A 110,518-nucleotide genomic window follows, 5' to 3' on the forward strand; every position below is an offset into this window, starting at 1 on the left:
TAGGAGTTCCCGTCATGGCTCAGTGGTAAAATGAGCCTGACTAGTATCCATGAGGACATGGGTCCCTGGCCTTGCTCAGTGAATTGAGGATCCACCACTGCTATGGCTATGGCTATGGCTATGTTATAGGTCAGTAGCTGCATATGGAAGTTCTCAGGCTAGGGGTCGAATTAGAGCTGTAGCTGCTGGCCCACACCACGGCCACAGCAATGCAGGATCTGAGCCACGTTTCAACCTACGCCACAGGTCACTGCGACGCCACTGGATCCTTAACCCACTGAGCGAGGCCAGGGATTGACCCTCATCCTCATGGATCCTAGTTGGATTTTTTTTTTTTTTTTGTCTTTTTGTCTTTTTGCTATTTCTTGGGTCGCTCCTGCGGCATATGGAGGTTCCCAGGCTAGGGGTCCAATCGGAGCTGTAGCCACCGGCCTACGCCAGAGCCACAGCAACGCAGGATCCAAGCCGCGTCTGCAACCTACACCACAGCTCACGGCAACGCCGGATCGTTAACCCACTGAGCAAGGGCAGGGATCGAACCCGCAACCTCATGGTTCCTAGTCGGATTCGTTAACCACTGCGCCACGATGGGAACTCCCCTAGTTGGATTTGTTACTGCTGAGCCATGACGAGAACTCCTGCAGGGCATTCTTGGTTACAATTTGTGTGGCAATGTCTCTTACTTATGTATTACCTTTTAGTTATTTAATTATTGGAACTCACTCTTTCATAAATCTGTGCCATTTACCTTTTATCTTACTCCCTGATTCCTGACTTGTACGTTCCTTTGACGTCAACTCTCAGGTGAAATGGGTAAACTCAGACCTGAGGATGTATTTTAATATCTTAGATTGCTTTCATTATGGTCTTTAATGATACATAGAAAAAAGTCATCCTGTCTTTCACATCAGGAACTTTTAAGTCAATCCCATTTAGTCGTATGTGTCTCTCTGGGCTCACTAATCAACTCAGAGCAGCTGATGTTTGGTATTACTCTCTTTCTCCTTAGAGAAGCACATACCACAGATTCATCATTCTGAAGGAAAGCAATGGTATTTACTTTGTTTCTTCAATCCTTCTCACTTTATTGTCCACTAAGCAATGCATGATGATGCATTGCTTGGTGATTGATGTCTGTACAGCTCATCATAGAGAGTGTGGTGTGGAGAAAACATGGGATTTAGAGTATATTGCATGGATTTGAGTGCCGGCCTCTAACTTATAGGTGTCACTCAAGCATATTATCTAACCTTTCTGAGCCTCAGATTCTTCATCCATAAAACAAATTTGTCAGTTATTTTATAAGATAGTTATGATGATTAAATGAGATAATTGAGATAATACATAGGAATAGCACAAATACCTCTTAAAAACCTTTTTTTGGGTTGGAGTGCCCATGGTGTGCAGAAGTTCCTGGGCCAGGGAACCCAGGCCACAGCTGCAATCTGAGCCACAGCTGTGACAACACTGGATCCTTAACCCAATGAACCACCAGGGAACTCCTAAAAATCTTTTTTTTTTTTCTTTTTAGGGCCACACACACAGCATATGGAAGTTCCAAGGCTAGGGGTTGAATCAGAGCTACAGCTGCTGGCCCAAACCACAGCCACAGCAAAGCAGGATCTGAGCCGCATCTGTGACCTACATGACAGCTCATGGCAATGCCGGATCTTTAACACACTGAAAGAGGCCAGGGATCAAACCTGCATCCTAATGGACACTAGTCAGATTCATTTCCACTGACCCACAATGGGAACTCCCTAAAAATCTTTGATTAGTGAAAATTTAAAACACATCATAAGGCTGAAAGAAGAGGGGTCTACCCTCATGCACCCAACACCCAGTTGCAACAAAACATTTATGGTCAATGATGTTCATTTATACTTCATTCAATGGCCCCCTCTTTTCCCAAAAGGAATATTGTGAAACAAATTCTAGGTATCATGTCATTTCCATCCTTAGGTATTTTAGTATGTATTTTGAAAAGGTAAAGTCTTTTTTTAAAGCATAATTATAAAAACTTTATCATATTTTAAAAATTTATCAAATATCCAGTCAGTGTCCATTTCCCAAATTATCTCATAAAAATTTCCTGCAATTATTTTGTTGACTCAGGATCTAAATAAGGTTTAGGATTTCCCATTGTGGCTCAGCGGTAACAAACCCAACTAGTATCCATGAGGATGAGGGTTAGATTCCTGGCCTCACTCAGTGGCTTAAGGATCCAGTGTTGCCTGAGCTGTGGTGTAGGTGACAGATGAGACTTGGATCCTGAGTTGCTGTGGCTGTGGCGTAGGCTGGCATGGGCAGCTCCAATTTGACCCCTAGCCTGGGAACTTCCATACGCTTCAGGTGCAGCTGGAAAGAAAGGAAGAAAGAAAGAAAGAAAGAAAGAAAGAAAGAAAGAAAGAAAGAAAGAACGAACGGAAGGAAGGAAGGAAGGAAGGAAGGAAGGAAGAAAGGAAGGAAGGAAGGAAGGAAGAAAAAGAAAGAAAGAAAGAAAGAAAGAAAGAAAGAAAGAAAGAAAGAAAGGAAGGAAGGAAGGAAGGAAGGAAGGAAGGAAGGAAGGAAGGAAGGAAGGAAGGGGGAAACAAAAATGAAAAATTTCCCTGGGAGCCCACATCTTCCTTTTTCTTCTATTCCAAAAACTTTGCTTATACCTGATTTTATGTAAGGAGATGTGGGACAGTTCAACATCTGGGCCTGAGTGAAACTGTCTTCTAAGTGTGGAGTTCAGAAGTTCTCCTGTGGCACAGTGGGTTAAGGATCCAGTGTTGTCACTGCAGCAGCTCATGTCACTTCTATGGCGTAGATTCAGTTCCTGGCCTAAGAACTTCCACATGCTGCAAACACAACCAAAACAAAACAAAACAAAACAAAAAGAAAAAGAAAAGAAAAAAAACTATGGGCTTCAGTTTTAAGACATCCAATTCTCCACAGGTATATGCCATATTATCCACTCTGGTCTTTATTAATAATAAAGGTGATATTTTGGCTCATCCAGCCCCTCATTGGGGCTGGATTATTCCTCAATTGGCTTGGAATTAGGGCAGGGAAGAGTGGTGGAAGTTTTTGGTCCCCTCAAACACCCCAGCATGAGTCAACAGAAGGAAGAATTTACAGACACATTTTAGACACGCACAATAGTAATCCCCAGAGTAATGACTAGACTCTTAGGCTGTTTTTTTTTAAAGTTGGAAAGGATCCCAGAGATCATCTAGCAGCTAGAGTCTAACCCACAGAGGTTAAGTAATGTGTACAAGACTCCCCAGCCATCTAGTGACATATCACAACTAGAATCCAAGTTTTCTTTCAGCCCACTGCACTTTCCACCACACCCTGCTTCTTCCTTAATATGCTGAGATAAGAAATAGCACATTACGTTATTTGTTATCATCTTATCTGCTTCCCTGAAGATCAGAATTTTGTCATTGCTTTAGATGAAGGAATAAATGCACTTAAGGTAAATAATTTTCCTATTACAGGGCTTATCAGAGGTAGCACTGGAAATGAAAAATAGTACTCTAATTTTAGTTCCAGGCTGTACTCATGAGATCATTTTTTTCTCTCAAAATGCCAGACTGAAATAAATAGTAGAGTTGGACAACATGGAAATACGGTCTCTGGTTGATACGTTAATTTGACTGACGGTCTTTGGTTCCTTTTTTAGCATGACATCAGAATATGTTGTGGTATTAAAATTTCCTCCTATAAGAATAGAAGGAAATAAGAAGAATGGAGTATCACTACCTAATCCAAAGCCTGCAATCTTAATTAACTATGATGTTTACTGCCTCCCTGGAAGTGTAAAAGGTGCAAAAGAAAATGTTTAGACAATAAAATGAAAGTCTAGGTAAATTTCTAGAAATGGTAAATTTATATGTTATTCATAAAAGGAATAGAACTTAGCACTTGGCTATTACAGCTTCCTTTAAATAATCATCCTTGTAAATTTATTGGTGGAGAGGAGTTTCCTGGTGGCCTAATGGTTAAGGATTTGGTGTTGTTATGGCTGTGGCTCAGGTTCAATACCTGGCCTGAAGTTCTTTCTGTTGTTTTTTGTTTTGTTTGTTTTTGTTTTTTTTGTTTTGCTATTTCTTGGGCCGCTCTCACGGCATATGGAGGTTTCCATGCTAGGGATCGAATCGGAGCCGTAGCCACCAGCCTACACCAGCCACAGCAACGCGGGATCCGAGCTGCGTCTGTGACCTACACCACAGCTCATGGCAACGCTGGATCCGTAACCCACTGAGCAAGGCCAAGGATCAAACCCGCAACCTCATGGTTCCTAGTTGGATTTGTTAACCACTGTGCCACGACGGGAACTCCCTGAAGTTCTTTCTGAATGCCACGGGTGCAGCCAAAATAATTTTTTTACTTGTGAAAACACAGTAATGTGAAAGAAACACATTAGGCCACTGAAATAACAGCAGATTTGTTAATTAAGCCATTACTCTTTGAGTTTCTACAAAATCGATAAAAGAATTTGATTTTCATTTTCTTTCAAAACAGGTTTTTAGTCCCATCTGCTTGCCATATTGAGAAATCATTCTTTGATTCACACATAGTTTGTTTGTTTTTGTTTTGTTTTTTGCTTTTCAGGGCCACACTTGCAGCATATGGAGGTTCCCAGGCTAGGGGTCTAATCAGAGCTACAACTACTGGCCTACACCACAGCCACAGCAACGCAGGACCCAGGCCGCATCTGGGACCTACACTACAGCTCACGGCAACGCCGGATTCTTAATCTACTGATTGAGGCCAGGGATTGAACCCAAATTATCATGGTTACTAGTTGGATTCATTTCCACTGCACCACAACGGAAACTCCAGATTCATACATTGTTTTGAGCATCTACTATATATAAGCCTCTGATTTAGGCATTGGGTATAAAGTTATAAATAGAACTAAGTCCCTGTTCTCATTGAGAAGATTGTATTATAAAATGATAAACATAATAGAATCCCTTTTTTGCTTCTATTAGAGACAGGCATTACTGTATTTAATAAACTTGCAATATTTATAACTTTTGAGAAGAAAAGAAAATAAACCATGATCAAATAAGTTTGGGAAGTAATATAACTATAATCTGCTTTGTTTGTTTGTTTGTTTTTTACCTTTCAGGGCTGCACTTGCAGCATATGGAAGTTCCCATGCTAGGGGTCAAATCAGAACTGTAGCTGTCGGCCTACACCACAGCCACAGCAGTGCAGGATCTGAGCCACGTCTGTGAGCTTACACTGCAGCTCAAGGCATCATCAAATCCTTAACTCACTGAGTGAGGCCAGGGATCCAACTTGCCTCCTCCTGGTTACTAGCTGGGTTTTTAACCCATTGAGCCACAATGGGAACTCCTATAGTCTCTTCTTAATGCATCAAATTGCACACTCATTTTTTAAAGCCCTAAGATATTGGACAATAAAAATATCGCTTTATCTCCATTTCCTTGGAGTTATGTATTTGACCATTTAAGTTTTTTTTTTTTTTTTTAATTTTGAGGTAGTATATAGTAACCTCCTGTGGAATGAATGTTTCAAATAAGCTAGTTTTAGTAGTTCCCTGGTGGCCTACTGCTTAAGGATCTGGTCTTGTCACTGCTGTGGCATGGGTTTGATTGCTGGCCCTGGAACTTCCACATAATGCAGTCATGGCCAAAACAAAACAAATAAAAAAGCTAGTTTTAGAAATACTGACTGTAAGAGCTCTTTTATTGTTGTTTTTGATTTTATGTGTTCTATAATATATATATATGTATACATATATACATATATATATATTTTTTTTTTTTTGGCTGGACTGGCAGCTTGCAGAAGTTTCCAGGCCAGGGATTGAACCTGAGCCACAGATGTAAGCAGAGCCATAGCAGTGAAAATGCTGGATCCTTAACCCACTGAGCCACCAGGGAACTTAGTACAATTTTGTTTTCATAAATAAAGTATAGTTGATTTACAATATGTGTTTGTTTCAGAGGCATTGCAAAGAGATTTAGTTCTATGTATTTCCAAATTATTTTACATTATAGGTTATTGCAAGGTGTTAAATACAGTTACCTGTGCTATATAGTAAATCCTTGTTGCTTATCTACCTTATGTATAGTAGTTTATATGTTCTATGATTCTTTTTTTTTTCCTTTTTAAGGCCAAACCTGAGGCATATGGAAGTTCTCAGGCTAGGGGTTGAAAAGAGCTACAGTCGCTGGCCTAGCCATAGTCACAGCAACACCAGATCTGAGCTGCATCTGCGACCTACACCACAGCTCACAGTAATGCGGGACCCTTAACCCACTGAGTGAGGGCAGGGATCAAACCTGCATCCTCATGGATACCAATCAGGCTCATTACCACTGAATGAGCCACAACAGGAACTCCTAAAAAATTTTTTTTTTGAGTTTTAAAATGTCCTTCTTTTCACATTCTATTTCTCATAAGTCACTATTCATCCATGTGTGTTATGTATGTGTGTGTTTTGCTCTTGTTTCCAGTGTTTAGTGTTAATTTCTAAAACAAGTTTTTCTTTTCAAATTCTCTTTCGAGTATTATTACCTAATTTAGGTTACTTAATTTATAACTTTCTCTAATTCTGATTTATGCCTTTTTCTCACATTTTAAAATGTTTTCTTCATATAGTAAAGTCCATTTTGAAATAGTATATCACAGGTTTCATCTGTCTCTTGAATATGTTTTTCCGGTGTGCTTTAATTTTTTTGTAAAGCTGTTATTCTGCCCTTTTTTTCGTCTTGTAGTAATCTCAAGGATTTGACTTTGATGTTTTTCTGTTGCTTATTCTTAAGTAAAATTAGTTTCTCTAAACTTTCAGGGAGTTCCCACTGTGGCTCAGTGGTAACGAACGCAACTAGTATCCTGGCAGATGTGGGTTTGATCTCTGGCCTCACTCAGTGGGTTAAGGATCCAGCATTGCTATGAGCTGCAGTGTAGGTCGCAGACACATCTTGGACCCCATGTTGCTGTGGTAGTGGCGTAGACCAGTGGCTGCAGCTCCAATTCGACCCCTAGCCTGGGAACCTACATGTACTACAGGTGCAGCCCTAAAAAAGCACAACATAAATAAAATAAATTTTTAGGAGGCTTGGTTCAGATAGCTTTCCTAAATTGACAGTGGTGCTTCCTGTTCTTATGTAATGCTTAAACCTATGACTGCTTTCTGAGATTTCCTGACCCTGTTCCCCTCAAGCACTTTTTACCTGGATCTCTTCCTTATTTCGTTTTCTCTATCCTGAGCAATTTTTTATTCTAAGGCCAGTAGTTTCTCTTCAGAGCTGTGTCCTAGCAGGGGGGTTTCAATGGTCAGTACTGAGAACTCATGGTTGAAACTGTTCCAATCCTTTCAGGTTTATGAGGACTCCCTTGCATTCATCTGATACTGGAATGGCTAAACCCCTCCCAGTTCCAGCTGCTATCCTCAGATTAGCTCACTGAGTTTTCAGGCAATTATTTGTGTCCCTTGGGGATTCTCCAGTTCTCTGGTCCATCAGATATCTGATTCATGTCTCTTTCCTCTCTCTTGCATCAACTCTAATATCATGGTTTGTGGTTGCTGGTGATTCGTCCCCACTTGCTTATATTTTGTGGTTTGCGGGGACAACTTATCCTCCTGTTTTGTTGTAAATATTGTCTCTGTTTTTTTTTTTTTTCTTCTTTTTTCTTTTTTTGGCCACTGTGCACATAGCATGTGCCGGGTCAGGGATGGAACTGGCACCACAGCTGTGACTTGAGCCGCAGAAGTGACAACACAGGTCCTTAACCACAAGGCCACCAGGGAACTCTCTACCCCTTTTAATTTTGCTTTCCTATTTCTCTGTTTATATGTAGGGATCTGAGAAGATCCAAAAACTATGCTGAGAGTTCCTGTTGTGGCTCAGTGGTAACAAACCCAACTAGTATCCGTGAGGACCTGGGTTCAATCCCTGGCCTCACTCAGTGGGTTAAGGATCCACTGCCATGAGCTGCGGTGTAGGTCAGAGACTCAGCTCGGATTCTGTGTTGCTGTGGCTGTGGTGTAGGCCAGCAGCTGCAGCTCCAATTTTACCCCTGGACTGGAAACTTCCATATGCTGCAGGTGCGGCCCCTCAGTCTCTCAATTCCAAAACTTATCCTCATCTTCTACGTTCCCTTTTCTGCCACATGTACCCTGTAATCAAAGCGTAGTATCTTCCTTTGTAATGTTTTCAAGGACAGTTACCCTGGCACAGAACTTCACAGCCTCACATCTAGATAACTTCATATATTTTCTAACTTACCATCCTGCCTCTACCTCTCCAATTGATTTTATACGTGAATTCTGAAATACTGCCTTGCTAAGTACCTTTTAGACTCCTTAAACCTTTATTCTGGGAGTTTCCGTTATGGCGCAGCAGAAACCCCGAGGTTTCGGGTTCAATCCCTGGCCTCGATCAGTGGGTTAAGGATCTGGTGTTGCCATGAGCTGTGGTGTAGGTCACAAATGCGGCTTGGATCCCACGTTGCTGTGACTGTAGTGTAGACTGGCAGCTGTAGCTCTGATTAAACCCCCAGCCTGGGAACCTCCATATGCCTCAGGTTCGGCCCTAAAAAGCAAACAACAACAACAACAAAACCTTTATTCTGGGAGTTCCCGTCGTGGCGCAGTGGTTAACAAATCCGACTAGGAACCCTGAGGTTGCGGGTTCGGTCCCTGCCCTTGCTCTGTGGGTTAACGATCCGGCGTTGCTGTGAGCTCTGGTGTAGGTTGCAGATGCGGCTCGGATCCTGCGTTGCTGTGGCTCTGGCGTAGGTCGGTGGCTGCAGCTCCGATTGGACCCCTAGCCTGGGAACCTCCATATGCCGAGGGAGCGGCCCAAAGAAAATAGCAAAAAGACAAAATAAATAAATAAAATAAAAACCTTTATTCTGGCATTTACAGCCTCCCAAATTGGTCTTTTGCTCAGTTCTCCAAACCCATCTCCCTCTTCTTCGCTTACATCAACCAGCACAGTGGTATACTCATTTCTTCCTGACTGCCACCTTCCCATCTTTTCTGCTCACATTCTTCTCTACTTTCCAAAATGCCCTCTTCCTTATCCCTCATTTAGTCTTGTTTTTATTGAAAGCTAAGCTTGAGTTCTTCTTCCCCAAAGAAGAAGCTTCTAGGGTGGTAGGATGGAGGCCCCCTCTTCAACTCCTCCCTTTCTCTTCCAGAGTTAGATCTGTGTCAGGCCAGGCTCATAGCAGACATCCAGCCATTTAGGAAAACTTCCAGCAGGTTCAGGAAACACCTACAGGATGTTTAACTTTATCCATGGATGATCTGACTATTTTATAGATACCACAACCTGAGGGCAGACCACTGAATTCTCTTTTTCCTCTTACTATCTGGGGTGTCCAGCGTTGGAAACCCCAACCCCATCTGGCAAGGAACCTGATTAGGTCAAAAGACGCACAATTGGTACAGGAAGCAATGGGTCTCTGAAACCAGGGAAAGGGAGATTAAACAACAACAACAAAACCCCTCTGTAGCTGAAGGGGAGGAGATTTCTCTGATAAAGTCGGGGAGAAAGAGGTCGAGGTCTGGCTCTGGTGAAAGAATTTGGGGAGTCAAAACTGATATAAGAAAAGAGAGGAGTCAGTCCATTATCTCCAGTGCTAAAAGTTAAAGGCTGTTTTGCACATTCTTTCAGACTGTGTGTACTTGGCCTGTTTCCAAGGGGTAAGACTACATGTGGACAAGTACAGTACTATCTCCTTCTTTCTATAATATGACTGTAAAGTATCGGGTAGTGTGCTGACTCGAAATAAATGGTACACTAAATGGGTACACTGAAGAGTTTAAACAAGGACTGTTTACAGGGCAGAGCAGGGTTAAGGCACCCAACAAAGGCTGGTGAAGTACCCAGGGATTAGCAACACTTTAGAGCTCTTACCATCATAACACCTGAAAAAGCAAGACAAGTGAGCAGTGTCACTAGAGACCCAGAGAGCTAGAACCATGAAAGAGAGATTGCCTGGCAGTAGGTGTGGCCATAGAGTGACACAGCTGCTGCCAGAACCTTGCAGGCTGTAGGCAATGAGTTCCCAGGTCTCTCCCTCCTGCCTGTTATCAGAAGCAGTGCTTCTCCTCAGCCATTCCCAAGGGAAAGCCACAAGTAAGGGGGTGCAGGGCATGCTGTCCTTGGAGGTCATCTTTCTAAGGCCCAGAAAGCAGAGCAGAGGATTGCAGATCATGAATCTGTGCTGAGAGGACCAACCCAGAATACTGAGCACATTGGGGTTAGAACAGCAATTGTTCTCCATCTGAATCCCACAGCACTGATCACTTGCACACTCGTTTCAATTTTCAACAAACATCTCCTGAGCATTTTCCATAAACATGAGATTATTTGGGATGATGTACAAGTTAATCAGATGTGGGTCCCTTAGGAGCTCAAATCTAATGGGCTGGACACTTGGAATATGCTCTACTTCAGGGGAGGCAGAGCATTGCAGGTATCAGATTGCGGGAGCAGAGATGGGTTCCGAGATGGCCTCTTTTGGGATGTGAATGTTATTTCAGGCTCCACATAAAACTAGAATATTCATCCAGATATTGTGGCAGATCTGGTGATAGCACAACAGCTTTTGCTAGAATCACTTCTGAGTCATGTGATGTGCCCTGCTCTTGTTTCCCTCCATTCTTTTGTTTTCGTTTGTTTTGCTTTCTTTTCTTTTTTGGCCACCCTGCGGCATATGGAGTTTCTGGTCCTGGGATCAGCCCCACGCTCTAGCTGCGAACCTTGCCAGATCCCCAATCCATTGGGCTGGCCAGGGATCAAATGCCCCAGCTCTGATCTGTTGTGTTCTGTTGTGCCAGTGATCTGTTGTGATCTGTTGTGCCACAGCAGGAAATCCTCTCTCCAGTCTCATAACCTCACTTTTCTCTGTCTGCTAAGTGCTTACCTCTTTGTATGTCTCATTCAGATGCCCTGACAGAGGATAACATTGTGTCACTTTGTTCCTCTCTGTCACTATTAGAGTTCTATAAGCCACTTCATAAGGGTAAATATTTTCCTTATTTTTAGTCTATAGATAAAGTGTTAAACCCAGAGTAGCGGGTCACATGAAACCCAGTGTAGCAACAGTAATGAGCATCTGTCATTCATGGCTGCCCCAAATCTTCTGACCACTCTTTCTCCACCATCAAATTTCCTCACATTAGAAATCCTGCCTTCTCAGCATGGAACCATTTACCTTTCCCAGCTTTCCTTCCCATTAGGATGCAGACATGTGATTCTGATTCTGCTAACCAAATTCAAGACTTTGTTTCAGAGTGGAGTTCCATGTGGAAAGAAGGAACATGCTGGGTCCTTTGCAGGTGCAGATCCTGACAAAGATGGTGTGGTTCTGGAGCTGGTGATGTGAACCTCAGAAACAAAAGAAGATATGGGCATCCACAGCTGCTCTTACTTTATATGCCAGTTCCAAATAGCTGTTAGTCTCCCTAAAAGTAAGGTCTTAATGGAAAGAAAAGAAAAGACCATCCAAATAGTTGTTGTCTCATAGTCAGAGGAAACTTCCTGACATGCAAAGACTCTCTTCTGCCTTTCCCATTGCCAAGTGAAAGTGTGACTGGGCGTTTCCACTCCTCTAGTGGGAAGATGAGAGACAGGGTAGAGTCTTGGGCACAGCTCAGTCCAAACTACATCAGCTGATTTCCAGCTGACCCGGAGACACATTGAGCTAGTCTACCCAGCCGATCCTACATCCAATGACCCTAAGGCACAAATCTAGCCAAGATCACCAGCACTGCCCACATCAACCCAGATCAGCTCACCCACAGCTAACTTTGAGATGTGTAGGTAAATTTAACTGGGGTCGTCAGACCTACTCATTCCTGGTGCCAATTAAAACCATCCAATTCCCAGCTGTCCCACATTTCATTGTCAATACTCACTGAGTTGCACAAGGCCTGGGTATAGAAATAGTTTGACAATCATGCTTTCTTTGATCCTAGCTGAACTACACATTCTTGAAATGTGAAGACATTAAAAATGTCACTTGCATCTCCCTTAGGTTTCCTCCCCACCTCCCCCCCCACCCATGGCATATGGAAGTTCCTGGGCCAGAGATTGAATGTGAGCCACAGCACATTCACTGAGCCACTGCAGAGATGCTGCAGAGACAATCCTAGATCCTTAATCCAATGTGCCACAGTGGGAACTGCCTCTTCTCACTTAGGGTTTTTTTTTTTTTTTTTTTTTTTTGATTTACAATTAAAATTTTTTTGATATAGTTGTTTTACAAGGCTCTGTTAATTTCTGCTGTATAGCAAAGTGACTCATTATACATACACATATATGTGTACATATATTCTTTTTTTCACATTGTTCTCCAACGCGTTCCATTGCAAGTGATCAGATATAGTTCCCTGTGCTATACAGCAGGATCTCATTGCTTATCCACTCCAAATGGGATAGTATACATCTACTAACCCCAAATTCCCAGTCCATCCCACTCGCTCCCACTCCTTCTTGGCAACCACAAGTCTGTTCTCCATATCTATGAGTTTATTTCTTTTCTGTAGATAGGTTCATTTGTGCTGTATATTAGATTCCAGATATAAGTGATATCATATGGTATTTGTCTTTCTGACTTACTTCACTTAGTAAGAGAGTCTCTAGGTCCATCCATGTTGCTGCAAATGGCATTATTTTGTTCTTTTTTATGGCTGAGTAGTACCCCTTAGTTTTTAAAGGTAAAATTAGCAAAATAAGTTAAACTCTTTGTGAGGTCCTCTGTAACTCCTACAGCCTTCTCCCTAACACATTCAAAGGCCAGCCAGATGCAAACAAAGGAGGGGAGCTGAGAATAGGGAGTTTTTCTCTGAGCTTTGTGGGCAGGACAAGACCTGCAGAGCCTTGGAATAAAACATTTACTCAAAAAAGGGAGAGCCATTGGCCACTGGCTTTTCTTCCCCACTTCTAATGAGGTCTGCACCTGTTGTCAGGCACTGGTTTGGCTCTGGGCCAAATGTTCTAGCATGTTCTCTGTAGTCTGAGGTAGCTGGCAGGGGGGTCCTGGGAACATGAAAGGTTCAAAGTGATGCTCTCTGTTATACTGGTCCTGGAGATAGTCTGCCAGGTGATGGCAGCACAGACAGAGGAATGCAGACCTGACCCAGATCCTCATGAATTCCTTCGGGAAAATGTGTACCCTGGATCCTTAACCTACTGAGTTGGGCCAGGCTTTGAACCCCCATCCTCATGGTTGCTAGTCAGATTCTTAACCCACTGAGCCACAATGGGAACTCCAAAACAGGTTTTGAAGAAATATATTGACTTGGGTGAATGAAGTAGTTATTTAAAATGTTTTGAAGAAGAAAGAAACGAAATGTACTCTAACAGAAGAAGGTGAGTTAACTGATGCACTTAAAGATCACATTAAAAGTCTGTAAATGTGTCCTTGCAGTTACAAAAGAATAGGGAGAGGTGGCGGCCAAGAGTCTGGCTGAAACTTTTTCTGCAATGTATCTAGAAAAAGAAACAGGGAGTTCCCATCATGGCTCAGTGGTTAGCGAGCCCGACTAGCATCCATGAGGACATGGATTTGATCCCTGGCCTTGCTCAGTGAGTTAAGGATCTGGCGTTGCTGTGAGCTGTGAGCTGGTGTAGGTCGAAGACGTGGCTCAGATCCTGCGTTGCTGTGGCTGAGGTATAGGCCGGCAGGTACAGCTGAGATTTGACCCTGAGCCTGGGAACCTCTATATGCTGCAGGCACTGCCCTAAAAAGACAAAAAGACACCCCCCCCAAAAAAAAAGGAAAGGAAGGAAAAGAAATTTACACCAAAAACCAATTTAGAGAGAATTTATCCTGCAAAGATAAAGGAGAACCTTTCCAAAGCAGATGTGAAGATCAGCTATGTACGTGAAGAGCTGAACACCTGTGAAATAGAAACCAAAGTTCTGGGAGTTCCCGTCGTGGCACAGTGGTTAACGAATCTGACTAGGAACCATGAGGTTGCAGGTTCAGTCCCTGGCCTTGCTCAGTGGGTTAAGGATCTGGCGTTGCTGTGAGCTGTGGTATAGGTTGCAGATGGGGGGCTTGGATCCTGTGTTGCTGTGGCTCTGGCGTAAGACGGCGGCTACAGCTGTGATTAGACCCCTAGCCTGGGAACCTCCACTAGAAGAGACAAAAAAAAAAAAAAAAAAAAAAAAAAGGAAAGAAAGAAAGAAAGAAACCAAAGTTCTTTCAGAAAAATTCAAAAGAACTGCTGGCTATTATCAATGCCAGTTTATTTCCCATGAAAGATGGGCTTGTGTAATGGGTTAAGACCTCTGTTAGCTGAGAGAAACTTTGATAATTTGAGAAAGTGCATATTCTTTTAAGACATTTGGAGGAGTTTCCATTGTGGTCAGGGGATTATGAACCCAACTAGTATCCATGAGGATGCAGGTTTGATCCCTGGCGTTGCCGCAAGATATAATGTAGGTCACAGATGAAACTTGGATCTGGTGTTGCTGTGGCTATGGTGTAGGCTGGCAGCTGCAATTCAGATTTGACCCCTAGCCTGGGAACTTCCATATGCCATGGGTGAGGCCCTAAAAAAAAAAAAAAAGAAAAAGGAAAAAGACATTTAGAAAAAGATCATTATGTTCCTGATATTTCAAGTAGGATATTGAGCACAGGTCCTATATCATCCAGGTTCCTACCTGAACCAAATGCCACCTCCATGGGGTTGTTATCTAACAGAAGTTTGTGTGCCCAATGCACAGTGAGGCCAAACAAACGCTGGAGTTTGGAGCAGAAAAAAGTTTATTGTAGGTTCATGCAAGGAGGCACTCATGTTCAAAACCCCCAAACCTTGTGATGGTTTGGGGGGAGAATTTTATAGGCAAAATCTGGGGAGGTCCGCAGGGCTCGTGACTTTTTTCTTTTTGGCCGCAGCCGGGGCATAAGGAAGTTCCTGGGCCAGAGACTGAATCCAACCCACAGCTATGACTTATGCTGAAGCTATAATGAACTGAGCAAGGCCAGGGATCAAACCTGAATCCTCAAGAATACTAGTTGGGTTCTTAACCTGCTGAGCCAAAAGGAACTCCTAGAGGTGTTTTTGTTTTTTTTTTTTTTTTTTTTTTTCTCTTTTTTTTTTGCTTTTTAGGGCCGTACCTGCAGCATATGGAAGTTCCCAGGCTAGAAGTCGAATCGGAGTGACAGCACTGGCTTATGCCACAACCTCAACAACATGGGATCTGAGCCTTGTCTGCAGTCTACACCACAGCTCATGGCAAACACCGGATCACTGACCCACTGAGCGAAGCCAAGGATCAAACTGGCATCCTCATGGATACTAGTCGTTTCTGCTTCACCAGGATGGGAACTCCCCCAGAGGTGTTTTTCTGATCAAATGAAACAAGGTATACAAAACAGCAGAGTCCAGATCATACACTGTAAATGCAGTAAATATTGGATACTAACCAACTGCAGAAAACATTATTAAATAAGAGATCATATCATCTACAGTTGTGAGTGTATATTATTAACATGATTATAATTATTCATTAAACATTCAACAATATTAAGTGCAAGATCCTTTGGTGGATGCTAGGGTATAATCCTTGTCCTCTGGCAGTTTGAATCTAGCAGGGGGTATTAAATACACATACAGAAGATATGTATGAAGTAAAATAAAGGCCATAAAAGAATTGGAATCAACTTTTATTTAAATAATCAAGATGTTTTGAGGACAGTGTTTGGGATAAGCCTGAAAGGATAAACTTTGAGTTAAATATGACAAAGAAGATTCAAATGATTTTACATACCAAATAAGACATGCAGTTCGATTCCAATATGTAAAGTATGACCCCCTCTCTCCTTTTATTAAAAACATCTACATAGATAATGGGGGTGTTAAGTGCTTATTTCTTGATGGTAAGATCATAGGAAATATATTTTTTTCTAAATATTTTCATATTTAAGATTTTATAATATACATTTACAAGAATAGTTTTATAATTGGACAAAACTACTCTTTATCTTTACTTTTTCTTTTTTGGCAGCACCTGAGACATCTGGAAGTTCCATAGCCAGGGACTGAATCAGAACCAGAGCTTCGATCTGTGCCACAGTTGCAGCAGCGCTGGATTCTTAACCCACTGCGCCAGGCAGGGGATCCAGGGAATGGAACATTTGCCTCCACAGAGACAAACTGGATCATTAACCCACTACACCATAGCAGGAATTCCCCCAAAACTGTTTTTTTTTTTTTAAGGGCTGGCTAAAATCAAAGCTGTGGATTTAAATGAAACTTGGTACAACTTTTTTATAAAAGCATTTTGGCGGTTTGTATGAGTAGATATACAACTGCTATACCCTTTCATCTAGAAATTCCATTTCTGGGTATTTATCTATTTAAAATTTTTTTTTGGTTCTTCTTAGTATTCTTTTACTTCTGGGTATCTTTAAAAAATCTACTTTCATGAAAATGTTTTATGGTTTCTTTAAAATGGCATAAAGAGAAGGAAATAAGTTATGTCCAAGGATAAAGAATTCAGGGAGTCCCTACTGTGGTGCAGTGGGTTAAGAATCCAACTGCAGTAGCTTGGGTCGCTGAGGAGGTGCAGGTTCCATCTCAGCTTGGGTTAAAGTATTTGCCTTGTTGCATCTGTGGCAGAGGTCAGCAGCTGTGGCTCAGATTCAATCCCTGGCCCAGGAACTTACATATGCTAGCAGTGGAGCCATTAAAAAAAAGAAGGAGTTCCCGTTGTGGCGCAGTGGTTAATGAGTCCAACTAGGAACCATGAGGTTGCCGGTTCAGTCCCTGCCCTTGCTTAGTGGGTTAAGGATCTGGCGTTGCCGTGAGCTGTGGTGTAGGTCTCAGACTCGGCTCGGATCCAGTTGCTGTGGCTCTGGCACAGGCTGGTGACTACAGCTCTGATTCGACCTCTAGCCTGGGAGCCTCCATATACCGCCAGGAGCAGCCCAAGAAATGGCAAAAAGACAAAAAGACAAAAAAAAAAAAAAAAAAAAAGAAGAAAAAGATTTCACTAAATTTTGTATGTCTACTTAATTTTATGCAGCTGTTAAAGTGTTTATGAAGTTTATGTAGAAATATGGAAATAGTTATTTTTTGTTTTTGTTTTAGGGCCACACCTATAGCACATGGAAGTTCCCAAGCTAGGGGTCAAATTGGAGCTGCAGCTGTGGGCCTACACCACAGCTCACAGCAAGGACAGATCCTTAACCCATTGAGCAAGGCCAGGGATCCAACCTGAATCCTCATGGATATTAGTCGGGCTTGCTATTGCTGAGCCACAACAGGAGCTCCGAAAAATAGTTATAAAAGCAACCCCCCCTCCCAAAACCCACCTTTTCCAGGGCCTCAAATTGTGTGTATGTTATGATTGCGACATTGTAAAATAAATATGCCTGAGACAGCGGCTTGAAAAGAAAATATGCTGAATGCTGAGTGGCTGTATTAGGGTGAAGGATTTTTCTTTTTCATTGTCCTCTTGTTTCATGACATGGTTAACATTATTTGTACAATGAAAACAATTATCGTTTTAAAGGTTGAATATAAAGGGTTTTCACTGGCACTCTGATTTCAAAGTATTAAATAAATTAATCAAGTATTAAAAACCTCTTTTATGTTCACCATTTACAATCCCTTAAGCTTCTAAAGATCATATTTTCAGACTGTCAACCTCAAAGTTTGTCAGCTTGCTGGTATTCCTGCCATGATTTGCAATAGAAAAAAATGAAGGGACTCACGCAACCCTGATATTTTACAAATGAGAACTCTGAAGCCCAGCCTCCCAAGTAGCAGACCCAAAATTTGAACCCAAGTCTAGCAGGTTATCTAACAGTAATCCAATACCATTTATAGCTCCACATCCCCTCGTGAATGAATATTAATAGACTCATTCTGTGTATTGATTGTTGAACCCTGGCATTACTACCATTCTGGCTAGCCTGAAAGGTTGATCCTTTCTCTACAGGTCGTGCTCCAGCTTTCACTCTTCACCACTTGGGGGCCGGAGGATGCCTCTCCCAGTTCTCCTTTTTTAAGTCCCCAATTCTTCCCGTCCCCAGCCTCCGAAGTGCCACCGCATCCCGGCAGGGGGCGCTGCGAGCCCCCGGCTCCGCAGCCCCTCCCCTGGCCAACCGTCGATTGGGCCGGCGCGTGACGTCACGCCGTTTTAGCCAAACAAATGGGTTTCGGGGCGAGCGTTGGGCTCCGCCGCTCAGCGCTGGGAGCTCGGTCCGACTCAGAGGTGGGGAGCGAGCCAGGCCTCCAGCCGCTGCTGCCGTATCGGGGTGTGCAGCCTCGGGGCAGGCTCCGGCTGGGGCAGGAGCGCAGGTGGGTCCGGGCCCGGGTGGGGCTTGGCGCGAGAGCAGCGCGGTCAGGGTCCGGTGGCGGCCACCGTGGCCGCTCCCCGCCCCCTCCCGCCGCCCGCCTGCGCTCTCGGGTCGCGGGGCGGGTGGGGGCGGGGGCGCCGCCCGCTGGTCCCGGGCTCGGACTGGGGTAGGGACCCAGCGGCCCGCACCTTCTCCGGGGGCGGCCTCCGCCTGCACGGTGGCCGGACGCTGAGCGCCCCCGCGGGGGCAAGGAGGGTCGGGCGGCCCGGGGGGCTGGAGCAGGGTCCTGGGTCAGGGCTGAAGCCGAGGAGATTCGGGATAGGCCGTGAGGAGGCTCGGGACCGGCTCTCCCATCCCCGAGACCGGCGGCTGGTGAGGAAGTCGGGCTCTGGGTGGGTGAGAGTCGCCTCGCGGAGTCGCGCCCTCCCGGGCTCGGCCACCTTCTCCTTCCCTGTCCCAGCGCAGGTGAGCTGGCGCCTGTCCTTAACCTTCCTTGGGGACCTGCAGGATGGAGGCTGGGAAGCTTCTCTAGCCTCTGGGCTGGCGCAAGTCGACTGCGGTACCACCCCCCCCCCCCCAGTCCATGATGAGGTCATAGTGCTGTGGGTCTCTGACGTCAGCGGTTTCCAAGAGCTGGGCTGTGATGTCACTGAGGCCCAGCGGGGACCTTGGCGCGCGGAAGGGCCGGGAGGACCTGAGGGGAGAGAAAGGAAGTTGAAGCTTCTATCAACTCCTGGAATCGCAGAGTATTTAATTCGGAAGTTGTTTGATATCTGCCTTTTACAATTTTAAGGTAATAGTTGTGAAGTTATTTAACTTCATTTCAAACAAGCATTGTTAGTACAGTGCAACATAAGACTCATTTGATTTAGGAAAATATTATCAGGAGGGTTTTAGGGGGAGGTGGATGGGTGAGTGGGTGTTTAAATGCTTTTCAGGAAGATAAACCCATGATGGTTTGTGATCAGAATTGCTGGAAAAATAGAGCCAATTTGAATGTTAATAACTGGCTGCTGTTTTTTTTGCCAGTTTGGGATCATTTATCTGCCTGTTTGCATTTTTGTTAAGAGAGTGACCTGGAAGGGGGAGAGGGGATCTTAAGTCAGCTTTTTCTGTTGTCAAGGCGTGTGGGGGAGTCTGAATTAATCCAATATTCTTCTTAGATAATTACCTGAGGATTTGATTTATCCAGGATGTCCCTGTCTTTGGAAAATTAAGGGTTTCCTACAGGTTATAGCTCAACAGCAAGCCTTTTTCTTGCTTTTTTGCTAGGACTGGATTATAACAGTGTAATAACATATCCCAGGACTGCTTGCCTGAACAAGTAACTAAAATTTTGTCTGTAGTACTTTCAAATATGAAACTACAGAGTTTTAAAAAAATGCCTTGTCTGTGAATATTGGTTTTCTTCCAGAACTTTCAAAAGAGATCAGGCCAGAAGAGAAGCTAGTCACTTGCCATTATTGACTCTCTTCAGGTATTACTGCATGCCAATACTTTCACTCATCATTTCTTCCTCTCTATGATATCATTTAAATAGAATCTAGTTTGAAAGTAGATGGCTTCAAATTGAAGCATAATTACAATGTAGTGTCTTCACATCAGGAAGCTTGGATAGGAGTCCTCAGTTGTCCCCACTGACCTTGACTTGTAATGTTGTAATGTTAGGGTTTCTTTTTTGTTTTGTTTTTTAGGGCCGCACGTTCGGCATATGGAAGTTCCTAGGCTAGGGGTCAATTTGGAGCTACAGCTGCCGGCCTACACCAAAGCCACAGCAATGCCAGATTCTAGCTGCATATATGACCTGCACCACAGCTTGTGGCAGTGCCGGATCCTTAACCCACTGATTGGGGCCAGGGATTGGACCCGAATCCTCATGGATACTAGTTGGGTTTGTTTCTACTGAGCCACAGTGGGAATCCCCCAACCCCCACCCCCCGCGCCTTTTAAGGGTTTTTTGTTAATACTTTCTTCTCCCATTTGCTCTTGAAAGCTGATTGATAAGGTATTGTCTCTCTAGATTTTGCATCAACATGCTGGTAGTTATGCTATGCCCATTAACATAGGAAATGAAAGCAAAAATTATTCTTCTTAATTACTATTAGATCTGATGGGACATTCGCAAAACAAGGCATTCTTGTAAATCTCATTTTGATCCTCACCATACTTTGGAAATTCTACAGCATTGTGTGTACTGCTTGAAAGTTATTGTGTGTGTGTGTGTTTATTTTAAGAAATTGGGAATTGTATGGTTCACAATATTGAGTTTAAGGCTTTAAGGACAAAATCTGGGTTTTTAGATCCTCTTAAGTGTCAAATACCAAGTTAACATGAAATTGCTGATTTTGGGGGTGTTAACCTTACTCTTTAAAATGAAAGAATCATGACAAGATTATGTAACGGAATTGAAGGAGGTATGGAAAAGACACTTGCATGTGTCTTTTCCAAGGAGCCTTTCCTGGGTAGGCTACATGGATTTGTATAAATTAAATGTACTAGTGTACATGGGAAGGGGTGAAAGTCAGATTACGTGTGAATTGAAAAACATGTAAATAGTGATAATAAAATAGCTCCTTTGCTCCTCTTTGGCAGTGCTCCCCCCCCCCATTGTGTTTAGCAGTTATGACTTTTTTTTTATGGAAAATAAGTTACTAGGTAGAGAATAAATGTCCTCATGTATTCTGATATGACTGAGGAACATTGTTAGGTATAAAAAAGCCAGCTTCTGTGTGTAGTTGTGTAACTATTTAACAACATTTTTACAGTTTGTTTCTACTTTTGGCAGGATTTATTTTATTTTTTTGCCCAGGCCTTGCAGTTTTGGACCTCTGAAGCAGCTTTTACTTCTTATAAATGGAAATTTACTTGACATCAGGTTTTTTTGTGTGTGTGTTTCTTCCCTCACTTCCTTTCGACATCAGTATTAGTTTGAAATATTTTTTCGTCTTACCCAGTTACAGCATTTGAAGGAACAAATCAGCCAGTCATTAGTGATGTAGAATCTTTCTGACAGATAAAAGCAAATATGAACAAAGTGCAGCATTTTAGAAATTCTTTATAATATTTTTATTGGATCAATTCTATTAAGGTAACATGTAGAATATAAATTCTCATACACATTCTATTTTCTAATAAATTTATGCTCAGCTAGTTTAATTTGCATAGTTTTGATAAACGTTAATCTTGTTTTCATGTTTATTGTGTAGAGAACTTACTAATGGTTAGAGGCATCATTCAGTGTTATCTTCCAAAATTTGCAGCTGTTTAGAACCAGATACTTGAGAGAAGCTACTATGGTACAATGAATGCCTTCCTTGTTAGGTCATGTGTGACAAAGGCAAAATTCAGCAAATGCATAATCTGTAGTCCTTTGGACACAACAATAACAAAAAAGTAGATTAACACTAAATGCATCTAGGTCTTTGAAAGTTGAATTCTGTCCGATGTTTTTATTTTTATTTTTTTAGGGCCGCACCTGTGGCATATGGAAGTTCCAAGGCTAGGTAGGGGTCGAATCAGAGCTTCAAGTGCCAGCCACAGCCACAGAAATGTGGGATCGCAGCCGCCTCCTGCAACCTACACCACAGCTCTTGCTGGATCCTTAACCCACTGAGCCAGGCTAGGGATCGAACCCACATCCTCATGGATACTAGTCAGATCTGTTACCACTGAGTCACAATGGGAACTCCCCTTGTAGCTTATTTTATACCTAATGGTTTTTACCTCTTACTTACCTACCCCCATATTCCTCTTCTGTTGCCTTCCTGTTAGTAGCCACTAATTTGTTTTCTCTATCTGTGAGTCTGCATAAAGCTCCTTTTTTTTTTTTTTTTTTTTTTTTTTTTTGTGGGCTGCCACATACAGTGGCTTGATGTGGGATCTCAGTTCTCAGACCAGAGATCAAACCTGGGCCACAGTGGTGAAAGTACTGAGTCCTAACGATTGGACACCAGGGAACTCTGTAAAGTTCTGTTCTTGACTCTCTATTGTGCTCCTTATAACCTGGCCCTTAGCTCTTAGGGCTTCTCAATTATAGTGCATTCCAGGTCAAGCCTACATCTGAATTCATAAGCTCCTTAACTCGTGTTAGGTATTTATTTATTTTTGTCTTTTTAGGGCTACACCTGTGGCATATAGATATTCCCAGGCTAGGGGTCTGATTGGAGCTGTAGTAGCTGGCCTATGCCACAGCCACAGCAACGCCAGATCCTAGCTGTGTCTGCGACCTACACCACAGCTCACGGCAACGCCAGATCCTTAACCTGCTGAGCGAGGCCAGGGATTGAACCTTTGTCCTTATGGATACTATTCAGGTTCATTAACCGCTGAGCCATGACAGGAACTCTTTGTTAGGTTTCTTAACTGCTAATAGGATGCTCTTTTTGTGTATCTATATTTTCTTTGCACTTAATTATTCAAGATTCTGTAGCAAGAGCATTTGCTTTAAATAGTTGCAGCAACTGGGATTTATTAAGAAAGAGAGGAAGTTCCTGTCTTGGCTTAACATGTTAAGAATCTGACAGTGTCTGAGAGGATGTGGGTTCGATCCCTGGCCTCACTTAGTGTGTTAAGAATCCAGTATTGCCATGAGCTGTGGTGTAGGTTGGAGACATGGCTTGGATCCTGCGTGGCTGTGGCATAGGCTGGCAGCTGTAACTCTGATTTAAATCCTAGCCTGGGAACTACCATATGCTATGGGTGAGGCCCTAAAAAGCAAAAAAAAAAAAAAAAACATAAATATTGAATAGCTGAATGAATAGATAAGACTGAGCTTCTGGGAACAAGCCTGTGGGCAAGGACACTGGAAAGTACCTGCTAAAGGAGCTACTGCCATTATGGGCCATGTTGTTGAATCAGAAAACTGCTGCCACCAGATGTGGCAGAATTTTTAACTTCTTGTGCAGAAACATCATTATATGATAAACATGGATACTGCCCTCCATATCTTCTGCTTGGCCACACTTAGGTCTTAGGTGAAACCTTATCTTCAACGGCATCTGGAAAATGTAATTTTTATTTATTTATTTATTTATTTGTCTTTTTGCTATTTCTTGGGCCGCTCCCACGGCATATGTAAGTTCCCAGGCTAGGGGTCGAATCGGAGCTGTAGCTGCCGGCCTATGCCAGAGCCACAGCAACGCGGGATCCGAGCCGCGTCTGCAACCTACACCACAGCTCATGGCAACGCCGGATCGTTAACCCACTGAGCAAGGGCAGGGACCGAACCTGTAACCTCATGGTTCCTAGTCGGATTTGTTAACCACTGTGCCACCACGGGAACTCCTAGAAAATGTAATTTTTAGTTGTCCAGCATCTGTAAAACAGGAAGTCCCTGTGAGAATAGGTTCGAGTGAGTCTTTGGCACACTTGGTGAAAAACTAAACTCATTTTCCCCAGGGTTCTCTCTTGGTGGCAAAATTAAGCCTTTTGTAAATGTACTGTTGCTATGCAAATAGGGGTATTGTTCTGGTTTCCTGATAGAAACTGTTGAAATCAACTGTACTATTTAGATATTTAATGTTGTGAGTTTAATGGAAAACTGACTCTAATTTACTGGCTCATAATACTGTAAAGACCAAAGATGAAGCTTGATTCACTTGTATTTAGGTGATCAGAATCTTGTCTTTTTATAATTTCCTTTAGTTAATGAGCTCCACTTCCATGGTGTTGGTTCATTTGTGGTTACAGTGTTATTTGTCAGCACCTCCAGTGCTATATCCTCATGCCCTGGGGTCCAGAGTTGGGGAGGAGAGTGCTTCTGTAGAAGCTGTAGGGCGGGCTCTGACCATTTTTTGCTCCATAGACCCCTTCAGCAGTCTGAAGCCTGTACAACCCCTCTTCTGAGTCATATTTAAAAATTACATAGGACTACAGAGCAAACCAATTATATTAAAATATAGTTAACAAAATGTATTTTTCAATTGTGAGGCAGTAATGTGTGCTTTTGTATTAAATAATAAGATTTAGTATGGGTCTAATAATTTGCAAGTAGTGATGAACGTTCTGTTTGGAGGTGTCTGCAACCTATGACTGCGTGATGGGAAAATATCTATGATTTCTACTACTGACAGTGACAGATACTGTTAATATTATTGTGGCCTGTTGACTGAATCACAATAGAAGGGAATGCTAAATTTCAGTTGGAGATTAGTGAAAATGTAATTTTCCCCCTCATCTGAGTTTATAGACATCCCAGCCTCTATTCTTAAACCCCTTGCAGGGAGGGTCTATGAGCCTTAGCTTAAGAACCATTGCTAGAAGAGTTTTCTTTTCCCTGAAGCCCCAGCAAATGTCTTTTATTTCATTGACTTTGGGTTGTATTGAGATTTCTGAACTAACTGCTAAGGTCAGATAAGGATATGCGAATTGGTTTAGCCAGCCCAGGTCTACCTCTGTAGCTGGCAGTGAGGTAATTGACACCTAAACAGTATGATGGGAGAGGAGTAGATTTCCAAGGGAGAATGCAGGGCCTACTGGATGCTGAGTAGCAAATAGATCTTCATTATGTATCCTTAGTGTATCCCCTCTCCTTTGCTCCTATAGTCAACCAGTCATCAAATTTTAGTGAATTTTTCACTTGGACATCTTTTCCTGATCTGTCTTTCTGCTAATTTCCATGGCACGTGAAATTCCCAGGGCCTGGGATTGAACTCGAGCCACAGCAGTGACAAAGCTGGATTCTTACCCCAGCACACCACCAGGGAACTCCGGAAATCAATAAGTTGTCTAACACAGTATATCCCAAACATCATAATTTCAGCATGTAGTCAATATAAAGAATTGTTGAGAAAGCTTACGTTCGTTTTTGATATAAAGTCTTTGAATTTTTTTTTGGTCTTTCTGCCTTTTCTAGGGCTGCTCCTGAAGCATATGGAGGTTTCCAGGCTAGGAGTTTAATCAGAGCTGCAGCTGCCAGTCTATGCCACAGCCACAGCAGTGCAGGATCTGAGCTGGATCTGTGGCCTACACCACAACTCAGGGCAAAGCCAGGTCGGAGAAGGAACCCACATCCTCATGGATACTAGTCAGGTTGGTTTCCACTGAGCCACGACAGGAACTCACAGGCTAATGACATTTCAAGTGCTCAAAAGCCACATGTGGCTGGTGGCTTCTGTACTGGATAGCACAGAGCTAGACCAGTGATCATTCTGAATTTAGATTTCTATAATTGTCTTTGTAGTAGGTTTCATAAACCCATTATTTGCTCTCTTCAGTCTTTTTGTACAGTTGCCAGGTTAATTGGATAAAAATTCTACTTGGATGTTACTCTCCAGCACTAGGTTTCTGTGACTTCATGTTTAAAAGTAGCTTTTAAGACTTTCCATAAGATGGTCCCATCCTTCCTCATCTGTCTTTGGGTCTGCCTGCAACAAACCTGGTGCTTTGCCTTAGCCTTTCCATTTCTCCAAGTATAATCATCCATTATAAGAAGCCTATTCCCATAAAACTTCTGTGGGCTCTCCATTCTCTTTGCAGTCTTTCCATTTCCCAAACTTCTGTGGTGTGTATTGAGTATTTATTTAGTCACTTAACACTTTAAAAGTCATTGTATGTGGTTGTTTATATCTTCGCTTCATGTGTATTAGTCTTATCTCCCCAACTAAATTCTAGGCTTTGTATCTTATATCCCCAAATTGTAGACACAAAGTTGAAGTCTCAGTTTTTTTCCCCTTATCTTTAAGAACATCCCTGGGCTATTTAAATTTGTACCTTTAAATTAAAAAAAAAATCTGTTTATTCTGCTGGTTAACTTAGATACCTTCTGGCAGATTCAGTTGTAGGAGTTTCTGTATTGAAGTGTTCATTTGGTTCTTGAAAATTAAAGAAATTTTAAAATAATGTGTTTTATTTATTTATAAATAACATATTTAAAAATAATGATATAAAAATAATCCATCTGACGCTTTAAAATCACTCTTGGAACTTTTGTAGGGAATTATTGATTAGCTGGAGTTTCTGAAGGTGAGAAATGAGTTTGATAAGGAAGTCTTAAAAGACGCATTTACTCTATTGTCAAGGAACCAGGAGAGGCAAACTTGTTTCCAAAGTAGGGCAAGAGATTTTATTTCAAGTTCAGTCATCAGGATTATTCTCTGGAGGTTCTCACTACTTTCTACACATCTCTTAAATCCTTGGGGATGGGTTTCCCTGGTTCAGGCTGTCTTCTAGATGGAGAGCTGTGCTGTCATTGCAATAGTCTAGCTTATTTGAGATACTGCAAGGAAGACTATGACAATGGATCCTGAAAATAATAAGTTCATAGGAGGTCATATAGCTTTATGCTTTAGGAATCCTGTTTTTCATTTAACATTTTCTTTGCTTATGTTTTATTTAACATATTATTGGTGGTTAGCTTGGTAAAATAGTTGTATACCACCATTTTTAACTTGTTGAATTTCAAGGCTGTGTATTTATTCATTTATTTAAAAAAGTATAGTATGTTTTATATGCCAGGCATTAGGCTCAATGCATTACTTCTATCACTTTTTCTCTTAGCACTGTTTACAGATCTAGGTATTCTTTGGCAAGTAGCAGTCTTCATTTAAGAATTTTTTCTTTTATCTTTTTATTATTTATCTTAACATCTTGTGGTTTAACCCTCATCCCTCCCCCACCCTGTATGGCAAATATCATTAATAAAATTGATTATTAAAGTCCAAATACTAACTTTTTTTGAAAATTTACATTTTTGTTTGTATTAGGAGGCAGTTGTATATTAGAACATGATTTTACATTCTAGTTGCATATATTTTAAGACTAATAGTATAACATAGTTTTGCACTTAAAAATTACAGTGTAACACATTTTAGAACTACTTATTTTAAAAATTTCCTGGTCTTGAAATTTAAATCAAAACTTGGCCATGTTGTTGATTTGTTTCTGAATCTAACAAATGAATTTATTTCCTCTCTTCTTTATTTGATCAAGGGACTTAGCCTCTGTATTACAGAAGTTCTTAGTCACCTAAATTATTTTTGTGTATATTACCAAAAAGTGACTTGATTTTTATTGTAGTTATTACCTTGTTTTATTTTGTGAATCAATCTTGTCTATCCCACTTGAATTTTAATTGTTCTGTTTTAGTAGAGAGGGATTGTAAAGCTTTTAAGAATATTCCATTTTAAAAATGTCATAGATTTTCCTTCCCTTTTTTTTTTTTTTTTTTTTTGGTATTTTTAGGACTGCACCCATGGCATATGGAAGTTCCCAGGCTAGGGGTTGAATCTGAGCTATAGCTGCCGACCTACACCACAGCCACAGCAATGTGGGATCTGAGCTGTGTCTGCAACCTACACCACAGCTCATAGCAACGTCAGATCCTTAACACACAGAGGAAGGCCAGGGATCGAACCCACGTCCTCATGGATACTAGTTGGGTTTGTTACTGCTGAGCCACTATGGGAACTCCTTCCTTCTTTTTAAGGGACATGAAAAGATGGGGAATATGCCTTTGTAAAGATAATAATTAATTTTGGAGATTAAAATTTGCTTGCTGTCTTGTTTGTTGGACTACTTAAATATTATAGATTCATTTTATTAAAGGTCTTTTTGTGTGTTCCCAAGTGTTTCCAAGCATTTCTTTTACCAGACACTTGTTGAAGCTTTCTTATTTAATGGCTCTGATTTAAATACATGTTTCTTCTTGACCACAGTTTTATAATCCAATGGAATTCCTGGTAAAAGTCTTAAGATTTTGACTTTTTGAGTAAGTACCTTAAGGACTGGTCTGACAGTTACTAATTTTTGTTTTCTGTAGAATCAAGGAAAACTTTGTTGGGATTGAATTTGAGTAACCCCTGTTCTTGTGTTTATGCTGTTTGTTTAGAACTCTTTTGTTGAGAATACTATATGAAATTATTTTGATCGGCCCATTTTTCTCCCCTCCAAATTGATAATTTAGGAAAAGTTAGGAGGAAGTTAAGCCTTTTCTGTGTGCATTGTCTTTGTTTCTAAACTGTTAATATTCAGTTATTTCACCAAAAGTTAATTCTGTGCCTACTTTGAGCCTTCTACATTCAAAAGTTCATTTAGTCTATGTTGCTGAAATCTTTATAGGATAACACAAAGTATTGTATTGGAAAATGTAGTTTTTGCCTTCAGAAGTATTTACTTTGAAGGACTTAATGATTATTGTCTATTCTTAACTGTGTTCCAGAGGCCCAATGAAATATCCACGGTAGTTACTAGGAATTTCTAAAGGGTTCGTGATTTAATGTTGTGACCCTTCTGCAACCCTGTTAGAAACAATTTGATGTTTGTACTGTTATCACCAAGAGGATGTAAATGAAGTTTCCTTTCTGGGTTTATTTGTAAGTATTTGTCACTTTAGAGTTTGTTGGTAACTGGGATCATCAGTAAATGGTTGGTGACCTCTACCCTAGGATTGGGATAGTCATCTTCTGTTATTGTGGTGAGAAATAGGGCTTTCTTACTAAGTTATTTTTAAAAATAAAAATAAAAATTTTATGAATATTTATAAAGTGAACTTTTTTTATTTTGTGCAATTTAATTATCATTACATAGAAACAAGTATGTGAAAATGGTATATAAAATATATACACTAATCATACACCAATGTATGTGAATATATAGGCCCAGACTTAGGCAACTGACAAAATTAAATGGTCTATTTAAGAGTAGTAGGTTTTTGGAGTTCCCTTCTTGCACAGTAGGTTAAGGATCTGGGTCATTTTTGTATCTAGTAGTCTTGGTAATTAGGTTCAGTGTGGGATCATCTTGAAACTAAAGAGTCTGTATAAGTCTTCATATCATTAAAATCTGCTTATACCAAAATTTCAAAAAAAATTAGATATTTAATGGGATGAAAGAACGCTTATTTTTAAAATAGGTAATGTGTTTGCATGGTTGAAAATGTGAAAGCTACAAAAGGTGAGTTCTTTTCTCTTTTGGGTGTTGGGCATACTTTTCCCTCACTAGGACAACCATTGTTACTAGTTTCTTATATATTCTTCTGCTGTATATTCTGTTTTTTCCTGCCTTTAAAAACAGAAATGGTAGCATATTCTACTTACTACTGTCTTTCCTTTTTCACTTGATTTTTGTCATTCTTTACATACAGGCATAGAAAACATAGACAAACAGTAAGTTAAACAGTGAATTTTTTTTTTTTTTTTAATAACAGCTCAAATAGGTGGTTTGAGCTGGCATAGAACTCATGGCCTTGCTCTTTTTCTTTTTGAGGCATAATAAATAGAGTAAAATGCACTAACGTGGATAGTTTGGTAAGTTTTGACAGTTGGACATACCAATGTAGCAAATATTATAGTCAAGATAGAGAGCTGTTTAGTCTATCCTCATTCCCTTTGCAGGCCACCCCCACTGCCCCGCCCCCTTTATGATTGTCTGGGTTCTTCCTATACTCTTCCAGCTTTGCTGTGTGTAACCCTTGTCCTCACTGACCTAGCTGGCTCTCCAGCTGTTGCACCCCATTCCAAGTAGCAGGCTGTAATAAGGGACAAAGGTTTATGTGCCAGTCTTTTTACAGGAAGGTTTCTGGAAGCTGTCACTTTAGGACACTTGCAGTAATGTTTTGTTAGTCAGATCTTAGTTCATGGCCACTTCTGAATGCAAGGGAGGTTGAGAAATGGAGTCTTTACTATCTTTTCTTGTTAGAAACAGTGTTGCAGCAAATAACTTTCTTCATATCATAGGTCATCATCTTTTGGGGTAAATTTCCAGAGGTGGAACTGCTGGGTCAAAGAGTATTTGGAATTGGAGAGTACACCTGTTTTTTTTCTTTCACATTCTTGCTGTCAGTTTTTGTTTGCTAATCTCATTGGTAAAACTTGATGACAGAGCATAGCTCTGATATGCCTGATAGGACATTTAAGTAGAGAGACAAAATACTAATACTCTAGTGTATGATGCCTTGAAAACCTGGACTATACAGCCAGCTAGTGTAATGCTAAGTTGTGTGAAACATGTAACAGCTTGTTACCATTTTATTTATGCCAGTCCTAAGAGGAGACTGATAGTTAAGTTTAGAAGAGAGACTCTTCTACCCACAAATACTTCAGGATTTGTTTTCTTAATTAAAAGGTAAGCTAGGGGAGTTCCCTTGTGGTCCAGTGGGTTAAGGACCTGACATTGTCACTACAGCACCTTGGACTGCTGCTGTGGCGAGGGTTTAATCCCTGGCCCAGGAACTTCCACATGCCATGAGAGAGGCCAAGGGAAAAAAAAAAAAAAAGTAAATTAGGGCATATGGTCAAAGTGTGTTACATTTTTTGGAGAAGAGGGGTCCTCTCTTTTCCTTCACGTACATGCCTTAATATGTAGAAATGTGTTTTCAACTAATCTTAAGGTACCCTTTAATGTAATTGGGGAAAATGAAAGTAATTAATAAATATATTGCATTTGGTTCCTTCTATATGATATTTCTTCTGTGGCTCTGTTATCTTTCTAGCCTTTTACACTCCAGTTGCTAAATGGGCTCTGATAAATCATATTAACTATATCCTGCTAAAACTGTAATTTTTTATAGAATAAGTGTAAAATATGTTTTCAACTCTTTATATAACTTTTTGGTTGGGACTTGAAAAAAATTCATAGTATCTTTCTTTGCAACTAAGTGGTATTATGTAAGAGCTGTAGTTACTTTTGAAGTAGGAGATAGCATAAAAAGGATGTATAATGCCTATGTTTTTCCGTACCACATGAGGTCTTGGAGAGCAGAGATCTCTTACTTAGTTACCACACTGCATGGCATAGCACCTTGTATTATACTTGGTAGGTCACATTTTTTCTCTAATTGCAGTGGATCTTGGGAAAGTGCTAGGAAAATTATTAGACTTCCAATAACAATGCTTCGGCCTGTTATGGGCAGGCAGAGAAGATGTTAATATAATGTCATTGTTAGTACTTTTGAAATTATCAATTCTTTAGATGAAGAAACTTGAGGGGCCAACATCCATGCTTTAAGGAAAGAGACTTTTTGAGATACTTTCAGTGTCTCACTTTATCTGGAGGACAGGTTTCTGTAAATCTCTATTATTTTTTTAAAGCAATGAAGCCCCAATAAGCCAAATTACAGGAGGAAAAAAATATTTCTTACTCTTAAGAAATGAACTTTGTAGTCAGCCTTCCTGAGGTCTTCATAGTTTAGAATAGTAAGTTATGTCTGTCATGTTCATTTCTCTGTCCTTAGCTTGAAAAGTGGTGCCTAGTACATGGTTGGTATTCAGTAAACATTTGTTGAATGAATATACTTTTTTTTTTTCCTTTCTAGCACAGTTTTTTTTTTTTTTTTCCTCAAGAAGGTGATATTAAGAGACATTTTTGCTTATGTGTTTGGTGGTGGTGGAGGCAAGTGCTTACTAGGCTGGTCCCTGTGCCTAGATAATTCTTCACGTCTAAACTTCCTTACCTCTTCTGAATCTGTTAAATTGCACCTTCTCCAGGAAGCCTATGCTAACTACCTTGTTTAAAATGGCAGCTGCCACTCTCCTTCTTCACTTCCAAGTTCTCGTACCCTAGTCTGTTTTTCCCACATAGTAGTTACCCCTTTGAAACATGTACTGTATAATTTACTTACTGTGATTATTTATTATTTTTCTCGCCACCAGAATGTTAGTTCCTTGAGGGCTTTGACTGTTACTGTATTCCATGAGCATCATAGATGTTCAACAAACATTTTTTAAATGAATGGAGGTCAGAAAGAATGTAATGTGAAAAAGTTAGCTATAAAATAATTTACATTAAAAATTTTTATTTTGGGAGTTCCTGTTGTGGTGCAGTGGAAACAAATCTGACTAGTATCCATGAGGATGCAGGTTTGATCCCTGGCCTTGCTCAGTGGGTTAAGGATCTGGCATTGCCTTGAGCTACGGCGTAGGTTGCAGACAGGGCTTGGATCCAGTGTGGCTGTGCCTGTGGTGGTGGCTGGCAGCTATAGCTCTGATTTGACCCCTCGCCTGGGAACTTCCATATGCCAGATGTGGCCCTAAAAAAGAAAAGGAAAAAAATTATATTTAAATCACTTCTGTTATTCTTAAAGTTTTGCTTTTGATGACCACTGTGTTCCATAATGATACCAAGGCAAAGAAACGTGTGCAGAGTTTAAGGACTCTGTTTTCTTGGTGGAAAAGAGACTGAGTTTGGCTTGTTGAAATGAATCATCTGCTTTAGGAGTCTAGCAGCGTCTTTTTGATGAAGTAGCTTTTTATAGCCCTCAGTGGTTGGTTTAGTTAATAAGAAAGAGTCTTTGAGTATGTTCCACTGTGCACGGATGGAACACACCCCTTCCTATGGAGGTGGCTTTCCATGAAATAAGGCATGGCGATATTAATAAGCTGTCTTCTTTTCTTCTTTTCTTTTGACTAGGACTTATGGTAAACGTTTTATATGTGTTTTAAAAAAACTACAACAACTCTATGAGGAAAGTATTCTTGTCCCTGTTTTCTTGCAGAAAACTGCGTCTTAGGGGTTAATCCAGCTTGCTTGGAGCTGGATTTCATACCAAAGCTGCACAAAAACCTTCACTACACAAAAAACCTTTCTCATGAGAAGCACCTAGAAGTGAAAAAGAAATTAACAGCAACCTAGTGAAACTCTAACTTCACAGAGACCTTTATCTTTTATTTGTTCCAGTTTATCAAGAGTTAAGTAGATCGAACAAGACTACTTTGATTAAAGCGGTAATGTTAGGTTAAAGTTAACCAATGCTAATTTAAATAAAGTGTATTTTAGTTATTTTATTTTATTTGCTGCATCTGTGGGATGTGGAAGTTCCCAGGCCAGGGATCAAACCTGTGCCATAGCAGTGACCCTAGCTGCTGCAGTGGCAACGTTGGATCCTTAATTTGTTGCAGCACAGGGAACCTCCAATAAAGTGTATTTTAAGTAACCAGATCCTCTGTTACTTAGACTTATAGTTTAGCTCAGGAACAATTTAGCCTGTCTTTGGGGCAGAATTTGTATGCTCTTTCTTCATCTTCCTTAAAGATTAGATTTAGCAGAAGGGCAAAAGTTATGATTTGACTGTATAGGAAGTATAATTTAGTTGAGTAGAGGAGTAGACAGTGGGCACATTCTGCTATTCTGAATTTTTAAGAAAAAAAGTCCTTTTAATTTGTGTAAAATTATGCTAAATGGAAATAGTCATCCCCTGCTTACCATTCAAAATAATTTTTATTTTCAAATTTTGATTAGGAAATTCTGATTCTTAATGTGAATTACTTTTTGAACTTTAATTAGCTCTTTGTCTAAGATGGCATATTTTATTCCCAGTCATAAAAATATTTCTTCTTTGGGATTTCCCATCATGGCTCAGTGTTAATGAACCTGACTAGTATCCCTGCCGCTTCCATCCCTGGCCTTGCTCAGTGGGCAAGAAGCCTTAACTTGCAGCAAATAAGGTATGGTATGGGGCTTGGATCCCATGTGGCTGTGGCTGTGGCTGTGACTGTGGCGTAGGCTGGCAGCTGTAGCTCTGATTTGACTCCTAGCCTGGGAACTTCACATGTGCTGTGGGTGTGGCCCTAAAAAAAAAAAAAAAATTTCTTCATTGTCCTAAGACTCAGACTATACCTGGTTGTCTCTAGTATCATAAATTAATTTTATTTGTTTATTTTTTGGCCATACCTGCAACATGTGGAAGTTCCTGAGCCAGGGATTGAAGAACCTGTGCCACAGCAGCGACCTGAGCCACTGTTAGTGACAGTGCTGGATCCTTAACCCACTGAACCATATGGGAACTGCTCATAAATTAATTTTAATTTCTTTTAGAACAGTGGTGATTTAGGGAGTAACTGGGTAACCTAGAATCTATAATTATAAGAAATTATGCTTAAGGGTACGTATTTATATGCTGAAGCCAATAACGTGCTTTTCATAGAAGTTGTGGACACTGTTGTGTACATAGCTAGTAGAATCTTTTCATTGAAAGAAATTTTTCAAAGCAAGAAGTGACATATTTGTTTTGGAGATAGATTGGACTGTTTATTTGCTTGAAATGATCATTGGTAAGAGAGTTTCCTTTTTGGGTTTCTAGAATTGTGATGAGAACATGATACTTAATTAGGTATTTGTCTTGATTCTTCCATCCAATTTCAGTGGAACGAAAATAGTGAAAAAAGGTTTTTTTTGTATATTTCTTTCCCCTTTAAAGGAGCCACCTGGAGTTCCCGTTGTGGCTCAGCGATTAACAAATCCGACTAGGAACTATGAGGTTATGGGTTCGATCCCTAGCCTCGCTCAGTGGGTTAACAATCTGGCGTTGCTGTGAGCTGTGGTGTAGGTCGCAGATTCAGCTCAGATCCATAGTTGCTGTGGCTCTGGCATAGGCTGGAGGCTGCAGCTCCGATTAGATCCCTATCCTGGGAACCTCCATATGCTGTGGGAGTGGCCTTAGAAAAGATGAAAAGCCAAAAAAATAAAAGGGAGCCAACAAAGGCTTCTTTCTCAAATACGTGTTTGTGGTGAGGGGGAAAATGTAATGATTCAGCAGTGTTTTTGGTGAAAGAAGTAATCCCCTTGTCCTAGGTCTCCCCATCCGGTTCTCTCCCCGAGGGAACCACTTCAGTTTCTCTGTTTGATTCTTCTAGTGACAATCTCTCTTATTAATGTGCTTATATTTTTATTTCTTGATTTGTCAAATTTAAGCATTATCTGTTGAATTTCTGGAAGGATAGTCAAGATTTAGTTCTCATTTACCACCTGTCAGGAATTACAAAGAATGTGAGTTTATTCTACCTGAAACTAACAAATTCGCTTGCCACAGTGTCATGAGTTGCGGCGGAAGATACAGACTCCAATTCTGGTAGAAAGCAGAGTCAAGAGATGAAGTACAGTTTATACTCATAGCAGTAGCAGTAGCCAGGGTATCAGCATTCATTTCTGCCAGTGTGCTGAGCCTCAGTTCCCAAGAGCACTGAGAGGGCCAGGTAATACCTGTTCACGTAATGGTTTTGTTCCTGGATAAAACTCTGAGTTTAGGGATTCCAGATATTTATTTATTTAGCCTGTTTTTTTGGAGCCGTACCTGCAACATGTGGAAGTTCACAGGCTAGGGGTCAAATCAAAGTTACAGCTGCCAGCCACAGCCACAGCCACAGCAACTCGGGATCCAAGCCGCATCTGCGACTTACACCACAGCTCATGGCAACGCCAGATACTTAACCCACTGAAGAGGCCAAGGATTGAACCCACATCCTCATGGATCCTAGTCAGGTTCTTTAACCGTTGAGCCATGAGGGAACTGCAATTCCAAATATTTTATAATGGTTAGTAAGCACGCCTGCTCCTTGCTCCAGAGGTAGATAGTAGTAGTAGTATGCCTATGAACATCCTTAAAAATGTAGGCCAGAACAAAGAATAGACAGTGCCTTGCTTGCAAGACATAGAGACCCATGAGTTATTTCCCAACACTAATACCTCATCCTCCACCTTCTTAAATATAATCATTTAGTCATATAAATGATACATATTATTTTTAGCTCTCTGGTCACCTTAGTAAATACTATATTTTTATGTTTATTTCACTAACAATAGGTGGTGTCTTTTGACTTCTTTCTTCGAAGGGAGTATTTTAGTTAGGAATCCTTATAAGTGTTAGAAAACCAGTTTATTCAGAACTTTAAGTGAGAAAGGAAATAGGGTTTCAGAACTGAAAGTCCAGGAAGACAGAGTAGAATTGGATCCAGGTGCTCAAATGTTGCTTTGAAAAACTGGTTTCTGACTGTATCCGTCTGCTTTCTTCCTCCTTTGGCTTTATTTTCAGTATCTTCCTCCTTCACCCCTTTCCTCCACCAGTACTGATTTTCGACTGTGTGTTTATTTCTGATCCAGTTGCTATGGCAAGGTGGAGAGAATAGATTAGTTAGAGCCTGGTCGTATGCCCAGATGGAGATGGGTGTGGGATCAGCCCCTTTTGAAGCACATGTGTTAGGCTGGGGAGTTCTACAAAGATATTAATAAACAGGGTGCCATAACCTCTCCATAGCAGTTATTGGGTGTAATTTTTTGGAGGTGTATTGTTAGTTTTTATAACTGACCTTAATTTTTTTCAATTTATTAAATAAAATAGTGTAAAATTTCCAGAATTTCTCTTTTTCATAGTTTCCTCTCTCCTTTATGGCCTGTATCCTTCTGTTCCAGTCTGCGCTTGATTTAATGTTTGCTCAGCAAACATCCTGTAACTTTCCTTCATTATTCTTGTTTCCCACATGTTCCTCCTTCTTGAGTCATTGCCTTGTTTTGCTTGGGTACATACTAAGGTAAGATGTGATGGGGGGGTAAATTTGGAGTAATTCCGTGTCACATTTTTTTTCTTTGGTCCTTCTGTGTTTTTCGGGCTGCACCCCCGGCATATGGAGGTTCCCAGGCCAGGGGTCCAGTCAGAGCTACAGCTCTGCTGGCCTACGCCACAGCCACAGCAATGCCAGATCCGAGCAGTGTCTGCAGCCTACACCACAGCTCACAGCAACGCTGGATCCTTAACCCACTGAGCAAGGCCAGGGATTGAGCCCGAAACCTCATGGTTCCTAGTTGGATTCGTTTCTGCTGAGCCACGACAGGAACTCCCAATTGGAAGACTTTTTAAATCTCCTAGTTTATTAAATCTTTTAGTTGTGGAAGCTTCATATTTCTCTGAGAACTTCCTCACTTTTTTTTTTTCCTTTTCATTCTAGAATTTTTGTTAGTTAAATGCTCACCTATACTAATGCTCTGTGTCTGGTGTTAATTTCTTGTCTCTGTTTTCTGTTTTTGTCTACTTTCTAGGTTTTGTCTCTGCAATATGAAACCTTATACTGCTCTCTTTTTAAAATTTATTTTATTTTATTTATTTATTTATTATCAAGAATCTTTTCTCAGGGAGTTCCTATTGTGGCTCAGCAGTAACCCAACTAGTATCCATGAGGGATATGGATTCCATCCTTGGCCTCCCTCAGTGGGTTAAGGATCTGGCATTGCTGTGGCTGTGGCATAGGCTGGCAGCTGTAGCTCCGATTCAACCCCTAGCATGGGAGCTTCCATATGCTATGGGTGCGGTCCTAAAAAAAAAAGAAAAAGAAAGAAAGAAAAAAATAATCTTTTCTCATACTTTTTTGCTTTTTCACAGCTTCCTGTCTTGCTTTATGGATGCCACGTCTTGACTTTCTAAGCATTTCAGAGAGCTTTTAACAGGTCGTATTCTATTTTATGAATTATTTCTTCCTTTTCACATTTTTTATAGTTTATTAATTTAGCTAAATGTTTTATCATTTCTAAAAGTTTTATTGAGGTGTAGTTGATTTACAAGGTTGTGATAATTGTCACATTTCTTTAACTTTTTGTTTCCTCTTCTCTTAAATGTTACAGATGTTTGATTCTTATTTAACCAGTCATAATGAAACAGTGTAAAACTGTTTGGGATCTTTCTACCTAGACAGAGTCTGTTGGCTGGTGAGCTTTGCATTAGGATGAGCAGTTAGGGGGCCCTGTAAGCCTCGGTCTGTGGTGCTAATGCCTGTAATGGGTGTTGTTAATTGTCTCTAGACCATTTGATTTGTTCAAGAAGGACCTGTTAAGTTTTTTGGTTTTGTTATTTTCCTTTGTCTATTTTTTTTTTTTTTTAAATAATGTAAAATCTCAATGGTAGCCAATAATGTGAAGAAGGAGTTCCTACTGTGGCACAGTGGATTTCGTGTTGTCTTGAATGCTGGGACTCCTGGATTTGATTCCTGGCCCAGCACAGTGTGTTAAGGATCTGGCTTTGCTGCAGCTGCAGCTTAGGTCGAGACTGCAGCTGGGATCTGATCCCTGGCCCGGGAACTCCATGTGCTGCAGGGCAGCCAAAAAAGAAAAAAATAATAATAAAATTTAAAAAGAATGTGGAAAGGGTCAATGATCTAGGGTCTAGAAATGTTCAAGTAATCATCTTTCCTGTGTTTCAGAGTGAAAAGTTTTAGGGCACAGATTAATATATAATATAGCAGAGAGTAGGCCAATATTGGAGCTGGATGGTTGGGTTCAAGTCTGGTTCTGCTTAAGTTGCTTAAAAAGTTAACTTTTCACTGCCCCATCTTTCTTATCTGCAATTTTTGGACAATAATAGTACCTACCCATTAGGATTGTTAAGATTTAGTTAAAAATGCATATTAAATAGTTGGCATTTAGTAAAATCTTAGAAAGTATTAATTTTCCTTTTCTCCCTACCAGTAGTAACAATTAAGTGATTTAGGTGTGGTGGTGATTGCCCACAGCGGAAATTATGGCAGGATTCAGTAATTTTATTTATTTCTTTATTTTTGGCTGCTCCTCAGCACATGGAGTTCCTGGGCCAGGGATCAGATTTGAGCTGCAGTTGTGATCTATGCTGCAGCTGCAGCAATGCTGGATATCCTTTAACGCCCTGTGCTAGGCTGGGGATCAAACCCAGTTGCCCTAGACATGCTGCTGATCTGGTTGCACCACAGTGGGAACTCCAAGATTTGGTAATTTTAGTTTGAGATTTTCTCTTTAGAACGTCAAAGAATACCTGGTATTGAAGTGCTAAAATGTGTATGTGCAAATGTTTTCATAGAAGTCTTTCAAAGGTCCCCCACCCCCAAGGATCTCACTAAAGATAACTTGATAAAAGTAGTTTTGGAGCACAGCCAGTAAACTAGGAATGAAGAAATAATATTTTCACACCGAGGAACTCTTATGTACAATGAGAATCATAGGTGCTGGGGAAGCTTTGTTCCTATACAAAACACTCACTGACAATTCTACTTCTTGAACTTGAGAAATGGTGAAAGTTTCTTTATAAATGGATATCTAGGCCAGGCCTGGCAGGACAAAATAATTCTTTTTTTTCTTTTTAGGGCTGCACCCACAGCATATGGATATTCCCAGGCTAGGGGCCGAATTGGAACTGTAGATGCCGGCCTACACCACAGCTCACAGCAACGCTGGATCCTTAACCCGCTGAGAAAGGCCAGTGATTGAACCCGTGTCTTCATGGATCCTAGTCTGGTTCATTACCGCTGAGCCACAGTGGGAACTCTCAGGAGAAAATAATTCTTGAAATTTTCTTTTTGCTTTGAGTGTTGCCATTGTGGTGGAATACTGAGACTTTCCTTACCGTACTCTGTTGTTTGTAAAAAATCAAGCGAGTTAAATGAGTAAAACTCCTGTGTAGTGGTTGCCCTCCTGCCTCCAGACTTGACCCTTATCTGAACTAAGGGCTTTTAGTTTGGATTATTTATCTTGTTTTTTTTCCTTCTCTCACATCATAGAGGAAGTTCCTTGATGGCAACTCCTTAAATTCCTTAAGACCATCAAATATCCAGTGTTCAAATTTCCAGTGGTCTTAAATGTCATAGTGTGAATCAGTATACATATAAAATCTCTGATTTGCAGTTGGTTGGTAGTGACCCTTAAGTTCCTTTTAATCTAGAGGTTCCTTTCACTACCTCTCTTTTTCTCTCTCTCTTGCAATCTGTTTATTAAAGGAATCGGGTTTTATGTCCTTTAGAGTTTTCTAAGAGTCTAGATTTTAATGAATATATCCCTGTGGCTTAGTTGAACATATTCTTATGTCCTGTATATCTCCTATAAATTGGTGAGGCATACTTTTAGAATATATAATACATGCATGTGGTGAAGGTTTAAATGGTACAAAAAGATGTATATTGAAAATTCAGTCATTTTCTCCCACTGTACCTTAGCCGTCTTTCCCAGAGGCAATGACTGTGTCTAGAGTGCATGATCTGTTTTTATTAACCTGTTATATCACCATTAAGCATACTAAATATTTTAGTAATTCCAGAAGAATCCAGGATTCTTAATTTGTACATTTTAGTATTTAAAATTTTTTTTTATTGAAATATAGTTGATTTAAGTGTTGTGTTAGTTTCTGGTGTACAGCAAAATGGTTCGGTTATGCATGTATATATGTCTTTTTTCATATTCTTTTCAATTATAGGTTATTACGAGGTATTGACTATAGTTCCCTGTGCTCTACAGTAGGACCTTGTTTATTTGTTTTATATATAGTAGTTTGTATTTGCTAATCCCAAACTCCTAACTTTTCCCTCTTCACCTCTTCCCCCTTTGGTAACCATACTGTTTGTTTTCTATGTTTGTGAGTCTGTTTCTATTTTGTAATAAATAAATTCACTTGTACTGTATTTTAGATTAAACATAAGTGATATATGGTATTTGTCTTTGACTTACTTCACTTAGTATAATGTCTAGGTCCATATGTTGGTACAGATGACATTATTATTTCATTCTTTTTTATGGCTGAGTAGTATTTCATTATATATATATGTAAAATATATAATTTATAATATAAAACATAAAATATACATAATGTATATTATATAATAATATGTATATAATATGGAAGTTCCTTTTGTGGTTCAGTGGTTAATGAACCCGGCTAGGATCCATGAGGATGTGGATTTGATCCTTGGCCTTGCTCAGTGGGTTAAGGATCCCACATTGCTGTGGCTATGGTGTAGGCTGGCAGCTGTAGCTCTGACTCCACCCCTAGCCTGGGAATTTCCATATGCCATGGGTGTGGCCCTAAAAAGCAAAAAAAAATATATATATATATATATAAATATAAAATATATACAACCCCCCCCTTCTTTATCCATTCATCTGTCGATGGACACTTAGTTTGCTTTCATGTCTTGGCTGTTGTAAATAGTGCCTCTGTGAACACTGGGGTGCATTCATCTTTTTGAAGTAGAATTTTCTCTGGATATATGCCCAGGAGTGGGATGTTGGATCATTTAGTAATTCTTTTCTTAGTTTTTTAAGGAACCAGCATACTGTTCTCCATAGTGGTTGTACCAATTTATGTGCACACCAAGGAGGGTTCCCTTTTCTCTATACTTCCTTCAGCATTTATTTTTTGTGGACTTATTTAAATGATATTCTAACTGGTGTGAGGTGGTTATCTCATCATAGTTTTGATTTGCATTTCTCTGATAATTAGTGATGTTGAGCATTTGTTTATGTGCCTGTTGGACATCTGTATGTCTTCTTTGGAGAAATATCTATTTAGGTCTTCTGGGCATTTGTTTTATGGGGTTGTTTGGTTTTTTGATATTGAGTTGTATGGGCTATTTGTATATTTTGGAAATTAAGCCCTTGTAGGTCACATTGTTTGCAAATATTCTCTTCCAGTCCATAGGTTGACTTTCCTTTTCTTTTTTTTTCTTTTCTTTTCTTTTGTGTGTGTGTGTGTGTGTGTGTGTGTGTGTGTGTGTGTATGTATGTCTTTTCTAGGGCTGCACCTGTGGCATATGGAGGTTCCCAGGCTAGAGGTCTAATCAGAGCTGTGGCCACCGGCCTATGCCAGAGTCACAGCAAAGCTGGATCCAAGCCTCGTCTGCAACCTACACCACAGCTCACGGCAACACTGGATCCTTAACCCACTGATGGAGGCCAGGGATTGAACCCGCAACCTCATGGTTCTTAGTCGGATTCGTTAACTACTGAGCCACGATGGAAACTATGAGCCACGATGGGAAAGCATGACTTTTCATTTTTATTTATGGTTTCCTTTTTTTGTGTTAATGGTCATTTAGCACTTTGGTGTTTTCATGAAAGAAGTTGAGCCTGAGTCCTTCCTTGCCATCTTGTCTCTGAATCTGTTTATGGTTTCCTTTGATGTGTAAAAACTTGTAAGTTTATTAGGTCCTATTTGTTTATTTTTGCTTTTTTTTTAGGTTGCCTTGGGAGACCTAAGAAAACACTGGTATGATTTATGTCAGAGATTTTTTTTTTGCCTTTTCATTTTACAGCCACACCTAAAGCATATGCAAGTTCCTGGGCTAGGGGTCACACTGGAGTGGCATCTACTGGCCTATGCCACAGCCATGCTGGATCTGAACTACATCTGTGACCTATGCTGTAGCTTGTGACAACACTGGATCCTTAACCCACTGAGCAAGGCCAGGGATCGAACTCACATCCTCATGGATACTAGTCGGATTTGTTTCTGCTGCACCATGATGGGGACTCCCTATGTTGGTTCTTACCCCACTGATCCACAACAGGACCTCCATATGCCCATGTTGTCTTTTCGGAGTTGTATGTTGTACTGTCTTATATTTAAGTCTTTAAGCCATTTTGAGTTTATTTTTGTGCATGTTATGAAGCAGTGTTCTCACTTCATTGATTTACTTGTGGTTATCCAATTTCCCCAACACTACCTCCTGCAGAGACTGTCTTTTCCCCATTGTGTATTCTTGCCTCCTTTGTCAAAGATTAATTGTCAGTGGGTGTGTGGGTTTTATTTCTGGGCTTTCTGTTTTGTTCATTGATCCATGTGTCTTTTTTTTTTTTTGGTGGCAGTACCATGCTGTTTTTTGATAACTGTAGCTGTGTAGTGTCGTGTGAGTTGGAAGTGTTATGCATGTAGCTTTTGTTCTTTTTCCTTAGGATTGCTTTGGCAATTCTGGAAACTTTCCTTATGAAGGTTAGGATTATTTATTCTTGTTCTGTAAAAATTGTCATGGGTAATTTGATAGGGATCACATTAAATCTGTAGATTGCTTTGGGTAGTATGGCCATTAGAATTTTTTTTTTTTTTTGGTCTTTTTGCTATTTCTTGGGCCGCTCCCGCGGCATATGGAGATTCCCAGGCTAGGGGTCCAATTGGAGCTGTAGCCACTGGCCTACGCTAGGGCCACAGCAACTCGGGATCCGAGCCGCGTCTGCAACCTACACCACAGCTCACGGCAACGTCGGATCGTTAACCCACTGAGCAAGGGCAGGGATCGAACCCGCAACCTCATGGTTCCCAGTCGGATTTGTTAACCACTGCGCCACGACGGGAACTCCGGCCATTAGAATTTGATTTGAATACTATAAACCTATAAGATGGGGCACTGTTTTTTGGCAAAGCAGAATTTGTAAGGCGAGATGATAGTTAAATTATACGTTATAAGCCAGATTCCTTGGCACTGCAGTGGACTACTCTTCACACAGTGAACAACATGAAAAATAGACTGGTTAAGAGAAACATTAGAAAGAATCTTTTTTTTTTTTTTGGTCTTTTTAGGGCTGCACCTTCGGCATATGGAGGTTTCAGGCTAAGAGTCCAGTCAGAGCTGTAGCTGCTAGCCTACTCCAGAGCTGTAGCAACTTGGGATCTGAACTGTGTCTGCAACCTACACCACATCTCGTAGCAACGCTGGATCCTTAACCCACTGAGTAGGCCAGGGATGGAACCCACATCCTCATGGGTGCTAGTCAGGTTTGTTAACCACTGAGCCCGACGGGAACTCCCAAGAATCTTTTTTAATGTTATTTGATACCTGTTACAGTTAGCTTTATTTTCTTAAATATGAAGGTAGAGGCGTTCTATGGGTTCTTCATCTTTAAAATGTGGGCATTATTTTTATCAATGGCCTTTGGTGGGTCTTGAGTAAGAAAGCACCTAGTACAGTACCAGGTGTGAAGGTACTTGAATGTTAGTTTCCTTTTCTATAAGTGTAGCCATAATTAACTGTGGGACTCTGTCTTTAGTAGAAAGTTTTAGGTACAAGACAGGTGGCCAGGGAAACCATACCCAGTTTAATGGGTTAGGTTAGGTCACAAATAGGTCAGAGTGAGCCAGGGTATACAGCCTGAACCACTTGGTTTGGACAGGTTGTGGAACATTGCTAGTTATAAAATGTGAGTAATACCTCTTGTACCCACTACACCCCCCCACCCTCACCCCCCTTTGCTGTCTGGCAGACAGTATAGTTCAGAAGATAGGTATTAGATCAGTTCTATGGGTACAAAGAACAGTGATTGGATTACTAGGAAGACAGAACAGCAGGGGGACCATGGGGAACCAGGGATAAAGCAAGCAGAAAGGCCAAAAGATGTAGATGTAGTTCCAGCAGTAGGAGGGCAAGCTGGTTGCAAAGTTTTATGCAGAAAGTCTAATGAGAAGAAAAGTAGGAGAGCAATTTCTGACTTCTTAAATGATGGTTTCTTTTATGAGACCTCAAAACCATTCGCTGGTGAGAATATTCCAACTAATCCTTGGGTTTGAATAGTAGGATATCAAATGGAGATGATGTTTGGATTTTATTACTGCTTATCAGCTAGAATCAGACATTTGGACCTGGGAAAATCACCATCTGTTAGTTTGCTTCTGCTTGATCGTGTAAGAAGTTTGTATGATGTTAGGCTTGTTAATAGGATGGAAATGTAAATGCCTTTGCTCACATCAGGTGATCTGTAGTATTTTGTTTGGGGGAAAGCATAACAATAGAGTGTTCTCAAGGAAATTCCCTCTAGTAGTTCTTTTTCTCATAGCTAGCAGTGGATCTGCATACTCTGTGGCTAGAATAGGCTTTATAATTAGAAAATAGTGATAAGTGGTTACTTATTAGCTATGGGAAATAAATTGTGTGGTGTTTCCTCCATCTAGAGAAGAACTGATTAAAGGATAAGAGATTGTTTTTCTTTGTTTGGCAAGTTTCTTTCTAAATCCAATCTAATAATCTTTGGGCAAATATGTCCAAGTATAAGGGACTTACCTGTGATTTGAACTACATCTGTTTCCTTTTTCTGGTGAATAATAAAGTAGTAAAGAGGCTAAGAGTTGTTAGTTTGTGAAAAGATTCTGAGGCAAGTAAATCTTGCTGCCAGTGTTTGCTCTTTAGGTTCCTTAATTTAAGCAGGTACTTTCATGTTCCTGTTCTGGAACAAACTCAGAAAGCAAATATTTTGGCGTATATTGGAGCAGAGTAGAGTATAAGAAATTGTCAAGGACATTGTGCATTCATCAACTAAAGTAGAATGTACCCACATGGCCTACATTATTTTTATACAATAGAACAACCTAGTTAAAATAGATAAAAATTTTTTTCTTCTTTCTTTCTTTTTTTTTTTTTTTAGGGCCACACCTGCGGCGTATGGAGGTTCCCAAGCTAGGGGTTGAGTTGGAGCTGTAGCTGCTGGCCTGCACCACAGCCACAGCAGCATAGGAGCCCAGCCACGTCTGTGACCTACAACACAGCTCACAGCAACACCAGATCCTTAACCCACTGAGTGAGGCCAGGGATTGAACCTGCATTCTCATGGATGCTAGTCAGGTTTGTTAACCACTGAGCCACGACAGAAACTCCAATAAAATATTTTAATTCATATTAATTTCTAGAGTTAAGACACCTCCCACCTTTTAAAGCATAGGCTCTTCATTTTTTTCAGTAAAATTTATGTGTTATTACCATTAACAGGAATTGCCCCAACTGTTGAAAAATGGTTATACTAGAATGAGCACTAATTTTGATTTGCTCTACATAATTATGGCATTAACTGGGTATTGTGCTAAGTGATCTAATCCTCACCACAACTCTGAAATGTCAGAAGTGGCGACTAGCCAAGGCCATAGCACTAAGAAATAGCTATTCCTTGGGAGTTCCTGTCGTGGCGCAGTGGTTAACAAATCCGACTAGGAACCATGAGGTTGCGGGTTCGGTCCCTGCCCTTACTCAGTGGGTTAACGATCTGGCATTGCTGAGTGCTGTGGTGTAGGTTGCAGACACGGCTCGGATCCCGTGTTGCTGTGGCTCTGGCATAGGCTATAGCTCCGATTTGACCTCTAGCCTGGGAACCTCCATATGCCACGGGAGCAGCCCAAAGAAATAGCAAAAAGACAAAAAAAAAAAAAAAAAAAAAAAAAAGACAAAAAAAAAAAAGAAATAGCTATTCCTAGAGTAGAATCCAGGCTTTACATAGAAGTTAGGTGATCTTTTGCTTAAAAATTGAAGTGGTGTTTTTTAATTAAATTGCTGTATCTAAACCAAGGCCATGATATCATAGTTTACTTCTACCAAATTTCACAAATTAGAATTTGATAGCTAGGACAACCTCCCCCCTCAGCAGGGAGCTAAATTGGAATTGGAGTGTCTGAGTGTTGGCCTGTGAGGAGCTATGGGAGAGGGAAGAACTTGGATCTCCATATCTGTTTCTGTAGTTGTAAAGTTTCTGGGATTTTTTGTTTGTTTGTTTTGTCTTTTGTCTTTGAGGGCCGCACCCACGGCATATGGAGGTTCCCAGGCTAGGGGTTGAATTGGAGCTGTAGCTGCTGGCCTACAACACAGCCCACGGCAACACCGGATCCTTAACCCACTGAGAGAGGCTGGTATCGAACCTACAACCTCATGGTTCTTAGTTGGATTCGTTTCTGCTGTGCCACAACAGGAACTCCATGTTTGTGGACTTTTGAAGCCATGGAACATGTTTAATTTTGTTTTTCCCTTAGCCCCTTAATTACCTTCTCTCTCTTCTTTCCACTCCCAGGGCTAAGGGTGTTATGAATCCAGTAGGTTCAAACAAGTGTTAAGTGTGAAGGGCAGGAAGTCATGTTTGCTAGGACCGAGTTACTGCCTGAGGAGAAATGTGTCCTTAGAGAAGAGAGAGCCCAGGTACAGGGAGAGTAAAGATAGACACACTTTCATTTCCCATTGAAGACTGTCATTCGTGTGGATCTTGTAGGGCTAATGTAGAGGAGTGGTCTTACTGGACTGCTAGAAGGCCCTCGTTCTGTGTCTAAGTGGGTAAAAGGTAGTTTCTTTCTGAACTATAGTGAGGGGTCTGTTGAGCATATAGGAGCAGAGTGTGGGGTCCAAGAAATAATGAAGGATATTGTGCATTCATTGTCTAGAGTCAAAGGTTCTCTCAGTTGCCCAGGTTGTTCTGATACAATAGAATAGACAGAGGAGGGAGTTCCTGTCGTGGCTCAGTGGTTAACGAATCCGACTAGGAACCATGGGGTTTCGGGTTCGATCCCTGGCCTTGCTTAGTGAGTTAAGGATCTGGTGTTGCTGTGAGCTGTGTGTAGGTTGCAGATACGGCTTGGATCTGTCATTGCTGTGGCTGTGGTGTAGGCCGGCAGCTACTGCTCCGATTAGATCCCTAGCCTGGGAACCTCCATATGCTGCAGGTGCGGCCCCAGAAAAGACAAAAAGACAAAAAAAGAAAAAAAAGAAAGAATAGATAGAAGAGAACAACAAAATGAAGAATTCTCAGTTCTTAAAGTTTTAGCAATTTGGAGATCCATTTGTAAGAGTAAATAAATTTATAAGTGAGTTGAATTAGCAAGTTTTTGCAGGGGTGCTGTTCTTATTCTCATAGTTCCTTTCCCTACTGGGAATCCAGATGAACTCTTGAGAAAAGGTACTTGGTTATGTTATCTGGTATACGTGTTCAACCTGGCATTGGTGATAATGCTGAAAAATACTTGATGTATTTCATATGAACTTGGGACCTTAAATGTATCAGGGTCTAATAATACTATGATGGTGTTAAATAACCTTCATTTTGCATTTAGTTTTTAAAGTTTGAAAAGCATGCTGTTTGTCCTTTGGCAAAGCTCTCTGACATTGAACATGGAAACATTGAACATGGCAAAGCTTGTCCACGTTTTTTGTGGAATGACTTCTCTACCATTGGAGAGGTTCAGACTGTGTGATCTCTTAGAGGATGGGTTATAAAAATATATTGGTACACCTGAAACATATAATATTGCATATCAAGTATACCTCAATTTAAAAAAAAACACTGGAACTAAATTAAAGGCTGTGTCAGATGATCATATTCAGATTTTAAAGCTGACTTTGCAAAAAATAAATTAAAAAATAATAAAAAGGACTAATTTTCCCCCACTGATTGAACTCAACAGTTTTTGTTTTTTTGTTTGTTTTTTGTTTTTTTGGCTATGCCTGAGGCATGTGAAAGTGCTCAGGCTAGGGATTGAACCCATGACACGGTAGCAACCCAAGCCACTGTAGTGACAATGCTGGACCTTTAACCCACTGTGTCACAAGGGAACTCCCCAACAGTTCATAACAATGAGGCTGCCATTAAAATTTCAGAGGGGAAGGGAGTTCCCATTGTGGCTTAGTAGGTTACAAACCCGACTGGTATGCATGAGACTGCAGGTTCCACCCCTGGCCTTGCTCAGTGGGTTAAGGATCTGGTGCTGCTGTGAGCTGTGGTGTAGGCTGCAGACGAGGCTTGGATCCTGAGTTGATGTGACTGTGGTGTAGGCCAGCAGCTGTAGCTCCAATTCAACCCCTAGCCTGGGAACTTCCATATGCCAAAGATTCAGCCCTAAAAAGCAAAAAAAAAAAAAAAAAACAAAAAAACCACAAAAACTCAGAGGGGGGAAGAAATGTACACATCATATTGGAAATAGGTAAGTTTCACAACATTGTAAATCAGTTATAATTTAAACAAAGGAAAAAAAGAAATAGTTAACCTTTAGATTATATATACATTTTGTTCATTTGTAGAATTTAAAAATTAAAGATTTTCCCCAAACTAGAAAAATAAAACTGGAATAAAGCCTTTAAATTTTTTCTTTCCTCATTTCTCACCCACGTTAGGTTTTCGTAATTGCAATCAATTTCTGTGTTTCCTTCCTATTTGGAAATATAGTTACTTCATAAGACAGGCTGAGTTCTTAATAAAGGGGGGGATTCAAACCTCTTCTTTTTCCCACCATCCATATAACCTTATAATTGTACCATAAATGTAAATAAAAACTTATTTCCACTGATTCCAGTCCACCTAACAACTTTAAGTCCCTCACCATTTATTAGGCAGTTAATTTTTTGGAATAGGATGGTTTTTTACGATTTATGTGCTCTTGATGGTATCTGCATACACATTTTATTTTAAAAATATATAGTTTAATTCTCATTCATTTGTAATACAAATGTACTACAAATTTGTTCAGCTAATGCAAACAACAATCAGATAAAAACAACCCTTAGCGTTTATTCCCGTCAAGATTTTTGGTAGTTTTTATTTTTTAGTTTTCTGTCATATTCCAGGTCATTTGCGAGTTATCCTGTTACTACTGCTTAAGTTGTGAGAAACTGACCATCTTGGGTGAAAGTAGCAGAATTCCAAAGCCTTAAATGAACTTAACTGACTCACCATTTGCCCATCCCTGCACACCTTTTCAAGGAAAAGTAGACGGACAGATCTGTTAACATCATTGGGCAAGGGGCACAAACAAAGCATTCATTATCTTTTGGAAGATAGCAGCCGTGTTAAATCTTCGTCATTCTTTTTTGAAAATACGCAAAAACAAAATAGCACTACCAGAGGAGAGGTGCCAGGGTGCTTTGATATCACTACAGAGTTGAATGTCTCATTTGCAAACACTTTAAAGTAACATTGTATTGTATATAATGGGCTTCTCCTATTAGTTTGTTTGGCTATATTGGTGTCCCTTTTTTTCTGTTAATGGCTCACCAGCATCTGTTTGTATGGCTTTGTGAACAGTAGACTTCACTCACTGGTTTGTGTTGTCTCATATCCATCAGTTCCTTTTATGTGTTTCTTTAATACCTTGTACTACTTCATGGCGCTTTGTTAACTTTAAAAAAAAAAGTAATAGCGTTATTGAAACATAATTCATATACCACACATAGCCCAGTTGTGTAATCATCACCAAAATCAATTTTTTTTTTTGTCTTTTTGCCTTTTCTAGGGCCACTCCCATGGCATATGGAGGTTCCCAGGCTAGGAGTCTAATCAGAGCTGTAGCCACTGGCCTATGCCAGAGCCACAGCAACGCCAGATCTGAACCGTGTTTTCAACCTATACCACAGCTCATGGCAACGCCGGATCATTAACCCACTGAGCAAGGCCAGGGATTGAACTGGCAACCTCATGGTTCCTAGTCAGATTTGTTAACCACTGCACCACGACGGGAACTCCACCAAAATCAATTTTTAAATATTTGATTCAAGCCGTAAGAGTACTACCTGCTATTAAGATACCAAGAAGAATCTCTATACTTAAAAGCAGTCCCTCTAGCTACTGGCAACCACCAAATCTACTTACTGTCTCTCTAGATTTGCTTATTCTGGACATTTTGTATGAATGGAATCATGCATTATGTGGCTTTTGTGTCTGGCTTCTTTCCCTTAACATGTTTTCAAATTTCATCCATGTAGCACATATCTGTGCTTCATTCCTTTTTAGGGCTGAATAGTATTTCAGTCTTTGGACATATGGTATTTATTCATCAAATTTGTGGACATTTAGGTTGTTTCTACTTTTTGGCTTTTATGAATAATGCTGTTATGAACAACCATGTGCAAGTTTTTGTGTGGACCTAGGTTTTCATTTCTCTGGAGTATATACCTAGGAGTGGAATTGCTTGATCACATAGTAACGCTATGTTTAATCTTTTGAAGAACTAGCAAACTGTTCTCCATAACTGCTGCATATTTTACATTTCCAACACCAGTGTATGACAGTTCCAGCTTAACAATATCCTTGCCAACATTTATTATCCTTTTTGATTCTAACCATCCTAAGTAGGTGTGAAGTGGTATGTCATTGTGGTTTCAATTTGCATTTCCCTGATAGCTAATGATGCTGGGCATCTTTTTATATAGTGTATCTTCTTTGGAAAATTGTTTATACATATCCCTTTCCCATTTTTAATTGTTATTTCTTTATAATTACTGAGTTATAGTAATTCATTATATATTCTAGATACAGATCCTTTATTAGATATATTCTTTGCAGGTATGTTTCCATTCTGAGAGGTTGTGTTTTTCATTTTCTTGACAATTAAAAGTTTTAAATTTTGATGGAAACTGTTTTCTTCTGTTGCTTGTACTTTTGGTGTCATATTTAAGAAGCTATTGGCCTAATCCAAGGTCATGAAGATTTACACCTATGTTTCTTCTAAAAGTTTTATAGTTTTAGCTCTTATATAACTTTTTCTGTCTTCCCTGTTAAAACGTCAGCACCATTAAGAGGGCTCAGATGGTGTTTATCTAATTTATTTGTTCTTTGGGCCTTGTTTAAGGCTTGGAAAATACTAGCTACTCAATAATGATTAGTACTAATTTTGGAAAGACAGACTTTAAGGACCTATTATCAAAATATATTAAAACACCTAACTTGAAATACTTTGCTAGTTTTTTAAAAGAAGCTAGGACTGAAATACTATATTTTGTTGTTGCCAGGAATTGTATTAATACTGCAGATTTGGTTTAGAAGACTTTAAATGAGTGTGTTTATTATATTTGCATCTCTTAGGTCTCAGGGCTTGTCTCTCTTTAGCTTGCACAGAATTGTGCTTTGTAACTGTACAAAATTGGGCAAATTGAATTTGCTTTTCGACTTGAAAAGTTTGGTTTATTACTCTGGTCTCTGTCAGTGATTCTTATAGAATAAACCAATGAGCAAGTCCCATGTTTCTAAACTTCTTTGTTTCCTTGTGATAAACAAAAATGTTATGCCACTCTCCTGGAGTCTGATAACCACTCCTGGTAGGTATTAAAAGACAGGCTGTCTTTACTGATTATTTTACCAGTAAAGAGGACTTTGTGGGGTTTTGCTGCCATAGATTGTTAACTCCCTCCTGTAATATTAGATATGGAGTTAGGGTGACATCTGAAATGACGGCTTTAATAGTAATTATATTAAATTCACCTGTTGTGACTTTTGTCAAGACTGCTGTATACTTGGGGTTCTTGTCGTGGTGCCGTGGAAATGAATCTGACTAGGAACCGTGAGGTTGAGGGTTTGATCCCTGGCCTTGCTCAGTGGGTTAAGGATCCGGCGTTGCCGTGAGCTGTGGTGTAGATAGCAGACTCGGCTCAGATCTTGCGTGGCTGTGGTGTAGGCCGGCAGCTACAGCTCCGATTAGACCTCTAGCCTGGGAACCTCCATATGCCACAGGTGTGGCCCTAAAAAGACAAAAAAAGACCAAAAAAAAAAAATGATGTATACTTTGTCATTATAAAACTGTATACTAAATCTTTTAAGGAAGGAGAGTTGACACATGATAATGAGTGATTTTTTTTTTTTTACCTTAAACTAGGAGTCAGATTTTAGACTTTGTTTTTTTAGTAGCTTGATGTTTTAAAGTTATTTTAATAGGAAAAGTATCATGAACTAGTGCATTAACCAGTTGTGGGTATGTTGCCAGACTTTGGACAGAATCCTGGAGGAATGTTTTTAGGATTAAGTTAAGTCATGGATGAAAAAAAAATCATCTCATCTAATTTTTTTTTTTAAATGTAGGTTTAAGAGGGCCTCAGTAGTGAGTGTTTATAAAAAATGTGTATGTGTTTATATGTTATACACTAAACAGATTTAGGATTTTACATCAGAAAATAAATAAGGGAGTTACCATTGTGTCTCAGCAGGTTAAGAACCCAACTAGTATCCACGAGAATGCAGATTTGATCCCTGGCTTCCCTCAGTGGGTTAAGGGTCTGGCATGCCACAAGCTGTGGTGTAGGTTGCAGATGCGGCTTGGATCTCTATTGCTTCAGTTATGGCATAAGCTGGCAGCTGCAGCTCCAGTTCAACCCGTAGCCTGGGAACTTCCATATGCGATAGGTGTGGCCCCCCCAAAAAACTCCAGCAAACAATTCAATACCTTCCAAGGATAGACATGGTATTTGGATTTATTGCTTAGTTACAGTGACATGTCTGATGCTAAAGTGATGAACTTGTTTAATATGAGTTAGTATATATCTCAATTCTAGTGAAATTGACTCTAGGTTTATGTTTATGCTTGTGATTTTATCTTTTACTATAAAAATTTAGAAAAGCCTTCCAGTATTGAGTGCTGTACTTTTTATTTTGGGAATAGCAGATCATCTCTAATTCTTAAAACACCAGCCCTGAGTTTCCTTAATACTGCCACTGTCATTCTCATTCATGAAATTATCTTTTAGAAGATAGAATTTCGGGTACTAAATAGACATAATTTTAAGTCGTTTTTGGGGGGAGTAGAATCTTTCAATGAATTCTTCAGTATTTTAATCTCCCTATACCCATCCACCACTATATTTTATTGTGAACTTGAAAAAATTTGTTTTTGTATGTGTTTTCTTTGATCCATAGCAGTCAGTTAATTATGAAACAGAAGCACAAAACAAAATACCCCAAACTGGAGTTCGTTCCCGTCGTGGCGCAGTGGTTAACGAATCCGACTAGGAACCATTGCGGGTTTGATCCCTGGCCTTGCTCAGTGGGTTAATGATCCGGCGTTGCCGTGAGCTGTGGTGTAGGTCACAGACTGGCTCGGACCCCACATTGCAGTGGCTCTGGTGTAGGCCGGCAGCCACAGCTCTGATTAGACCCCTAGTCTGGGAACTCCATATGCCACAGGAGTGGCCCTAGAAAAGGTAAAAAGACAAAAAAACAAAACAAAACAAAACCAGGAGTTCCCGTCGTGGCGCAGTGGTTAACGAATCCGACTAGGAACCATGAGGTTGCGGGTTCGATCCCTGCCCTTGCTCAGTGGGTTAACGATCCGGCATTGCTGTGAGCTGTGGTGTAGGTTGCAGACGCGGCTCGGATCCCGAGTTGCTGTGGCTCTGGTGTAGGCCGGTGGCTACAGCTCCGATTCAACCCCTAGCCTGGGAACCTCCGTATGCCGTGGGAGCGGCCCAAGAAATAGCAAAAAGACAAAAAACAAACAAACAAACAAAAAAAACAAAACCAAAAAACCCCAAACTGAAGCTTCCACAGCATCAAACGATTAGCAGAGTTCCTATACTTGAAAGTAGTGGGGGTGAGGTGGGGGGTTGAGTGAAATGAATGATTTATTAGTATTCTATGTTCTCTTCAGTTAAGCTGTTTTTTTTTTTTTTTTCTTTTGACATTTAAGTAGGTTCCAATTATGTAAAACAGATTGAATTTTCTCGTTTTTATCTTATTTTGTTTTAGAAATAATTTATTATATATAATTAATTTAGAAAAGATTTGCAGCATTGTACTTGTTTGGGCAGTTTTTTTGGAATGCCATTTGGAGACTTGACATGTACCTCTGTTGTGCTTTTTGCAGTGCCTTGGGTAAGTGCTAAACTTGCGTTGTTCTCACTGAATTTGTCGGATAAGTTTAAAAGTATGGCCACAGTCTTTTTTTTTTTTTTTTTTTGTCTTTTTGCTATTTCTTGGGCCGCTCCCGCGGCATATGGAGGTTCCCAGGCTGGGGTCGAATCGGAGCTGTAGCTGCCGGCCTATGCCAGAGCCACAGCAAAGCTGGATCCGAGCCGCGTCTGCAACCTACACCACAGCTCATGGCAACGTCGTTAACCCACTGAGCAAGGGCAGGGACCTAACCCGCAACCTCATGGTTCCTAGTCGGATTCGTTAACCACTGCGCCACGACGGGAACTCCCTGGCCACAGTCTTAATGGTAAGTGATTTTGCTTAAAGTTGCTGTAAATAGCAAATAATTTAGGTGGCCAGCCTATTTTTTTTAAATAATCATTTTTCTAGTTTTGGGGATCATGCAGGGCTGGTTTTCAAAAAATATATTTTTAAAAGATTTATTAAAAATATGGGTCTTATCTACTTTGTTTTTGTGATTCTTGGCAGAAATTATCATAAATGGCTTATATTCTTAGAGCAAACTAAGGCGGTAGATACTGAACCTGCTGAGGTACTGCCCAAGAAGAGCTTTTAAAAACAGCCTGAGAAGACACTCCCTTTTCAGTTTAGTTTGAGCAACAGATATATCTTGTACTAACCTAAAATAGAAGTTCTAATTAATGCTTTAAAATTGTATCTGAAAATAGTGTTTCAAAAATATGTCTTAAAAGCAAGCTATTAATTCTTGTATACAAGTTTTCACTGAATAAGTTTAGTAGTGAACTTTCTCCCAAGACCTGAATTTTATCCATTTACCCCATTTAACTACTAATATTTCTATGTCTGTGTCTAAGGCTGTGATAATGTGGTTATGTCATATCATTGTTTGAGCTCCTTTTTATCCTTTTTTCTGATTTTTGCCTTAAAGCCACTTTATAGAGCATTAACTAATGTAATTAATTTAGACTGAATACACTGATTGAAATACTAATGCCAGTATTGCCACAATGACAGATAAAATGCCGCATTTTAAATCTGTTCCATCTAGTAGTAGAGAGTAGCTCATTGTTTTATCAAATAAAGTTTACATTCCAGTTGAAAGCCCTTTTAAAATGTGTTCATGTTGCTGTACAGTGGGAAAATTAAAAAAATTATAAAAAAATGTGTTCATGTATAAAATATATAGTCCTTTTCCCTAATCAATCATTTAAAAAACAATTAGTTTATACTCTGAAGGTGAGCCATGAAATTGAGTTATATGATTACCACACTTGCAAAAACAACTGCTTAATGTTTTGGACTTCATTATGAATAGGAAAACAGAATGAGGAAAACCATATGGGAGAATAATTTGCTTCCTGAGGAATAGAGCAGTAGAGAAACCACAATAAACCAAGCATTAGATTTTATATTATTTACTTGTTGCCTTCATTCCTTTCCACTTTCCTTAAATGTTTGTGAAACACCTGGTTTTCTCTAGAGTTGCAGTGTCTATAACTGAAGGTTTCTGCTAGATTTGTTTCTACATGGCATCCTTTTGAACATTATATGATGTCGCATCTAGTATCCAGGGCCTGTATTTTAAGTTCACAGATTATACAAGTAAATAATAAGCACCTTTGTGTTTAAAAACATGCTTTATTTAGCTTTTAGTAAGTAGAACTTTCTTCAGCTAGTGCTTTTCAAATAGTAAAAATTTTTATTGTGTAAAGGAGGAAGAGAACTTAGCATCTGCATCAGGATCATTTTTTCCCATATCCTATTAGCTAATTCCAAGATTGTTTTATATGGTATCCACCCATTTCATTTGGCTGCAACCTTTGCTCTTATGAAAGTAAGACTGATTGTTCTGAATTGCTCTGTATATGTGCTTTGGCACAGCATGAAGGTACCCTTAATAACATCTCCATTGTCTTTAAACCAGCTTGCATTTATGACTACAAATAAATGGGTGTGACAGGAGGGCAGGACAGATAATGGTTCTTTTTTTCCACCCCTAGTGTTTAACAAAACTGCTTTGGACTATGAGCTTTTTGTGTTCCCTGGACTACCTACTATATTTTCTGTATATTGTTCCTAGTCAGCTAACATGTTTGCATATTACTTTGACAAGCCTACAGTCTACCACTTTGAATTCTTTTTGTGGAGGCAAGTGAAACAAAGTTTGTGGGAAGAAGTTGAGTGGCCTTACCTCTATTGGCATTTGTTATTTTTCCACTTGCATGTTTAAATATATGCTTAAATTATTTTGTGTGACTGACTATTGTCCTCCAAGTGTTTGTTTACTTTTGTCTGGTTTAGAAATTTGGGAATGGCCTTTTTTTTTTTTTTTTTTAAGGGCCACACCCACAGCATATGGAAGTTCCCAGGCTAGCAGTCAGATCGGAGCTTTAGCTGCTGGCCTACGCCACAGCCACAACAACTCGGGATCTGAGCCATATCTGTGACCTACACCACAACTCACAGCAACAGTGGATCTCAACGCACTGAGCGAGGCCAGGGATTGAACTCATATCCTCATGGATACTAGTCAGATTCCCTTCTGTTGATCCATGACAGGAACTCCACTCTTCCTTTTTCAGTGCACAGTAATACTGTCTTTACTGTGTAATTTCTTTTGAAACAAGGGGTTTCTATAGAAAAAAATTGTTGGTTATTTTAGTGGCTTTGTTTTATTGTATTTACTTTTTTGGCTGTGCCTGTGACATGAAGAAATTCCTGGGCCAGAGATCAAAGCTACACCACAGCAGTGACAATACCGAATCCTTTAAATCCTTAACCCCTAGGCCACCAGGGAACTCCACATGGTGAGAGATTCGATTCTGTATTGACCGTGAAATAAAGATATTATTTGTGCCATACTTTATTCTGTCTTAAATAGTTTTATCAATAGTTTTATGGAGGAAGTAAATATCCATAATGCAAAAATCAGGAAAGATTCCTTATTGTTTTATGATACCTTAAAAGTCATTATCTTTGGATCACATATTCCTCATTGATCCTTTTTTTTTTTTTTTTTTTTTTTTTGTCTTTTTAGGGCCACACCTGAGGCACATGGAGGTTCCCAGGCTAGGGATCTAATCGGAGCTGTTGCTGCCAGCCTACGCCAGAGCCACAGCAATGCCAGATCCAAGCTGCGTCTGCGACCTGCACCACAGCTCATGGCAACACCAGATCCTTAACCCACTGAGCAAGGCCAGGGATTGAACCCGAAACCTCATGGTTCCTAGTCGGATTCATTTCCTCTGTGCCACAATGGGAATTCCCTCATTGATTCTTTTAAGAGAAAGGACTGACATTTAATTATGATAATCTTAAATGATTGTTAGCATTTATTCCTATTTTACTGATTCAGAAATGGAGGACCAGAGAAGATAAGCATTTTACATAGAATTACAGCCATATAGCTTGTAATAGTCTGACTCCAAAGCCAGTACTTTTTGTTCTAAACATTTCATTTTCTGTTCGAAGTGGCTTATTTCTAGGGGTTGTCCTTTGGGAGATCCACTTGATGCATAAAATATTTAATGTAGTAAATATATCAATACACCTGTGGTGTAGGTGGCAACTGCAGCTCTGATTCGACTCCTAGCCTGGAAACTTCTATATGCTGCAAGTGTGGCCCTAAAAAGAAAAAAAAAGGTATACTAAGGAACAAGAATAACTTGTCTTTGCTATCTCATGAAATTAATTGATAATTAGCCTTACCTTTAAAAGTACTGCTGTGTTTTTTTTGTTTTTTTTTTTTTTTTTTTTGCTGTAGTATTTTAACATGGGTTTTTAAACTCAATTTTCATATTAAGGTTCTTCTGTAGTTGGATTATTATCTTCATTTTATTGATGATGAAACTGAGGTGCAAGTTTGAAGTTAAGCGCTAGGTATGCCTAGATGTGAGGTTCCGGTTTTCAGAAGAAAACAGTTGTTTATTTATTTATTTATTTTTTGGTCTATTTTTTTTTTAGGGCTGCACCCACAGCATATGGAGGTTCCCAGGCTAGGGGTCTAATTGGAGCTGTTGCTGCCAGCCTATGCCAGAGCCACAGCAATGTCGAATCCTTAACCTGCTGAGTGGGGCCAGGGATCGAACCTGCAACCTCATGGTTCCTGATCAGATTTGTTTCTGCTGAGCCACAAAGGGATGCTACCCTAAAAAGAAAAAAAAATCCTGCATCTATAGTCTTTGCATACTCCCAAAGGAGTTTATGGCACAAAAACAGTTACATAGCCCTGTACTACACGCTCTCCGCAGTGGCTACAAAATGGCTCATATTGATTCTAGTTGATGTGGAAAAACTTTTTTGGACACTGCTTTTGGAGGAGGCTGTGTGTAGATGGGGGAATCATCTCTGCATTGCTCTCTTAGGTTTTCAAAATGGGTAGACTATGATTATGTGACTTTGTACTACTACCAAGCAAGCTAGAGAAGCAAAATGATAATGATAGAAATAGGTTTATGATCACCTCTATTTTGGATATTCTTTTTGCAAGAATTAAGTTTCTAAGTAGATGTTCCATTTGAGGGATATTTTAGGTTATCTGATTTTCCAAGCCAGGAGTACTAGCTTGCCAAGAACAAAAGTTAACCTACGCAATACATGCACTGCACAAAATGAAACAGATCAGTTGGAAAGCTGTATTAGCTTAAAATCATTAGGGCATTTGCTGCTGAGTTTTTGTGTTAATGTGTGTGCAGTGATTTTTTTTTCCTCTTCTTGCCTACCCCCACGGCAAATGTAAATCCCCTGGCCAGGCATTGAATCAGCGACCTACACCACAGCTGCAGCAATGCCAGATCCTCAATCCACTGCACCACAGGGGGAAATCTGATTTTTTTTTTTCGGCTGCTTGGCTCTTAATAATTTACATATTTAATTGGTTATGAGGGAGGAAATAGTAAATTTTTCGTATTAGTAAGAATTAGGATTACACTCAAAACTCAATAGCTTAATTGGAACACCGACTGCTGGAGTTCTGTCCTGTGGTGAGTCTGTTATTCCATTTGTAATGCATTTATCTTTAGATTGGGTAGGGTGGGATTTGCATTCCCGAGGTTACAATGAGTTTCCAGATTCTTATCAGTTAGCATTAGGAGTGACTGTTTTTAATAGTGATAATGAGGCAGCTATTCCCAGGAGGAGACTTAGTCACTGGCAGAATTGTCAGAACCCTGAAATAGTTTGGGAAAACTCAGGATGGAAAAAGCAAGCTGTTTCAAAAACAAAACATGACAAAAGAGCTGCTTTGAGGGGAAGGTTAGATGGGGATGGATGGAGATGGCAAGAAACCAGATGAACTTTCCTAAGGCTGTGAGCTATCTAGAAGCCGGAAGAGGTTAGTATTATTTATCTAAAGCACTCTAGTGTGAACATGAAGTTTTGAGTGTCCTAAGATTAAGTCAGTTAACAGCCACTAATCTGGAGGTATGTTTTTTGTGTATACTGGCAAAGTTTAATTTGACTTTGACCAAAAAAAAAAAAAAAATTATTCTGGTAGCAGCTTGTTTTTTATTGCCTGTTTGAGAAAATTTTAATTTTTTAATTTAATACCAAAGACATATTTTACTGGCATTAGGGAAATGTGTGTGAGGAGTGTTCATATCCTATAGGCCACATTACTATGATGGGTTTACTAATTAATAATGAAGACAAAGTAATCTTTGCCATGATTAGGCAGAGTGAAGATGAGAAATGTAGACCATGCCTTCAGGTATATCTGTCCCACCTTAATTTTAAGTGCAAAAGGAATCTTTTTAAGATTAGGATTTCTTCGTGGTTGCCTGACTGCCAGCATAACAAGCTCTAAAACCATGTTTAGTTTTTCTTAAGTCCAGAAATGATTCTATACCAAATCCAAACAAATCACTCTTAAAGGAATAAGTGAAAACATGTGTAACTGCTTTGGCTGGACTGCATCTGTTGTTTTGGCTCAGTTTTCTGTGCTAAGCAAATTCCTCCTAAATAGCCTATGCTGACCATGACCACCATCATCATTCAATCTGGAGGTGCAACAGAGGATGTGACAGCATTTACTTATCTGAACTGTGTTGTAAACTGACTGAAATAACTTTACTAGCTAAATAAGAGTCAACCTGACAGATTTATAAAGAATAAAAACAATGCCATTTCAATTGTGTTAAAATAATGTGTATTATAATTTATGCATTCTGAGTTTGTTTTTTGAGCGCTGTACCTGCAGCAAATCGAAGTTCCTGGGCTAGGAATTGGAGCTGCAGCTTGAAGGCTTGTGTCACAGCCACAGAACACTGGATTTGAGCCCTGTGACCTACGCGCACTTGTGGCAGTGCTAGATCCATAACCCACTGAGTGAGGTTAGGAATCGAATCCTCATCCTCATTGATACTATGTTGGTTCTTTACCCGCTGAGCCACAATGGGAACTCCTGATCCCTGTCATTCTTTTTCTTTTTAGGGCTGTACCTGTGGCATATGGAGGTTCCCAGGCTAGGGGTCCAGTTGGAGCAGTAGCCACCAGCCTCACCCAAGCCACAGCAATGCAGGATCTGAGCCATGTCTGTGACCTATAATACAGCTCATGGCAATGCCGGATCCTTAACCCGTTAAGCAAGACCAGGGATTGAACCTGCATCCTCATGGATGCTAGTTGGGTTCATTAACCACTGAGCCATGACAGGAAATCCTCCCCTGTCATTCTTAATAACATTCTTATATTCCGATTTCTTGATTTCCCAGCTTCAGGTATCTTGATTTCCCATTGTGGCAGATGATGATTTAGTTATTTTTCCACATCCCCAAGTACCTTCTGTGTTTTCCTGCCCTGGTGTCCGTGTTCATAACTATTTAGGTTGGTTATCAGTGTTTACACAGTTAAGGCTGAATGTGGTCTTCCTGTTGTGGCTCAGTGGTAACGAACCTGACTGGTATCCATGAGGTTGCAGGTTTGATCCCTGGCCTTGCTCAGTGGGTTAAGGATCTGGCATTGCCGTGAGCTGTGGTATAGATCGCAGGTGCAGCTCAGATCTCTTGTTGTTTTGGCTGTGGTGTAGGCCATCAGCTGCAGCTCTGACTGAATGTGCTATTCACAGTTAAGTCAAGTAGTAAATCTGTGAACACTTAAAACTTTTTGTTTTCCCTGAAATTTATATTTTTCTTTCTTTCTTTTTTTGGCTACGCCTGTGGCATACAGGAGTTCCCAGGCCAGAGATTGAATCTGAGGCACAGCAGTGACCCAAGCAAGCAATAGCAGCGACAACATTGAATCTTTACCTACTAGGCCATCAGGGAATTCTTTGTTGTTGTTTACTTTTACATTAACTTCAGGAGTTCCCGTCATGGCGCAGTGGTTAACGAATCCGACTAGGAACCATGAGGTTGCGGGTTCGGTCCCTGCCCTTGTTCAGTGGGTTAACGATCCGGCGTTGCCGTGAGCTGTGGTGTAGGTTGCAGACGCGGCTCGGATCCCGAGTTGCTGTGGCTCTGGCCTAGGCTGGTGGCTACAGCTCCGATTGGATGCCTAGCCTGGGAACCTCCATATGCCGAGGGAGTGGCCCAAAGAAATAGCAAAAAGACAAAAAAAAAAAAATAAAATAAAATAAAAATAAATAAAATGTGTACATTAACTTCTTTTTCAGATTGCAACTCATCCAAATTTTTTTCCAGAAAATTCCAACACTTAAAAAAAAAAAAAAAAGAAAAGAATTCCAACACTAAGGTATTCTGTTAGCTTCTCATATTCCTGAAGGTGTGTTCTCATCCGTACTGGTTGCCCACTGTTTTTATGCACTCCTCAGACTTCCCTTCACAGCATCTTGGGGTTACTCTTTTCCTCTTTGTGTTTAATTTCTTTTTTTTTAGATTACTTATCTTCACGTTCCTTATTCTGTCAGAGTGTATTCTCTAGTAGCTGCCTGAGAAAGGTTTATAGGAGTCAAACTTTGAGACCTTGAATGAGTGTAAGTGTCTTATTCTGTCCTTACTCTTTTTTGTTTGGCTGAGTATAGAATTCTAGCTTGCTAATTTTCAAGGTATGACTTCATTGTTTTTTAGTTTCCTCTTTGCTTATTTGCTTATTACTGCATTGCTCTTTTTTTTTGGTCTTTGCCTTTTCTAGGACCGCTCCCGGGGCATATGCAGGTTCCCAGGCTAGGGGTCTAATCAGAGCTATAGCCACCGGCCTACACCAGAGCCACAGCAACATGGGATCCGAGCTGTGTCTGTGACCTACATCACAGCTCACGGCAATGCTGGATCCTTAACCCACTGAACAAGGCTAGGGATCGAACCCGCAACCTCATGGTTCCTAGTTGGATTTGTTAACCACTGTGCCACGATGGGAACTCCATCGTGCTTTTGAAACCCAAAACCATTAGGTTCCTAATTATAAATGTGATTAATTCTTTTGTTTCTCATGTTTGAAATTGCACAGTAATATGCCTTAGTGTGGGCTTTGCTCCATCCATTGTGCTGAGCACTTAATGGACCCTTTCAGTCTGGGAATTACTTTGTTGATGACTCTCTGTCCTCTTTTTTCATTTTTAGTCCCTCTTGAACTCTTATTTTTCAGATATTGGACATCCTGGACTGATCTTCCAGTGTTCTTATGCTGTAGTATTGAGTTTTTCATTTTAGCCGTTAAATTTTTAATTACTGTGAAAGCATGTTTGTAATCACTCACTTTCTCTTTTTTTGCCTTTTTTCCTTTTAACATGCTATTCTTGTTTCATGTTTGTAATATTTTATCTTACTTTTCTGAAAATGCTAATGATGTCTTTCTCCCCAGAGTGTTCTGCCTGCATATTCTCTATCAGGAATAGCTACATAATTTGCAGGACTCAGTACAGAGTGAAAATGTGGGACTCTTTGTTCAGCATTATTAAAGAATTCCTAGACACTAACAGGAGAGCATCAAACCTACTGCGAGCTCTTCTAAGTACAGGATGCTCACTGTGTGACTGCCCACGTCACACACCTCTGAAGCTGACCCTAGTCTCTCTTTCTTTCAGCTGGCTTTTTCTGTTTCCATTTCTGTTTTTTTTTGTATCAGAGATGCCTAATGACTCTTGGCTCTTTGCTAGTGTATATGAGTGCTATCGTAGCTGATAAGAATCTTTATAAACAAGCAAGGAGGACTTAGCAGTCAGGAGAAAGGATGATCTGGCTGGTCAAATTTAGCTTGGGAACTGTAGTTTTTCTTATAGACTAATCGTTGGCTAAATTCCCCAGAGAAGTCTACTCTAATCTCTACTGCATGGAGGTGAAGACCTGGCTGTCAGCTGTTTGGGAAAGGTATTGATAGAGGGGGCTCGGGTCAGTGGCTGGTACTAGTACATCGGAACAGTTGTTAAATTTTGAAGAACTTTGCTGTGAGCAAGTTCCTAAGTACAACAGTGGTTTTTTGTTGTTTTTTTTTTTTTTTTAATTTTTTTTATTTTTTATTTTATTTTATTTTATTTTATTTTTTGTCTTTTTGCTATTTCTTTGGGCCGCTCTCGTGGCATATGGAGGTTCCCAGGCTAGGGGTCGAACCGGAGCTGTAGCCACCGGCCTACACCAAAGCCACAGCAACGCGGGATCCGAGCCGCGTCTGCAACCTACACCACAGCTCATGGCAACGCCGGATCGTTAACCCACTGAGCAAGGGCAGGGACCGAACCCGCAACCCCATGGTTTCTAGTCGGATTCATTAACCACTGCACCACGATGGGAACTCCTTTGTTTTTTTTTAAATGGCCATGCTAGTGGCATATGGAAGTTCTTGGTCCAGGGATTGGATCTGAGCCACAGCTGTAACCTGCGCCACAGCTGTGGCAAACCAGATCCTTTAACCCACTGTGCCACAGTGAGAACTTCTAAATACAACAGTTTTTAAAGATTATGCAGACTTATAATGAAATGTTATACATAAATGAATAAATATTAAAAACTCAGTTCTTTCTATTTATTTTATTACATTTTGTTATTATGGATATTCTTGCATATGTACATCTATTTTATCTATATGGTGGTAATAATATGTAGTAATAGGCTACTGTGCATCTCTTCTGAACTCTGCATTCAGTGATATCATTTGGTAGCCTGAAGCAGGTATGGTGATAAGCAAATATTACAAATAACTACTCTTGTCCCCGCCACCCCCCAAAAACCCCAAATCAGCCAGCCAGTTAAACATTTATTTACCAACACATCATGGACTGGGGTCTCGTACATATGTTAATTTAAACTGCTTTCACCTTACCTGGTGAACCCTAGTCCATATAAACATGTATTTATAAGCCTCCTTAGATTACCTTCAACCTTTTGCAAAGATGAAGGAAGGGCATTTTTCTGCCTTCCTGAGAGAATAAGAGGGAATCTAAGAATTGCATTTCAGATTTTCTGTTAATTCTTACCATTTTATCCCTGCTGAGCCTTTTGATGCTTACCTTAGGATTCACTTTTCTTGTTTCTTTGGGTCCTTTACCTCTTATCTATTTTTCTGCATTCAAACATTTGTGGCTGTAATCTTCAGTTCTCTTCATCTCTGTGGGTTTATATCATTAAAAAAAAAATTTCCTTGGTATTTGGGGAAGGATTGGAAAAGAGCTATTTTTTCTTTTTCTTTTTTTTTTAAAGTTCATCATCTTTACCCAGAAGTCTGGGATCTAGTTGTTGAAAAAAATAGGTAAGTAAACTCAACAATTTAAGGGAGTTCTCAGTAGGCTTAGCCAGTCTCCTGTTGGTTTTCAAATCATATATAAACTCAGTCAGGAAAAAATTCTACTGATTTCTAGAATATATTTCATTTCCAAAAAAGTAACCGTCCATAAATAGATGTTGAATCAGATGACCTTTTAGTTTTTCATTTGGATGTGAGAATATGAATAAAAGAGAACAGTTTCAAATCACATGGTTTGGTCTTGTAGAAAATTGAAACTTTAGTACCTAGTTGTCTCAGATTCTATAGCCATTCCACTTGCCCATCAGTGCTTGGATCTGGTGACCATCACCTCCTCCACTCTGCAGCAGGCATTTATTGCTCCCTCATCTAGAGAAACTCATCTAGAGAAACAATGCTGTAATTTTGTCTCCAACCCTTAAATTCTGCACAGATTAAGCCCCCGCCCCCTTTCCCACATAACATTTGATGTGTTTGGGTTGGTTAGACTCATTACCCTTAATTTCACACGAGGCCACCTCATAGTCCATTTAGTTCCCCTTTGTCTCTCTCTCTTTTTAAATTTATTTTTATTACTCAATGAAGTTATTACATTTATAGTTGTGCAGTGGTCATCACAATCCAATTTTATAGGATTTCCATTCCACAACCTCAGCGCATCCCCCCACCCCTGAACTGTCTCCTTTGGAAACCATAAGTTTTTCAAAGTCTGTGAGTCAGTATCTCTTCTGCAAAGAAGTTCATTGTGTCCTTTTTTCAGATTCCACATGTCAGTGAGAGCCCTTGATGTTGGTGTCTCATTGTCTGACTGACTTCACTCAGCATGATAATTCCTAGGTCCATCCATATTGCTAAAAATGCTGGTATTTCATTGCTTTTAATGGCTGAGTAATATTCCATTGTGTATGTGTACCACATCTTCTTGATCCACTCCTCTGTCGATGGACATTTAGGTTGTTTCCATGTCTTGGCTATTGCAAATAGTGCTGCAATGAACATTGGAGTACATGTGTCTTTGTGAGTCATGGTTTTCTCTGGGTAGATGCCCAGGAGTGGGATTGCTGGATCAAATGGGAGTTCTATTTTCAGTTTTCTGAGGCATCTCCATACTGCTTTCCACAGTGGTTGCACCAACTTACAATTCCACCAACAGTGTACTAGTGTTCCTTTTTCTCCACACCCTCTTCAGCCCTTGCTGTTTGTAGACTTTTTGATGCTGGCCATTCTGGCTGGTGTAAGATGGTACCTCATAGTGGTTTTGATTTGCATCTCTCTAATAATGAGTGATGTTGAACATCCTTTCATGTGTTTTTTGGCCATCTGTATATCTTCTTTGGAGAACTGTCTGTTTAGATCTTCTGCCCATTTTTTGATGAGGTTGTTTGTTTTTTTGGTATGGGGCTGCAGAAAGTGTTTATAAATTTTGGAAATGAATCCCTTCTCAGTCGCTTCATTTGCAAAGATTTTCTCCCATTCTGTGGGTTGTCTTTTCGTGTTGTTTAGGGTTTCCTTTGCTGTGCAGAAACTTTGAAGTTTGATTAGGTCCCATTTGTTTATTTTTGTTTTTATTGTCATTACTCTAAGAAGTGGATCTGAGATGTTGCTGTCGTTTATGTCAGAGAGTGTTTGGCCTGTGTTTTCCTCTAAGAGTTTTATAGTGTCTGGTCTTACATCTAGGTCTTTAATACATTTGGAGTTTATTTTTGTGTATGGTATTAGGGAGTGTTCTAATTTCATTCTTTTCCATGTGGCCCTCCCGTTTTCCCAGCACCACTTATTGAACAGGCTGTCTTTTCTCCATTGTATATCCTTGCCTCGCTTGTCATAGATTAGTTGGCTGTAGGTGTGTGGGTTTAATTCTGGGCTTTCTATCCTGTTCCACTGATCTATATTTCTGTCTTTGTGCCAGTACCATATGGTTTTGAGGATTGTTGCTTTGTAATATAGTCTGAAGTCCAGGAGCCTGATTCCTCCAGCTCCATTTTTCTTTTTCAGGATGTCTTTGGCTATTCTGGGTCTTTTGCACTTCCAAACAAACTTTAAAATATTTTGTTTGTGTTCTGTGAAAAATGTCCTTGGTAATTTGATAGGGATTACATTGAATCTGTAGATTGCCTTTGGTGGTATCATCATTTTGATAGTATTGAATCTTCCAATCCAAGAGCATGGTATATCTTTTCATCTCTTTGTGTCATCTTTGATTTCTTTCATCAGTGTCTTATAGTTTTCAGAGTACAGGTCTTTTGTCTCTTTAGGTAGGTTTACTCCTAGGTATTTTATTCTTTTGGATGTGATGGTAAACGGGATTGCTTCCCTAATTTCTCTTTCTGATCTTTCATTGTTAGTATATAGAAATGCTGTCAATTTCTGTTTGTTAATTTTGTGTCCTGTGACTTTGCCAAATTCATTGATAAGCTCTGACAGTTTTCTGGTACAGTCTTTAGGATTCTCTAGGTATAGTATCATGTCATCTGCAAATAGCAATAGTTTTAGTTCTTCCTTTCCAATTTGGATTCCTTTTATTTCTTTTACTTCTCTGATTGCTGTGGCTAGGACTTCCAAAACTTTGTTGAGTAGTAGGGGCAAGAGTGGACATCCTTGTCTTGTTCCTGATCTCAGTGGGAATTCTTTCAGCTTTTCACCATTGAGAATGATGTTCACTGTTGGTTTGTCATATATGGCCTTTGTTATGTTGAGGTAGGTTCCCTCTATGCCCACTTTCTGGAGGGTTTTTTTTATCAGGAATGGGTGTTGGACTTTGTCAAAGGCTTTTTCCACGTCTATTGAGAGGATCATATGGTTTTTATTTTTCAGTTTGTTAATGTGGTGTATCACACTGAGTGATTTGTGGATATTGAAAAACCCTTGCATCCCTGGGATAAATCCCACTTGGTGATGATGTACAATCCTTTTAATGTAGTGTTGGATGCAGTTTGCTAGTATTTTGTTGAGGATTTTTGCATCTATGTTCATCAGTGAAATTGGCCTGTAGTTTTCTTTTTTTGTGGTACCTTTGTCTGGTTTTGATATCAGGGTGATGGTGGCCTCATAGAATGAGTTTGGGATTATCCCTTCCTCTGCAATTTTTTGGAATAGTTTCAGAAGGAGAGGTATTAGCTCTTCTCTAAATGTTTGCTAGAATTTGCCTGTGAAGCCATCTTGTCCTGGACTTTTGCTTGTTGGAAGTTTTTAAATCACAGTTTCAATTTCAGTACTTGTGATTGGTCTGTTCATCTTTTCTATTTCATCTTGGTTTAGTCTTGGAAGATTGTACCTTTCTAAGAATTTGTGCATTTCTTCTAGGTTTTCCATTTTATTGTCAAATAGTTGCATATAGTAGTCTCTTAGGATCCTTTGTATTTCTGTGATATTCGTTGTTACTTCTCCTTTTTCATTTCTAATTTTATGGATTTGAGTCCTCTCTCTTTTTTTCTTGATAAGTCTGGCTAAGGGTTTATCAATTTTGTTGATCTTTTCAAAGAACCAGCTTTTCGTTTCATTGATCTTTTCTATGGTTTTCTTTGTTTCTATTTCATTGATTTCTGCTCTGATCTTTATGATTTCTTTCCTTATACTAACTTTAGGTCTTGTCTGTTCTTCTCTCTCAAGCTGCTGCTGCTTTAGATGTAAAGTTAGCTTGTTTATTTGGTTTTTTTCTTGTTTCCTGAGGTGGGCTTGTATTGGTATAAACTTTCCTCTTAGAACAGCTTTTGCTGCATCCCATAGGATTTGGAGTGTCGTATCTTTGTTGTCATTTGCTGCCAGGTGTTTTTTAATTTCCTCTTTGATTTCTTCAGTGATCTATTGGTTGTTTAGTAGCATGTTGTTGAGTCTCCACGTGTTTGTGTTTTTTGCAGTTTTCTTCTTGTTGATGTCCAGTCATATAGTGTTGTGGTCTGAAAAGATGCTTGATGTGATTTCAATTTTCTTAAAGTTACCAAGGCTTGATTTGTAGCCCAGGATGTGATCAATCTTAGAGAAATGTTCCATGTGCACTTGAGAATAATGTGTATTTTATGGCTTTTGGATGAAATATCATATAAATATGTATTAAATCCTTCTGGTCTAATGCTTCATTCAGGGCCTTTGTTTCCTTATTGATTTTCTGTCTGGTTGATCTGTCCATTGCTGTAAGTGGGGTGTTATTTAAAGTCCCCCACTATTATTGTGTTATTGCTGGTTGGAGGTTTATTCCTTTTAAGGTTATTAGCAGTTGCCGTATATATTGTGGTGAACCTATGTTGGGTGTGTAGATATTTAAGATATTTAAGGTTTATTCCTTTTAAGGTTGTTAGCAGTTGCCTTGTTACCTTGGTTGGAGGTTTTTTCCTTTTAAGGTTGTTAGCAGTTGCCTTATATATTGTGGTGAACCTGTGTTGGGTGTGTAGATATTTAAAATTGTTATTTCTTCTTGGATTGATCCTTTGATCATTATTAGGTAGTGACCTTCCTTGTCCCTTAAAATATTCTTCATTTTAAAGTCTATTTTGTTTGAGATGAGTATTGCTACTCCAGCTTTCTTTTGATTTCCATTTGCATGGACTATTTTCTTCCATCCTCTCACTTTCAATTTGTATGTGTCCATAGAAGTGAAGTGGGTCTCTTGAAGACAGCATATATACGGCTCTTGTTTTTGTATCCATTCAGCCAGTCTGTGTCTTTTGGTTGGGGTGTTTAGTCCATTAACATTTAAGGTAATTATTGATATGTATGTTCTTTTTGCCATTTTATTAATTGCTTTGGGTTTGTTTTTGTTGCTCTTTTTTCTTCCCTTCTCTTGTTCTCTCCTCTTCTGGTTTGATGACTATCTTTAGTGTTGTATTCATGTGGATTTTTCTTATTTGTGTATGAATTGTAGATATTTGGTTTGCAGTTATTCTGAAATTATAAGAGTCTATATATATAAGAGATTGTTTTAAGTTGTTGGTCTCTTAATTGCAAGTGCATCTCTGGTGTCCTGCATTTGTATCCACCTCTTTTCATGATTTCTGATTTTGGTGGCATACTTGTGCGTGGATGATTTTGTATCTTTACTGTATATATACCATTACTGGTGAGCCTTGTCATTTGTGGTATTTTTGTTTCTGGTTGAGGCCTTTTCTTTTCTGTCTAGTGTAGGTCCTTTAGTATTTGTTGTAAAGCTGGTTTAGCATTGCTGAATTCTCTCAGCTTTTGCTTATCTGTGAAGCTTTTGATTTCTTCCTCACATCTGAATGAGAGCCTTGCTGGGTAAAGTAATCTTGGTTGGAGGTTTTTTCCTTTCATCTCATTAAGTATATCATGCCACTCCCTTCTGGCCTGCAGAGATTCTGCTGAAAAATCTGCTGATAACCTTATTGGGGTTCCCTTACTGTATGTTCCCTTATTGTATGTTATTTGTTTCTTCTTCCTAGCTGTTTTCAGTATTTTCTGTTTGTCTTTAATTTCGGTTAGTTTGATTAATATGTGTCTCGGGGTGCTCCTCCTTGGATTTATTTTATATGGTACTCATTGTGCTTCCTGGATTTGAGTGAGTGGTTCCTTTCGTATGTTAGGGAAGTTTTCACCTATTATCTTTTCGGATGTTTTTTCTGTCCCCTGCTGTCTCTCTTCCCCGATAATACAGATGTTGGTGTGTTTAACGTTGTGCCAGAGTTCTCTGAGACTCTCTTCATTTGTTTTCAATCTTTTTTCTCTTTTCTGTTCCAAATCAGTGATTTCCACTAATCTGTCCTCCGCCTCGCTTGTTTGTTCTTCTGCCTCCTGTATTCTGCTGTTAGCCACTTCTAGTGAATTTTTTAATTTCAGTTATTGTATTTTGTATCTCTTCTTGTTTAAGTTTTATATCTTGTATCTCTTTGCTCATTGTTTTCTGTAAGTTATTCATCTTTGCCTCCACTTTATTTCCAATGTCTTGCATCATCTTCAGCATTGACAGTCTAAAGTCTTTTTCCTGGAGACTGAGAATCTCCTGATCACTTAGCTGATTTTCTGGGGGCTTTTCTTTCTCCCTCATCTGAGTTACATTTCTCTGTCTTTTCCTTTTTATAGGTTTTTGATGTGGTGACCTTTTTACATATAATAAGAGTTGTAGCCTCTCTTACTTCTGGTGATTGCCCCCCTTGTGGCTGAAGTTGGCATGTAGGCCTTGCTGCAGGCTTCCTGATGGGAGGGGCTGGTGCCTCCCCACTGATAGATGATGCTGATTCCTATCCCTCTGGTGGGTGGGGATTTGTCTCTGGGTGAGGTTAGAGGTGACTGTGTGCCTGGGGGGTCTTTAGGCAGCCTTTTTACTGATAGGTGGGGCTGTAATCTCACCTGGATTGTTGTTTGGCTTTGGGCTTCTCAGTGCTGACTGAAGGGTGGGGCCAGATTTTCCCAAAATGGCCACCTCCAGAGGAAGGCATGCTGCTGAATATTCCCGAGAGCTTTGCTTCCAATGTCTTTCCCCACAACAAGCCACATTCACGAGGTCCTGTAAGAACTGCAGTCAGGTCTGACCCAGATTCCTGTGGAGTCTTAGCTTTGCCCTGGGACCCAGTGCACATGAAAGTCTGTGTGTGCTTTTTAAGAATGGGGGTTTCCCTTTCCCCCAGTCCCATGGAACTCTTGCACACAAGCCCCACTGGCCTTCAATGCCAGATGCTCTGGGGGCTCTTTCTCCCAGTGTCAGATTCCCCAGGCATGGGGATTTGACGTGGGGCTCAGACCTCTCACTCCTGTAGGTGAGTCTCTGGGAACCAGTTACTTTCCAGCCTGTGAGGCTTCCCACCCGGGAGGTATCAAGTAATCACCCCTCCTACCTCCTGATGTGGCCTCCTCTTTGTCTTCTGGAGTAGGATATCTTTTTGAAAGTTTCCGGTCTATTTGGTTGAGGAATGCTCAGCATTTAGTTGTAAATTTTGTTGTTTTTAGGAGAGATGTTTAGCTCCAGTCCTTCTATTCTGTCATCTTAATCCCCTCCCCTTTGTCTCTTAATTGGTTAAGGCCAGAATAGAAAAGGGGTAGGATACCCATGGGGCAACTGAAGTGAAAGAAACTGCGCATAATCTGTCAGGAGGGGGATATGGGCTTAGATACTTCTCCTGAATTCTTCTCTTGAGGAATGTATATATTTATATATACACACATTTTTAAAAAGATCTTTGTGATTCCCTTTTGGCTAAAAGGAATAACTATCTGACAGGATATAAAAGGAATAAATATTTGACACTGTGCATGTGAAATTAGATTAAATGTCCAGATGTACCTTCTTGTTAAAAGCTGTGGGGGAAAAGAAGTTCCCTGGTTGCTAAGTGGGTTAAGGATCTGCTGTTGTCACTGTTGTGGCTCTGGTTACTGCTATGGCCAGGGTTTGATTCCTGGCCCAGGGAGCTTCCACATACAGTGGCCATTGTAAAAAAAAAAAAAAATTAAAAAGCTGTGAAGATGCTAATGATTTCTAAAGATCCAGTGTATAGCAATGTCCATTTGCTAAATACATAATTTATTAAGTATTTCTACTAAAAGGGTAACTCTTGCTTATTGCCCCCTTTTTCAGTCTTCAGTCTTTTCTTGTTTCCTGGCCATCTTTTGTGTTTTAATTAGAGGGTTTTTTCTTCCCTCTGTTTATGAGATCCAGGTGAGACACTTTGTATGTGCTAATGGATGTTTTTTGTTTTCTTTTTTTATTGTATTTATTTATTTATCTTTTTGGCCACCTGTGGCATATGGAGGTTCTGGGGCAAGGGATCAGATCTGAGCCACAGTTGCCACCTAAGCCACAGATGTGGCGATGCCAGATCTTTAACCCACAGGGCTGTCTGGGGGTTGAACCTGTGTCCCAGTGCTCCCAAGACACCGCTTCTGATCCTGTTGTGCCACAGCAGGAACTCCTTGTTTTTGTGTGGTTTTTTTTTTTTTTTTTTTTTTAATCCACTATAATTTCTGGTGCTCTCCTAAGGAAAAACTGGTTCTCCCGATGAACCAGGGGGATTAGGCCAGGGTTTTTTTTCATATGATTGTTTGCTCTATAGAGAGTCTGAAAAGATTTTTTTTCCCTAAGTTTTGAACTTGCGGAGTTCTCGTTGCTGTGCAGCGGAAAGGAATCTGACTAGGAACCATGAGGTTGAGGGTTCGATTCCTGGCCTTGCTCAGTGGGTTAAGGATCTGGCGTTCCCGTGAGCTGTGGTGTAGGTCGCAGATGCAGCTCGGATCTGGCGTTGCTGTGGCTCTGGTGTAGGCCAGCAGTTGTAACTCTGATTAGACCTCTAGCCTGAGAACCTCCATATGCCACAGCTGTGGTCCAAAAAAGACAAAAGACGGAAAAAAAAAAAAAAAGAAGAACTTTCATGAATATGACTATTAAATCATCTTGAATAACATATTTAACAAGTCTCTTTATGTTAAAACAGTAAAATACTATGAAATTGAAAATGTCTTGGGGTATATAGCACCTTTGACTGTCATGAATGCCGTAATCTCTTCCTCAGACATTCCTGCATTTTCCTTGGCATTGCCCACAGTGTGCATTTGAAAAAGGAAATCTAAAAATGGGAGATCTTATGGGTATGGTTTAGGGAGAATTGGGGTAGCACTTATGGTAGTTTTAAGAAAAGCTCATTCAGGCTGTTAATTTTGCCTGTTTGGCTAGCCACCTCACAGCACCTGTCTTCAGCCCCAGATGATAAAGCAGTTCACTCCAAGATAGTGTATAACCTGCAGTTCCTGTCACACCCTCACATTTTTGAAATGTTCTAGGCTAAATGGTAGAGTGAATTGTTTGCCAAATGTTATCAGCAGGTTTTTTTTTTTTCTCTTCTCCCTCCCTTCACTTAGTGGACACTTAAAAAAAAATGTGTTGTAAGGTGAGAAAGTTTAAAAAATTTTTATGTATAGCCATGGTCTTTAACTTTTGTTAAAACTGTTCTGCTGTTGAAATAGCAGATGGCTGTGATAAAATGGGAACGTGTCAACTGTAAAAAGAAACCACTGCAGATTAAGTCACAAAAATATCTCTAATATGATTCACTAAATGTTTTTCCTTTGCGTTAACTATAAATATTGTGTCCTCTTTTTAGTCGTGTTTTGGAGTGAAAAAAAGTATAAAAAAAGGGCACAAAGAAAATGACCAAGAGTGGCTTTGAAATTCCTTCATTGAAAGATATTTAGGACAAGGACTTTTCAAAGTCAGATAATCTTGAAAATGAGACAGTTACTTGTAAGAGCAAGGCTTATATAGGCTTTTTGCTTTTTCTATTCAAGTAAGCTTTCAAAAAATGGCTTATATGTACCAGGACTATCTGGTGTTCTTATAAAGAATATCAGAAGGATATTATACACAGATACCTTAAAAATGAGGAGGGCTTTACAGGCATCCACACATCCTCTCACCTAAAACAAAAACAAAAACAGGTGTCTCCCCTTCCCTACCTATTATACATTACCTTTTGCTGAGACAGTCTGCAACATTTCTGGCATTTCAGTGCTTAGTTCAATGCTGAGCCCCAGTAAGTGTTCAGCATTTGTTGAATGGAGAAATGAATCAATACCTGTTTCCAAATTGGTGATTTTCATATCCATTCTTTGTAAAGCTGCTTCTGGGATTTGTCAGAAAAAATGATCCAACATTGGTTCTTCCTTTTTAAAAATCCTTCCATGGTTCTTACCGACACTAAATTTTGCCTCTCAGACTTTTGACCTGGTGTTGCCGTCATGGCTCCGTGGAAACGAATCTGATTAGCAACCATGAGGATGCAGGTACCATCCCTGGCTTCCCTCAGTGGGTTGGATCTGGCGTTGCCATGAGTTGTGATGTAGGTTGAAGACATAGTTCAAATCTAGTGTTGCTGTGGCTGTGGCATGGGCCAGTGGCTACAGCTCCGATTTGACCCCTAGCCTGGGAACCTCCATATGCTGAGGGTATGGCCTTTAAAAAAAAAGACTTTTTTCGTTTTAATTTTTTTTTTTTTTTTGGGTCATTTTAGGTCCGCACCTGCAGCATATGGAGGTTCCCAGGCTAGGGGTTGGATCAGAGCTGTATCTGCTGGCCTACATCACAGCCACAGCCACAGCCACGCCAGATCCAAGCCGAGTCTTTGACCTACACCACAGCTCACAGCAATGCCGGATCGTTAACCCACTGAGCAAGGCCAGGGCTGGAACCTGTTTACTCATGGATACTAGTCAGATTCATTTCTGCTGAGCCACGATAGGAACTTCCTAAAATTGTTTTTGATGTTTAACATACTGTAGTCAGAAATTCAAACAACATTGAAAATAGATATGAAAAAATATATGTCCCTTATTAACCTCCCCAAAATATGCAGTTTTCTGCATATTTTTTGTATATTCCTATTTATTTGCCAATGATAAATAGTCTTTTCAGTTTTTTTTCACACTAATGGTATTATGTTCAAATATTGACACCTCTCCTTCCCCACTGGCTGGGATGAACTACCTAAAGTCATGGAAATTAATCTTTTGTGCATATTACAAATATTATTCTCCCAGTCTTTTGCTTGTCTTTTGACTTTATGGTGTCTTTTTCCAAGATAGATTTTTAAAATTTGTATTTAGTCAGATATGTCAGTATTTTGTGTCTTTTGCTTAGGAAATGAATTGCTTCCCACTAAGATTTTAAAATCATTTTCTCATATTGACAGTACTGGGTTTTACATTTTATTCATTCTGGCACTTTTTAAGTTTTTTTTTTTTTAATTTATTTTTGGCCACACTCCTGGCATGTAGACATTCCTGGGCCAGAGGTCAAACCCATGCCACAACAGTGACAATGCTGGATCCTTAACTACTAGGCCACCAGGGAATGCCAAGTTTTTATGTTGTAGTAAGCTTCTAGCCTTTGACTCAGATAATCTGATTTTCTCAATTTATTCAGACATTCTGCTTTTCCCACTTAATGTGTGTTTTTAATCATTTAGGATGTTCTTTTCTTGAATTCCTTACTTGTCTCTGCTTGAATGCCATAGTGTTGGTTATTGTAGTTTTAACGTGTTTTGGGAGTTCCCGTCGTGGCGTGGAGGAAATGAATCCGACTAGGAACCATGAGGTTGCAGGTTTGATTCCTGGCTTTGCTCAGTGGGTTGAGGATCTGTTGTTGCCGTGAGCTGTGGTGTAGCTCGCAGACGCAGGTCGGATCTGGTGTAGGCCAGCATCTGTAGCTCGGGTTAGACCCCTAGCCTGGGAACCTCCATATGCAGTGGGTGTGGCCCTAAAAAGACAAAAAAAAAAAAAAAAAGGTTTTGGAGTTACATTTTTCCTACCTCAAATCTTGTTGACTGTTCTCTTCCATTTACTTTTAAAATTTAGATGTAAATCACGTACCATGAGATTCACCATTTTTTTTTTCCAGCTGTGCCTGTGCCATGGCATGTAGAATTTCCCATGCCAGGGATTGAACCCGAGCCATGGCAATGAACCAAACTGCTGCAGTGACAACCACCAGATTCTTAACCTGCTGCACCACAAGAGAACTCCAGTAGTCACCTTTTTAAAGTATACAGTTCACTGATATACCAATTAGCAATCATTTCTTATTTCCCTGTGCTCTCACCCCTTCATAGCCCCCCAGCTCCCAACCAGTCCCAGGCAACCACTAATCTACTTTCTGTCCCTAGATTTGCCTATTCTGGATTTTTCTTACAGATGAAATCATAATATATGGCCTCTTGTTTCTGGATTCTTTAACTTAGTATATGTAATATTTTTAGGGTTCATCCATGTTGTAGTATCAGCATTTCATTCTTTTTTATTTCTAAATAATCATTGTGTATATATACCACAGTTTGTTTATCCGTTCAGCCACTGGTGGAAATCTGGGGTGTTTTTCCTTTTTGTCTATTTTAAGTAGTGCTACTATAAACCTTTGTGTACAAGAATTTGTTTAAGTACTTGTTTTCAGTTCTTTTAGGTGTATACTTTGGAGTAGAATTTGCTAGGTCACGTGGCAATTCTTTTAAAAATTTATTTATTTATTTTTAGGGCCACACCTGAGGCATATGGAAATTCTCAGGCTAGGGGTTGAATTGGAGCTGAAGCTGTTGACCTACACCACAGCCACAGTAGCTCGGGATATGAAACCTACTGAGAGAGGCCAGAGATTGAACCCACATTCTCATGGACACTAGTTGGGTTCATTACTGCTGAGCCACAATGGGAACTCATTTTTGTTTTATTTTTAATTTTGATCTTTTATCTGGTAAGTTTTTACACTGTTAAACCAAATAATTTTATTTAGTTGTTTATTTATTGCTTTTTTGGGAGTTGGGGGTACACCTGCAACATGTGGAAGTTCCCAGGCTAGTCGTCCGATTTTAACTGTAATTGCCGGCTTAAGCCACAGCAATGTAGGATCTGACCCGAGTGTGTGACCTACACCACAGCTCACAGCAATACCAGATCCTTAAACCCAGTGAGCAAGGCCAGCGATGGAACCTGAGTCCTCATGGATACTAGTCAGATTCATTACTGCTAATCCAATGGGAGCTCCCTAAACCAAGTTTTAAATTTGATTTTTTCACTTGAAATCCTCATTACATTCAGTTTGCAAATAATGACAGATTTTTATCTCTTCCCTCAATATTTTAACCTTTATTTATAATATGATGGCTGGCATCTTTATTTTATTCTTGATTCTAGGAGGGAATGTTTTTAATATTTTGCTATTGTATATGCTATTTTCTATAAATTTCTGGTAGGTTGCTTTTATTAAGGTACAGTTTTACTGTATCTCTAGTTTGCTAAGAACTGTTTAAACTCAGAAATAGGTAGTGAATTTTTTTTTTTTTTAAACAGTTTATTGAGATACGGCATCTCTCCTTTAAATGGTTAATGTTTGGGGATCACTGGGCTTGGTACTGCTGTTGGCCTTGGTTGGTTCTTGGTTATTTCAGCAGATTTTTTTCTTTCCATCCAGACTTGGTCACACATACACAAACCTAATATGTTTTGTGTATGTGTGACCAATCTGAAAACTGATCTCAGGACTTCTCTTCTGGAAAATCTGTAGTGCTAAGTTGGATGCTGTAGAGCTCTTCATATTAGAATACACTCCAATATGTTTATTTTCTTCAGTCATCTTATTCGCTTCATTTTTTCCCTATAAACTAAACAATTTAAAATCTTATTTTTAGAGTTAAGAAACACACTCCTTTACATGTTTATAGATATACTCCATAATTGGTTCTGCTGTTCCTCCTACCTCATTCTTGATTTAAAAAAAAAAAAGCTACAGAATACTTTGAATTTTCAGTGACAAATTATCTCTGTTCCTTTTGCCCTCATCACCATCGTAACAAGGAGCCAACTCATTCTTGAAGGTGAGGGAGGATGCCTATCCATTACTTTTCAGAAGGACCAAAGACAATCCATATACCTTTCTATAATTTGGACAACACCTCTGCTCATGGTGTGTCTAAACATCCTTAGCATGCACAAAATACAGCTGACACAGTTTATAGAGGAAGTAAAATCCCCTGAGGTCAGGTTCTGTCACATTAGGAAGACTTCAAGCAAATCCAGATGGGCTTTAATTTCTGCCTAAGGGTTAACTGGAGAAAGCAAAATGAGGCAAAGGTAAAATGTGGTTTTTAGATTTGGGCCAAATGGTATAGGTAGGGGCCACAGGTAAACATGGCTTAAACATGTTGTGGTTAGATTTTGAAGTGCCTTGTCTTAGATCTCGCTATGGGACGTTGTTTGGGTCTTAGAGATTTTCATTAACAGTTAACGTTTAAAACTAAAATCTGAGGAGACAATTAGTGAGGAGAGAAAAAAATAGATCATAATTTAATATCTGCCACCTGAAACATCTACCCTGATTTTATCTAGTTTTTTGGTTTATGAATAGAATTAAAGAGCTTAGAAAAATCAAAGTATAATTCATTTTGGAGTAGCCAAATAATTTTCTGTATGAATAATGATAACCAATAAAGCATAAGTTTAATTTTTATCAGGAAAACAGAGTTTGAGATTCAGGATAGAAAAACTCCCTTTAATACAAACTCTTTAGGTATTTTAATGTTTCCATTAACATCTTAAAACAATTGTTATAATTTTTATTCAACAGTTTAGAGTGTCTGTAACATACTGTTTGAGGCCAGCAGTGAGCAAAACTAAGTCTTCTCCTAGAGCTTATGTTCTAGCAGAGAAAGATGTACCAACATGGACACATGTCAGGAGGGGAGGAGAAAGTGCTGCAGAGAATGTAAAGAAGGGATAAAGGAGTGAAATGAGGGGGAATAATATACTTTTATGTGGATGGTCATGGAGTCCTTCTCTGAGAAGATGATATTTGAGCAGAAACGTGGAAGATGTTAGAGTGACCCAAGTGTAAAGGCCAAGGTGGAGGTTCTGCTTTGTGTGTTTGATGAAGAGCAGAAAGGCCAGGCTCATTGAAGCAAAGTAAATTGGGGAGAGGCAAGTAGTCAGTGAGAAATAGTGGAGGGTGATCACTGTAGGGGAAACCATTGAAGGATGTGGCATACAAAATGATAAGGTTAAATTTCCCTTTGCCTTATAGGATCATTCTGGCTGCTGAGGTTGAGAGTAGACTGTATGGGAAACGAGTAGAATTGAGAGAGACCAGTAGGAGACAAATTGGGGTGAGAAATGCTGGTGACTTAGGACACAAGGTAGTAGCACTGGAGGTGGTGAATGGTAGTGAGATTTTGAATATGTTTTGAAAGTAGAATCCGTGGGATTTGCTGGTGGTTTTGAAGTGAAAAAGGACATCAAGGATAATTTCAAGGTTTTTGTCTTTACCGGTTAGAAAAAGGATTGCCACTTCCTAAAGTGGGGAAGATGATTGTGAACTCTACACAAGGAATCAGGATTTTGTTTTGGACATGTTGAGTTTGAGATGCTTATTAGATATCCAAGTGGAGATTTTTGAACAGTCAGTTTACAAACCTGGAGTCCTGGAGTGAGGTTCCAGTCTGGCCACTTAGTGCAGCATGTAGATCATATTTAGAACTATTAGACTGGGGATGGGGTACTTAGGGTGTCAGTTCCCACAATGTTTAAAGAGCCCTGGGGCATTATAACCAACTTGGGTTGCTGCAGGGTATTTTCAGATTTCCAGGCAAACAGTACAGATGGTTCCTATGTTGGTCACGTGGTTTTTAAAATTTTTTAAAAAGATGTTTGAGATGTGTACATGTATGTTGCTGGGGTCAGCTGAGTGCAGTTTTGTATGTGCACCTGGTGTTTCTCACAGAAGAAATCCTATGTAAGCAAACAAGAATTTCACATTTTACTCAATTTTTTCCCCATTGTATCAGTCAGTCCCATATAGCAGCACTGATAGAACTTACATAGAAGTTTCTGGAAGGTAGGGTGGAGAATCTACCCTGAAAGAGAGAGAACCACTGCCTTGGAGGGCCAGAAAACAGCTGATGGAGATTTGTGCAAAGTGTCTTTTATTTTTATTTATTTTTTGCTTTTTAGGGCCACACCCACGGCATATGGAGGTTCCCAGGCTAGGGGTCTAATCAGAGCTATAGCTTCTATGCCACAGCCACAGCAATGTCAGATCTGAGCTGTGTCTGTGACCTATACCATCACTCATGACAATGCTGGAGCCTTAATCCACTGAGCAAGGCCAGGGATTGAACCTTTGTCCTCATGGATGCTGGTCAGATTGATTTCCACTGAGCCACAAAGGGAACTCCACAAAGTGTCTTTTAAAAACAGTATATTTCTAAAATTCTTGCATATTTTGAATTCTTTCTCTAATATATTTTCCCATTCTTAAACCTTAAAAATGGTTAGAATTAATTCCATGGAGTTACATTTGTTGCAAGAGTGAATGGCAAAGTAGGCTCTTCTTTTTAAAGTGAGTATACTATTCAACTTCAGGTTAAGGTGACTCAGAAAATTAGGGAGAGTTGGGTTGTGCTGGATGCAATCAGATATCTTTAGAATGAACATAATCTAGCAAATGAGTAGTTAGATTTAGATCACTGAAATTAGTTCAATCTCAGAAGAGTATGAACACCTAGGAAGTTTGAAATCCATTTAGTTACATTAGCTGAAGAAAGTATGTAATAAATGGAAGTTTGTTACGCCTTAAAGAAGAGCTTAAAAACACAAATTTTAAGCTGTGTTTATTCTTCTTGTAGGAAAAAGGGGTTGAGGAAGAGGCTGTCTTCCTATGTTGAGTGAGTTCTTTGGTTATTAAGGGGTATAAAAACTGCTTATAGCTTGGTTGAATTCTTCCTTAGATGATGATTCTTTATTTTCTTTTTTCATGCATAACTCAAACCTAGTTTAATACTAGGAAGAGAGGAATGTATGAATGGAGGACTCAGGTATTCCAGTTTTTGAAATGGAAATTTTAATCCCCATTATGACTTAAGAAATTGAAATACTAATTTACTGTATGAGCTGGCCTTGGGGGCCTTGTCAGCTCAGAGTGATAAAAGTGGGTTTCTGGTCCTACATCAGTATGTGAAGTCATGGCTAGGTGGTCATCTCATGATTCCTTTATGATTCTCAGGATTTATAATTATAGCAGTAAGGAGGTTCCTATTCAGGAAATCAAATTAATATGTCACTGTTTTTTGTTTTGAGCGTGAAATCAAAAAGCTACATGGTCTCAAAGGATGTTTAACCAAGTTTTATGTTGCTTGATACTTTAGAATCACTCTGTTTCCTTCTATTCAGTATTGTTTTGGATTGTATTGATTTTCTTTGTTTCTGGACTCTGTGGGATGTAGGTAGAAATATGGTGTGATAGAAAAATACCTTTGTAACTTTTTAAAAAAGGGGCATTTTGGGATTAAAAAAATTTCACAATAATTTGATTTTTCTGATAAAATTTGCCTATTTTAAGGAGGTTTTCCCTTAGCCTCTTGAGCCTTCCCATTTCCTCTGGTTCTAGTAACTGTGCTAAGAAAAAAATGTTAATTTTCAGTACTGATTTTTTTTTTTTTTTTTTTTTGTCTTTTTGTCTTTTTGCTATTTCTTTGGGCCGCTCTCGCAGCATATGGAGGTTCCCAGGCTAGGGGTTGAATCGGAGCTGTAGCCACTGGCCTATGCCAGAGCCAAAGCAACGCAGGATCTGAGCCGTGTCTGCAGCCTACACCACAGCTCACGGCAACGCCGGATCGTTAACCCACTGAGCAAGGGCAGGGACCAAACCCGCAACCTCATGGTTCCTAGTTGGATTCGTTAACCACTGCGCCACGACGGGAACTCCAGTACTGATTTTTTTTACCTTTGGCTAGCCTTTGCTTTCATGTTGAGTTCAAAGATAATTTTTTTCTTTTTTGATTTGCCTGTTTTCTGTTCCTCTAACAAATGATGATCCTCTCTTCCCTTTTCCATCTTCCCAAATAAGAGCCTGTGGGAGGTATTTCTCTGCAGTTTTGATTTTTGTGTTTTCTGTAACTATTCAAGAAATTTAGAACTGAGTGATATCACATAACCATGATGTCACTTTTCTCTTTCCAAATTAGTTTTTAATTAAGAATTTAGCAAATTCTTTATTTTACGTGCACTTATTTTAAGTGAATGACTTGCAGAATAATCTCATCTACCTATTTTAACCTAATTCCTAGGTATCCTAGATATTCTTCCTTTCCCTATATTATCTCAACCTCTCCTTTAAATTTTGTTTGTGTGTATCTCCATAAATGTTCTTCTAAAATTTATTTCAGATCTATTTGGAATATTTCAGGAATGGTTTGAGCACATACCAGGATCTGATTCAGTGTCCAAAAAAGATCTTGCTTTTTGTGCTTTTGTTTCTGTGTGTTATCCTGATGTTGTCATCTCATTTCTGAATTTGTCACATAAATAGGCACTCATATTCTTTCTAATGGGTTTTATTTATTACACTTTCTGTTTGTTTCATGATACAGTGACTGTAACATAGCTTTCTGAAATCTTATGCCTAAATATATCATTTGTGCATGACCCATGTACTCTGTACTCGCCTTTTCCTCCATAGATACATTTTATTGTATCATGTTTTATTAGTCTGTCTCCCACCTAGAACATAGGTTTGGTGAGAATGCGGGTTTTGTACTTGCCCATTGCTGTATCCATAGTCTCTGGAAGAGTTCCTGATATTATCTCTTAGGGCATGATAGTGCTGAGTGAGTGAGTGAAAGATCTGTTCAATTACTTAGCTCTCGGAGTTCCCATTGTGGCTCAGTGGTTAACGAATCCAACTAGGAACCATGAGGTTTCGGGTTTGATCCCTGGCCTTGCTCAGTGGGTTAATGATCCGGCGTTGGCCGTGAGCTGTGGTGCAGGGCGCAGACGTGGCTCAGATCCCGAGTTGCTGTGGCTGTGACGTAGGCCGGTAGCTACAGCTCTGATTAGACCCCTAGCCTGGGAACCTCCATGTGCCGAGGGAGCAGCCCAAGAAATGGCAAAAAAGACAAAAAAACAAACAAACCAAAAAAAAAAAAAAAACCACAGTTACTTAGCTCTCAAACTGTGAGATTTGAATAGAAGGAGAAGCGATTGCTTGAATGTTGAAATTAGAGACTAGAAATTATTATTATTATTATTTTGTCTTTTTGGGGCCACAACCAAGGCATGTGAAGGTTCCCAGGCTAGGGGTCTAATTGGAGCTGTAGCCTCTGGCCTACATCACAGCCACCACAATGCCAGATCTGAGGCACATCTGTCACTACACCACAGCTCACAGCAACGCCGGATCCTTGTTAATTAACCCACTGAGCAAAGCCAGGGAGTGAACTTGCAACCTCATGGTTCCTAGTTGGATTCGTTTCTGCTGTGCCACAACGGGAACTCCAGATTATTTTATACTTGTGATATGAGATGGAAGAAAAATTCACCAAGGTTTAGGCTTGGTAAAAACTCCCAAAATTAAGGGGCCAAATCTCTTTATGCCCTGCAAAGTAGCAGTTTGAGAGCGACAGTAGTGTTGCCTATCTGGATGAGGGTGGACCTACCTTTTTTGTACTTTTAATCAAATCTCAGGTATATACTTATAGATCTTGAGCAAGTTTTAATTTCTGAGCTTTTATCTCCTTTTTGGCGTGATGGTTGCAAACCGTGAGTTACACACTGAGGAACATGAAGTTTGTGGTGATCTGAGGACTACTTGGGGATAGGTGGGCATGCAGGGATTGGGGAGAAAGGAGGAGCAGCTGGTACAAAGGTCCCAAGATGCAAATCAGCTGAGGAACAGAAAGAGGGCCAAGTGAGATGTTTGTGATAGTGCTTTGTAGATACAAAACATTATTTTCAGCTCAGGTGCTATTATATTTGGGGAAGTGTTTGCTTTCTTTTTCCAGTGGACTGTGGTTTGTAGCTACCTTGCCTAGGGAGCAGGATCCTGCCCTGCGGATGGAAAGCAAGAGTTGGACCCACGAATCACAAATTCCAGCAGTTTGCGAATTAGGATTACTGTTATTTTGTTTATACTAATAGTCATATATAAAATAGATTGGGCAGTAGGAAAGAGAGTAATGGACTTATTACTAGAAATTTGGGGGGAGGGAGTTTGATGTCATTTCTGACTCTTAATCATGTCTGGGAGTTTCCGTTGTGGCTCAGTGGAAATGAATCTGACTAGAATCCATGAGGATGCAGGTTTGATCCCTGGCCTCGCTCAGTGGGTTAAGGATCCAGCGTTGCCGTGGCTCGGATCTTGTGTTGCTGTGGCTGTGATGGAGGCCAGTGGCTACAGCTCCAATTTGACTCCCTAGCCTGGGAACTGCCATAGGCCACAGGTACTGCCCTAAAAAAAAAAAATAAAAAATCATGTTTGGCTTTGCTGTTTGATATGAGCACTGAAATCAGATCTTGGGTGTCAGTTTTTGCTTTGTGATTTGGTTTGTTAATTGAAATACCTAAGGGTTCTGTATGTTCAGTCTGCATACTTTATAATTAATTTAGAACCAGTGAAGTTAGGGTTTTCTGTTGAAGTAATTAATGAAGTATTGCAGTGCGTATGTGTATATATATTACACGGAAATAACCAAAATATGATAATAGGATATAGTTTATCTTTATATCCCTTGAAGATAGACGTTGTTAGAGAATTTCTTGGTGTCCTGTTCCTTTCTAGTTTGAATGTGTAGAAGTTCATCAGAAATTTCGTTGATGTTGGTTTGGCTTTTTCTTTTTTTTAAATCTATATGTCAACAGCTGTGCTTAATATAGCAAAGAATCATGGGGAGAGTTTACAATATTTCTTGTTGGGACTTAGTGTCTGTATATTTTAGCATTTAAAGGATGTGGTTTGGGGCTGCGAAAATGAGAAGGAGGTTGCCTAACTCATAGCTGAATGCCTGCTTATCTAGATTGTTCTGTCCTAGAGGTCATTAGTAGTAAGAAAGTTGTTTTTTATTCTAGTTAAAGCGACAGTATTACATTGAATAACTTTATTGTTTAAGTGTGTGTTTGTGCATAGCTGGTGAATAGGATTTTCTTTAAATCTGATATTTCATAGGAATGTTTTAGGTAACTATAGTGTTGGAAAAAAGCTACTGCTCAAGCCAAACTACTTTTTGCTTTGCTGAAAAGTAACCAAGATTAAAGGTGACCATGGCTCAGAGAGCCTCTTTGTCTCCACCTCATGCACCTCCCATCTCTGAGAGAGCAGGGTGCTAGATCAGGAAATGATGGGTGGAGTTGCTTAATTGCATCAACTTCCTGGGCTGCCTAGGCATTGATTAGTCAGACACTCCTAATGTTCCATTTAAGAGATTCTTGCTGATTGGCTGGTTTCTTTTAAGTCCTTAGGTTTGACCTTTGGGCATATCAAATGCTTGCCATGCACAGGGCTGCATGCTCTATGAGAGATATAGAAAGGAGTAAGATTACTCTAACCTTTCAGGAGCTCACTGAATAGCATGGGAGATGAAGACAAGATAGACCATGGTAAGTGTCCCAGGGGAGCAGAACTGGAAATTCAAACAAGTAACCACTGATGGGTGGGAGTGGGACCTAGGCAGGGAGGGGCCCAGTTGGGTTTCAGAAGTTTCTATGGGTTAAGAGTGATAAAGATGTAGATAGGTAGGGAAGAAAGGTCAAACGGCTACTGTGAAGAAAAAGTAGGAGGAACCAAGGCAGGTGTTATTCATCAGAAGCCCTGTGATTTCTTCCAATTCTGTCCAAAATTGTTTATGTGTGTACTCTGGCATTTTTCTGGGGCAGAGAACTCAGACCTTATCTCAGTTTCTGAAAAGGCTTCAAGGTCCAAAAAAGATTGAGAACCTCTGTGCTAAGTTATCAGCCTTAGGTGATTGAGAGGATGTTGAGGCTTTGTAGAGAAACAAGGAAGTCATGTGGTAGGCCAGAGTTTTTCTTATGGGAGGAAGTATGGGATTTGGGGAACTGAGCTTATGAAATGGTCCGTGGAGGGGGCAATTGTCTTGTCAAACTGGGTGTCCCACCTAGCAGGTTAGGTGAATCCATTTAGTGATCTGTGTGACCCAGAAGGGCAAGTGTTTTCAGTCAGAGGAGGTCCTTAACATGTATCTCCCTTTACTTGGAGCCCAGGTTGATGAAGATGTGGGAGATGATAATTCTGGCGTTTACTTTTTATGGAGCTCCTTCTATGTGTAAAGTGTTTTGTGCTTGATCCTGTGGAGGATTTATGAAATATCAGACAGGGATCTGCTCTGAAGGAATTGATGGTATGCGATACCTTCTTTTGGCTTTTTGTTCAGCTTGGATCTGTATATGTTCAGTTATCTTTGGGTTTTTGACAATTTCCTGGGCAAAGAGAAACATTTCTCTTAAAATGAACTTAGAGTGACTTTGTTCCGTGATTTATTTTTCCATTAAAAGAATAGTGAACCACTGGAATTTGAGGGCTTAGAAAGCAGAATTATAAATTTACTGTCCTGGTAATTAGGAACTTCTGTACAGCTGATTTAGTGACTTTTGGACAAATCATTTGGCTCTTCTATTAATTGTTGCATAAATGTATGTGTGTATAGACACACTCACAACCTCATTTAAAGTACTGTAAAGCACATTTTATTTTTTGGCTGTGTCTACAGCATGTGGAAGTTCCTGGGCCAGGGATTGAACCTGTACCACAGCAGTGACCCAGGCTGCTGCAGGGACAATGTGGGATTCTTAACCCTTTGCACCACAAGAGAACTCCAAAGCACATTTTAAAAAATAGCCCAGGTGTTCCCATTGTGGCACAGCAGAGACAAATCTGACTAGTAACCATGAGGTTGCAGGTTTGATCCCTGGCCTCGCTCAAAGGGTAAAGGATCTGTCGTTGCTCTGAGCTGTAGTGTAGGTCACAGATGTGGCTCGGATGTGATGTTGCTGTGTCTGTGGCGTAGGCCGGCCTCTGATTCAGTCCCTAGCCTGGGAATCTCCATATGCCATGGGTGCCCAGTACTTAGTATTCATTACACTTTGAGTGGCTTCCACATTTGTAAAATGGGAATAATTAATAATAATTCTGTGTATCTCAGAATCGCCCTGAAAATAAAATGAATACGTATGCATACACAATCAAGCCTTTTAGTGTACAGCTTGAATATTCAGTAATTATCATTGGCTGGATTATTAATACTACTATTAAATTTCATTATTTATGCTATCATTTCCCCCTTCCCTACAGCTGAATGTGGGGGGGTGACTTATTATAAAAGGATTTGCAGTAAGGAGTTTTCTGGTAGCCTGGTGATTAAGGATTTGGGCACAGCATAAAGAAATAAAGGATTTGCAGTAAGATGCCTTTAATTTTTTTTTTTTTTTTTTTTTTTTTGCCCTGCTTTTGGCATGCGGAAGTTCCCAGGCTAGGGCTTGAACCCACTCTACAGCAATGACCTGAGCCACAGCAAAGACAATACCAGATCCTTAACCCAATGAGACACCAGGGAACTCAAGATGACTTTAAATAGCAAAATTTCCTATAGATTTATTTAAATGTTTGATTTATATTTATCTTTCCTTTAAGGTTGTGAAAGTTAAGTGCACTTACACAAGGCAGATTCAAGTATTAATTAGGCTGCTCATTTATATAACAGAATGAGGGATTGAAAGTCTGTTATTTATAAAAATATAAAATTAATTAAGAAATGGATTGATTGGTCTTGACCATTGTTATCTTTTAGTTCTTTTTTACACGACTGCCTGTGTGTTTGTCTTATCTTTTTGTTGTTGTTGTTGCTTTCTGGTTTATTTCCTGTTCAGTTTTCTGTAAAGGGTGTGGAGTAGGGTAAGAACTTAAGTTGGTTGGTGCCCCCTGTCTGAACCAGGAAGGAGTGACACATCTGACAGCCCAGGGCTTAGTGGGGAGGGACTTAGAATGAGCCCTGCAGAGCTGCCCTGCCCAGGGAACCTGTGAATTCCAGTTTTCTCACTCCAAATTGGAGGGTGTGTGGTTTCAAATGTGTGTGCGTAACGAGCATTTCTGGGCTTATTTCATCCCTTATTTCCAAATGCTTCCATTTATTTATTTTTCCTTTTTTTAAAACCGGTAATTATGGGAAATTTATTTATGTAACGAAAATACAAAAATAACAGAATGATAAACCCCCCCACTTTGCTGCTACCCAGCTTCAACAGTTTATCATCTGATGGCCAGTCTTGCTTGATCTGTAATTTGAACCACTTCTCCCCCATACTGTTTTGAAGATATTGTGTCTTTGATTGATTGATTTGCTGGGCCTGTGGCATGCGGAAGTTCCAAGGCTCTCTGTAACCCTCTGAGCTATCACGGAACTCTGACGTCATAGCACTTAAACTAAAAAGATTTTAGGATGTATATCTAAGAGATGAGGGCTTGAAAATGCATACATAAACACATATATACTCAGGACCCACTTCCACATATTTGGTTGATTGGTTTGTTAAGTATCTTAATGTATAGGCTTCTCCTTCTCTTTCCCCCACTGTTCTCTTTCCCCTTGTTCCCCCACTGCCTTTCCCTCCTCCGCTTTGTCCCCTCATCCCATCTTGGAATTTGCTTGAGGAAACCAGTGTTATTTTGTTCTGTAGTTTCCTCTCAATCTAGATTTTGCTGTTTTGTATTTCTCAGGATTTTGGGGGTTTTGTGGTTGCATCCATGGCATGTGGAAGTTCCTGGGCCAGGGATTGAACCCATGCCATGGTTGTGACATGTGCCACAGCTGCAGCCATGCTGGATTCTTAACCTGCTGTGCCACATGGGAACTTCCTGTATTCTTCAGTTTTTAATCATATTTCTCTGTCTACTCTGTTTTCTGTAAAGCTAGCTCAAAAAGATTGACCAGGGAGTTCCTGTTGTGTCTCAGAGGGTTAAGAATCCTACTAGTATCAAAAAAAAAAAAAAGGAGTTCCGGTCATGGCGCAGTGGAAATGGAAATGAATCCAACTAGGAAGCATGAGGTTGCGGGTTCAATCCTTGGCCTTGCTTGGTGGGTTAAGGATCTGGCGTTGCCATGAGCTATGGTCCTAGACATGGCTCGGATCCTGCATTGCTGTGGCTGTGGTTTAGGCTGGCACCTGTAGCTCCGATTGGACCCCTAGCCTGGGAACCTCCCTATGCCCTAAAAAGCAAAAAAAAAAAAAAAAAAAAAAAAAAAATCCTACTAGTATTCATGACAATGCAGGTTTGATCCCTGGCCTTACTCAGTGAGTTAAGGATCTTGTGTTGCTGCAAGGTGTAATGTAGGTCACAGATGTGGCTCACACCTGGTGTTGCTGTGGCTTTGATGTAGCCTGGCAGCTGCAGCTCCAATCAACACCTGGCCTGGAAACTTCCATATGCTGTGGGTGGAGCCCTCAAAAGACAAAACAAAACAAAATGAAAACAAAAAAACCCACAAAAAACTATAAAAAAAAGATTGACTAGAGTAGGATCGAATTTTTAAAAGTTTTATTGAAGTATGGTTTATTTACAGTGTTACAATTTTTGCTGTACCCAACTTTAAAATTTTTCATTTATTTATTTATTTAAAAAATTTTCCTTTTATGGCTGCACCTACAGCATATGGAAGTTCCTGGGTCAGGGGGCAAATCTGAGCTGCAGCTGTAGGCCTACACTACAGCTATGGCAGTACCGGATCCAAGCTACATCTGTGACCTGTGCTGTAGCATGAGCAGCACTGGATCCTTAACCTGCTGAGCAAGGCTAGGGATCAAACCTGCATCCTCATGGATACTATGTTGGGTTCTTAACCTGCTGAACCACAGGAACTCCAGGAAAATGAATTTTATCTGAGGCCTTTAATGGCTTGAAATGTATTTTATTTTGAATTAATGTTCTCTCTTTTACTTTGTAGCAGTGATTGAAATATAGTACGTGATTTGGTGTTGAGATGTGCAATATGCTATATTGAATAGCTGATTACTGTAGAATAACTTCAGAACCAAGTTGTTTGTCTAGTTAGGGAGCTATCTCAGAATATTTAGTTGTTATTTCTCAGCTAAAAATAATTATTAGTGGTAAATAAGTTCTCTAATCAGTATGTACTTCCCTGCTTGGATAATATTATTAAGTGCTGTATTAAACTCTTACCTGCTTTTGTAAGTTGTTTCTTTTAATGAGCTTATGTGCTTAATTTTTAAAAATCATTTCTGGGCTTGATTTGGAATCAGCAATAAAGTCTAAAATATGTCTGCTTAGTATAGTTAACTTTGGTATTACTAATTGAAGACCTTGGTTTCAAAATTGTGTAGTTTCATGGAGTTCTCTTGTGGCACAGTGGGTTAAGAATCTAGCATTGATACTGTAGTGGCTTGGGTTGCTGCTGTGGTGAAGTTGAAACCCTGACTGAGGAACTTCCACATGGTGTGGGCATGGCCAAACAAACAAACAAAATTGGTCAGTTCTTTCATAAAGTTGTTAAAGAGAGGCCTGGAAGATGATCTGATTTTGTCCAGTTTTCTAATTTATGGTAAATCCCTTTTCGTAACTGCTGCATTTTAAATTTGAGTATTATCCACTGGGGTTTAGGACCCACTTGGCATCTTTGATGACCTTCCACATTTTCCTATTAATATTTATAATGTGGCAGTATTTTTATTTATGGAAAGAATTTGTTTGGAACAAAGCCAGTCATGCCATTTGTATTTCATTTAAAGCAAGTGTCTGAAGCTGGTGGCCTAGAGAGTGATCTAAAGGTTAGCAGTTTGACCAGATCAGTGAAGTTCATGAAGGTATCTGTGGCGGGGTTAATAGGGCAGATTTTCTTCAGTAAATCTACAGGTGACTAAATAATCAATTTCTTTCTTCTCTTACTTTCTTACTGATCGCCTTTACTGTTTGCACACCATGTTCAAGCTCACTGCTCCTTCTTTCCTATTCAAAGCTACTAAAATATGGTTGAATTTCTTCAGGTACATCTGCAGTGGAATAAAACTGATTTTAATTCTGCATAAATTTCTCTTTTGCTCAGTTGTCTGAACATGTCCACAGCTGCTTTTTGAAGAAAGTCAATACCTTTAAGTAGAGAGAACAGCATACAAGCCAGGTTTTAAAATATCATGACTTAATGTTATTTCTATTGGCTATCAGTTTGGTATGGAGCTTCTTTCAGTAAACAAGATCTTGGGAGTTTGCGTCGTGGCTTAGTGGGAATGTATCCATCTAGTATCCACGAGGATGTGGGTTCAATCCCTGGCCTCCATCATTGGGTTGGGGATCTGGTGTTGCCATGAGCTGTGGTGTAAGTTGCAAACGCAGCTTGCAAGCCACGTAGCTGTGGTTGTGGCATAGGCTGGCAGATGTAGCTAGGATTTGATTTGACCCCTAGCCTGGGAGCTTCCATGTGTGGGAGTGTGGCCCTAAAAAGCAAACAAACAAATAAGACCCGCCAGTGATTTCAACCTATTTTTATTTCTTTTTTTATTCTAAGATTTTGTGCTGAATTGTAGTAGGTTTTCTAAGTGTAGATTTTCTGAAATAATGTTTATTCTCTCTTCTCTCCTTTCTACACCTTTAGTGTTGGCCAGTAGGATTAAAATTTATTCTGAGAGTATTTGGTTGATGGTTAGCTATTTCCAGTCTTTTAGGAAGTAACTAAATGTAAACATGGTTACCACATATCCTATCTTCCTCAAGACAATCTGAGTTACAAGTATTTTGTTCCCTTTTTTTTTTTTTTTTTTTGTCTTTTTGCCATTTCTTGGGCCGCTCTTGCAGCATATGGGATGTTCCCAGGCTAGGGGTCGAATCGGAGCTGTAGCCGCCGGCCTATGCCAGAGCCACAGCAATGCGGGATCCGAGCCACGTCTGCAACCTACACCACAGCTCACGACAACACTGGATCGTCAACCCACTGAGCAAGGGCAGGGATCGAACCCGCAACCTCATTGTTCCTAGTCGGATTTGTTAACCACTGCGCCACGATGGGAACTCCTTGTTCCATTTTTTGACAAATTTAGTTTTGTTTTTTGTTTTTTTTGGCCATACCCATGGCCAGGGATCACACCTGTGCCATAGCAGCAACCTAAGCTGCTGCGGTGACAATGCCAGATCCTTAACTCACTGTGCTACAGAAGAACTCTGGACAAATTTTTATTTAGCTAGTGAGTGGTCCTTGAGGTCAGTGCTCTTTAACCTTAATCTGTGGGCCCTAATGAACTTCAGGGAGGTGTGGTTTGTAAATCTCCTGAAAGTGCCCTTTACCCTAGAAGAAGTATTTCCTATCTCAATTTCATAGGTCCTACCATCTCTTTCTGGCACTAGACTATGTGAGCTATACACAACGTCATCATTTCCCCCAAAATGCACTGGGAGAAGAGAAATACTACTCTTTCATCAGAATGTCAAAGTGCGTGGGGACTGCAAAAGGGTTAATAACCACTGTATTCTGTGTAAATGAGATTGTGATTAATAGGAGTGATGACAGTTTCACCTTACAGACATTTTGCAAAAATGTAGAAGATTGTCCAGCTGTTACTATTGGAGCAGTGAGCTCTTGAATCACTTGAAATGTTCTCTTGAGCCGACTTGAATACAGAGATCAAGTCAAAATAGCCTTTCTTGCCTGCCCGCCCGCCTTCCTTCCTTCCTTCCTTCCGTTCCTTCCGTTCCTTCCTTTCTTTTGTCTTTTTAGGGCCTCACCCAAGGCATATGGAGGCTCCCAGGCTAGGGGTCCAGTTGGAGCTGTAACTGCTGGCCTGCACCACAGCCACAGCAACTTGGGATCCAAGCTGCATCAGCGACCTACACCACAGCTCACGGCAGTGCTGGATCCTTAACCCACTGAGTGAGGCCTGGGATCAAACCTCATGGATACTCGTCGGGTTTGTTAACCACTGAGCCACGAGGGGAACTCCCAAAATAGCTTTCTTCTTATTTAAAAAAACTTTTTTGCCCCCTTATGTGTTATTAAAACATTAAACTTTAACCTTTGAGTTCTTACATTTCCCACATGTTATGGGCTGAATTGTGCTCCCCTCCCACCCCTAAACCACCACCCTCAGTACCTTGTATGTGACCAAATTTGGAGGGAGAGTTTTTTTGATGATAACAATACTTAAAAAAAATTCACTGAAACATAATTGACTTACAAAATTGTGTTAATTTCGAGTGTACATCAAAGTAAATCAGTTATACGTATATATATAACCATTGGAGGGAGGGCTTTTAAAGTGGAAATTAAGATAAAATGGGTAGGTAGATAGGGTGGTCCACAATCTGATCTAACTGGTACCCTTAGAAGGAAAGAAAATTGCAACACAAAAGAGAGACACCAGGGGTATGTGTGCACAGAGGAAAGTCCATGTGAGGACATAGTGAGAAGGTGACTATTGGCAAGCCAAGGAGAAAGGCTCCAGGTAAAACCAAACCTACCCATACCCCAGTCTTTGACTCCTAGTCTTCAGAATGGTGAGGAGTAACTGTACTGTTGTTTAAGCCACCCAATCAGTGGCATTTTGTATGGTAGCCCTAGCAAACTAATGCAGTCCTGATGAAGTAGAAGTTGAGTGACATACAAACTATCTCAAGCAACTGTTTCTCTTCTCCCAGTGCATTTTGGAGGAAATGATGATGTTGTGTATAGCTCACATAGTCTAGTGCCTGAAAGAGATGGTAGGACCTGTGAAATTGAGATAGAACATATCAATATTCATTTCTATTCTTATTGGTCTTCTTTTATTGGTTTATCATTTTACAGTTTCCCATTTTAATGTCAGTCTTTTCTGTTCCCTAGCATTTCTCATTTTATGGAACTATAAATAAGTTATTTTAAGTCAACATCAGAACAGTGTGTTCTGTACAGTCTTTCCAGCCCAGTCTCATTCTCTGGTAATGTCTTCTGTCCTCAGGCATCTGTTCTAGGTTGACATACTATATTCAGTCCCCACCTCCTAAACCCCCACACCCATGACATATGGAAGCTCCTGGACCAGGGATCCAGTCTGAGCTGCCACCACAGCTGCAGCAATGCCAGGTCCTTAACCCACTGTGCTACAGAGGGAACTCGTATGTTCAATTTTCGAAGTTTCTCTTTGCCAAAAATAAAATTTAAATGTTTCTAATGTTTCTATTGCTAACTCAGTTCAATTCATTGGAAACTTTGAGATTTGTAAATGAATGCAAGGTTTAAGGGATCAATGTATGTTTCTCAGATTTGCCATGAGGGCAGGAATTCCATCAGTTTTGTTTAGGCTGAGGACCCCATGGTCTAGCATAACACCTGATTTCAAAGGAAATTAAATACTTGATAAATGAATATTTTAATTTTAAGTAAGGTATCAAATGCAAAGTATCCAAAATTGAATCCATAGCCCAAATTCTGCTTCTTTTCACAGTTGACTCCTCAGTCTTTATTCATGACATTGAGAATAAGCTTGCTAAGAGTATCTACTCCATCCACATGTTTCTCATCTGCCCCCTTCCTTACTGCATAGTGTGGTAGCTAAGAGCCTGGCCTTTGGCCCCTGACCACATGCACATCTAGGTCACTTGATGTGCTTTGTCAGTGTCTTTGGCACATTCCTTAACCTCCCTTTGCTTTGGTTTCTTCATCAGCAGTTGGAGATAGAAAAAGTATACAATTCTTAAGGTTTTTTTTTTTTTTTTTTTTTTTTTTTTTTTTTTTTGTCTTTTTGTCTTTTTGTCTTTTCTAGGGCTGCTCCCACGGCATATGGAGGTTCCCAGGTTAGGGGTCCAATTGGAGCTGTAGCCGCCAGCCTACACCCCAGCCACAGCAATGCGGGATCCAAGCCCCGTGTCTGCAACCTACACCACAGCTCATGGCAACACCAGATCCTTAATCCACTGAGCAAGGCCAGGGATCGAACCCACAACCTCATGGTTCCTAGTCGGATTCGTTAACCACTGAGCCACGATGGGAACTCCAATTCTTAAGTTTTATTTTTACGATTGTGAGTTTAGAACAATGTCTGGCACATAGTAAACATTTTAAATGTTTACTTTTATGTGATGCTTTTTTTAAGTTGACATAAACAGAGGGTTTTTAACAGAAATGCTGAATATCTGGAAATCTGTGGAAGCAAAATTTTCTTGGTAACGCTGTGTACATTTCAAAATATTTTAATGATTTTAGAGGAACTAAACCTTTGATTGGGTTTCATTTGATTTGGTGTTCATTCTGGTAGGAGCTACTGAATTGTAGATGCCTCATCAGCTTAGGTAGTCAAATGGTAATTTGTCAGAGTTTTGTGGGTGTTTTGCATTATGTTACAGGAGCAATAGGAAATAATTTTGTGAACTACTGTTCATAACATGGTAACTTTAACAAAATCTAATACTTGAGTTTGTCTTTAATCCCAGAGTTTCCTTGTGGCTCAGTGGGCTATGGATCTGGCATTGTCAATACTATGGCTCAGATTGCTGTGTGGCGTGGGTTTGATCTCTGGCCCAGGAATTTCTGCATGCCTTGGATGTGGCCAAAACAAAACAAATTTGTCTCTATTCCTAACTGTTACCTAATAATTTCTAACAGCTTGAGCAAGTGTTCTTTCCTTCAGACATGTCCCTTTCCTCTTACTGTAAGGAGGAGGGGAGAAGTCCCACATAAACTTGGATAATGTCATTAATTCAGTATTTTACAATGCTATTAAATTGTGTTAGCTGGTGCTTCTCTTGTGATCACAGTAGAAGAGCAAAAGTGTGTCTAGCTTTCTTAACTTGTGACCTTTTCTGGATTTTCAGATCCTTTATTGTTGCCTCAAGCTTATCATAAACCTTGATTTTCTGGAAGTTTTTAATCATGATGCAGAATCTATATCATAGATAACTATGAAGCAAGCATGTCCTGAAATTAAATACCATTGTGAATTCTAAGTTTGATGAAAGCTGTGATTTTTGAGTTCTTAAACACCATACTTGTGTGTCCAAAGGCTATTCTATGTATTGTTAATATCTTTTAATGGACAGTAAAGGATTTTTCTTTTTTTTTTTTGTCTTTTTGCTATTTCTTGGGCCGCTCCTGGCGGCATATGGAGGTTCCCAGGCTAGGGGTCGAATCGGAGCTGTAGCCACTGGCCTACGCCAGAGCCACAGCAACGCGGGATCCGAGTTGCGTCTGCAACCTACACCACAGCTCATGGCAATGCCAGATCGTTAAGCCACTGAGCAAGGGCAGGGACCGAACTCGCAACCTCATGGTTCCTAGTCGGATTCGTTAACCACTGCGCCACGACGGGAACTCCAGGATTTTTCCATTAAATTGGGCACTACTAACCATCCAGCCCTCCTGAGGTAAAGTTCAAAGTTCCCATGAAATGACTTTAGGTAATAAATCTGGAGTTCCCGTAATGCCTCAGTGGTTAATGGATCCAACTAAGAATCGTGAGGTTGCGGGTTCGTTCCCTGGCCTTGCTCAGTGGGTTAACAATCCGGTGTTGCCGTGAGCTGTGGTGTTGGTCACAGATGCTACTCGGATCTGGCGTTGCTGTGGCTCTGGTGTAGGCTGGTGGCTACAGTTCCAATTGGACCCCTAGCCTGGAAACCTCCACATGCTGCGGGTGTGGCCCTAGACAGAAAGACAAAAATAAATAAATAAATAAATAAAAATAAAAAAAGATAATAAGCCTTAAAAAAAAAAAAAAAAACTGAACTTACTCTTGGAAAAAAGCCAGTCCCCAATATTTTGGAGCTTAGTTTGAGAAATTCTGTCTTTTCTGGCTTAGAGTTTGTTCTGTTTTATTTTTAAGGCACTCTGGGAGTTGGATGCATCTGTCAGTGCTTTGAGGTTTGTGGGAGTCTTTTCTTATGCCTCTGTCTGTTTTCACACCTCCTGGTGTTGGCATTTTTTCCACTTTAATGGCTATAGAAGCAGTTTCTACATACTTTTAGTTTGGCTTCCTACGTGATATGACATGTCTTATTTAATTCATCACAGTTCTTTGTAGAGGGTTTTTGAATAGATGATGTCAGAATTATTTAATTTTATTTGTCATAATTGAAACTAAGATATTTATTTATTTATATTTGTAATAAGGAAAATATAGATCCAAGAGACTCTTAATGTAATTCTATTCTGAATGCTACCATTGTCTCTCTGTGGGGCTTTAAAAGTCATTTTAGCTCTGCCACCTCATTTGCAACAAAACAAAGATTTCATCATACATTTATTACTTTGCTAAAGTTGCTGAATTTTCTAATGGTCCATAGAAGAAGGTGGTCATTAGATGTTCTCTGGAAGCTTTTACATTTTTAAAGAAACTGTAGAATGTATTTACTGTATACTTTTTTCTGCTGTGAAGATGTCATGGGAGGGGTCTTTCAGGTACTTTTTTTTTTTTTTTTTTTTTTTGCTTTTTAGGGCCACACTTGTGGCATATGGAAGTTCCCAGGCTAGGGGGCAAATTGGAGCTGTAGCTGCCAGCCTATCCACAGCTCATGGCAATGCTGGATCCTTAACCCACTGAGTGGGGCCAAGGATGAACCTACATCCTCTTGGATCCTAGTGGATCCTAGGTGGTTCATTACTGCTGAGTCACAGCAGGAACTCCATGGGACCATTCTATTTTTATTACTGGAACTTTTTGTAAATAAAAAGTAGCTCCTGTTATGCTAATAAATTACTCCTTTTTAGAATTAGCATTCCTGCACTTTTTTTTTTTTTTCTCTTCAGGACTTTACCTGAAACAAATGGAAGTTCCCAGGCTAGGGTCAAATAAGAGCTGCAGCTGCCAGCCTATGCCATAGCCACAGCAACACTGGAGCTGAGGTGCATCTATGAAATTTGCTGTAGCTTGTGGCCATTGCTAGATCCTTAACCCACTGAGCAAGGCCAGGGATCAAACCCACATCCTTATCAAGTCTATGTTGGGTTCTTGACCCACTGAGCCACAAAGGGAACTCCTCCTACACCTTTAATAAAGCAGAAAGAAGCAGGAAATGCTTTATCTTCTAACCTGTTTAGATACTGTAGACTAAGAGTGGCAAGTTAGAAAACAGTCATTGCCTTAGATGTTAGGCTTCCTGTTAGCACTAAGAGAAATCTCATCCTTTCCCCTAGTCTAACTCCGTATCGCCATTTGATTCCTCACTGATCAAGTTCAGTCCTCCATAGACTAGCATTAGTATGATTCTTTAGACTTGAGCATTTATGTGGACACTTTTTTTTCCCCCTTAAGCAAAATTCAGTTCTCTTCAGTGGCTTCATTCGGATGTAAAAGTGTGTTTAGGTTAGAGTTTTTCCAGCTTTTTTGAGCTGAAAATCAGAAGTTAGGAGTTGAAAAAGAATACTGGAATTATTTTGAAAGCAAGATTTTTTTTTCTTTGCTGGAGGAAAGTCATTCAAGTTTTACTTGACTCATTTTTATATCTCACCTTATTCCTGGAAAGGATTTAAGGTGACAGTATGTGCAAGGATTTTCTCTTTTACAGTCAGACTTTGTGAAAGGGTTGCTGAGGCTCACTTTTTCACCTTCCATTCACTCCTTGACCATGAATTTTTGGCTCTGCTCTACTCACCCACTACAGCTCCTCACAGCATAGTCACCATGGCTCTTCCTCACTAACTGGACACAGTTCTTGACCTTGTTGTAGGGTGCGTAAGTGATTGCTCTTTACTTTTATGTGGATTTATCTGATTATAACAGTAATGTCTGCAATATATGTTCATTGCAAAAATTCTGGAAAAAGACATCTGTCTGTAATCGGTCTAGAAAGTTTTTTCCTTGTATTTCTATCACAATTGTCTTGTTCCTTTCCTCTTGTTTGTCTTGACCAGACTTGTGGTCAGTCTGCTCACTAGACAGCTCTATCTTATATGCTGCATTTCGTAACTGAACTTACCTCTTTCCTTGTTCCAAGTCTGCTCTCCTACCTTTGTTGACATCTCACTAAAAGGATCCAGTCATCAATCATCCAGTTGCTGTAGCCATGAGGGACCCATCCTTGACTCCTCTCTCTCAACCTCCATTTATAATCAAGTAGCTAAAATCTTGCCTGTTTTTTCTTACTAATCCATTTACTTGGGTCCACCTTAGCTGGGACTCTCATTATTTCTCACCTACTCAGTTTCTTAAAAGCATCTACTGAACTTCATAGGAATTTGTCTTCCTTCAGGGCTTTTCTGGCCTGTTTCTATACCCTCAGGACTAATCTTGGGAGTTCATACTGTGGCACAGTGGGTCAAGAACCCAACTGCAGCTGCTCAGGTCGCGGCGGAGGTGCGGGTTCAATCCCTGGCCTGTGCTGTGGATTAAAGGGGTCCAGCACTGCCACAGCTGCGGCTCTGTCTCCTTAAGGGCAGTAACTATATCTTATTCATAATTGTACTAGATATTTAGTAAATTTCAGATAATGGGAAGAAATGGGTGGCAGTTAGTATGAATAAAATTTGAGGCTGTTTAGTTTTATGGTTCTAACTGACTTAAAATTTATATCTTAAGTGGTATGATTGGTTTTCATATACCTTGTCTTGTGGTAATGGTCTGTGAACAAGTTTCCTAAGTGTGAATTATGGTAAGGCAAAGGCAGGAATGAAGCTGATAAGTTGGCTGGGGTGGGTTCCTTGACCTTGCATCTCTTTGTTAAAGAGGTTAGGCTTTCCTGTAAGTAACGACAGTGTAGCACAGTTCAAGATATGGCAGCTTAAACCGGGACAGTTGTGCTAGGGATAAACAAGACAGGGGAGCCGTTTTAGTGACTTGGTGATTGGATGGTTGGGGTCAGGGAGGATGTATCAAGTATTTCAACTTTCTGGCTAGGTACTTGGTGCTGTCATTAGTTATGTTGATTTTTTTTTCCTATTTAAAATAATTTATTAAATTTTTTTCATTTATGATTTTTATTTTTTCCATTATAGCTGGTTTACAGTGTTCTGTCAATTTTCTAGTGTACAGCAAGGTGACCCAGCTACACACACGTATACATTGTTTTTTTCCCCACATTATCATGCTCCATCATAAGTGACTAGACATAGTTCTCAGTGTTACACAGCAGGATCTCATTGCTCATCCATTCCAAAGGCAATAGTTTGCATCTATTAACCCCAAATTCCCAGTCCATTCCATTCCTTCCCCCTTGGTAACCGCAAGTCTGTTCTTCATGTCCATGATTTTCTTTTCTGTGGAAAGGTTCATTTGTCCCATTAATTAGATTCCAGATATAAGTGATATCATATGGTATTTGTCTTTCTCTTTTTGACTTACTTCACTCACTATGAGAGTCTCTAGTTCCATCCATGTTGCTGCAGATGACATTATTTTGTTCTTTTTTATGGCTGGCTAGTATTCCATTGTATATATATACCACATGTTTTTAATCCATTCATCCATTAACAGACATTTAGGTTGTTTCCATGTCCTGGCTATTGTGAATAGTGCTGCAATGAACATGTGGGTGCATGTGTCTTTTTCAAGGAAAGTTTTGTCTGCATATACGCCCAAGAGTGGGATTGCTGGGTCATATGGTAGTTCTAGATATATAGTTTTCTAAGGTACCTCCATACTGTTTTCCATAGTGGTTGTACCAATTTACATTCTCACCAGCAGTGCAGGAGGGTTCTCTTTTCTCCACACCCTCTCTAGCATGTTATTTGTGGACTTATTAATGATGGCCATTCTGACTGGTATGAGGTAGTACCTTATGGCAGTTTTGATTTGCATTTCTCTAATGATCAGTGAAGTTGAGCATTGTTTCAGGTGCTTGTTGGCCATCTGTATATCTCTTTGGAGAAATGTCTACTCAGGTCTTTTGCCCATTTTTCAGCTGGGTTGTTGGCTTTTTTGCTGTTGAGTTGTATAAGCTGTTTGTATATTTTAGAGATTAAGCCCTTGTCTGTTGCATCGTTTGAAACTATTTTCTCCCAATCTATAAGCTGTCTTTTTTTTTTTTTTTTTTTAATGGTTGCTTTTGCTGTGCAAAAGCTTGTCAGTTTGATTAGGTCCCATTGGTTTATTTTTGCTTTTATTTCTTTATTTTTGCTTTTATTTCTATGTTGATTTTTGAGATTGTTTTGGACATCCAGGTGAGTATGTCTGTTAGGCATGTCATAGGATGTGAAGTTTGGGAGAGTCATCAGTCTGTAGTTGTTAAACTATATATCTAAGTGATCTCATAGTTTTAAGAGTAATAATGGGTTAGAGAAAGAAAGAACTCTGAGGAGTACATCAGTGTTTAGAGGCTGAAGAACAGAAGAGCTGGGGAAGCAGTGTCACAAAGAAACGGAGACAACCATAGTTCAAAAAGATGTGTGTGCCCCTCTGTTCATTGCAGCAATATTTGCAGTGGCCAGGACATGGAGGCAACCTGAATGTCTGTGGATGGAGAGGGTATGGTGCATATATATGGCAGAGTGTTGTTCAGTCATAAAGGAGAATAGAATGGTGCCATTTGCAGCATTTGCAGCATCTCTAGATCCAACTCTAGGCGTGGGACCTCGAGATTGTCATGCTGGGTGGTGTGGGTCAGACAGGAAAGATGGGCATCATGTGATGTCACTTTTCTGTGGAATCTGAAGAAAGGATGCAGGTGAACTTGTTTGTGGTGCAGAGGCAGACTCAGACTTTGAAAGTGGGCCTGTGGTTCCCAAGGGGGACATGTTGGGATGGATCAGGGGTTTGGGATTGGTGTGTGCACATTGTGATATGTGGAGAGATTGGCCAGTGGGGAGCGGCTATGTAGTGCAGGGAATTCTGCACAATGTTCTGTGGTAATCCATGTGGGAAGGGCTTCAGAAGGGGAATGGATGTGTATGTATGTCTGGGTCACTTTGTTGTGCAGCGAAAGTTGTCACAGTGTTTTGGATCAACTATACTTCAATAGGACTTTAATAAATATGTAAATAATATGAAGAGTTAGGCCAAAAAAAAAAGGAACTGAGTTTTGAGTTGAAATTGGAGAGGAAATTTGGCAGTAAAATAGCCACTGACTTTTTTGTCCTTTCTTTCCTCCCTCCCTCCCTTTCTCTGCACCTGAGGCATATGGAAGTTCCCAGGCTAGGGTTCGAATCAGAGCTGCAACTGCCAGCCTATGCCACAGCCATGGCAACAGTGGATCTGAGCCGAATCTTCGACCTATACTGCAGCTTGCAGCTATTGCCAGATCCTTAACCCACTGAGTGAAGCCAGGGATCGAACCCATATTGTCACGTACACTATGTCGGTTCTTGACCCACTTAGCCACAATGGGAACTCCAACTTTTTTGTGTTTTAAAAAGAATAACAAGTAAGAAAACGAGTCTATCTTTGCCCAGCTGTTGGAGTAGATGCTTGGTGTGGACTGTCTGCTTGGCTTTTTGTGGGGTAGTTCCACCTTACCCCTCTCAGTAGCCCTGAATCCCGCCCAAATCCAGGGACCCACTGACACTCTTATATCAAACCTAGCACATGACCTTTAAAGTCCCTTCCAAATTAAATCTAAGGTTAAAAACAGATTCTTGGCCTGAGCACTGAAATTCTGATTCATTGGGTGCAGAGATCTTAATTTTTTACAAGGACATTTCTGAGCCTCTAACTAATACTTGTGTGGGTAGGTGCTGTAATCCTGCGTTTTATTTAATTGCAAGGAAGCAGGACTTTATTATGGTAAACCTTTAAAATACAGTTGTGAGAAGAGATTGGCAACCATGGAAACCTGGCTGGAGCTTCCTGCAGTGCCATCTTTAGGGGGTGAGGTGGGGGGCTGGGGAAAGCGCCACCATCTGGTGTAATCTCTTAGAGATGCAGATTTTTTTTTTGTCTTTTTAGGGCTGCGCCCTTGGCATGTGGAAGTTCTCAGGCTGGGGGTTGAATCGGAGCCTACATCACAGCCACAGCAATGCCAGATCCTTTAATCCACTGAAAAAGACCTGGGAGTGAACCCGCATCCTCATGGATACTAGTCGGGTTCATTACTGCTGAGCCACAATGGGAATTCAGAGATGCAGAATTTTTACTCTATGGATTTTTGCGGTAGATACCCCTGATGCCCTGTGTCGTATCCTTCTGGTCTGCCACTGATTTCAACCCGAGCTCGGATTTTTGTAGTTTCTCTAAGTCTTGCTAATACTTTTCAATTTTAGGTCCTTCAAGCCTAGCAAAGGAAGGGGTAAGGTTAATATCTCAGGGCATCCTTCAACCCGGGGGGAGCCCAAGCCTGGGCCTAAAGGTTTTGCTTCCCTTGGGTGGTCCCACGGAATCACCCCACCCTCCAGCAGTCATCCTGGTTGCATCAAATAACCTTATTGGCTTTTTTTCTTCCCTGTTGTACCTTTCCCCACTTCTATTCCCTGGGATTATCTCCTATTTTAATCCTGCTAAAATCTTGTCTATCAGTAATGTGTCAGTTGAGCTGACTTTACAGGTTAATAAATGCAAACAAAAGTCTCTGTAATCACATTAGTTTCTTCCACATGTCCCTCTCTATCAATAATAGCACCCTAAAATAATGTGTGGGGGAGGAAGAAGGAGAGAACATATTGTGCAATGCAGAATGACACACACATTGCTGAAGTTTAAATTTATTCACAGACAGTCTGTAATGAGATCATTATGTGAGAATTAATTGGATTTTTCAACAATCTCAGTTTCTTACATTTTACTTAGAGAGGGATTGAGGGGATATGGAAAAGCAGAAAATTGTTGACACAGAGAGATGGCACTAGATGTGCCTTTTTTATTCATTTATTTTATTCATATATAATCATCTAGTTCTTGAATTCTAGGTGGCTCTTTTTGTAAGATTAAATTATAGAATATAAAGCTTCTATATTCTATAGACTATAAAGCTGTTAACAATGCTACAAAGCATAAAGAGAAATGATTTAAGATATAATTGCCAAAGATCAGAAACCAAATTGATCTGATCTATTTCAGGGATATCTTTGTTTTTATTTTATTGGAGTATAGTTGACTTAAAATATTAATTTCAGGTGTACAGCAGAGTGAATCAGTTATACATATAAATATATCCATTCTTTTTTCCCATATAGGCTATTATGAACTAATGAATAGATTTTCCTGTATTATACAGTAGGTTCTCATTAATCATGTGTTTTTTGTTTGTTTGTTTGTTTGTTTTCCTCTTTTTTTAGGACCAAACCTGCAGCATATGGAAGTTCCCAGGCTAGGGGTGGAATTAGAGCTGTAGCTGCTGGCCTATACCACAGCCATAGCAATGGCAGATCCGATCTGCATCTGCAACCTACACCACAGCTCACAGCAACACCGATCCTTAATCCGCTGATCAAGGCCAGGAATTGAACCCACATCATCAGGGATACTAGTTGGGTTCTTAACCTGAAGAGCCACAATGGGAACTCCCATCATTAATCATGTTTTATACAGTAGTATTCCACCATCCCAATTTTTTCTTCCCCCCAGTGGTTTCATCTGTGGTAACCATAAGATTGGTTTTGAAATCTGTGAGTTTTATTTCTGTTGTATAAATAAATTATTTTATGTCATTTTTTTATGGGATTCCATATATGAATGATATATGATATTTGTCTTTCTCTGAGTTATTTCACTCGGTGTGATAATTTCTAAGTTCATCCATGTTGCTGCAGATGGCATCATTTCATTGTTTTCTTATGGGCAAATGATATTCCATTTATATACGACTACATCTTCTTTTTTTTTTTTTTTTTTTTTGGCCTGTGGAAGTTCCTGGGCCAGGGGTCAAACCTGCACCACACTTGTAGCCTGTGCTGCAGCTGTGGCAACACTGGATCCTTAACCCACTGCATCACAAGGGAATGTCTTCAAATTTCTTTACATTTATTTATTTATTTTGGCTGCACCCACGGCATATAGAAGTTCCTAAGCCAGGGATTGAACCTGAGCCACAGCAGCAGCCCGAGCCACAGCAGCAGCCCAAGCCACAGCAGTGATCACAGATCCTTAATCCACTGAGACACCAGGGAAATCCCAGTTTTCTTTATATATAAAGTACTAATTTTATGTATAGAATGTTAACTAATATCCATTTCTGAAACTCATTCTAGTCACTCAGTCTGAAATGCATCCATTTATTTTCTGGCCTGTGCACACTTTAGAAAGTATGCTTTTGCTTTTGTTATTCTTGATCTGTACATTAGCTGAGATGAGAATTGGTAAAGATTTAGTGAACTGATAGAAAATGTTTCTGTTACTTGCTAGAACCATCTCATTGTTAAGTTTTAAAACAACTTTTCTAAAAATGAAATCAGTATCTTAATTGAATATGTGTTTTCTTCCTGTAGGGCCTCTGTTATGCACCTAAAGCCATATTGGAAACTCCAGAAGAAAATGCGACCTCTGGAAACCAGCAAGGAAACTCTGAGAACTCCTATGAGCCACCAAGAGGCTATAAATGATGAAAAATGCAAAGCTAGCTGTATGAAACCAAGTGTCTTTCCTTCAGCCTCTCTTGGTAAAACATCATCTCGAAAGCCTTTTGGAATCCTTTCTCCAAATGTTCTGTGCAGTATGAGTGGGAAGAGTTCTGTAGAGAGCAGCTTGAATGTTAATGTCAAGAAGAACACGCCATCTGCAACCATCCACCAGGGTGAAGAGGGAGAAGGGCCGCTTGATATCTGGGCTGTTGTGAAACCAGGAAATACCAAGGAGAAGATTGCATTCTTTGCAGCTCACCAGTGTAGCAATAGAATAGGATCTATGAAAATAAAAAGCTCCTGGGATATCGATGGGAGAGCTACTAAAAGAAGGAAAAAATCAGGGGATCTTAAAAAAGCCAAGATACAGTTAGAAAGGATGAAGGAAGTCAACAGCAGGTGCTACCAGCCTGAGCCTTTTGCATGTGGCATCGAGCACTGTTCTGTGCATTGTGTGAGTGACAGTGGGGATGGTGTCTATACGGGGAGGCCTCTGTCAGTCATACAGATGGTTGCTTTCCTCGAGCAAAGAGCCAGTGCTCTGCTAGCCAGTTGTGCAAAAAACTGCAATAACTCACCCGTTGTGGTGAGGCTTTCTGGGCAATCCAGAGGTGTGCCCCCAGCCTCCGAGCCCTTCTCTGCCCCACGAGTGTGTGAAGAAGCCACCACGGAAAGGAGAAATCCTGAGGTTGGGGAACCACAGTGCGAGCCAGTCCGTGTCCTCGACATGGTAGCCAAGCTGGAGTCTGAGTGCCTGAAACGGCAGAGCCAGCGTGAGCCTGGGAGCCTATCCAGGAATAATAGCTTCCATCGCAATGTGGGCCGCGTGTTGCTTGTGAATGGCACTCAGGCTGAGGAAAGCAAAACAAACAAAGGTGCCTTGGAGGTACCTGACACTCAGGTGAATCCTGCAGTGTCTGTATCTGTGGTCTGTGACCCCTTAAGAGCTGACCGTTGTTCTCCTAAGGTGGACCAGGCCTGGGCTGGCACTCCATTGCCAGTGGGTGTGAGTTTCCATATGGACAGTGCAGAATTAGAGCCAGATCAGCAGACTGCCATGAAAAGCCGCAATAAGTATGATGTGGAAATGACAGAGGAACTTGTGGGGTCACCTTTTTCTCCTCGCACCTGTCCCCAAGCCATTGAATTGCCCACAGATGCTGTTGATTGTATGAGTGAAGAGCTTGTGCCGCTTGCTAGCCAAAATCCTGATCAGAGGAGAAAAGAATCTTTATGCATTAGTATCACTGTGTCCGAGGTCAAGAAGGACCAGCCTTCTGGTCTACAGTCCCATGAAGATCCACTTCCAGGGATGTTATTCTTCTTGCCGTCTGGTCAGCACCAGTTGGGCTGTTCCCAGTTAAATGAAAGCACAACAGAAGAGTCTTCCAAGGCCAGTCAACTTGAAGGTGATGCTGAGGATGATAGTGCATCTGAGGAAAAAACCATCTCAGCTGATGCCTTTGACCCGCTGGCCTCTCCTATGGAAAGTACTTTACCAGTGCTGGAGGCATCCACTTGGAAGAAGCAGGTGTCACATGACTTTCTGGAGACAAGGTTTAAAATCCAGCAGCTGCTGGAACCTCAGCAGTACATGGCTTTTCTGCCCCACCACATTATGGTGAAAATCTTCAGGTTACTGCCCACAAAGAGTTTGGTGGCTCTTAAATGTACCTGCTGCTATTTCAAGTTTATCATCGAATATTACAATATCCGGCCAGCAGATTCTCGCTGGGTCCGGGATCCACGCTATAGAGAGGATCCTTGCAAGCAGTGCAAGAAAAAGTATGTGAAAGGCGATGTGTCCCTGTGCCGGTGGCACCCCAAGCCTTATTGCCAGGCATTGCCCTATGGGCCAGGATACTGGATGTGCTGCCACCGGTCTCAGAAGGGCTTCCCTGGCTGTAAGCTGGGGCTTCATGACAATCACTGGGTCCCTGCCTGCCACAGCTTTAATCGCGCAATCCATAAGAAAGCGAAAGGGACTGAAACCGAAGAGGAATACTAATGTGGGAGGCAAAGGACTGGTTTTTACAACTGCAGATACCACCCAGATACACCATTCCAGCGAGTGTTGCATCTCAGAGTCATCACTCCAGGAGAATTTCTTCTTACTCCATCACGACTGCCATTGCTCAGGCATCTTCAAACTCTTCAATTTAGGAGCTGTACAAGAAACTTGGTCTCATCATTTTCTGCTGGTCCATGGTGGTATCCCCCAGTTTGATTTACTTGGCTGTGAGTAACTGTGCCTGTTTTTTCAAATGAAATCCTTCCTCAAAGGATGAAGACTTGCCACCGTCAAGAATGTTGAGAAAAGTTCATTGCAGACCATGTAGGCGATCCCCAAAAAGGGGTTCCAAGAATGTTTTGAGCACTGGCACCATATCTGAAATAAGTGAAGAGTATCCTATAAAAAGAATAGTAGAACTCTTGGTTGAAAAGTATACTTACAAAGGAAAAGTCAGGCACCTTACCTTAGACCTTGTATGCTTGATCTGTGAGATTGATGTTTGTGGTTGGAGATGGATTTCATGCCCTGTGGTGTTTACAGTGTATATAATGGTTGTGGTTTCATAGGGCTGTGAAAGTGCACATTAAACCTGAGCGCCTTTTCTTTAGATGAGTGCTTTTGGCTCCTCTGTAAATAACACTATTAAAATGCAGTTGTAAATAGTGGACAGCTGACCGAACAACATAATCACCACAATGCAGCTAGGATAGTGTTGCAGCTACAGTTGTGTGGGTTTTTTTTTTTTATTGTTTCGTCTCAAATTTGTACATCCTGTATAAAATATGAATGTTTCCCAAATAAACTATGAATGTTTTCTGTATAATATATGAATGTTTGTTTCTGTATAATATATGAATGTTCAGTTAAGAGGGTAATCTGTTGAAAGGATACCAAATAATGGTTTAACTGGACAACCTTAAAATTAGCATAGAAAACAATCCTTTGTTATATTTTAGTGATCCACCAAGAACGAAAGAATATTATATAGTCAGATTATAACATTCTTGTCTATTTTATTCTTTCTGTCTGGTTAAACTTCAATAAAAACATGCATCTTAAATGGGACCTGAGGTTTGCATATTTGGTGTTTTTTTGTTTTTGTCTTTTTAAGATGATATTGAAGAAGGGTGTTGTGAACTAAGTCCTAAGAATTACAAAATTTTTTGTGAGTTGTTGGAGTTGGGGAGAGAATTCATTGCTGCCACTGGAAAGAGACCATCTTCACTTTACATTATGAGATTACAACCCTTTGCAACCCTTTAACATGTTTTGGTCTTCCCAGCAGCCCACAGCATTTCCTGTTGGTATGATCAGGGTATGATCTAGGCACAGTGAGTTAACTGTTCAGAAGGCATTGAGGATATGTTTAGCCCTGTGGTCTTGTAATGCTTAACGGGGCTGGAAGGTATCAGGCCCCAAAAAGCTGCCATGGAGGACCAACGAGCCAGGTTGTTTTGAGACTGAGTACCCACCCAAAACGCCTGGCCTCAGCATCAGCTCTGGGCTGTAGAGAATCAGTGGTAAGTGTTCCATGGGTGGGGCTGATGGGGAAGTGGTGAGAGAAGCCTGGGATGGTCCCACAGGAGTATGTAAAGGTTGAGTAGCCTTTGCCCAAGTTTACTGGTGGTGAGGTAGGTGGTGGCCACAGAGTGGCTGCTTCTGCCATTCATTCTCCTTAGGCAATAGCTGCTCCTCCCTGAAAGGGAGCACCAAAACTGAAGTGTCTCTGGATGCAGAACAGGTTGGCCCAGCAGGACAAATCGCGATGATACCTCTGTCAATTTGGCTGGATTTGTATGACACAGCATGGAGAAGGGGCTGCGAAGGCGGACTTTCCCTTCAGGGTGTTGGTGTCCTTCGGGACTCCTCCAGCTGAGATGTGGGGAATGCTCTCCACCCCCTGGGTTGAAGCTGCCTGTGCCTGTCCTCTTTCCTCTGGTTTGATCCAAACTGGCAATCTCAGTGTACCTTCCTAGGGGTTTGTTATGACTCCTACTTTAGGATTAAAGATGTGCACGCAGGGCTTAATGCAGCTTGCTGTGTGGAAAGTGCCTGGTGAATGTTAGCTCTCATTTATTTTGGCTCTTGGTTCTACATATGCCCAGGGTGGACACTCTCCCCTGGTCTTCATTTCTAGACCAGTGTGGCTTTTCTCTTAGCAGAAAGATTCTGGCTTCAGAGCCCCCTAGTGCCAAGCTGGGGAAACCAGCTCACTTTTCATTTCCTCAGCAGTGCAATACTCCCTGTCTTCCTGCAGTGCTGTAGCATCCTAGTAGACTCGCTCATAAGAAAGTAAGTGACTCTGTGGGCATGGGGACCCTGGGCTCACTAATACTCCACCCCTGTGGGGAGCCAAATAAAGAAAACTTCCTCCATCAGCTTCTGCTCAGAGGCTCTGATAATGCTTGGCCTAGCTTCTCCCGCACCTCTCCTTTAACCATTTGGAAGAAAAACCTGAACCAGAGAACATCTGGAAGAATCAGCAGCTCCTCCCCCATCTCTGGGACAGTTTGGCTTTGTCCCTGGCTCAATGGCTGAGACCAGATAGCTGAGGCAGGGGTGAATTGGAAAGGGGAAAGGGCCAAGATGAAAACTTCTTTCAGGCTTTGTCAGGATGACCCCAGCATTACAGCAGCCATGGAAAAGGATTGTCCACAATTGCCCACATTCCCTGCCCTGATACATGGATAGCTGTGTGTAGCAGGTGCCTCCTTCCAGACCCCTCCCATCCTGCCCACCTTGTTTGGCAGGTGCCCTTTAATGCCTCATGCACATCACCTGCCTTTCATGTATGGGTCTTGCTCCTGCTCCACTCTGGGCCCATGGAGGGCAGCCGGGTCATGCCACCCACTCAGTGCCTCACACACAGTCCATGCGCCATAAAAATGTTTGTGTCCTCTAATGATCGTCTTGATGTGAGGGGCTGCTGGCAAGTTCTAATTGCTCTGGGCTCTGTTGTAATTTTCCATCTAGTGTGACAAACCTGAAAGGAGCATGAAGGGATCTGACCACGGTTGGTCCCATGGGAGTTTTTTTGGTAAGAGTCACGTCCACAGCAGCCGTGGGAGTTTTGCTGGTTAACTGAGCTGTGCGTTTTTTGCTGGTGGCTCCC

The 110,518-nt window shown here is 40.2% G+C and overlaps 1 protein-coding gene and 2 long non-coding RNA genes across 16 annotated transcripts; 2 read left to right on the forward strand and 1 right to left on the reverse strand.

Moving 5' to 3' along the window:
- Window positions 1-18,145: 18,145 nt before the first annotated feature.
- FBXO34 (F-box protein 34) lies at window positions 18,146-108,471 on the forward strand. Of its 13 annotated transcripts, none has more exons than XM_084980090.1 (4): window positions 18,154-18,304; window positions 18,811-19,096; window positions 19,718-19,780; window positions 105,261-108,471. In XM_084980090.1, exon 4 carries the CDS (start codon window positions 105,271-105,273, stop codon window positions 107,398-107,400), a length of 2,130 nt encoding a protein of 709 aa, XP_084836216.1. In that variant the 5' UTR covers window positions 18,154-18,304; window positions 18,811-19,096; window positions 19,718-19,780; window positions 105,261-105,270; the 3' UTR covers window positions 107,401-108,471. The 13 variants fall into 13 exon arrangements, with proteins under 13 accessions (NP_001245368.2, NP_001431573.1, XP_084836216.1 ...); XM_084979953.1 differs by lacking the exon at window positions 18,811-19,096 and adding an exon at window positions 37,385-37,452; XM_084979741.1 differs by lacking the exon at window positions 18,811-19,096 and adding an exon at window positions 37,385-37,449.
- Window positions 20,235-26,122, forward strand: LOC146406936 (uncharacterized). The gene is made up of 2 exons (XR_014819403.1): window positions 20,235-22,429; window positions 22,895-26,122. It is a non-coding gene; the product is annotated as an uncharacterized LOC146406936 (long non-coding RNA).
- LOC146406937 (uncharacterized) lies at window positions 41,540-47,898 on the reverse strand. Of its 2 annotated transcripts, none has more exons than XR_014819406.1 (2): window positions 45,864-46,270; window positions 41,540-45,152 (listed from the first exon to the last, which is right to left on the reverse strand). It is a non-coding gene; the product is annotated as an uncharacterized LOC146406937 (long non-coding RNA). The 2 variants fall into 2 exon arrangements; XR_014819408.1 differs by lacking the exon at window positions 45,864-46,270 and adding an exon at window positions 47,180-47,898 and having other exon boundaries at window positions 42,890-45,152.
- Window positions 108,472-110,518: the final 2,047 nt, after the last annotated feature.

Source organism: Sus scrofa, chromosome 1, assembly GCF_054392235.1.
Source record: "Sus scrofa isolate SSC_HxYL_T2T_F1_AM1 chromosome 1, Sscrofa_HxYL_maternal_Yorkshire_Landrace_v2.0, whole genome shotgun sequence".
In the NCBI taxonomy this organism is placed as follows: Eukaryota; Metazoa; Chordata; class Mammalia; order Artiodactyla; family Suidae; genus Sus; species Sus scrofa.

What these genes read in the sequence shown, in the direction of transcription:
- FBXO34 (XM_021067261.2), top strand. Translation starts at nt 18,156, where the DNA reads ATGGGTTTCGGGGCGAGCGTTGGGCTCCGCCGCTCAGCGCTGGGAGCT. An exon ending in CGGCTGGGGCAGGAGCGCAG is followed by an intron (nt 18,305 to 19,717) that starts GTGGGTCCGGGC and finishes GTTTTCTTCCAG; the next exon opens with AACTTTCAAAAGAGATCAGG. An exon ending in CCATTATTGACTCTCTTCAG is followed by an intron (nt 19,781 to 105,260) that starts GTATTACTGCAT and finishes TTCTTCCTGTAG; the next exon opens with GGCCTCTGTTATGCACCTAA.